The 125,350-nt window shown below is 39.1% G+C and overlaps 1 protein-coding gene and 1 pseudogene across 6 annotated transcripts; both read left to right on the top strand.

The window, feature by feature from the left end:
- Positions 1 to 4,630: 4,630 nt before the first annotated feature.
- On the top strand, positions 4,631 to 39,481 carry LOC119000640 (transcription factor-like 5 protein; annotated as a pseudogene).
- A 7,137-nt stretch (positions 39,482 to 46,618) lies between these two features.
- LOC119000642 (cAMP-responsive element modulator) lies at positions 46,619 to 98,305 on the top strand. 6 transcript variants are annotated; one of them, XM_037065723.1, is made up of 7 exons: positions 46,619 to 46,693; positions 52,654 to 52,751; positions 52,898 to 53,037; positions 66,795 to 66,983; positions 79,771 to 79,806; positions 84,015 to 84,171; positions 98,087 to 98,305. In XM_037065723.1, the coding sequence occupies exons 1-7, from the start codon at positions 46,619 to 46,621 to the stop codon at positions 98,229 to 98,231; spliced, it is 840 nt and encodes a 279-aa protein (XP_036921618.1). In that variant the 3' UTR covers positions 98,232 to 98,305. The 6 variants fall into 6 exon arrangements, with proteins under 6 accessions (XP_036921618.1, XP_036921619.1, XP_036921620.1 ...); XM_037065724.1 differs by lacking the exon at positions 79,771 to 79,806; XM_037065725.1 differs by lacking the exons at positions 46,619 to 46,693; positions 52,654 to 52,751; positions 52,898 to 53,037; positions 66,795 to 66,983 and adding an exon at positions 73,191 to 73,282 and having other exon boundaries at positions 97,676 to 98,172.
- Positions 98,306 to 125,350: the final 27,045 nt, after the last annotated feature.

The following is a 125,350-nucleotide window of genomic DNA, read 5'->3' as shown; positions in this document are numbered from 1 at the left end:
CGTCCCATATGCTGGGTCCCTGTTGGGTGTTCGCCGTGTTCCTCTGCAGCGCCGCCTGGTTTTTCTCCAGAGAGTGAAGGGAAGCGAAATCCTTTGTCCTACTCCGCTGCCATCTTCCTCCGGAGAGTCCGGACGTTGGAATGTTTAAAGATGTCCTGGAGGTTCCTAATCCTCTCCTCATTTTTTTTGAATTCTTGTAACTTCACTTTTTCCTGTTTGGGCATTTCATTCTTCCTTCTGGTCCACCCTGTTGATTTGAGTCCCAGTTTCCTTTCCATCACTATTGGTTTCCTGTTCATTTCCCTTCATTTCAATTAGTTTAGCCTTCACATGTTCCTCTAATTTGTGACTATAATCAACCAGTTCTGTGAGCATCCTGATCACCAGTGTTTTGAACTGTGTGTCTGAGAGGTTTGCTATTTCTTTTTCGCTTAGAGTTATAGGCTCTGGGGCTTTGAGTTCTTCTTGAGCCATATTTTGGACAGTTCGTGCCTGTTACGTATGAGGAGCAGAGCCCTGGGTGTTCACCAGGGCGGGGCAACTCAGTCTCTGGGTTGTGACGCTGTATGTGGGGGCAGGTCAAAGGAAAGCAATGGCGGTCTGGTCTGCCCCCTCCCACCCGCCCGGGCCGTGCGTCTGTCCCACTGCACGTGAATGTGCAACTACAGTCATCCCGCCGCTTTGCCCATTCACTGGGTTCGCCCGCTGGGGCCTGCGCCGTCCGTCTCACTGCCCACTCCTCTGCTGGCCTATCTGCGTGCGAATGTGTGACTGTGGTCAACTTTCCCTGAACCCTTACTGGGTCTGAGCTGCCACCTGCTGCTACTCTGGCTGCCTGCTCGCCTGGGTCAGGGGATCTTTCCTGCCGACCCTGCTCCACTGCTGGATCCGCCCCTGCTCCATTGCTGGCTCCGCCCCTCTTACCGGTCCCAGTTGAAGGGTTTGTTGTTGTTGTTCTTGTTGTTGGACTTCCCTATAGTTCAATTTTTCTGTTCTTTGGCTGCATCTTTGTTTACTAAACCTTTGTTGTATTCAAACTTGGTTGTGGGAGAAGGCACAGTGTTTCCACCTATGCCTCCATCTTGGCAGAAGTCTAGAGGAATAACAATTTGAAACAAAGAGGTAACTGTTGCTATTGGCACATGACATGAGTCTATATGTGGAAAACACAAAAGAATCTATTGAGAAACCACTCCAAAAAGAGAATTCAGTAACATAACAGGATAAAAAATTAATTAAATCATTAGACTTTATATAACAATAACAAAAAGGTAGACAGTATAATGAAGGGGTGGGGAGGAGCCACATTTACAAGCAAAGCCAAAAGGTGAAATAGGAATAAGCAAATCCAATGTCAAAAAAATTAAAATAATACTGAAAGATACAAAAAGAAGACTTGAATCAAGACACCATGTGCTCACTAGGAAGAGTCAGACATTGTGTTAGTTCTCCCTAAATTTATTAATTTGATGTAGATTCCATAAAATTACTAACACCTTCTCTGGAATTGACAAAAACTTTTCTAATGTTTATGTAGTAAAATAAAAAGTGATAACAAAGAAAACAGGGTGGGGGAAAGCAGTGGGTTGGGATTACTGGAATCATATATACAGTCTTGGTATTTAAAATAGTGGACTGCTGAACCTTTCAATAAGCAGATGGGCCTATGAACTGGAAATGCGGAAATAAACCTAAACATATAGAGGAATGTGAATCCTAACCTACATCCTAATACCCACAGGAATATAAACCTAAATAGTAAATTCAGAAATTAATGAAAACAATTTAGTACATGATAAAAGTGATACCTAAAATTACTAGGAAAAAGACGTTTCAAAAAACCGTTTTGGAGTGATAACAGAAAAAGAAACTTTGAACATCCATTGTATCCCAGGATATGTTCCAAATGAGGCAAAATTTAAATGTAGAGCATAAGCCATCAATGGATTTTCTAGAAGAAAAATATGGGTGAATTTATTCATAATCTGGCATGCACAAGTCCTTGCTGACTAATCAAAATTCAGCAACCATTTTAAGTGACAAATCTGACTATAAAAAATAAAAATTATGGTACAATCAATACAATGGAACAGTTTTCCATGCTAAAAATAATTGGTCTGTCAAGTCACAAAAAGACATGGAGAAAACTCAAATGCCTATTGCTAAGTGAAAGAAGTCAGTTTGCAAAGGCTAAATATTCTATGATTGTAACTCAATGACATTTTGGAAAAGGCAAAACTATGGAGACAGTAAAAAGATCAGTGGTTGCCAGGAGGGAGGGAGAAAGAGGGGTGAAAGCACAGAGAATTTTTAGAGCAGGGAAACTTCTACATGATGCTATCATGGTGGGTATGAGTCATTATACATTTGTCAAAACCCACAGAATGTATAACACAAGGAGTGAACCCTAATGTACATAATGGACTTTGGGATATAATGATGTGTCTTTTTTGGGTCATTGCCTGAAACCAATAAATGTGCTACTGTGGTGCAGGGTTTTGATGGTGGGAGAGTGTGGTTGGGGGTGGAGGAGAGGTATGTGGGAACTTTCTATACTTTCAATCCATCTTTCTGTAAACCTGAAAGTATTCTAGTAAGTAACATTTATTTTTAGAAATAAAATCTTGTGGAAGGTAAAAAAATACATAAGCAAAACCAACAGATAAAGTCTGAGAACATAATGCAGAAGTAGGCAAATGATATAGATAAGAACAGATAGAAAAGATGACAGAGACAGAGAGCCCTTGCCAGTTGTCTCAGTAGGTTGGAGTGTCATCCCATACGCCAAAGGTTGTGGGTTCAGTTTCCGGTAAGGGCTCATACCTAGGTAGCCCTCTGATTCCTGGTTGGGGCATGTATGGGAGGCAATCAATTGTTGTTTCTCTGTCACATCAATGTTTTTGTATAAAATCAATAAACATTTTTTTTGAGAATTTAGTTATGTTTTATTAAGCCAGGCACAAAAAGGATAACACTACAATTCTTCTCAATTTTCGTTTGGGAAAATACAGCAGTTTTTCATGTAAATCTTATTTATGTTAACATGTAATGAATGAGTTTATTACCGTTACCTTAAGGACATCAATACACAAATTTTTAATTCTTGCCTGTTTTAACTTCTGATAAACATCAGTAGAGATAACCCACAAAGACTACAGCCCTTTGGGGTCTTCAAAATTTGTTAAGAGTGTACAGTGGTCCAGAGACCAATGGCAACCATTGAACAGAAACCACAACCATTCTTAAAACTGATTGCAGCTTCCACTCTATCACTGTCTTTTACTGTTCCAAAATGCTCAGTCCTTAGATTCACAGTAAGAAATTGACTATTATATTGCAATCCAATATAAACATATTTTTTAAAAATTTTAAAAAATAAAGGTGAGAGAAGGAAATAATGTTCAACATTCTTTAAAGTCTAAGAATTGCAAATTGTACGGCTATATAGAGCTAATATTTCACTGATCAGTCCTGTTGTTAAAAGTCAAAAAGTGTCCCACTCTGCAAAAAAAATAGGAGTATCCTGATAAGGCTGTAGGGCAGCAGCTATTCATATATTACCCCTGGGAATGTGAAAAAGTACAGTTACCATGGAGGGCAACATGGCAATATCCATCAGAACTGAAATCTCATTTGTCCTTTAATCCGGCAGTTTTACTTCTGGAAATTTATAGCTGTCCTTGCCCATTAATGAAATAATATGTACAGTGGCCATTTATTTCAGCTTTTGCTTTTGCAAAAGTAGCAAAAAGAGTAGAAACAACTCAGGTGTTCATCATTAGTGGACTAAGCAATTAAATTATGGTATATCTTTACAGTGGAATACTGTGTCACGTGAATGCATTTATATAGAATATAGAATAATATTCTTTTTTTAGTAATAGCACAGTACTTCTTGAATTTTTCTACTGAAGTAAGTTTAACAAAGAGACTGAATAAACTAGTAGTATGGGGATTGTAGCTTGGAGTGAACAGGTTTTAAAAATTTCTGCTTTATCTTTAAAACCTGTGGACTTACTATATTCTTCTCTGTAGTTAGTCTGTTTTATTTAAAATTAGTTTTAAAAACTGCTCTTATTGGCCCTGGCTGGTGTAGCTCAGTGGATTGAGCGCGGGCCTGCGAACCAGACGATCGCGGTTCAATTCCCAGTCAGGGCACATGCCTGGGTTGCAGGCCGGTTCCCTGCAGGCCAACTCCCAGCAGGGGACTCACGAAAGGCAACCACACATTGATGTTTCTCTCCCTCTCTCCTTCCCCTCTAAAGATAAATAAATAAATAAATAAATAAAATCTTAACAGGAATTTAACCAGAGTAAAAAAGGAAATAAAAAAAATAAAAACTGCTCTTATTGAATGATCCTGCTCCAGGAAGATGCACCTTGTTCTTTATGTGCCTTCTCTTATCCCTGGTACGTTGCCACGTATCCTTGTCTGAGAAGCATAGAGTGTAGCCAGTTTTTTTCCACGTTGATTTTCTAGCTGACAGACTATATTCAGTAAACATCAGAATAGCCCTATATTTGTCTCAAAATAATTGACCAGTGTCTCTTCTTTCCAACATTGAATGTTCCCAAGAAGTGTTACCAAATTGGATTCATTGGTGTTTGGGCATTACTAATGATGTAATGGTTTGTCCAGTGTATTTTTATGTTCTGTGTTACATATTCAGTATATTTCTATGTGAAATATTGTCTTCAGCAGGATGAAGTTAAAGGAAGTAGATCGTACAGCTATGCAGGCATGGAGCCCTGCTCAGAATCATCCCATTTACCTAGCTACAGGTAAGTTCAGCAGAGAAGATAGTACATCTGACTTATTCATATGTGTTCTTTAAGATTCAAGTCAAGCTCCATCTCTAAAAAGCCTCTTCTTCCCTGGCAAGATACCTCCCTCCTTGCTATCAGCTGGATTCAGAGACCTTCCTCTGTGTTCCCAGAGCACCTTATACATCATAGCATTAGTCACAATATATTTGTAGTATCTTCCCCACTTTATACAGGTTGTATTTTATCTTTATTCCTCCAGGATTAAGCACAGCCCTGAGTTAGGATCTCATTGCTGTAGTGATTTAAACATCTTCTCAGTGGTATATGTGCTGAGATTTCAGCCACTATTACAGCACTCATGGATGAGATCATTGAAAAACATGCATTTAATTTTTATGTTGTATGGTTTCCTGAGTCTCTTATTTTTGCGTTTTGTGTGCATAATTACCATAAATGTATTTTCTGTAGGAACATCTGCTCAGCAATTGGATGCAACATTTAGTACTAATGCTTCCCTTGAGATATTTGAATTAGACCTTTCTGATCCATCCTTGGATATGCAATCTTCTGCCACTTTCTCTTCTTCTCACAGGTATGAGATTCAACCATGAATTCATGTGGCTATATTTGAATGAATGTTGTGATTTGTGCCTAGTTTTTCTGTAAATATATCATTATTAGAAACTGCACAGAATATCACCAACAATGACATGAAATATTTTGTGAAAAATGTATTAGTGAATTTCTCTGGAAGTAAAGAAGAGTCCATGTCTATTGATTTTTCAGTTGTTGACTGTTGTGTGTGGGATAGGAAGGAGAGGATCCAGTTTCTAGTATTTTTCCTTCTCATGATACAGTAGAGTTTCTTTTTTATATTTATATAAAGATTTTGTTTGCCCTGGCTTGTGTGGCTCAGTGGATTGGGCGCAGTACCGAAAACTAAAAGGTTGAGCGTTCGGTTTCCGGTCTGGGCACATGCCTGGGTTACAGGCCAGGTCCCTGGTTGGAGGCGTGCAAGAAGCTACTGATTGATGTTTCTCTCCCACTCTTTCTCCCTCCTCCTTTCTCTAAAATAAATAAAGTATTTTTTTAAATAGAGGAAGCAGAAGGGAGGGAGAAAGAGAGGGACAGAAGCAGTGATTTGTGAGAGAAGCATTGATCGGTTGCCTCTCGCAAGCACCCCAACTGGAGACCAGGCCCGCAATTCCGTCATGTGCCCTGACCAGAACTGAAGTGGCAACTTTTGGCTTTGCCGGATGTCGCGCAAATAAATGAGCCATGCCAGCCAGGACTTTCTTAGAGAATTTTAGGTGATTCCCTTCACATTTACTGTTTAACAAATCACTTGTTGGTGAGTATTTCCCTAGTCAAATAGAATCAAGGGAGTGGTTGCAGCTCTATTTTTCAGATAAACCAGAAGCGGCCTAGAAAGATCAACTAACTTGCCCAGGCCTAACAGTTTCTAGCTGGTGAAACCACTTGTAACCCTGTATCTTTGACACACAATTGTATCACGTACACTTTGTCACACTGTATTACCTCTTACAAAAGCATATTTTTACCCCTTTAAGTTATAAAATCAAATATGAACATGAGTATAGTAACAAAAGTGCCATTTTGCCAAGTCATTCACAGCTACCGGGACTAGAGGAGAAGCAGTGTTTTGGCAGTATTTATGAATATGTGAAGAATTAAATGTGTGACTTCAAATTAAATTCTACATTTATCTGACTTCAAAAATTAGTGGCTTTACTCATTTTCTCTTAAAGGTACCACAAGTTGATTTGGGGGCCTCATAAGATGGATTCCAAAGGAAATATCTCTGGAGTTCTGATTGCAGGTGGTGAAAATGGAAATATTATTCTTTATGATCCTTCTAAAATTATAGCTGGAGAGAAGGAAGTTGTGATTGCCCAAAATGACAAGCATACTGGCCCAGTGAGAGCCTTGGATGTGAACATCTTCCAGGTTAGACTTTTGACATTTATTTATCATCCTTGAGATATGGGCTACGTATTTGCAATAAGTATGTGAATCTACTATGCCTTAGTCTTGGAATGAAAAGCTGAGAATGCGTGCCAGTGGAGATTGGTGAGGGAGTATATATGTTTGACGAATGGAGAGTTCAGAGTTGAGTTCAGGATAAATGATACTACATGGAAGTATCTGTCTGATTTGATTGAGAGAAGTCTGGAGATGTCATACATCTGATTGGACAGTTTTTATACATTAGGAGCCCCATAGTTTGGAAACCTTGCGTTTTAAAAGTTTGTGCTATGCAACATTGGGTTGGTGACTGGGTTAATCCATGGTTTTATTAATTGAGAGATTTGGTATTTCTGACAAAGAGGTCAGTACTCTATGGCATAATTAGAAATATAAACAAATATAATACAAGTTAATTAATAGACAATTAAGGGTCTTTCTATGGTTACCATTATAAACATTACTGAATATTAATTTTATAAATATATAGGTTAATAAAGGTCTTGAGTTAATAGACTACTAGAGTCTATCAACCAAAAAGTATAACTATTATCTTAAAGTTTATATTAGTTACTTTTCTTGTTTTATAAGTGGATACCTAAAACATAGAACTTAAAGCCTAAACTTCTTGTTTTTTAAAATATATAATCTTTATTATATGGTTTTTAAATATATAATCTTTTAAAAATATATAATCTTTAAAAATATATAATCTTTATTACATGGTTTTCCATTACCATGTAGTCCACTTATATCCTATACCCCCGGCAATCACCACCCTGTTGTCCATGTCCAGGAGTCCTTTTACCTTTTTGCTCAGTCTCACCACCCCCTTACCTTTCCTCCTCCACTAGCTGTCATCTGTTCTCCATCTGTGAGTCTGTCTCTGATTTGCTTGTTAATTCAATTTGTCCATTAGATTCCACATATAAATGAAATTATATGGTATTTCTTTTTCTCTGACTGGCTTATTTCATTTAGCATAATGTTCTCCAGGTCCATCCATACTGTTGCAAAGGGTAAACCATCTTTTTTAAAAATTTATGGCCAAGCAGTATTCCATCGTGTAAATGTCCAATAGTTGTTTTTTCCACTCATCTATTGATGGACACTTGAAGCCCAAACTTCTTAATTTCTGCCATTTATGCTATATACTCTAGATTAGAAAGCTAGTTCTTTTGTTACTTGGGTCAAACAGCTGCTGATTTTTGGTTAACATCTTGTATTATAGGTACCTATTACCATAGAACTTCTCTATTTTCAGTTATATGTCTGTTGATCAGAGAAGAATTTATGAGAGTGAACAATAAAGGATGAAGCTTAATGCATGAAACTCATTATCTTGCTGTACTTCAATGTCAGTTTTAGGGTCTTTTTTTAAACTACCATAGTTTTTTTTTAAGATTTTATTTATTTATCTTTAGAGGGGAAGGGAAGGAGAGAAGGGGAGAAGTATCAATGTATGGTTGCCTCTCCTAAATCCCCTGGTGGGAACTGGCTCGCAACCCAGGCATGTGCCCTGACTAGGAATCGAACTGCAATTGTGTAGTTGACAGGCCCGTGTTCAATCTACTGAGCTACTCCAGCCAGGGCTGGTTTTAGGGTCTTTTTGACCATAAAGGTATGCAACAGAGAAAACCTAGAAATATTGCCACCTGGAACAAGATTGAGTGTAAATGAGATAGAATTATGTGAGGGATTTAAGAGGAGAGATTTTACTAGTACTACCTTGTTCTGGCTCCAGAAGCTAGGTTTGCAATACCTGGAGATACATGTCCTTATTTCAGATTCAGTATTTGCCTGAAAGCAATAATTGGTGATCTGTTTTTGCTTTCCACAAGTGAATTCCCTTCCGGAAATTTAAAACCACAAATGATAATCCCCATGTGGTTGCATGATTGTTTAAGAATTTACCCATGTAATTATTTTTTAATGTCTTGTATTAAAATGCCAATACACACATTACCTTTTTGCATTAAATAGAATTTTATATTTTTTCTAAGAAACTATTTAAATTTTATACTGTTATTAATAGTAGTTAGAAATTCATACTTTCTGCTTCTTTAATTAAATAGAGAAGTTGTATGACCTCAAAGTGATAGATCCTTCCAAATATGAACTGAGTTAACTTGAGTTCTTTTAATTTTTTGTAAGTGCTATTTAGTTATTAATTGTTTCTTATTGCAGACTAATCTGGTAGCCTCTGGTGCTAATGAGTCTAAAATTTACATTTGGGGTCTAAACAACTTTGCAACTCCAGTGACACCAGGAGCCAAAACACAGGTATTACATATTTTGTTGTGATCAGAATACCCAAAGTCAGTTCTTCTACCGTTAATTTATTTCAGCTTTTTCTCCCCACACTAAATATATTTGTTTAAAATCAGTGTTTAGATGCCATTGACTTTTCTTCAGGGCAGTGAAGCATTAATCTGTGTTTTTCAAAGTATCAGTGAGTCTTTCAACAACAAATATTTATTCACTACATCTGCCAGAGACTATTCAATGTACTAGACATACAGTAGTGAATAAAATAGTTGTCTTTAATATTTTTTTAGATATAGTATTTTAACACAATCCAATCTTAGAATAAAAAATAGTCTCTTAGGGGAACTTATTTTTAAAAGATTTTAATTATTTATTTTTAGACAGAGGGAAAGGGTAGAAGAGAGAAGCATCAATGTGTGGTTGCCTCTTGTGCACCCCTTACTGGGAACCTGGCCTGCAACCCAGGCTTGTGCCCTGAGTGGGAATCATCTGGAGACCCTTTGGTTCACAGGCTGACACAGAGGTCCACTGAGCCACACAGACAGAGCAGGGAACTTATTTTTTAAAAAAGCAACCCAGCCCTAGCTTGAAGTCTGAAAGACCCACAGGATTATTGACTTCTAGACAATTTCAGGTTCCAGGTCAGTCACCTGTTATTATTCTGGTGTGATGACTCTAAGGCATTATTCTCTATACTAAGTAATTTTTGAGACATTTTGCTTGTTATTTATTTTTAGAGAGAGGGGAAGGGAAGGAGAAAGAGAGAGAAACATCATTTGGTTGCCTTCTATACACATCATGACCGGGGACTGAACTCTCAACCCAGGCATTTGCCCCTACCAGGAACTGAACTGGCAACCCTTCGCTTTGAGGAATGACCTAGATGCACCACTCAGGGCTGTACTATGTATTTTTGATAAGCTGAGAAAGAACAGTTCTTCTGTTGCCTCTTTGAGTTTCTTTGTGTTGTATACACTACTCAATTTGAGTAGCCATTATGACGATAATGGGACCTAACATTTGCCAGTCTGAGGTTGGCATAATGGTAGTGTGTGGTTGACCATTATAAAGATATTTTTCTAATTGTCTAGGCTGTAACTTTTGCTCTGCCTAGTTGTTATATGGACCCACATCTGCTTTGTGGTCTCCCATCCACCTTGTGGCACTTGCAAAATAAAGAAACAGGGCTTTATTTATAACAGGAGCTTAATAAATCCCTAGTGGATGAGACAATATAAAACTGTTGCATATGTTGAGAATTTAGGAATGTAAAGCAAATTTGTGGAGTAAACAAATTAGATTTTTAAGTGGTCTATTTTCTGAAAATGAGCATCAGATGTTATGGTTAAATTTGATTATAATTGAGAAATGGTCTTTAATTGTTTATTCTTTATAGTCCCCAGAAGATATCAGCTGCATTGCATGGAACAGACAAGTCCAGCACATTTTAGCATCAGCCAGTCCCAGTGGCCGGGCCACTGTATGGGATCTTAGAAAAAATGAACCTATCATCAAAGTTAGTGATCATAACAGGGTAAGTTTATGATTGATTTGTGATGAATATTTTGTATTCTTCTGTAGGTAATCCTATATTGTTTGTTAGAGCTGGCAACAAATAAAATTTCTGTAAAGTCAAAGCCTGTATTTTCATGAACAGTCATGTTGGAACAATAAGATTTTTTCTGAGGGAAAATAAAGTTCTCAGTAAACCATGTTAGATATTATTAATGATGAAGAGAGAGATTAGGGCCTTATTCTATGATATTCTGCTTGTTCTGCTAGCTGTTCCAAAGCATTACAACAATTTAAAATATATATTTTATTTATTTTTTAGAAGGAGGGGAAGGGAGTGGAAGGGAGAGAAACATTGATGTGTGAGAGAAACATCAATGGTTGCCTCTTGCACATGCCCGCCTGGGGAACAGCCTGAAATCCGGGCATATTCCCTGACCAGTGATCAAACCAGTGACCTTTCACTTTTCAGGAAGACACCCAGCCGAGCTACATCGGTCAGGGCTATAGCAACTTTTTAATTCAGGTTTACTTTTCTCTAAAATGTAAAGATTTTCCCTGAAAGTAGTTTTATAACTGTGAACTTGTAGTTTCCAAACTCCTGGCTTCATCCCTTCTATTAGGTACTGCTAAAGTGAACTAATGTTCTTCTCCGACTGCCTAGTTGATGCCTAATCCTAGTGGATTTAGTCAACATTAAATTTTCTACCTTTAATTTCTTAATATTATGTCATCATATCCTGTAAGATAATTTAGATACCATTAGGGCCTTGTTTTGTTAGTTTGTTTTTAATTACATGGTATAGCTGGACATTTTCAAAAATAAGTTTGCTTAAATCAGAAATACATATATGATTTTTCTTTTTGTTGTTGTTTTTTAATTATATTTTATTGATTACAGTATTACAGTTGTCCTGACTTTTCCCTCTTAGCTCCTCTTTACCCAGTGTGCCCTACACCCTCAGGCAGTGCTCCCACCACTGTTCATGACCATAGGTCATGCATGTAAGTTCTTTGGCTACTCCATTTCCTATGCTGTAATTTATATTCCCATGGCTATTCTGTAACTATACCTATTTGTACTTCTTAGTCCCCTATCTCTTCACCCATTCTCCCCCTCCCCCTTCCTATCTGGCAACCTTCTAGTAGCTAATTTCTTTTCTCCTGCTTTTAAGAGTCTCTCTTTATCTTTAACCTTTGGCTTTTTAATAGTGATGTGTTTTGGAGTGGGCCTCTTTGCATCCATCATAATTGGGATTCTGTGTGCTACTTGGACTTGCATGTCTATTTCCTTCACCAAATTATGGGAGCTTTCTTTCATTATTTTTTCAGATAGATTTAAAATTTCTTGCTCTTTCTCTTCTCCTTCTGGCACCCCTATGAGGCAAATGCTGGATTGCTTAAAGTTGTCCCAGAAGCTATTTATACTATCCTCATTTTTTTGGATTCTTTTTCTTCTTCTTTTTTGTGCTACTAAGTTCCTTGATCATCCTTATAACCAGTGTTTTGACTTCTGCATCTGATAGATTGCTTATCTTGATTTCATTTAACTCTTTTTCTGGATTTGTGATCTGTTCTTATATTTGGGCCATGTTTCTTTGTTTCCTCATTTTGGCAGCGTCCCTGTGTTTATTTCTATGTATTAGGAAGAGCTGCTTTGACTCTGTCTTGGTAGTATGGCCTAATGTAGTTGGTGTCCTGTGGGGTCCAGTGACACAGCCTCCCATATCACCCAAGCTTGGGACTCGAGGTGTGCCCTCCATATGGGCTGAGTACACCCTCCGCTTAGAGTTGAGTCTTGGTTGCTATTGGCAGATCAATGGGAGGAATGTAGCCTGGCTATTGAGCTGCAAGGACTGGCTGTGACCACTGACCACCAGCCTCCACCCTCCATGGAGGATCAGCTGTGCAGGGGCTAGCTATGCAGGTGCTATCTGGGTTCAGTGGCCCTGGAGTTCCCTGGGTAGTGTAGGCCAAGGTCAGCCCTCACCTGTGTTTTGCTGTGGCACCCTGCCTGAGCTGTGAAACAATCTGTGATGGCTGCCCCTTGTGCTGGACTTGGAGATTCTCAGATCAAGTCAAGCTGTGCCTCTAATCTGGCTGCCTCTAGGGCTCACTGAAACTAGCTGTTGCTTGTTTGATAGTATTTAGGAGCAAAGACCAGCCATTCTTATGGAAAAGCAGCTAGAGTGGCCCATAAATGGGTAGGGTAGAGCCTCTGGGGATCTCCAAGGTGTATCACACAGTGTTAGCCAGGTTGATGGAATCTCAGATGTGGCACCAGCCTATCAACTCTGTGGGAGGAGGGCTCAGGAAAGGGACAAATGCCTCTGCTTGCCTGTTGCCAGAGACTTCAGTATTTCCCTGTGTACGACTGGTGCCCTTCATGCTGCCACCCCAGTGTTTGAGCTCAGAGAGAGAGAGAGTCTGAGTAGGTGAGTCTGTATGTGGATTTCCCAAGAGAACTGCTTAGGGCTCCAGCAGCCTCCTCCACTGACTCAATTGCTGCTTGTTTTCACAGCCAGAACTTGTGGGGACTTACCTTCCTGGAGCTAGAATCCTGGGAAGGGGGTCCTGGTGTGGGTCTGGGACTCCTCCCTCCCAAGATATCTGTCCCAAATTTTTATCCATGCGGGTGTTAGGCCAGCCCATTCCATGTCCATGTCCCTCCTACCAGTCTGGACAGATGTGGTTTCTTCAATTCCGCAGTAGCCAGATTTCCATTCAACTTGGTTTCTGGTGTTCCTGAGTGATGATTGTTCTATATTTTAGTTGGAATTTTGATGTAGTTGTGCGAAGAGGTGAGACATATCTGCCTATGTTGCCATCTTGACTGAAAGCTGCACTATTTTTCAAAAATTCTATTGTCAATAAATGATTGCAAAATTCAGTTGCATTTTGTTATCTCTATTTTGTCATGTGGCCTTCCTTGAGCCAAACTCTGTGGTCAGGAAAATGGAATACTCTAATTAGTTATGCTCCAAGTTACATACTAGTTTCTGGAATTGATTTGAGTCAACTCCACCCCAACCATATGGACTAAGAATTTGTAAAGATTATTTCTGTTCCAGAGAGTTATTAGGAAATAGATTGCACTATAGCAGCAGAGGTGAGTAGCTATGACAGAGACCTTATAAAAGTCTCTGACAGAGACCCACAAAGCCTGACATATTTACAGTCTGTACTTGGACAAACTTGCTAACTTCTGATCTAGTCATTGCTTGAATTTTTTTTTTTTTTGGTGCCAAAAATTCTTTCTAAAAAATAATTATTTTCTAAAAGATCTAAATATGTACATATATTTATTAATGTGTCATCCATGAAATAATAAAGAAATATATATATATATATAATTTCATGTGTCATCTATTTTACTTGCCTGAAATAGCATCCCACTTGGAACACTATTTCAGTTACAGCTCAAGATTTCTGGATTCATACCTAAATTGTACCAAATTGGACTCACTTTTCTTGTGAATAAGGTATTCCTTGATTAAAAGTTGAATTTTAAAACATCCTATAATCCTCTAGCAGCTTCATAATAAGATTTTCTCTGAATACACTTAGCTTTTTAATGACAAGATGAGCTGTAACATGTCAGAGTCATCCTTTAAAAGTACATGATTCAATCAGTTGCATTTACTTATTTTTTTTTTAATTTTCTTAAAATAATTAATTGACTAAAATATGACTGTCCTGCCTTGGTAGTTTCACTAAAATTATGCAGTATAGATGTTATAATTTACTAATAATTTTAGCTATAATTGAATTATAAATAATACTTAATTTGATATTTTTGTCTTAATATTATATAACATTAATATGTTACTACTGCTGTAAATCTTCATACTTTTAGAATATGTAAAATTTATTTTTAAAAATATTTATTCTTACATATTTTAAACATTTATTACATATTTAGAATATGTAAAATATATGTAAATTTATTTTTATTGTTAGGGTTATTTTACATTACTTTTTTAAAAAAGATTTTATTTATTTATTTATCTTTAGAGGGGAAAGGAGAGAGGGAGAGAAACATCAATGTATGGTTGCCTTTGGTGCATCCCCTGCTGGGAGTTGGCCTGCAGGGAACCGGCCTGCAACCCAGGCATGTGCCCTGACTGGGAACCGAACCGCGATCCTCTGGTTTACAGGCCTGTGCTCAATCCACTGAGTTACACCAGCCAGGGCATTTTACATTACTTTTTATTGAAATTCTGTGAAGGTCAATAGGAAGTAGATTATGTTATAAAAATATTAAAATACCTTATTGTCTTCTGCTGTGTTATATTTTTCCCATGTGTAAATTTACCACAGGTTGTATTACAGGTTGCCTTACTATTTTTAATTTTCTTTATAAATTAATCATTTACTTTTTAAGATCATTTACTTTTTGAGGTCCAGCTGTATTCGGTTAATTTACTCTTCTCTGTTGTCATTGCTGAAGTTACAGCCCTTTACTTGATAGTCTCTAGACCACTGTGCAATAGAAATAGAATGTGAAATACAAATGTGAGCCACACATATATTTCAGGTATTCTAGTAGCCACATTTAAATTAGTACAAAGGAAGATGGGAAGTTAATGTTAATATATTTTCTTTAACCTGATATATCCTGAATATTACCATTTCACCATGTAATTTAACATAAAATATTAATTTGATAATTTACCTTCTTATTTTTATTAAGTCTTTGAAATCCAGCTTCCATCTTACACTTTCTGCATTTCTCTAGACCATAGGGCTCACTTGAAATCTATTTGAATTTTAAGTATTCTTGATGATTACTCTCCTAAATTAACTTTTTAAAAAGTTGGGTGCTTTCCTTGAGTTACAAATAAATAGAATTTTACTTGAATAATCTAAGTTTGAATGTTCTTGATTTATAAAGTATCAGTGCAGACAGTACAAATTAGTCACATCAACATAATAGGATGGATAAAATCCACAAAATCTATATTTAGATAAACTAAATTATTATTTGCCTATCTTGCATAAGATTAATAAATATTTATTTATCTGTTCATTTATTTATGGCTAAAGTATATTTTATTGATTATGCTATTACAGTTTCCCCAATTTTTCCCCCTTTCCCTCTCTGCTCTGCATCCCCAACCCTCTAATATTCTCCACCCCCTAGTTCATGTCCATGGATTGTACATATAAGTTCTTTGAGTTCTCTATTTCCTATACCACTTTTTACCTCTCCCTGTCTATTTTATGTCTACCAATTATGCTTCTTCTTCCCTGTACCTTTTCCTCCCTATTCCTCCCTTCCTCCTCCCCATTGAAAATCCTCCATGTGATGTCCATTTCTCTGATTCTGTTCCTAGTAGTTCACTTATTTTTTGTTTTCTTTGGATTTTTTTAGGTTCATTTGTTGATAGTTGTGAGTTTGTTTTCACTTCACTGTTTATACTTTTGATCTCCTATTCCTTAGAAAAGTCCCTTTAACATTCCATATAATAAGGTCTTGGTCATGATGAACTCCTTTTACTTGAACTTATCTAGGGAGCACTTTATCTGCCTTTCCATTCTAAATGAAAGCTTTTCTGGATAGAACAATCCTGGATGTAGGTCCTTGCCTTTCATTACTTCAAATACTTCTTTCCAGCCCCTTCTTGCCTGCAAGGTTTCTTTGGAGAAATCAGCTGATAGTCTTGTGAGAACTCCTTTGTAGGTCACTCTCTCCTCCTTTCCTCTTGCTTCTTTTAAGATTCTCTTTTCATATCTGAGCTTGGGTAATTTAATGATGATGTGACTCGGTGTGTTCCTCTTTGGGTCCAACTTATTTGGGACTCTCTGAGCTTCATGGACTTCCTGGAAGTCTATTTCCTTCACGAGATTGGGGAACTTTTCTTTCATTACTTGTTCGAATAAGTCTTCAATTTCTTGCTGCTGTTCTTCTCCTCTGGCACACGTATAATTTGGATATTAGAATGTTTCAAGTTGTCCCAGAGGTTGCTAAGTCTCTCTTCATTTTTTTTATTCTTGTTTCTTCATTCTGTTCCACTTGGATGTTTATTTCTTCCTTTTGTTCCAAATTGTTGCTTTGAGTCCTGGTTTCCTTCCTGTCACTGTTGGTTCCCTGAATATTTTGCTTTATTTCATTTTGGGTATCTTTCATTTGTTCTTTCATTTTTTTCAACCAAGCTCAGTCAGTTCTTTGAACATTTTGATTACCAGGGCTTTAAATTCTCCATCAGATAGGTTGCCTGTCTCCTCATCACTTAGTTCTCTTTCTGAAGTTTTGCTCAGTTATTTCATTTGGGCCCTATTTCTTTGTCTCAGCACACCTGTTAAATTATAAGGGGATGGGGGCCTTAGGTATTCGCCAGGCCAGGCAACCCTCTTTGCTGTACTGCAGTGCTGCCTGTGAGGGAGGGGCCAGAGAGGGCACAATGCAGCTCACCTGCTTGGCTCTTGCCCCACTTTCGAATGAGCTCTTGTGTAAGACTGGGAGTTTCTCCGACCATGGCAACCAAGGTAGTCCACAGTCAGCTCTGAGTCTCAGTTTCTGGTTCAGTCAGCCCCACCCGTGTGGGCCACCACCTCACCTGAGGTTCTCTCTGTCCACTGCCTTACTATTCTGGTTGTTCTGGTTGACTGTTTCTTTAATTCCTTGGTTGTCAGAGTTCCGTGCAGTTTGATTTTATGACACTTCTGGTTGTTTATTGATTTTAATCTGATTGTTATCCTCCTTTTGGTTGTTCAAGGAAGCAAAGGGTTTCTACCTATGTGTCCATCTTGGCCAGAACTCCCAAGATTAATAAATATTTAAATACTACTTACTCACTTTTAGGGGGGTTATTTTAATATTAAGAATTATGGAAAGTCTATAAACCAAATTTAATGTAGTCTAATTTCTTAATTGATTTAGGTCAGCGATGTGTTAAGTATTATTTATTGCATGCTCTTATTCAAATAGTTAATCTAATTTCAATCTAAGGAATAATCTAATTAATTTTGATAGTATACTTTTATTCTATTCTAGATTCAATTTTGAGTTTCCCACCAGTTATTTACTTTAGTGTTTACATTTATGTACATTTATATGTGTTTCAAAAATGATTTTAGCCCTGGCTGCTACAGCTCAGTGGATTGAGCATGGGCCTGTGAACCAGAGGATCGCAGTTCAATTCCCAGTCAGGGTACATGCCTGGGTTGCAGGCCAGTTCCCAGCAGGGGACACACAGGAGGCAACTATACATTGATGTTTCTCTCCCTCTCTCCTCCCCTTCCCCTCTAAAGATAAATAAATAAAATATTTTATTAAAAATGATTTTAGCAGCATTAATATTCTAAATATAGCAGTAATAGAAATAAAAATGCCTAAATTTGAGCTTATAGTCTAAAAATCTGCCTTCAGAAATAATCTTATGCCAATATAGTTTTTTAAATAATGATTTATTTAATGGCTATAGTCATAATAGAGTATCACATTATTAAATTATTTATTATGCTAAATAAATGAAAAAGAGACAATGCTTCATAGAACATGTAAATGTGATAGCTATCAGAACAAAGAGAAGGGAACCTTAACTAGGACTGTAAGCAGACTATAGAGAAAATTGGGAGAGAGTTCTGGCCAAGATAGAGGCACAGGTAGAAATTCTTTGTTTCCTCATACAAACAATACAAGAATAAAAACCAATCTAAAAACAATAAACAACCTGGAGTGCCAGAAAATCAAACTGCATGAAACTCTGACAACCTAGGAGTTAAAGAAACATTCACCCAGATCAGTGGGAGGGCAGGAGGGGCACAGATGGGCAGTTGAGGGGAGAGGATGTGCGGTGGGACAGCAAACCCCTCAGGCAAGGCAGGGCTGGCTGAATGGTAAACTAAAGGCTCAAAGAAAGCTGTAAACTACTGCAGAGGTTGCCATGGTGGGAGAAACTCACAGTCTCACATGAGAGAGTTCACTGGAAAGTGAGACTACTAGCAGAAGAAGTGGGCAGAATTATTCTGTCTCTGACCCCTGCCCCACAGACACAATGCAGCAAAGAGGGTTGCCTAATCCTGGTGAATACCCAAGTCTTTGCCCCCTTACAATATAACACATGCACCAAGACAAAGAAATATGGCCCAAATAAAAGAACAGATCAAAACTCCAGAAAAAAGAGTTAAGCAATGCAGAGATAGCCAACCTTTTTGATACAGAGTTGAAAATACTGGTGATCAGGATTCTTACAGAACTGATTGAGCACAGTTGCAAAATAAAGGCTACCAAAACTGAAATAAAACAGAATATACAGGGAACCAACAGTGAAGAGAAGGAAACCAGAACTCAAATAAATGATTTGGAACAAATGGAAGAAATAAACATTCAACTGGAACAGGATGAAGAAATGAGAATTCAAAAAAATGAAGAGGCTTAGGAAACTCTAGGACAACCTGAAACACTCTAATATCAGAATCATAGGGGTACTAGAAGGAGAAGAGCAGAAAATCAAGAAGTTGACAAATTACTTGAACAAGTAATGAAGGAAAACTCGTGAAGGAAATAGACTTCCAGAAAGCCATGAAGCTCAGAGAGTCCCAAATAAGTTGGACCCAAAGAGGAACACACCAACTCACATCATCATTAAGTTACCCAAGCTCAAACATAAAGAGAGAATCCTAAAAGAAGCAAGAGGGAAGGAGAGAGTGACCTACAAAGGAGTTCCCACAAGACTATCAGCTGATTTCTCCAAAGAAACCTTGCAGGCAAGAAGGGGCTGGAAAGAAGTATTTGAAGTTACGAGAGGCAAGGACCTACATCCAAGATTACTCTATCCAGAAAAGTTCTCCTTTGGAATGGAAGGGCAGATAAAGTGCTCCCCAGATAAGTTCAGGTTAAAGGAGTTCATCATCACCAAGCCTTTATTGTATAAAATGTTAAAGGAACTTTTCTAAGGAATATAAGGAGATCAAAAGTATGAACAGTAAAATGACAACAAACTCACAACTATCAACAACTGAACCTAAAAAAATTAAAGCAAAAACTAAGCAAACTATGAGAACAGGAACAGAATCAGAGAAATGGACATCACATGGAGGTTTTTCAATGAGGAGAAGGAGGGGAAGAATGTGGGGGGGGGAGTACAGAAAATAAAAAGCATAATTGGTAGGTACAAAATACATAGGGAAAAGGTAAGAATGGTATAGGAAACAGAAGTCAAAGAACTTATATGTACAGCTGATGGACAGGAACTAAGTTGGGGAATGCTGGAGGGTTGGGGAGTGCCTGGTGAAGGAGAATAAAGGGGAGAAAAAATGGGACAATTGTAATAGTATAATCAATAAAATATACTTAAACAGAAAAAATTATATCACAGATAGTTTTTAGAAATATTTTGGAATGTTTGGTGAGACTCAAATGAGATTAGGCTAACTTCCACTAAAATAAGTTCAGTACAATAGTTTCTCACATTTACTTTTGAAAGAGTTATTCCAAAAATTGTGCATCTAGTACCATTCTATGTATCTGAGGATAAAAATTTAATGTTTTATTACATTTGAATGGGACGATTTCTGTGTTATGTGATATAATTTAATGTATTTAGCAAACAATTCAATACCTTATATTTTCTTTATCATGTCTGACATGATTAGAATAGAAATTTTTCTAGAGAGAATTATAACTCTCATTTAACTGATGGTTTCTGGTAGTCTACTGAAAGTTTTTGTAAAAATTACAGTATTTATAATTTCTATGTTATTAGAGATAACTACATTGTTATTCTCTTTTTACATTTTAGAATTAAGGCTTTAAATAATAATTTAAAAGATATAACAGAAATTGAGAAGATGCAATTTCAAATTATTTAATCTTTCTTGTTGAATAATCATTAGGGGAGTTATCATTTTATACAAATTAATAGATTGTATTGCTTCTTTAAAAATTATTGTAATAGTACCCCTTGTAAAGGCAATATATATATTGGCTATACTTTTCAATTTATCTTAACATTCTGAATATTAACACTAAGTGCCTGTTTTTTTTAAATTCTTTTTTTATTGTTTAATTTTACAGTTGTCCTGCCTTTTCTCCATTGCTCTCCCCTGCTGTGTCCCGCCCCACTCCTACAGTCAATCCCCTCCCCCATTGTCCATGCTCATGAGTCCTCTGTTCATGTTCTATGACTTACCCCTTACCTTTCTTTCCCCCAGTATTCCCCTCTTCCCACCCCTCTAGACACAGTCAGGTTGTTCTTTATTTCCATGTCTCTTGTTCTGTTTTCCTCATGTGTTTGTGTTGTTGATTAAATTCTACTTACAGATGAGATCCTGTGGTATTTATCTTTCACTGTGTGGCTTATTTCACTTAGCATAGTATTCTCCAGTTCCATTCATACTGCCTAGAATGGTAGGAGTTCTTTTTTTCTGCTGCATATTATTCCATTGTGTAAATGTACTACAGTTTTTCATCTACTCATTTATTGATGGGAACTTAGGCTGTTTCCAGTACTCAGCAATTGTAAATAACGCAGCTATGAACATTGGGGTGCATAGGTTCCTTTGAATTGGTGATTCAGGATTCTTAGGGTATAGTCCTACCAGTGGGATGCTGGATCAAAGGGCAGTTTCATTTTTAGTTTTTGATGAAATTCCATACTGTTTTCCACAGTGGCTGTACCAGTCTTCATTCCCAACAACAGTGCACTAGGGTTCCTTTTTTCCCACAACCTTGCCAGCACTTGTTTGTTGATTTATTTATGGTGGCCATTCTGACCAGTGTGAAGTAGTATCTCATTGTGGTTTTCATTTGCATCTCTTTGATGGCTAGTGATGATGATTATCCTTTCCAATGTCTCTGGACCCTCTGTATGTCCTCCTTGAACAAGTGTGTGTTCAGGTCCTTTTCCCATTTTTTTTTATTGGATTCTTTGTCTTCCTGGTGTGGAGTTGTGTGAATTCTTTATATATTTTGGAGATCAAACCCTTGTCTGAGGTATCATTGGCAAATATGTTTTCCTGTAAGGTTGGTTCCCTTTTCATTTTGTCAATGTTTTCTTTAGTTGTGTAGAAGCTTTTAAATTTGATGTAATTGCATTTGTTTATTCTTTCCTTTATATCCCTTGCCCAATGGGATGTATGGATGAAAATATTACTGCATGGAATATCTGACATTTTCCTGCCTATATTCTCCTCTAGGACTTCTATGGTATTATGACTTATATTTAAGTCTTTCATCCATCTTGAGGTTATTTTGGTGTGTGGCATAATTTGTGTGGCATAAGTTTCATTTTTTTTTGCATGTAGTTGTTCAGATCTCCCACACCATTAATTGAAGAGGTCATTTTTACTCTATTTTATGCTCCTGCTCCCATTGTCAAATATTAATTAACTATAGACACATGGGATCTATATTCTGTTCCATTGGTCTATGTGTCTGGTCTTATGCCAGTACCAGACTATTTTGATTACAGTGGCCTTTGAATATAGTTTGATATCAGGTTTTGTGATCCCTCCTACTTCGTTCTTCTTTCTCAAAATGACTGAGGCAGTTTGGAGGTCATTTATGGTTTCATATAAATTTTTGAAATGTTTGTTCTTTATCTGTGAAATATGTTACTGGTAATTTGATAGGGACTGTGTTGAACATATAGATTGCTTTGGATAGTATGGACATTTTGATGATGTTAATTCTTCCAATCCATGAACATGGTACCTGCTTCCATTTGTTTGTGTCTTCCTTAATTTCTTTCTTCAGTGTTCCGTAGTTTTCTAAGAAGAGTTCTTTTACCTTCTTCATTATGTTTATTCCTAAGTATTTTCTTTTACTTGCGCTGTAGTAAGTGGGTTTTTTCCCTATATTTTATTGTTAGTGTACAAAAATGCCTTCGATTTCTGAGTGTTGATGTTGTATCCTGCCATTTTGCCAAATTCATTTATCAGGTTGAGGAGTTTTTAGGTGGAATCTATAGGGTTTTCTATGCACACTATCATGTCATCTGGAAATGGTGACAGCTTCACTTCGTCCTTTCCAACTTGAATGAGTTTTATTTATTTTTTCTCATTTGATTGCTGTAGCTAGAGCTTCCAACACTATGTTGAATAGAAGTGGTGGAAGCGGACATCCTTGTCTTGTGCTGGATCTTAGAGGAAAAGCTTTTTGTTTTTGCCTGTTGAATATGATGTTGGCAATAGGTTTCTTGTATATGGCCTTTATTATGTTAAGGAATGCTCCCTCTACTCCCGCTTTGCTGAGTGTTTTTATCATAATTGGGTGCTGTACTTCATCAAATGCTTTTTCCTCTCTGTTGATATGATCATGTGGTTTTTGTCTTTCATATTGTTTATGTGATACATTATATTTACTGACTTGCATATATTGTACCATGCTTGCATCCTGGGATGAATCCCACTTCATCATGGTGTATGGTATTTTTAATATATTTTTGGATCCAGTTTGCCTATATTTTGTTGAGGATTTTAGCATCTATGCTCATCAGTGATATTGGCCTATAGTTTCCTTTCTTTGTTGTATCTATCTGTTTTTGGAATTAGGATAATATTGCCCTTATAAAAAGAGTTTGAGAATCTTCCCTCTCCTTGGATTTTTTGAAATAGTTTGAGTAGAGTCAGGGTTAACCCTTCTCTAAATGTTTGGTAAAATTCTCTGATGAAGTTCTCTGGCCCAGGCTTTTGTGTGCTGGGTGTTTTTTGATTATGGCTTCAATTTTCTTTGTTGTGATTGATCTATTCAGGCTTTCTACTTTTTTGTCACTCAGTTTAGAAATATTATATGTTTCTAGAAATTTGTCCATTTCACCCAGGTTTTCAAATTTCTGGGCATATAGTTATTCGTCGTAATTTCTTATGATCCTTTGTATTTTTATGGTATCAGTTGTAAATTCTCTTCTTTCATTTCTGATTTTAGTTTTTGGGGTATTCTCTCATTTTTCCTTGATGAGTCAGGTTAAAGACTTGTCGATTCTGTTTAACTTTTCAAAGAATTAGCTCCTGGATTCATTGATCCTTAGAATTGTGCTTTTAGCCTCTATGTCATTTAATTCTGCTCTGATTTTGGTTATTTCCTTCCTTCTACTTGCTCTGGGCTGTCTTTGTTGTTGTTCGTCAAGTTCTTGTAGGCATAGGGTTAGGTTGTTTGTTTGAAATGTTTCTATGTTTTTTAGGCAGGCCTGTATCACTATGAACTCCCCACTCAGGATTGTCTTCACTGTGTCCCATAAGTTTTGGACTATTGTGTGTTCCTTGTCATTTGTTTTCAGAAACTTTTTAAAAATATATTTTATTGATTATGCTATTACAGTTGTCCTATTCCCCTCCTTCATCCCCTCCACCCTGCACACCCCCTCCCCCACCATTCCCCCCCTTTAGTTTATGTCCATGTGTTGCAAGTTCTTTAGATACTATATTTCCCATACTATTCTTGCCCTCCGCCCTATTTTCTACCTACCATCTATGCTACTTATTCTCTCCCCCCTTCTCCCCCCTTCTCCCCCCTTCTCCTGCTCCCACTCCCCTGTTGCTAATCCTTCATGTGATCTCCATTTCTATGGTTCCACTCCTGATCTAGCTGTCTTCTTAGATTGCTTTTGTTTTATATGTGGTTGTTAATAACTGTGGGTTTGCTGTCCTTTAACTGTTCATTTTTTTAATCTTCTTTTTCTTAGATAAGTCCCGTTAACATTTCATATAATAAGGGCTTGGTGATGATGAACTCCTTGGATTTGATCTTATCTGAGAAGCACTTTATCTGTCCTTTCATTCTAAATGAAAGCTTTGCTGGATAGAGCAATCTTGGGTGTGGGTCTTTGGATTTCATGACTTGGAATACTTCTTTCCAGCCCCATCTTACTTGTAAGGTCTCTTTTGAAAAATCCGCTGACAATCTGATGGGCACTCCTTTGTAGGTGACTGTCCCCTTATCTCTTGCTGCTTCTAGAATTCTCTCCTTCATTTTAATCTTAGCTAATGTAATGATGATGTGCCTTGGTGTGTTCCTTCTTGGGTCCAACTTCTTTGGGACTCTCTGAGCTTCCTGGACTTTCTGAAAGTCTATTGCCTTTGCCAGATTGGGGAAGTCCTCCTTTATTATTTGTTCAACAAGTTTTCCACTCATGGCTGTTACTCTTCCCCTTCTGGTACCCCTATAATTCAGATGTTGGAATGTTTAAAGATGTCCTGGAGGTTCCTAAGCCTCTCCTCTTTTTTTTGAATTCTTGTTTCTTCCTTCTTTTCTGTTTGGTTATTTCTTTTTTCCTTCTGGTCCACTCCCTTGGGTTGAGTCTCAGTTTCCTTTCCATCACTATTGGTTTTCTGTGCATTTCCCTTCATTTCAATCAGTTTAGCCTTCATACATTCCTCTAATTTGTGGCTAAAATCAACCAATTCTGTGAGCATTCTGATCACCAGTATTTTGAACTGTGCATCTGAAATATTGGCTATTTCTTAGACACTTAGAATTATAGGCCCTGGGGCTTTGAGCTGTTCTTGAGTCATAATGTTTGGTCTGTTCATACCTGTTGTGTATGAGGGGCGGAACCTTAGGTGTTCACCAGGGCGGGGCAACCCAGGTCACTGGATTGTGACACTGTATGTGGGGGTGGGGTCAGAGAGAGAAAAAAATGGCACTTTGCTCTGCTCTGCCCTCCCAGATTTCTGTCCCCTCTGTGGCTTCCCACAAGCAAATTGGGCCCCTCTGGTGCTGATTCCCGGGTGTGTGGGCCCGTGTACTCTCCAGGACCCTGAGGGTCTCTCCAACGAACTATCTGTGAGCCTGGGAGCCTTTCCCAGCCCCTCGACCATGAGAAAGTCTTTCCAGTTGGTGCTTTCAGGCTCTAATTCCTATCACTGGGGCCCTAGCCTGAGTGGTCTGTCTCACTGTTCACTCTTTCACTTGGTTTATCTGTGTTCAAATGTGTGACTGAAGTCAGCCAGCCACCCTGCACACTCACTGGGTCTGTCTGTCGCCACCCCAAGCCTGGGATCCACCAACCGCCTCCCCCTCCTATCCTGGGTCAGTGGGACTGAACCATCTTTCCAAACCGACCCGCTGATTCCACCCCTCTTACCGGTCTGGCTGAGTGGTTTGTTGTTGTCGGACTTCCGTACAGTTCAATTTTCACTGTTTTGGCTGTGTTTTTGTTTCTAAAACTTAGCTGTCTTTAAATTTAGTTGTGAGAGGGGGCACAGTGTTTCCACCTATGCCTCCATCTTGGCTGTAAGCCCTTCTCTGTCTCTTTTTATGGCCTTTGTTTTGAGGTCTATTTTGTCTGATATGAGTATTGCTTCCCCAGCTTTTTTTTCTGTCCATTTGCTTGGAATATTCTTTTCAACCCTTCACTTTCAGTCTGTGTAGGTCTTTTGTTCTGAAGTGAGTTTGTTGTAGGCAGCATATGTGCAGTTCATATTTTCTTATCCATCCAGCTATGCTATATCTTTTGATTGGAGTATTAAATCCACTTACATTTAAGGTTACTTTTGATAAGTACTTATTCATTGCCATTTTCCCCCTTTGTACCTGAGTTCCTCTCTCTCTCACTGTTTTTCTTCCTCTTCTTAAAGCAGTCCCTTTAGCATCTCTTACAGAGCTGGTTCGGAGGAGGTGTATTCTTCTGGCCTTCTTTGTCTGGGAAACTCCTTATTTGGCCTTCCATTTTAATTGAGAGCCTTGCTGGGTAGTCTTGGTTGCAGGCCTTTGCTTTTCATTATTTGGAATGTTTCTTGCTATTCCTTTCTGGCTTGTAGTATTTCTGTTGAGAAATCAGCATACCTTATCAGAGCTACCTGGTATGTTACTTCCTGTTTCTCCCTTGCTACATTTAAGATTCTCCCTTTGTCTTGGAATTTTACCATTTTAATTATGATGTGTCTTGGAGTGGGCCTCTTTGGATTGATTTGGATTGGGACTCTCTGTGCTTCCTGGACTTCTGTGACTTTTCCCCTCTCCAGGTTAGGAATGTTTTCCATCATTACTTTTTCACACAGATTTTCAATCCCTTGCTCTTCTTCTTCTCCTTCTGGTATCCCTATTATATGGACATTGCTACATTTCATGTTGTCCTGCAGTTCCCTTAATCCCTCTTCATTCTTTTTGAGTCTTCAAGTCTTTTTCTTGTTGTTAGTTTTTTGGGGAGCTTTTCCCTGCTTTGTCCTCCAGCTCGCTGATTTGATCCTTTGCTAAACTTCCCTGTTTTTGATTCCTTCCACTGTGTTCTTCAATTCAGAAATTGTATTGTTTATTTCCTCCTGGCTCTTGTTCATAGTTTCTATGTCCTTTCTCATGCTGATGTAGTTTGCAATAAGTTCCTTGTAGCTTCCATGTAGCTTTTGGTAATTCTCATTGAGCTAATTGAACTTCCTTATAATCATTGTTTTGAACTCAGTATCTGATAGTTTACTTGCCTCTATTTCATTTAGCACTCTTTATGAGGATTCTTCCTTTCATTTCTGTTGGGGGTTATTCCTTTGTCTTCCCATTTTTGGAGGGAAATCTTCTTGCTTCTGCTTCTTAAATTGACTTGTTTTGACTGCCTGTCTCTGTGGTGTGAACTTCTACCGTAGGAGACCTGTGGGATTCAGTGGTGTGGTTCTCTTGCTCTCCTTAACTTGATATTTTGGGGATGCTCTTTATGCCATTTATGTTGACTCTCTGTATATAGTTGAGTTTTGACTGTTGTCGGGTTGTTCTTTGGTGGGTCTTTCCCTCCAGATGGTTGACTGAGGGTCGCTCCACCCACCACATCTTGTATGCTGTTGCATAGATGCTGCCAGAACAAAACCGCAAATCCCAGAAAACAAACTCACACCAGCAAAAATATCTCCCACCTCCAATCCCACTATCAATGGCCAATTAACCAGTATTAATAAGGGTGTAGAGATTATGACTATTATAAGAAAGGGGGGTGAATTTGAGAGAACCTGCTGAAAGAAAAATGATTTTGAGAGGGTAGAGGGAGAAGCATTAATAAGAATAAGGAAGCAGAGCAATGCTATAGAGAAAGTAAAATTCATGTCATAAATAAGAAAGGGAATGAAGATGGCAGAAATGAAGTAAGAAAAGGGAAGCATATAATATTCATTTAAAGCAAATTAAAATAAAGTGAGAGAGAGAAAGAACAAGAAAAAATAAGTAAATAATAAAAATATAAAAACCACATTGGAAAGATCCACCACAGTACTATCAACAACAAATGAGCTAAAATTAATGTAGGTGGGATGGGAATAAGAGGGAAGAAAGAAAGGAAGAAAAGCTTAAGTGATGTCTAGGGGAAAGTGAAGTAATTTGGGGGTGAAAAGGGGAGAAGGAGAGGAATGAAAACCAGGCTAAGACAGGGCAAAATTAAAATTTGAGATGAAATAAAGTAGGAGAGGGGAACAGTAAAATTTGAGATTTAATTTACAAAATTAGTGAAGATCTAGAGATAACATTGAAAAAATGCAACAACAACATCCCTATCCAAACCAATGAGCAAAGATTTGTAAAGGAGGAGAGAGAACCACGGGTATTTTAAAAGCAGAAAAAAGAATGTGAGCTGACCATTGACAAGAAAATTGGTTTTGGGGGGCTGGTTGGGGGAGGAATAGTAAGTGTGCAGAATGGAAACAGGTTGTAGCAAGAGAGAAAACAAAATTTAAAACAAAAATAATAAAAGGAAAGAAGAAGGTAAAATGGGGTAGGAGAGGGGAGAGGCAAATATATGAAGTGAAATAAACTACAGTATAAAGTCTAATGACTTAATATACACACACTTGATGGACAAGAAATGAATGTAAAAAGCTGTGCAGGACTATCACCCCCTAAACCCCTCCTTTCCTAATACCTGTCATTCTGCTCTCTATACATGAGTCTCTGTTTTGCTTTTTAGTTCAGTTTGTTCAAAGATTCCACATATAAGTGAAATCATATTATATTTGTCTTTCTCTGACTGGCTTATTTCACCTAGCATTGTGTTCTCCAGGTCCATCCATGCTGTCATAAAGGGTAAAATTGTCTTCTTCTTTACAGCCTACTAGTATTCCACTGTGTAAATGTCCTATAGCTGTTTTATCCACTCATCTACTGATGGACACTTTGGCTGCTTCCATACCTTGGCAATTGTAAATGATGCTGCAATGATCATAGGGGTGCTTATGTTTTTTGAATTAATGTTTTGGGTTCCTTCAGATACATTTCTAGAAGTGGATTCATTGGGTAAAAAGGCAAATATATTTTTAAGTTTTTGAGGTAACTTCATACTGCATTCTGCAGAATGCACCAGTCTGCATTCCCACCAATAGTACAAAAGAGTTCCCCTTTCTCTACATCCTTGCCAGCACCGGTTTGTTGATTTATTATAGCCATTCTTACAGGTGTGAGATGATATCTCATTGTGGTTTTAATTTGCATTTCTCTGATAATTAGTGATGTTGATCATGTTTTCATAAGACAGTTGGCTGTCTGTATGCCCTCTTTGGATAAGGGTCTATTCAGGTTGTTTGCCTACTTTTTAATTGAAAATTACTTTTTAATTTTTTTTTTGGTGTTGAGTTTGTAAGTTCTTTATAAATTTTGGATATTAACCCCTTATCAGATGTATTGGCAAATATATTCTCCCATTACATTGGTTGTCTTTTTGTTATTTGATGGTCTCCTTTGCTGTGCTAAAGCTTTTTAATTTCATATAATCCCATTTGTTTATTTTTTTCTTTTGTTTCCTTGCCCAGGGAGATAGATCAGATAAAATATTGCTGTAAGTAATGTCTAAGATATTACTGCCTATGAAAAATTCTAGAATTTTATGTTTTTGATTCTAGTGTTTAAGTCTTTACTCCATTTTGAATTTATTCTTGTGTGTGGTGTAAGAGGGTGGTCTAGTTTCATTTTTCTGCATAAATCTGTCCAATATTCAAAATGTCATTTATTGAATAATCTATCTTTAGCCCATTGTATGTCCTTGCTTCCTCTGTCCAATATTAATTGACTATAAAGGTGTGGGTTTATTTATAGGCTCTCTGTTCTGTTCCATTGACCTATGTCTCTGTACCATGCTGTTTTGATTACTATGGCCCTATAGTATAGTTTCATATTAGGTAACATGATTCCTCCAACTTCATTCTTCTTTCTCAGGGTCTCTGTTGCTATGTGGGGCCTTTTATGGTTTCACATAAATTTTGGAAATATTTGTTCTAGTTCTATGAAATATGTCATTGGAATCATGACAAGAATTGCATTGAATCTATGGATTACTTTGGGTAATAAGGACATTTTAAAGATTTTATTTATTTTTAGAGAGAGGAGAAGGGAGAGAGAAAGAGAGGGAGAAAAACATCAATGTCTGAGAGAAACATTGGATGCCTCTTGCACGTCCCCAACTGGGGACCTAGTCCACAACCCTGACATGTGCCCTGACCAGGAATTGAACCTTTCAGTTCACAGGCCAGTGTTCCATCCACTGAACCATTCCACTCAGGGCAGGTATCATGGACATTTTAATGATGTTAATTCTTCTTATCCATGAGTATCATATGCATTTCTACTTATTTGTATTTTCTTCAATTTCTTTCTTCAGTGTCTTATAATATTCTGAGTACAGGTCTTCTACATCGTTGGTTTGAGTTATTCCTAGGTATTTTATTAGTTTTGAAGCGATTTTGAATGAGATTGTTTTCTTATTTTTCTTTTCTATTAGTTCATTATTGGCATATAGAAATGCAACTGATTTCTGGATATTAATTTTGTATCCAGTGACTTCACTGAATTCATTCATCAGTTCCAGTAGTTTTTGGGTGGAATCTTTGGGCTTCTCTATGTACAGTATCATGTCATCTGCAAATAAAGACAGTTTTACTTCTTCCTTTCCAATTTGGATGCCTTTTATTTCTTCTTCTTGTCTGATTGCTATGGCTAGGTCTTCCAGTAGTATGTTAAGTGAGAGAGACGAGAGCAGAATTTGCTGTCTTGTTCCCAATCTTAAAGGGAACACTTGTAGTTTTTGCCCATTGAGTATGATGCTGGCAGAGCGTTTGTCATATATGGCCTTTATTGTGTTTAGGTATGTTCATTCTAATCCTACTTTGCTGAGAGTTTTTATTATAAATGGGTGCTGGATTTTATCAAATGATTTTTCTGCATCTATTGATATGACCATGTGGTTTTTATTCTTCATTTTATTTGTGTAGTAAATCACATTTATTAATTTGTGAATATTGTATCAACCTTGAATTTCCAAAATAAGTCCCACTTGATCATGATGTGTGATAATGATAACCTTTTTAATCACACATCATGAACTTGAATTTGGCTCACTAATATTTTGTTGAGGATTTTAGCATGTATGTTCATCACAGATACTGGCCTGTAATTTTTTCTTGTAGTGTGTTTCTGGTTTTGAAATTTGCATAATGCTGGCCTCATAAAATGAGATTGGAGGCTTTCCTTGCTCTTGAATTTTTTGAAATAGTTTGAGAAGGTGAGGTGATAGTTCTCAGAATGTTTGATAAAATTTACCTCTTGAAGCCATCTAATCCAGGGCTTTTGTTTGTTGGGGGTCTTTTGATTACTACTTCAGTTTCACTAAGTGTAATCTGTGTATTCAGATTCTATGATTCTTCCTGATTTAGTTTTGGGAGATTTCTGTTTCTAGGAATTTATCCATTTTATCCAGGTTGTCCAATTTGTTGGCATACAGTTGTTTCTAAAATTTTCTTACAATTATTTGTATTTTTTTGGTGCGAGTTGTTATTTCTTCTTTCTCATTTCTGATTTTGTTTATTTGATTCCTCTCTTTTTTTTCTCAATGAGTCTGATAAAAGGTTTGTCAACCTTGATTATGTTTTCAAAGAAGCAGTTCCTGGATTCATTGATCTTTTGTCTCACTTTTTAAAGACTCTGTTTCATTTATTCCTGCTCTGATCTTTACTATTTCCTTACTTCCATCCACTTTATGCTTTGTTTGTTTGATTTTTTTCTCATTCCTTTAAATGTAAAGTTAGATTGTTTATTTGAGCTCTTTCTTGTTTTTTGAGATAGGCCTGTAATACAATGAATTCCCCTCTTAGGAATGCGTTCTCTGTGTCCTGCAGATTTTGGGTTGTTGTGTTCTCATTTCATTTGTGTCAAGGTATCTCGATTCCTTCTTTGATCTCATTGTTCACCTATTCATTGTTTAATAACATGTTATGTAGCTTCCATGTCATTGTATTTTTCAGTATTTTTTCTTGTGATTGATTTCTAGTTTCATAGCATTGTGGTCAAAGAAGATGCTTGATATGATTTCAATCTTCTTAAATTTACTGAGACTTGTTTTATGTCTTAACATGTTCTATCCTAGAAAACGTTCCATGTGCACTTGAAAAGTGTGTATATTCTGCTGTTTTGCAGTGAAATGCTCTGAAGATAGCAATTAAATCTAGTATGTCGTTTAAGGCCATTGTCTCCTTGTTGATTTTGTCTGGAAGATCTTTCCATTGAAATAAAAAAGGTTTTAAAATCCCCTACTACTGAAACTGGAGGGCACTATGTCTGGGCTCATGCTGCCTGTTACTGCTCATCCAAAAAGTAGTGACAGGGATTGGATTATAATTGTGCTTTTATTAATACAAGGGGCTAGCAGTCTGAGAAGGTGGTGGGTTAAAACCCTAACATCCACCGTAACTTAAGGTTTTAAAGGCAAGTTTGTGTAGGGGAAATGTGGAAATTTGGGAATGGGAAATTCCTAGGAGGAGCACAGATGTGCAGACATGCTGTTTCTTTTGGGAGGGGCAGCTGACAGAGGAGTCACACAGCTTCTTTCCAGATTGGCTCCCTTTGTCCCAGTGTTATCTCTCCATTTCTGTTAGCATTCTTCTCTTTCCAGGACACCTGTGTTCTATGGCCAGGGAGGTTATGTATTCTCTGGTTCAAGAGGAGAGGTATATACCATTTGCTCAAATGTCCTTGGTTAGAGGAGATAAGGTCTTGCAGTTCACCAGCTGGCTGTCAATTTCTCAGACTGTTTGGCCTTGTTTAATTTTCTCGGCTCAGTTTTTTCTTTTTTCAGTTTCCCCATTCCATTTGCCCAGGAATTTTCCTAGCTTTTTACTATCGTGTCTCACTATGACTATATTTCTGTTGGTCTTTTCTTTTATGGCAATCAAGATTTGCTTTACATATTTGGGTGCTCCTGTGTTGGGTGCATAAATGTTTCCTAGGGTTATATCCTCTTGTTAGATTTTCCCCTTTATCATTACATACTGTCATTCTATGTCTCTTACTATAGACTTAGTTTTAATGTCCATTTTATTAGTTATAAATATTACTACCCCAGGGTTTTTTGCCTTTCCATTTGCATGAAGTATCTTTTTTTTATCCCTTTACTTTTAGTTTGTGTGTATCTTTTGATCTGAGGTGGGTCCCTTGGAGACAGCATCAATATGGGTCTTGTTTTTTTATCCATTCAGCTACCCTGTCTTTTGGTTGTAACATTTAAGCCTTTTACGTTTAAGGTGATTACAGATAGATACATATTTATTGCCTTTTTATTTTTAAACTGTTTTCCTCTGTTTTTTTTCTTTGCTTCTTAAAGCAAGTCCTTTAACATTTATTGCAATACTGGTTTGGTATTAATAAACTCCCTTAGCTTTGTTGCGTGTGAAAAGATCTTTATTTCTCCCTCACATTTAAGTGAAAGCCTTGCTGGATAAAGTAGCCCCGGTTGTAGATTCTTGCTGTTCATCACCTTGAATATTTCAAAACCTTTTGGCCCAGAAGGTTTCTGCTTAGAAATCCAGTGACCTTCTAATTGGAGTTTCTTGTATGTAAACTATCTGCTTTTCTCTTGCGACTTTTAGGATTCTCTCCTTGTTTTAAGCTTTGCCATTTTAATTATTATGTGTGTCGGTGTGTGTCTCTTTGGGTCTGTGTTGTTTGGTACTCTCCTTGCTTCCTGGACTTGTGTGTCTTCTTTCACCAGATTAAGGGAAGTTTTGATCATAATATCTGCCTATAGGTTGTTGGTCCCTTGGTCAGTTTCTTCTCTTTCTGGTATTCCTGGGATACAGGTATTGCTACTCTCATGTCATCCCAAAGGTTTCTTAAGCTCTCTTCATTTTTTTAAATTTATTTATCTTTAGGGAGGAAGGGAAGGAGAGAAATATCAATATATGGTTGCCTCTCATGAGTCCCCTGATGGGAACTGGCCTGCAGCCCAGGCATGTGCCCTGACTGGGAATTGAACGGCGATCATGTGGTTCAGAGGCCTGTGCTCAATTGACTGAGCTACACCAGCCAGGGTGTTCTTCATTTTTTTAATTCTTTTTTCTTTTTGCTGCTCTGCTTGTTTTTTTTCTACCCTGTCTTCCAAATTGCTCATTCGATCCTCTGCTTCATCTAACCTACTGTTTATTCCTCCCAGTGTATTATTTATTTCTGATACTGCATTCTTTATTTCTGACTGGCATTTTTCATGGTTTCTATACCTTTTTCCGTGCAGTTGAGTATCCTTGTAATCATTAACCTAAACTCTATATCTGATAAATCGCTTGCCTCCCTTTCATTTAGTTATTCTTCTGGAGGATTCTCTTGTTCTTTCATCTGGGCCTGTTTCTTTGTCTTCCCATTTTGGCTGCCTCTTTATGTTTGTTTTTATGTATTAGATAGATTTGTAAGGGCTCCTGTGCACCTTTTGTCAGATTCTGCCCATGACTGGCCCTGGGCAACCTGTTTGAAACTATCAGAGATCCACAGTTTATGGCTGTCCCTGCTGGGCCTGGGTTTATGCAGAAAGAACCAGACTGTGCCCATGGCTGGCTTTTACCACTGGGTGAGGGGGAGGGTCACCTGAAGTCTCAGAGCTCCCAGAGATCTTCTTTAGTTGTTAAATTTAATCACTGAGATGACCTCCAGCCAGCCTTAAGCAGCCAGCCTTAAGCACCACAGGGTGGGTCAGAGCAATTTTTGTGGGTGGGGCTATTGCTTCCCCTCAGGCTGATGCCACTTGAAGGGGAGTGCTCTGCCTGAGAAGGATGACCTCTGCAGTATGGGGAATGACTTAGCACAGGGATCCTGGCTGCTGACCTTTCCATTCTCCCCCCAGAGTCACTAACCCTGACTCTTCTCGTGTGACTCTAGTCTATTCTGCTCTCCCTCTGCTAGAGTCCAGGACAAGTGGCTACAAATGGAATTTTGTGGGTTGGCCCTATAAGAGACTGTCTATATCTCCAGCCATCTCTCCCTGGCAGACAGAAGCCCCTCTACTTTCCACAGCTGCATGTTATCTGGGTTCCTTTGCAAGCTCTGCTGCTATAGGCTGTGGAGCCCAGCTTGGGGTTTAGACTCCCTACTTCTCAGGCTGAACTCCCTGGCTGCTGAAATACCCCTCTGGAACTTCAGCTGCCACCCAGGGGAGCCCAGCCAGCCCTCTTGTGCCTCCTCCACACTCCCTACCAGTCTCATTGTGGTGAAGTGGTTACTTCTGTCTGTCCTTGGTCATAAGGCTTCTCTCCAGCTAGTGTTCAGTTGGTTATTCAGCATGATTTCTCTACAGTTTAGTTGTAATTCCAGTTTGGTTCCAGGAGGAGGTTTGTGCAGCTTCCACTGACCAGTCCACCATCTTGATCACCCTATTTATATATATAAAAAAAATTCCTTCTTTGAAAGCATGTTTTGCAAATCTGTGATCTGAAAAATTCTTGAAAGCGGGCTAGTCTGAAAATGTAACATTTTCTCTTAGCCTTCCTGCCATGAGAATTATAATACTGTCTGAGGAAAATGAATGATCCCTACCAAATGGGGGAGGTCACAAAAGTGGTAGAAGGTACAGGGAGAAAAGCACATCATTTATTTTAAGATATCTATTATAGTGATTATCCAGCATCACTCTTGACCTAGGTCTTTCAAATACCTTTTTACACCTCATGTTTAGCCATTAATTATTCAGACCCAAACAAAAAGAAATAGTTCCTAACCTCTTGTATGTACGTTTTTAAGTAAACTGTACAAATGTCCCTGTTGTTTAGAGGTCATCATTTGAGGTCACTCCAATCCTCCTTAAATGTTGGAACAAAAGTGAAAAATATTCCTCAATACTTACCCTGGAGTCTAATGGCAAAAGAATCATTCTAAAAGAATTTTTCAAATGATTATCCATTGTTAAAAATTATGCCATTGTAATAATGGAAAAACTGTTTGGTCCAGAGCTATCTCATTACATGGTGATTATTCCTTCTGTTAGATGACTGGCTAAAGCCGAGGCAATTCTGTGTGCAAAGGAGACATGGTAATGGGTCAGGGCAGTGATCTTGCTAGTAACTCCGTAGTTAGAACAGTTCCTGATAATTCTTTATGTTTCGGTAGTTATTAACTGTTTTAACATTGAGTAGCAATTTGCAATTACATAGTAAACATTTGTGGAATTAAGTGAAGACGAATAAAACAAGCAAAGCAAGAGCTATGTATTCTGAGTCAGCGACCCTCTCTTGTGTTTTGGATGAGGGTCTAAGTTAGGTGGAGGGTTTGCAAAGTGCTTCAGGGGCACCTCAATTGGAGGTTGTTGTCCTGAGGAAGCTGGAGGTGGTTAACTGGGAGCTGGGCATCCTCTGCGATTGGTTAGGAGTATTTGTGATTTGGCTTTCTCTGGTTGGTCCTAAGTGGGAAGCAGGGGAAAAATAGGGAAGCTGTTAGATATTAATCCAATCATGGCCATGCTAGGCTGGTTTTTACATATATAACAATTTAACTTCCTGGATTTCACTAGAGATAGCAGTCTTGCTTCTGGTAAGTCTTACAGCAGGCTAGTTTCCTGGGCAGGTTGCTGCAGATTGTGGGTTAAAGTTCTATTTTTTTTTTAATTGTATCTTTTCCCCATCGCTTTCAGAAAGAGAGGAAGGGAGAGAGAGAGAAACATCCGTGTGAGAGAGAAGCATCAATTGATTGCCTATCACACCCACCAGAACAGGGGATCTTAGTGCTGAGGCAGAAGCGGTGTTGGGGATTGAATCTGCAACCTAGGTTATGTGCCCCAACAGGGAATGGATCCATGACCTTTCAGTTATAGGATGATTCTTCAATCAACAGAGCTACATTGGCCAAGGCTAAAGTTCTGTATTTATATTTATGGTCTGACCATTGTCCATTTGTCCATTTGGTCTGTCACATCCCATTTCTTAATATATATATTGGAAAGAAAATCTAGGCAAACACATCCAAAAGATGTTGGAGTGAGATTAATTTTTAAGTTTTAATCATTATGCTCTTTTTGAATTAAGATATTTAAACTTCAGATATGTCCTTCAGTTACATACAAGTCAGGTTGCAGATATTCTGGGTAAGTAATTTATTTTATGAAAGCCAATGTCCTAGAATTATGCATTTTATTGGGTAGACTACAAAGATATAGCTGCTATTATATAAGACACACCAGAATACAAGCTCCATGAATCCCCAACTTAGTTTTCTTTAGCACCTCATCCCTGGCACCAAGAACAGGGCCTGATACATAGTAGGCACAAGAGAAATATTTAAGGAAGTGATGCATGTTTCTAACTCTCTTTTAAATTTATTTATTTTTTATTTTTTTAATATAGTTTATTGATTATACCATTACAGTTGTTCTATTCCCCCCTTCATTCCCCTCCACCCGCACACTCCCTCCCCCACCCTTCTCCCCCCTTAGTTTATAACCACGTGTCTCAACTTCTTTAGATTCTATATTTCCCCCACTATTCTCGCCCTCCCCCTATCTATTTTCTACCTACCATCTATGCTATTTTCTGTGCCTTCTCCCCCCTTCTCCTCCTCCCACCCCCCTGTTTCTAACCCTCCATGTGTTCTTCATTTCTATGGTTCCACTCCTGATCTAGCTGTCCTCTTGGTTTGCTTTTGTTTTAGGTGTGGTTGTTAATACCTGTGTGTTTGCTGTCCTTTCACTGTTGATATTTTTCATCATCTCTTTCTTATATAAGTCCCTTTAGCATTTCATATNGAATGTTTAAAGATATCCTGGAGGTTCCTAAGCCTCTCCTCATTTTGTTGAATTCTCATTTCTTCATTCCTTTCTGGTCAGATGTTTCGTTCTTCCTTCTGGTCCATTCCATTGATTTGAGTCCCATTTTCCTTTCCATCGCTATTGATTTCCTGGACATCTCCCTTCATTTCAATTAGTTTAGCCTTCATATGTTCCTCTAATTTGTGACTGTACTCTACCAATTCTGTGAGCATCCTGATAAATAGTGTTTTAAATTGGGCTTCTGAGAGCCTGGCAATCTGTTGGTCGCTTAGAGTTATTGGCTCTGGGACTTTGAGTTCTTACACCATCTTTTGGGTTGTTCGTGCCTGTTAAGTGGCAGGAACGGAGCCCTAGGTTTTCACCAGAGCAGGGCAACTCAGTCGCTGGGTTGTGACGTTGTATGTGGGGGGCGGGGTCAAAGAGGGACAATGGCTTCCCTCCGGCGCCCGCCGCCACCGCGACCCCCACCAGCACCGCAGCCACCTCCGTCACCAGGGCCACGCGCCCCACTCCACTGCACGCGAGTGTGCCACCGCTGTCAGCCCTCCACCACTGGGTTCGCCCCCTGGGGCCTGCGTGGTCTGTCTCACTGCGCGCGAATGTGTGACCTTGGTCAGTCTGCCCTGCACCCCGACTAGGTCCGGGCTGCCTGCGCTCCTAGGTCTGTCCTTCCTGACCCTGCTCCACTGCTGGCTTTGCCTCTCTTACTGTCCCTGTTGAACGGTTTGTAGCTGTCGGACTTCCGTATAATTCGGTTTTCTGGCCTCTGGGTGTGTCTTAGATCTCCAAAACTTTTGTTGTATCCAAACTTGGTTGTGGGAGAAGGCACAGTGTTTCCACCTATGCCTCCATCTTGGCGGAAGTCTCTTTTAAATTTATTTTTAACTGTAAAATACACATACAATTTACCACATTACTATTTTTAAGTGTACAGTTGATTTGTGTTAAGTACATTCACATTGTGTGCAGTCGACATCCCCAACTGTTTTCATCTTGCAGATGTGATGCAGGTAAGCGAGGTGGGCGTGCCACCCTGCTGCTGCGGAGGAGACGTCAGGCTCCCTGCCCCAGGCTGACGCAGCTCGGCCCAGCCCCAGGTGCCCAGAGCTGTGCTTGAGGAGAATGCGTCTGCATTGGCTGCAGAGAGCACACCCCAGGTGAGTGCCAAGACCACCTTGGCATCCGCCTGGAGGATGACCTCAACAGCAACCCTGCTCAGTCCCCGCCTGCACGTGGCACACAGTCTCCAGAGCCTAGCGTGGCGCTCAACAATTTGGTGACTCTTACTCGACATCTGACAGAGTTGATGAATGTTCCTATTCATCAGCAACAAAACAAATGCACAACGCTATTGAAAAATAGGACGGCAGCTGCGGCTACAACGCTGAAGCCCACCTACCCCCTGTTCACAGCCAAAGCCTGCTCCTCGAGAGGAGGCGGGAGGCACCAGACTCATGTACAGTTCTAGTAACTCCTTTTCTGTACTTGAGGCTATTAAGCATCAGGATATCGGATTGCCCAGAGCGTTTTATTTATGTTCACAACAAGAAATTGAATCTACTAAGCAAACTTTAGGTAGAAGAAACAAAGCTTTGCCTTAACAGATTTGGATTAAAGTGGGAGGTGGGAGAAGCTCTGTACAAATAAGCAATACATAAGAGGAATCAGAGTAGGATACACAGTTGCACACATGTGTGGAGTGAACAGCCCTAGGGGAGATTCAGAACGTGGGGAAAGGCAGCCCCTGGCTCTTGGCAGTCCACGTATCCGTGCAGCCCCACCTGGTGGAGCACAGGGTGGGGGTGGGATGAGGTTGTAGCACAAGGAGAGGCACAACCTCATGGAGGGGGGACAGAAGGCGCAGAATCCACATTTGCTATGACAGTTGAACCTCTTCATCTGGTTCTGCGCCGTGGAGACCGACAAGGTCACTGGAGACTGACAAGGTGATGACCCGGCAGTGGACCATCTCCTTCCTGATGTACGTCCAGGAGCAGCATGGAGATTCTCTGAAGAAGCTATTTTAATATTTTAATATTGAAGTTGGAAGAAAATTAGCAACATTTCTGGCATATTACGCTTTATTATTTCAAAAAAGTAAAAATCCACAAAAATGCAAAAAAGTTTTGTGCAGTATATGCCGAAGGTGCTGTGGCTGATCCAACATGTCAAAAGTTGTTTGCAAGTTTTGTGCTGGAGATTTCTGGCTGGATGATGCTCCATAGCAGTGTACCAGTTGATAGTAATAAAAATCAAGACACTAATTGAGAACAACCCACATTCTACCACAAGGGAGATAGCCGACATACTCAAAATACTGAAATCAAAGTTATTGGTGGAGGGGGGACAGTCATTGATCGCCTCTCTCATGCCCCAACTGGGGGACCTGGCTTGCAACCCAGGCAAGTGCACAGTAAATAACTGTACCCGTTAACTCCCCATTTCCCACTGCCTCTATGAATTTGACTACCCTAGGTACCTTGGGTATTATATAATACCCAAGGTATTATATAATAATACCTTGGTATTATTAAAGTCACCCAAGGTGACTTTCTGGGTCTCTTTCTTTATGGTCCTTTTTTTGAAGTCTATTTGTCTGATATTAGAATTGCTACCCCAGCTTTTTTTCCTTGACCATTTGCTTGGAAAATTTGTTTCCAGTCTTTCACTTTTAGTCTGTGATGGTCTTTTGTCCTGAGGTGGGTCTCCTGTAGGCAGCATATGTGCGGGTCATGCTTTCTTATCCATTCAGCTTTTCTATGTCTTTTGATTGTAGCATTAAATGTAAATTAATCCATTTACATTTAAGGTTATTATTGATAGCTACTTATTCATTGCCATTTTTGTACCACAGTTCCTCTCTGTCTCTCTCTTTTCTTTCCTTTCCTTAAAGCAGCCCTTTTAGTAATTCTTGTAGAGCTGGTTTGGTGGGGGCATATTCTTTTAGACTTCTTTTGTCTTGGAAGCTCTTTATTTGGCCTTCTATCTTGATTGAGGGCCTTGCTGGGTAAAGTAGCCTTGGTTGTAGGCCTCTGGTTCTCATTACTTGAAATATTTCTTGCCATTCTCTTCTTGCTTGGAGTGTTTCCATTGAGAAGTCATTAGCTAACCTTATTGGGGCTCCCTTGTATGTTACTTTCTTTTTCTCCCTTGCTGCCTTTAGGATTTTCTCTTTGTCTTGAAATTTTGCCATTTTAATGATGATGTGTCTTGAAGTGGGCCCCTTTGGGTTCCACCTGATCGGGACTCTCTGTGATTCCTGGAATCGTGTAACTTTTTCTCTCATCAAATTAGGAAAATTTTCCATCATTACTCTTTCAAATAGGTTTTCTATCCCTTGTTCTTCTTCTTCTCCTTCTGGTATTCCTATTATTCGGATATTATTACGTTTCATATTATCTTGCATTTCTCTTAGTCCATCTTCATTCTTTTTGAGCCTCTTTTCCCTTTCTTGCTCTTTCTGGGAGATTCTTTCTACTGTGTCCTCCAACTCACTGATCCGATCTTCTGCCTCATCGATCCTGCTTTTCATTCCTTCTACTGTGTTCTTCAGTTCCGAAATTGTATTCTTCATTTCCTCTTGTCCTTTGGTGATAGTTTCTATTTCCTTTTTCATGTTGATATAGTTTGCGGAGAGCTCATGGTAGCTCCCCTCTAGTTTCTGGTAGCTCCCCTCTAGTTTCTGGTAGCTCATTGTGAGCTCTTTGAATTTCCTGATAACTAGTGCTTTGAATTCAATATCTGATAGCTGACTTGCCTCTCTTTCATCTGACATTATTTCTGAGACTTCCACCTTTTCTTTCATTTGGGCATTGTTTCTTTGTCTTCCCATTGCTTGTGAGACTCTTCTTGTTAGCTTCAGCTTCTTAAATTGATCTGTTCTGACTCCCTAGGTTTATGGTGTGAACTTCTGTGGTTGAATACCTGTGAAATTCAGTGGTGCAGTCTCCTGCAGGTATCTTGATGTTCTCTGCTTCCACCTACTCCTTTCTTTGTGTGTGTGTGATCAGCTGGAGGGGGAGGCAAAATGGTTTATGACAGCAGGAGAGTACTTTATGATATTTACAGTCACAGCTGGTAGAGAAGACATAGAAGATCTTTAGGCTCTATATAGTGTTAACTGTAATCTTCAACCCAATTTGCCACTTGTAAGAAAGGATAGACCAAAGGTAAGTCTCGTGTTGGGGAGGGAAGGCTTGTGAGTTGTATCTAGAAAGCAGTGAGGTTGCAGGTGGTCAGATTTTGAGGTAAAATGAGAGTAAAGAATAGTAAATAGATGTAGCATGTGAGCAAGTAGAGTTAATCACTACAGTAATAGAATTCAGGAACCTGTAACGTGGGCTAAGACCCAAGAGATGTGTTGTGAAGTATTTACAGTGGTATAGAAAGCAACAAACAAACAAACAAACACACACAAAAAGTGCAAGAGAAGTGAGGAAAAAGCAATAAGTTTGGTGTGAAATGAAGAAGGACTAAAACAGGAAAAAAGAAAGGAGAGGAACAGAGTACTGAAAGATATAGCAACAATAAAATAAAAAATAGGATTACTGAAAAAAGTTTTTTAAAAAGTTTAAAAAAAACACAAAAAACCTCCTTCCTTATTGGTTTCAAACTGTCCAATCCAGTTTTTCTGGTTTCGGCAGGACTTCTCTGTGGGCTGGGTTGTAGGCCCAGGTACACACCCGCCCTCCAGCCAGGCTACTAGACTTGGGTGCGGGCGCCCGCCCACCAGACAGGCTGCCTGGGTCCCACGGGATCTGGTACTGGTCCTTCCCAGTCCTGTGGCTGGGTGAGAAGCAAGTCAAGCTGCCTTCGCAGGAGAACACCTCAGTCCACTTTCCAGTAAAAACTTCTCCAGAAAGCGTGCCTCTCAGACCAGCCCAAGCCCCAACCTGACTGGTTAGGACAATGCTCCTCTCAAATTTTGGGGGCTGGCAGGCTGGTGGGCTGGCGACCACAGAAATCGCAACTGAACACGGCCCCCTGTCCTTGCCACCCTCCCTGCACACCTAGGCAGACAGGTCTCTGCCACCCAGCCCCGCCTAGATGGTGAGGGAGGGAGCCAGCTCTTCCAAGGACCCAGCAGCCGGCCCAATGCTCCACTGGGTGCTGGGCTCCCTATGAGTCCTCCGTGGCACTGGCCACAGATGGAAGCCTCTACACCCCTCATGCAGCGGCAGCGGCGGCTCCGAGGCGTTTATGCCTGGCTGAGGGCAGCCATCCCTGCCGCTGCCACTTTTGTCTTTACTCACAGGTGCTGGGCTCCCGCTGAGTCCTCTATGACAGAAACCTCTGGGCCCTGGAAGCTGCAGCAGCAGCAGCAGCTCCGTCCGAGGTCTTTACGCGCCAGCCAATGGCTGCTGGTCCCACCACTGCTGCTTTTGACTTTACTCTGGGGTGCCTGGTTCCCGAGGGCAGCCGGCTCTGCCACTGCCGCTTTTGTCTTTACTCACAGGTGCTGGGGTCCCGATGAGTTCTCCGTGGCAGATGCCCCTGTCGCTGGGCACAGACGGAAGGAAGCCTCTGGGCTCCAACCGCTCCAGCAGCCGCGTTTCTGAGGTCTTTACCTGCCGGCCAATGGCTGCCGCCGGTCTGGCCTCCTCTGTCCTTACTCGTGTCCCTGAGACCCCAACGACCTGTACCTGTCTGGTTCGTCACTATCTCTGGTCTCTTATTTTCATAAATGCTGGGGAATTGTTGGTTGGGGAATTCATTGCGCTGTTCTTCAGTAAATCTGCCAGGATTTTCTCCCAGGGGTATGAGAACTGGAGTCGCTCCATCCTACTCCGCCGCCATTTTCCTCTCTCAGGATAATCAATTATATTAAGGTGTTTGATTTTTTTATTATTTCAAACACTAAGAGTTCCATGGAAAATGGTGAAATTTTTCACAGGATTGGTCTTTAAGGAGTTAATTTTCACTCATCCAGAAATTTCTGCCCCGTAATAACACATAGTGGGACATTACTATTTCCATATATAATAATGAATCATACAGATGCCTTTCCATGAATAATTCATAAGAACACATACTGAGCTAAAACAGTATTTTCAGTTAATGTTGTTGTGTGGTTGTGACATGTTTATTGATTAAATTAGAAAGAGGAAATCCACTGAGCTAGGAAAAATGTTGTGGAGTTTAATATTAAAATGTGAAATAGTATACTTGAAGGTGGAAATAAAAATTAGTTTTCAGGATACTATAGGCTTCCTGAATTTGAATCCTTTTCCCTCTCATTTCATATTTATTCAACCCAAAATTACAAACCAAATCCTTGATGAATGACAACTCTAACAATCACTGTTGGGGGATATATGTTGAACTGCCTTGTGTACAGAGCACTAGGAAACTGAAAGAAGTGCATTTGTCCTGAGGAAGGTCCTGACGTAGTTATGACACACAAGGGGCATTATTACAGTGTGTGCAGGGCCACACCTGGGAGGAGGGGGTGGGAGTCAGGGATAGATGTGTACTCCATCCTATGCAGGAGTGGCTGTGGCCACCCCATCATAGGTGGCTAGCTGACTAGCTGGCAGGCTTGTCCAGAGACAGCCCAGGCCAGGGCATGGTGGTGAGCACTGTAAGTGGAGCAGAGGTCCCCAGGAAGTGAGGGTGGGCTGTGAGTCAGGAGTAATGTTCATCAGAAAACTTATTTGGGGGTTCACCAACAGAGACTGAAGCCAGGGAGACATCATGGTTAGGGAGCTCACAGTGATCTGACTGGAAGTTATTGAAACAGAGAACAAAGAAGCAATTAAGAGTTGAGATAGCAGAGAGTCATTGATGGGTGTGGAGGGGGATGTCACAAATAATGAGGTTCCAATTTTATATCTTAAATTGGGAAAATGCTACCATTACTTGGTGTATTATACCTCATGATTCCTTTGTAAAGTAGGTGTGTCATTCCAGATTCATGGATGAGCAAACTGGGCAGTGAACCCAAGTCCCCTTCAGTCACATCAACATCAGGAGCTGAGCTGGGACTGGAAATTACTTCCTTGGAGCTTTTTGCCATGAGGTGAGCCTTGATACTGTAATTTTCCAGTGCTAAAAGTATTTTCCTTGCTAGAAAAAGTTTCTTTTTCTAATAACATATTATGTTTTGATTGGCCTTGGGTTATAGGGACTAGAGTATAATTTGTACAAACATAGCCATTAAAAATCATAGGTTTCTTCAGAAATATTAGCTTAAAATAAAATAAAATCAGGAAGTGGCCTGATTTTAAATGACTTGTTATTTAAACTCTGTTTAGAGACACGGGGCTGTTGGTGACTTGCATTGAGGCTTCTGTTCAGTAGTACAGATTCTACATTAACCTTTAAAACTGATGAGCCGGATTAATGATTTTTATCTAAAATGAAAATGTCTTTTTTGTAGGCAATGAAAAGGGGCTTTTCATGTATGTTTGAAGCCTCAATGGAGATTTCAGAAAACAGTGACTAAAATGTAAGACTATTAAGCAATCAAGGTTGCTTATATTATTTACAGCTTTAAAAAATAACTAGATTGGTAGATAATGAGTCTTGATCAACTGAAAGTTTATTTATTCAGTAGTTGAATCTTTAAACCTGAGTTCTAGGTAGTTGCAGACAAAATAGCCCAAGGCACCACTATATTCAAGAATGTTCTACAAACAAGTATAAGATTGATTTTTAAATGTTCTAGAGCTATAATAATTTTGACTTTCTGTCAATATCGTGTTCATGTATTATAATACTTTTTAAATGTATTATAATACATGAACCACATCTCATTTGTTAGAATATAAGATGATACCCCAACTACTATAAATATTAGACACTATAAGAATAAGCTAGGAAAAAAATTAGCTAAAGCATTGTTTTTCAAAGCATAAAGAACCCCTAACTTTAATATTTCCTCAACTGATCAACACTATTTATTGAAAGTATTATCAAAATGGACTCCATTGTTAGGAACGACTTGATTCTGGTACTTGCTTTGCTTTCAAGAGAGTAATTTTTAAAAAGAGACATAATATTTAGCTTTTTATATTTACCATACCAGAAACAACAATCTGTTTCCCCCTATTTTAATTTAATACTGATTTCGGATCATACTTATTTATGCTCTACACACACAAAGTGGATGTGGGGCAACAACATCCCATGTAGTTCTCTTTAGAATTTTGAGAGCAGTGATAAAAATATCACTCATAGGTGGCTAATTTTGTTTTCAAGAAATATTTTCAGTTGGTGTTCTCAAGGTAAAATTAAGTGAAATTCACCCTGGCTGGTGTGCCTCAGTGGACTGAGCACCGGCCTGTGAACCAAAAGGTCGCTGGTTCAATTTCCAGTCAGGGCACATGCCTAGGTTGCAGTCCAGGTCCCCAGTAGGGGGTGTGTCAGAGGCAACCACACATTGATGTTTCTCTCCCTCTCTCTCCCTCCTTTCCCCTCTCTAAAAATAAATAAAATCTAAAAAAAATAAAAATTAAGTAAAATTTAACTGCATTGATTTTGAAATTTGTTAGCCGCAATGTTAAAAAAAACCTCATTGGGAAAGAAAGCCATTAAAGATACTACATTTTAAAATTTTGTGTTTATCTTCATTTAGCATAATTAAATAGTACATTATGGTAAAATATTTTGCGTATTTCTTTAAGTGTTCATATTTATAATATTATTTTTCTGTTTCCAACCTTAAAATGTTCGAAATGTTCTTTAAGCGCTGTTTTTCTGTAAAAGAGACAGACTTCTTTGAGAATCCTGACTTAACTCACAGAAACCAAGACAGTTGTCCAATTATTCCTCAGAGTGTTACTGGATTTTGTTGTAGTCTTTGAAATTAAAACAGCTTATAGTATCTTGGTTTGATTTCTCAGGAAGCAGAGTTGATAGCAAAGTCTGTTTATATTGTGAATTCGCAAATTTTCCTTCTTTACTAACTGACTTCAGAGCAGCCCAGTACATGTGACATTTGCATATGTACTGTGACATCATAAACCCCACAGCAAGGAACCTGACTTCGGACTAAAGCTAATCTGCTAGGTGTTAATCAAATGCTGTGTTACACGTTATGATGTTTTCCTAGTTATAAATGTCATTGTTAATATTTATTTTCAAATTACAAAGCCAAGTAAGGTTGTTAGTTGTGGCATCTTAACTTACAGATCAGCTACTGTCTGTATCGGGGTTTTCGGTGGATGTGGTGGCATCAGCACAATCTGTGTTTCAGGCATCCCATAGAGGAGGATTATTCAGGGGAGCTGGAAAAAAAGGTAAATTATGTGTACTATGAGTTCATCCTACACACTTCCAGAGCCTCCTAAAAAGAGGTATAAATTATGAAATACAAAATACATCCATTTGATGATATTTGTTTTTGAGCAGGTACCTCCCTGATGGTTGGAATGTGGTGAATATACTCATAGATCTTCCTATGGCTTTTTCCCTGTCTTCATTTAGGCTTTTTGTGCACATGTTCCCTCTGACAAGAAGCTTTGACCTCAGGTGTATCCTAAAGAGCCTCCTTCCACATTCCCTTGTCATTCTCCAATTACTTACCTTTATTTTTTGAGAATTTAGCTCCACCCCCAATTATGTATTTGTTTCTTCATCTGTTTTCTGTGCCCTCCTGATGTAGGAGAGCAGAGACTTCTCCTTGCTCACTGCTGTATTCCCACGGTCTAGGCCAGTCCACATGGCGTCTCCTTGGTCTCTGTGAGACTTTCCCTTATTAGAAAGTATTCTAATATTCTAATATTCACTCTTGGAGTGAATATTTGATGTTTATAAGACATTTTCTGTTTCTACCTTCAGTATGCACATTTTAGTTCAAGTGCACTGAATTTTGTCTCTGTAACAGTGGTGACTTTTAGGAAAGAATTAGTTCTCATCTCTTTCCAAAGCTGTTTTAGAATTCTGTTCATACAGTGTGAATAAAATAACTAAAATACTCTATAGATTACGCTTTGTCAATATTTTTTCGGATATTTATTTTCTGTATGAGCTTTAACCCATGCGTGTGTCCCACAATTTTCCTTGCCTGTGAAACATTTCACCTTGCTGCCCTACCATTGCTTTCAGCCCAGCTCTACCTAAAACAACCCCAAACATAAAGATGCTTCTTTAATATTTGCCCGGTTTGCCATTGCAGCCATCGTGCATCTTCAGTCATTGCCTGTGTTTCTTCCATGCCTTCTATGTAGCATGCTTCAAGGGTGCATATATTCAGTTGTGGCCCATGTGATTAGTATAATGAAATAATGCTAAGATGTTAAAGATAGGGAGCCAAGTGAAGTTTTTTTTACGAATAGTGGTAAAATTTTGCCTGAGAACTTTATTGAGACAATTATAGGCTTAATGCTAGTCACTTAATGGCAGTCACATTTGGCAGTGAGAATATAGAAGGTCTGTCAGGCTCTGTAGATCTAAGGGTTTTTGTCTTTTAAGGATACATCTGAATTCTGACTCTAGGGTGTGTCACTTGTGCTGGTGCTTAGCCTTTATTTTAGTAGTTTAGTGTCTGTGTTGTTTCATGAACCTTTGCATGCCCAGAGTTTGGACATAGGGAAGTTTCATCATGTAGCTCATCCCCAGAATTCTAGGGATGCAGTTTTATATTAGTGGGTACAGCTCCTTTTCTGCAGCAGGTATCTCGATGCTTTGCCATTTGGATAGAGCTATTGTTTAATAAATTAAAATCTTGAAAGTTATGCTTGAAAGAGCATTAAAACAACTTAAAGCATGACTTACACTTAACAAAACCCATGACTCTTTGTTGAGTTGTTCCTTAGTCCTTCAAAATATGTAATTTCTTTGAAGCTGGGCCATTTGCCCACAGAAAGTGAATGTGGGCAGTATCTGCTGTCTCAATCCACTGGCCTAGTCTGTAAGAATGCTTGGTACTCTTGGGTATAATTTTTATAATATTTTGCCCAGTCTCTGACACATGAGCCCTCCAAGGTTACTGGAGGCGGTAGTTTGTCTGTGGAGCTGAAAATCACATCCTGCTCTTGAAGCCGTGAGCCAAGGCCTGGAGCCCCCATGAGGAGAGAACAGCAGTTTTCAAAGTGTGTGCACAGAAACCCTGGGGAGTCTGAGGCCTCTTTCTGGAGGTTTAGGAGGATAAAACTACTGTCATAATATACTAAGATCTATTTTACTTTTCCTCTGTGTTGTCATTTGCATTAACAGTTCCAAAACAATGGGGGGTGAACTGTTGGTACCTTAGGAGGAATCAAATTAGTGGATTTGACTATCCAAACTGGATAGTCATCATTGTTTTCTTCAGTGCCATTCACTTACAATGGAAAAAATCTAATTTCATTCAGGACTATCCTTGATGAAGCAGTAAATATTACCAATTGTGTTAAATCTTAACTCTTAAGTATATGTTGTTTTAATATTTTCTGAGTTATGAAATTAGGACATTCACTGGAAGCATTTCTGTTGCAAATGAAGACTGATGGTGTTCTTGGGGGGAAAAAAAACAATAATTGAGTTACTGTTTGAGTAGCAGGAGGAACTAGTGAGGTTTTTCCACAGGACATCATTTTTCTGAAAGAATGACTAATAACCAAACTGTGGCTATTCATACTTATTTGATAAAACATTTCATCAAATGAATGAGTTTGTCACTTCAAGGAAAACAACTGACAGTTTTTATTGCCAAAGATAAAATTCCAGATTTTAAGCAGAAGTTTTGAATTTTGGAGAACCTGCATCTGCCATTTTGAGCCTGACAGCTCTCTCATATCTGCCTCAGAGGCAGAAAACATCAGGCTCAGTTTTATGATGAAACTGATGTTGGATTTAGTGAAAATGCTTTTCTGATGGTGTATAATGAAGTGTCAGCCCTTTTTGTGATTATGGAGGCATAAGAATAACTGTCATTTTCATCAGTATAGAGACAAGGCATTAGTTTGTGTCTGGAGTAATTCTATAACATCATGTTGAATGTTTCATTTATTAAAAAATAATTCCTCTTATTGAAAGTTCTGCCTCAAGTTTCTTTTTAAGAAGTGAGAGAGTGTAGCTTATACTCTGGCCTAAGTAAGACTTCACTGAGGTAGTAGTGAGGTAGTTTAACTGCTTTAGAACTTTGTGCTTGGAACATTCTTAGCCACTGAAGCATGGGAACCAAAAGCAAGTAGCATGGATTCTTTACTATGTATCACATCAGAGAATGACTGTTCCAGGACAGTGACCACCTCCTAATGTAAGGTCCCTGGCTTGCTTGTAATTTCTTGGAGGCAGGAAAAATAGTCCAGTCATCATAGCAATGGTATTTCTTTTCTTAAAAAGGCAAAAAGAACAACAGAAAGGTCTAGCCTTAATCCTCAATGATACTCATTTTTGCAGGTCTCTGTAGTTGGAACAGGCACAATAAGAGGCTCCCCAGCTGTGACTTTGGTACAGTTACCTTTGGGCCAGACTGTCCATGTCCAGAGAGTAATTCAGTCACCACTCATACAAACTGTTCAGGTTAGCTTCCTTTCAGCATGATTTGTCTTTGACTTTCTTGAGCTTGAGCCCCTTCTTCTTCTTTTTTTTAACTAATTATCATCTTTTCCTTGTGTAGCTTTTATGTTCTAGTTGTTTTATTAGAGATTTGAGGAATTTCCTTTTACGTGGGAAGCACATTGTGCTCTGCTAGATACAAAGATTTGACTAAGAGTTGCTTTTTTGTTGTCAGCTTTTAACTTGCAGGATGAGTAATTGCCAGATGAATAATTCCTCAGGTTGTTCTCTGCTCAAACTTGGATTTATTTAGCAGAGCTCTCCAGTGGTGCTTAAAAATATTTGAGGAGTCTTTGGAGAAGATGTCTGATAAACACAGTAATATAAAGTTCATAGTATTGATGCTATTTTCTACCTAGTTACTCACATTAGTAGGTAGGTAGAAATTTAAGTTTATTTTTAATTCAATATGTGTAATCCATAGAAAATAATAATATTGGTCTCTTGGTCTTATGTTTATACATCATGTACCCCTCTCAGATTTAACCTTTGTTTTGTAGATGTGGTTAGTATTATGGTTGTGAACCAGAGATGCAATTTATTGTTATCAAGGAAACACGTCTCTGGATGCGTTTATACCTTCACCATCTCTGGGTTTATATCCTTAGCATTTCTTGAAGCATACTTTTCTTGTTTACTGAATTTACTTCTCTTTTTTATGTCAATTTTGTTATTGTCCTTTAGATGTTAGATATATTTGAATCTAATTGATGACAAAAAGACCTTTGAGGAAAAAGTAGATGTACTAATTTAGTTTTGTTCTTTTCTGCATATTTGGTATAATTTATTGCAAAATCAGAATGGGGTTTGCAATGTGATATTTGAAGTAATAAACTCACATGCAGTAAAAGCTTGGTTATCTTTGAGGCACCACATTTCTTAATAATTTTCAGCCCTGGCTGGTGTAGCTCAGTGGATTGAATGTGGGCCTGCAAACCAGATGATTGCAGTTCAATTCCCAGTCAGGGCACATGCCTGGGTTGCAGGCCGGTTCCCAACAGGGGACACACAAGAGGCAGCCATACATTGATGTTTCTCTCCCTCTTTTCTTCCCTTACCCCCTAAAGATAAATAAATAAAAATCTTTAAAAAAATAATAATTTTCAGTGTTGTCTCCCTCCCCCCACTTGATGACCCTTGGTTTCAAGAGTTTCTGACTCTAATTATAAAACAAGAAAGTCTTTCCAGTCTCCTTTTTATATTTTTACTTTGTATTGTGGTGCAGGTGTTTCTTATATTTAACCTAGCTGAGACCAGAAGAAAGTTTTGTCTTATATTCAGAAGGTTTTTTTTTAATTTTGTGAAATGATTATTTAATTACTTATTTAATTATTTAATTACTGTACAAATAGGTGGTGATGAGTCTTAAAATTCCTACCTGTTTAACCATGGACAAGTCCTTTAATCTCTCTGTGTGAACTTCAGTTTTTGCCTTTGTGAAAATTAACAGCCTACCTCACACAAGGAGGTTGTTGGGATTAGGTGAGACATGTGTGAAAACTCAGTGTAAAGTGATAAATGTTTGGTGGTGATATTGCAATATTTTTTCTAATGAATTCTATTTGTTGGCTAGCATGCTTTGTTGGATATCCGTGAACAGAGATGTGTGGTCATGTGTGCAGGTGAACGTGTATGCTCATCCATGTGCTTGGGAAGTATATATTCCTTCTTACATTGTTGACATATTTTTTCCTTACCTGAGGACTTTTTCCTTTTCATTGCTTTTAAAGAGAGAGGAAGGGAGAGAGAGAGAAACATTCATGTGAAATAGAAGCATTGATTGGTTGCCTCCTTGACTGGGGATTGTGTGCACTTGGACTGGGGATAGAACATGCAACCTTTTGCTTACGGGATGATGCTCCAACCAACTGAGCCACACTGGCCAGGGTACACTGTTCATAGTTTAATAAGCTCTTTTGATTTTGCCCAAATCAAATTCCCACATAATTATAATATTAAGTAAAGTGTGTTTTGTAAATACCTAACTGTCCTGGGCCTTGAATGATAAATGGCTGTGTATAATGAGAGCAGTCATGATAAAGATTTTTTTTATTTTAGCTCTGTGAATTTGTTTAATAATGTTATCATTATATTACTTTACTTGAAAAAAATGAAACTGTGCTTAAAACTCTGATCTGAGGAGAAATTCCTTATTTAGACCTTCAAGACCTATTGTTATCAAACCTTAACAGCTTGTTGTAACCTAAATCCTAACTTCAACCAGGCTTGTTTATCTGGTTAAATGTTCTTTCATCCTGGGACCTATATGTCTAACCTGAAGACCCAGCTCACATCAGCTGTGGTGTTGTGAAAAGGGCAATGAGATTGAGGCTCTTTTTCTGCCTCTGTCACTCATTCACTTCCTGCTGGATTTGTGAGAGTACTTTCAGGGTTGGGACCTTAGGTTTTATGTGTCATATATTTAGGCCTTTCCTGTGAAGGCTCACTTGACATTCCAGCCACTATTTACTTGCATTTCTGTAGTATTTATTGTCTGTACTGTTCCTTTCCATACACACTTGTCCTACAACTGAAATGCTTGTCTCTGTGCTTCCTTTCCTAAGCCAGGTGTGAGCTCCATGAGTTCAGTGTGTTCTGCTGGGTGCTCCCCAGCACCTGGCTTAGTGCTGCTGCTCATGGAGACCGTTAGTCATGCTGTTTTGAAACAAGGAAATCATATTGTTTATGATGCATTTCAGAAACTCTTGTATTATAGGTAGCAACAATTGCAGAGACAGATGAGTCTGCAGAATCAGAGGGTGTAATTGATTCTCATAAATGTAGAGAAATCCTCTCACGGAGACCCTCCTATCGGTAAGTTAAGTTTCCACTGTTGTGATGCTTTTTTTTTTTTTCAAAAAGGGAGAGTCATACATCAAACCATGACTTCCACTATAGCTTTTCTGTTTTAAAACTGATTTGTGTATTTTAATTATTTGTATTGTTAAATTCTCTTTTAGAAAAATACTGAATGAACTTTCCTCTGATGTGCCTGGTGTTCCCAAGATTGAAGAAAAATCAGAGGAAGAAGGAACGCCACCTCACATTGCTACCATGGCAGTACCGGCTAGCATATATCAGACTAGTACGGGGCAATATAGTATGTATGCTGCATTTCAATACCATAGAGTGCCAACTTTAAGTCTTCTCTAGTTACATGGAAGCAACTCGGTTTTTCCATTAAACTGTTCCATTTTAAATCATAATACCTAATCTGTATATCAGAATGAAAAGTACATGTTAAAGAAGTAAGAGATTTTAATTGACAGCTGTCATATACTTTTGAAAGGTAAATTTTTTTACTGAATATAGAAGAAAATTTTGAGTTTAAAAAAAGTGGTTTTTCTTATTTATATGTTTATATTCCTGTTTAGTAAAAGTTTAAAACTTACTATTTTGTTGCCTTTATGTTACATGCAAACATAAGATATAAATGTCTGTCTTTCATTCTTACTGGCTTTTACTACTAACAATGACATTTCTACTTACTAATTTAAAAGAGGCATATATGTTCTCTAAATTATGTTTTAAATGCAATCCTGTTGTCGCTATTCTCTACTGCGTTGATTTGTACTGAAGTTTTTCCTAGATGACAAGGGAAAAATGATTAATGTTTAAAACTATAATAATTAGATCATTGTATTTGAAATTTTATTTTTCTGTGTATTTTAAGTATATTTTATTGCTTGTGCTATTGCAGTTATCTGATTTTTCTTCCCTTTATTTCCCTCTGCCCTGCACCCCCCTCCCTCCTCCATTCCCCCCACTCCTTAGTTCATGTGTCCTACATGTAAGTTCTTTGGCTTCTCCATTTCTTATGCTATTCTTTTTTAAAATTTGATTATTGTTCAAGTACAGTTTTCTGTCTTTTACTTCCATCCCAACCCACCCCCCCAGTGCTTCCCACCTCCCTCCCATTCCACCCCCCACCTTAATTTTTGTCCATGTGTCCTTCATACTTGTTCCTGTGAATCCTTCCCATTTCCCCCTGAAAATTCTCTCCTCTCTCCCCTCTGGTCCCTGTCCTTCCCCTGTCTATTTTGTGCCTACCAATTATGCTTCCTATTCCCTGTACCTATCCCATTCTATCCCATTTCTATCCCATTCTCCCCCTCCCACCTCCTGCTGATAACCCTCCATGTGATCTCCATTTCTGTGATTCTCTTCTTGTTCTATTGTTTGCTTAGTTTGTTTTTGTTTTTGTTTTTAGGTTTAGTTGTTGATAGTTGTGAGCTTGTTGTCATTTTACTATTCATACTTTTGAACTTCTTTTTCTTAGAAAAGTGCCTTTAACATTTCACATAATAAGGGCTTGGTGATGATGAACTCCTTTGACTTGACCTTATCTAGGCACTTTATCTGCCCTTCCATTTTAAATGAGAGCTTTGCTAGATAGAGTAATCATGGATGTAGATCCTTGCCTTTCATGACTTCAAATACTTCTTTCCATCCCCTTATTGCCTGAAAGGTTTTTTTTTTTTTTTTTGAGAAAAAAAGGTTTTTTGAGAAATCAGCTGATGGTCTTATGGGAACTCCTTTGTAGGTAACTGTCTTCTTTTCTCTTGCCGACTTTAAGATTTTCTTCTTGTCTTTAATCTTAGGCAATTTAATTATGATGTGTCTTAGCATGTTCCTCCTTAGGTCTATCCTCTTGGGACTTTCTGAGCTTCTTGGACTTCCAGGAAGTCTATTTCCTTTGCCAGATGGGGGACTTTTCTTTCATTATTTGTTCAAATAAGGTTTCAATTTCTTGCTCTTGCTCTTCTCTTTCTGGCACCCCTATGATTCTGATGTTTGAACATTTCAAGTTGTCCCAAAGGTTCCTAAGCCTGTCCTCATTTTTTTTTTGAATTCTTGTTTCTTCACTCTGTTCCAGTTGAATGCTTATTTCTTCCTTTTGTTCCAAATTGTTAAGTCCCAGTTTCCTTCCCTTCACTGTTGGTTTCCTGTATATTTTGCTTTATTTCACTTTGCATAACCTTCACTTCTTCCTTTATTTTGCAGCCATTCTCAGCCATTTCTGTAAGCATCCTGATTATCAGAGTTTTGAACTCTGCATGTAATGGGTTGGCTATCTCCTCATTGCTTAGCACCTTTTCTGGTGTTTTGATCCATTCTTTCATTTGGACCATATTTCTTTGTTTTGATGCACCTGTTATGTTGTACGGGACTGAGACTTAGGTATTCACCAGGGCAGGGCAATCTACTTCTCTCCACCGTGGTGCTGTCTGTGGGGAAGGGGTCTGAGAGGGAATAATGCCACTTTCCTGGTTCTCACCCAACTTTCAGTCACTTCCCACCAGTCTGGATGCATTATTCGAGAACCTTCCTTAACTCCTAGGTTCTCAGACTTCCATACAGTTCATTTTCCTGGCATTTCTGATTGGTTTTTTTGTTTTTAAATTTGTTATTGTCCTCCTTTTGGGTGTGTGAGGAATTAAAGCATATCTACTTATGTTTCCATCTTGGCCAGAAGTCTGTATTTGACATTTTAAACACCAAAAACTAAATAAACAAATAAATTCACATTTAGTCTTCTGCATTTTAATGGGCTGTTCATTCTGTGCTTTTTGCTTTAAACATTAAATTTTCCCCCAAATCAAGACCATTTGATAAATAAAAATACTTCAGTAAAAAGGAGATCTAGGAAGAAAAAAAATATGGGGGGGAACATGACAGCAAAAGGACTGAAAAAGTGTAAAAATCAATGAAAGCTGCTTGGGTACTAGAATATGTGTGATAGTAAGTAATGTGTTGGTCCAAAAACAGTGCTAATATTTTGGATATGGTTTCTGTTTTTCTTTAAAAAGTAATAATGCCTAGAAAAGTCTCAAGTCTTAATTTAAGATGTGACTGTTAAAGCAAGCTATAATGTCCTTTAGTCTATGGGAAAACCTAAAGAGTCATTAGTGGGGGGGTTTTGCTTTTTTTTAAATATATTTTATTGATTATGTTATTACAGTGGTCCCATTTACCCCCTTCATTCCCCTCCACCATGCACACCCCCTCCCACCCATAATCCCCACCTTTAGTTCATGTCCATGTGTCACAAGTTCCTTAGATTCTATATTTCCCATACTATTCTTGCCATCCCCCTATCTATTTTCTACCTACCATCTATGCTACTTATTTTCTGTACCTTCACCCCCCTTCTCCTCCTCCCACTCCCCTGTTGCTAACCCTCCATGTGATCTTAATTTCTGTGGTTCTGTTCCTGTTCTAGTTGTTTCCTTTGTTTGTTTTATTTTAGGTGTGGTTGTTAGTAGTTGTCAGTTTGCTGTCATTTTAGTATACATGTTTTTTTATCTTCTTTTTCATAGATAAGTCCCTTTAACATTTCATAAAATATGGGCTTGGTGATGATGAACTCCTTCACTTCAATTTATCTGAGAAGCACTTTATCTGTCCTTCCATTCTAAATGAAAGCTTTGCTGGATAGAGCAATCACGGATGTAAGTCCTTGTATTTCATGACTTGAAATACTTCTTTCCAGCCCCTTCTTGCCTGTAAGGTCTCTTTGGAGAAATCCGATGACAGTCTGATGCACACTCCTTTGTAGGTGACTGTCCCCTTATCTCTTGCTGCTTCTAGGATTCTCTCCTTCATTTTAATCTTGGCTAATGTAATTATGATGTCCCTTGGTGTGTTCCTTCTTGGGTCCACCTTCTTTGGGACTCTCTGAGCTTCCTGGACTTCCTGGAAGTCTATTTCCTTTGCCAGATTGGGGAAGTTCTCCTTTGTTATTTGTTTAAATAAGTTTTCCACTTGTCACTCTTCCTCTTCCCCTTCTGGTACCCCTATAATTCAGATGTTGGAATGTTTAAAGATGTCCTGGAGGTTCCTAAGCCTCTCCTCATTTTTTTTTGAATTCTTGCTTCTTCATTCTTTTCTGTTTGGTTGTTTCTTTCTTCTTTCTGCTCCAAATCATTGATTTGAGTCCCAGTTTCCTTTCTATCACTATTGGTTCCCTGTGCATTTCCCTTCATTTCACTTAGTGTAGCCTTCATTTGTTCATCTAATTTGTGACTAAAATCAACCAGTTCTGTGAGCATCCTGATCACTAGTATTTTGAACTATGCATCTGATAGGTTGGCTATCTCTTGGTCACTTAGAAGTATTGGCTCTGGGGCTTTGAACTGTTTTTCTGCTTGAGCCATACTGTTTTGGTCTGTTTGCACCTGTTATGTATGAGGGGCGGATCCTTATGTGTTCACCAGGGCGGGGCAACCCAAGTAGCTGGGTTGTGACTGTATGTGGGGGCGGAGTCCGAGAGCGGAAAAATGGCACTTTGATCCACTCTCTGTTGCACCTCAGTCCCTTCTGCTGCTTCCCCCAAGCAAACTGGGCCTTACTGGTACTGATTCCTGTGTGGGTGGGCTGGTGTGCATTCTAGGACCCTGTGGGTCTCTCCAATGAACTTTCCTGTGAGGATGGGTGTCTCTCCCTGCACCTCAACCCCCACAAGTGTTTTCAGCTGGTGTTTTGAGGCTTTATTTCCTGGTGCTAGGACCCTGGGTTGCGCCATCTGTCTCGCTCCCGAGATATGTGCGCACGAATGTGGGATCGCTGCCCAGTCAGCTAGCCACCTTGTGCACAGTACCCCTCTTCTCAGTCGCTGCCTCACTGGGTCTGCTCATTGCCACCTCACACCAGATAAATTATATCTGCCCCCTGGGTGCCTGGGGTCTGCCTGGTGCTGCCTTGCCTGCCCGGGGTGCCTTGCACGCCGCTTCCAGTGCCGCAACCCCTCTCAGCTTGGCCACCCAACTCCGTCCTGCCTACTGGTCTGGAGAATGTGTCTATTTTAACTCCATGGTTGTCGAACTTCCATATAATTCAATTTTCTTTCAGTTTTGGTTGTTACTTTGTTTCTGAATTGTTGTTGTCCTTATTTTGTTCGAGGAGACACAGTGTATCTACCTATGCCTCCATCTTGGCCTAAGAGTCATTAGTTTTGGGGGGGTTTTCTTACAGTGGTGGTGGATTTGCAGCATTAAACACTCTCCTTTGGTAATTAAATTTCTTAGGTAGCCCCTACCATAGTTCTTGGCAGAACTGGCCTATAATTTGTCTTACAACCTCTAGAGGATGGCGAGTGAACATACCTGAAAGTCCATGTTAGGAAAGGAAAACTCCCCACTGTCTGTAAGAGTTGGACCCTGAGGTTATCACTGTCTTTTTTCTTTTGTTACATCACTAATTTGCATGCCTTTGTGTCTGGCTCACTTGGAACACATGGTGGGAGCTGTAGAACTGAAAATCAGAGTTTGCCAGAGCAGCACACCCGTCACAGGAGTGCTGAGCTCCTCCTGCCCTCGGCCCCAGATTGTCAGTGCAAGGCTTATGTGGACCTGCTGGAACCTCCTGGCTGGTCAGCTGTACACATATTATCCTATCCTATTCGTGCTGTGATGGAAAAGGTTGGGAATTACTGATGGAATAAATAATGCTCAGACACCTTAAAGTTTGGGGAACTAACTATCCAAGATGCTGTCGTCCTGAAAATCACCTGGCATATCCTAATGCCACCTAGGAATTGGTAAAAGCAGTGATCTGTTCTGTACAAGGTGATATGGATGGGGACGCCATGGGTTAATATGCTTAGATTATTAGCTGAAAATTTGAAATCATGAAAACATTGGGTTGAGAGAATGTTGAAGCTATAGATGATGTGGAGAAGGCATGCTGGTCCTGTCATTTGCCAACTGCATCAGGAGAGCTTTGTTTTCCCATCTCAGGTGTTTGGTGTTTGAAGTGTGGTTTGGAGAAGAGAGCTCAGCATGAGTCATCACTGTGTCCAGGGGGTGAGGAGCAGGCTGGAGTGCAGTCAGGAGCTCTGCTTGAGAAGTAGGAAATCCAATGTTTAGAAATTAGTCGTTTCTCTATTTGCCACATTGGAAGTCCTGGACTGTCTCTTATTTAGGTTTCTTAATTTGGACCCCCATGGTATTGACCCTGGCAATTATTTTGATGAAAAGTTGTGCTGGTTCTATATATGCTATCTCCACACAAAAATGGGCATTTATTGGTTCACAAAAAGCCGTACAGCCTTTGTTAATGTATTTTGTAAACATTTAGTGATATATTATGGTTGATTATTCTTTCATTTGAAGAGTGAATATTAATATTTCAAATTTTTATTTTTTACTTTGTTTTTTTTACATTTGTAATTGTTGTTCAAGTACAGTTGTCTCCATTTCCCTCCCACCACTCCCCTGCATCCCTGCCATCCCCACCTCCCACCCTCAATCCTTACCCCCTTTTGGTGTTGTCCATGTGTCCTTTATAAATGTTCCTGAAAACCTCTATCCCTTTTTCCCCCTTTATCCCCTCCCATCTCCTCTCAGGTTACTGTCAGTTTGTTCTTAATTTCAATGTTTCTGGTTATATTTTGCTTGCTTGTTTGTTTTGTTGATTTCCACTTATAGGTGAGGTCACATGGTATTTGTCTTTCACCACCTGGCTTATTTCACTCAGCATAATGCTCTCCAGTTCCATCCATGCTGTTGTAAAGGGTAGGAGGTCCTTCTTTCTTTCTGTTACATAGTACTCTGTTGTGTAAATGTACCATAGTTATTTGATCCACTCATTTACTGATGGGCACTTAGGTTGCTTCCAGCACTTGGCTATTGTAAATTGTGCTGCTATGAACATTGGGGCGCATAGGTTCTTTTGGATTGGTGTTCCAGGGTTCTTAGGGCATAATCCCAGCAGTGGAATTATCAGGTCAAAAGGCAGTTCCATTTTTAGTTTTCTGGGGAAATTCCACACTGTATTCCACAGGGGCTGCAGCATCTGTTCCCAGTCTCTGTTCCCACCAAATATGTACTAGGGTTGCCTTTTTTCCACATCCTCTCCAACACTTGTTTGTTGATTTGTTTATGATGGCCATTCTGACTGGTATGAAGTGCTATCTCATTTTGGTTTTAATTTGCATCTCTCTGATGGCTAGTGATGCTCAGCATCTTTTCATATGTCTCTGAGCCCTTTTTATGTCCTTCTTGGAAAAGTGTCTGTTCAAGTCCTTTGCCCATTTTTTGATTGGGTTGTTTGTCTTCCTGGAGTGGAATTGTGTGAGTTCTTTATATATTTTGGAGCTCAAATCCTTGTCTGAGGTACCATTTGCAAATATGTTTTCCCATAAGGTTGTTTCCCTTTTCATTTTGCTGATGTTTTCTTTACCTGTGCAGGAGCTTTTTATTTTGATGGGATCTTACTTGTTTATTCTTTCCTCTTTGTCCTTGCTCTAAGGGACATATCAGTGAAAATATTGCTATGTGGAATATCTGAGATTTTTGGGTCTATCTTCTCCTCTAGAACTTTTATTTATTTATTTTTAAAGATTTTATTTATTTATTTATCTTCAGAGGGGAAGGAGAGAGGGAGAGAAACATCAATGTACGGTTGCCTTTTGTGCGTCCCCTGCTGGTAGTTAGCCTGCAAGGAACCGGCCTGCAACCCAGGCATGTGCCCTGACTGGGAATCGAACCGCGATCGTCTGGTTCGCAGGCCCGCGCTCAATCCACTGAGCTAGCCAGCCAGGGCAAGAACTTTTATTTTGTCACAACTTATCTTTAAGTCTGTTATGCATCTTGAATTTATTTTTGTGTATGGTGTAAGTTGGTTATCAAGTTTCAATTTTTTTGCATGTACTCATCCAGATCTCCCAACCCCATTTGTCAAAGAGGCTATTTTTACTCCATTTTATGCTTCTGACCCCTTGTCAAATATTAATTGACCACAGACACTTGGGTTTATTTCTGAGCTCCCTATTCTGTTCCATTGGCCTGTTGGGGGTTTTTTAATGCTGATACCAGATTGTTTTGACTACAGTGGCCTTTGATATCAGGCATTGTGATCCCTCCTATTTTCTTCTTTTTCAAAGTTGCTGTGGCTATTCGGAGTCATTTATGTTTCCATATAAATTTTTGAAATGTTTGTTCTTTACCTATGAAATGTGCCATTGGTACTTTAATGAGGATTGTGTTGAATCTATAAATTTCTTTGGGTAGTATGGACATTGTGATGATGTTAATTCTTCCACTCCATGAACATGGTACCTGCTTCTTTGTTTGTGTCTTATTTGTTTGTGTCTTCCTTAATTTCTTTCTTCATTGTTGTGTAGTTTTCTGAGTACAGGTCTTTTACCTCCTTGGTTAGTTTTATTCCTAGATACAGCTTTATTCCTTGGTTAGCTTTATTTTTCTTATCGCTATATTAATTGAGACATTTTTCCTGATTTCTGTTGCTTATTTTTCATTGTTGATATACAAAAAGGCCTTTGATTTCTTTTTTAAGTATATTTTATTGATTATGCTATTACAGTTTTCCCAATTTTCCCCTTTTATCCCCCCTCCTCCCTACATCCCCCAGCCCTCCAGCATTCCCCTGCCTTAGTTAATGTCCATGGGTTGTACATATAAGTTTTTTGAGTTCTGTTTCCTATACCACTTTTTACTTCTCCCCATTTATTTAATGCCTACCAATTATGCTTCTTCTTCCCTGTACTTTTTTCCCCATTCCTCCCCTCCCCCTCCCCACCAAAAACCTTCTCCATTTTTGTGACTCTGTTCTGGTTCTAGTTGTTTGCTTAGTTTTTGTTTTCGTTGTTTTTCTTTCTTTTATTTTTTTAGGTTTATTTGTTGATAGTTGTGAGTTTGTTGTCATTTTACTGTTCATACTTTTGATCTTCCATTTCTTAGATAAGTCCCTTTAACATTTCATATAATAAGGGCTTGGTGCTGATGAACTCCTTTAACTTGACCTTATCTGGGGAGCACTTTATCTGCCCTTCCATTCAAAATGAAAGCTTTGCTGGATAGAGTGATCTTGGATGTAGATCCTTGCCTTTCATGACTTCAAATACTTTTTTCTAGCTTCTTCTTGCCTGTAAGGTTTCTTTTGAGAAATCAGCTGATAGATTTATGGGAATTCCTTTGTAGGTAACTCTTTCCTTTCCCCTTGCTACTTTTAAGATTCTCTCTTTGTCTTTAATCTTGGATAACTTAATGATGATGTGTCTTGGTGTGTTCCTTCTTAGGTCCAACTTCTTTGGGACGCTGGGCTTCCTGGACTTCCTGAAAGTCTATTTTCTTCACTAGACTGGGGAAGTTTTCCTTCATTATTTGTTCAAATAAGTTTTCAATTTCTTGCTGTTGTTCTTCTCCTTATGGCACACCTATAATTTGGATATTGGAATATTTCAAGTTGTCCCAGAGGTTCCTAAGCATCTCTTCACCTTTTTGGATTCTTGTTTCTTCATTCTGTTCCCATTGGATGTTTATTTCTTCCTTTTGTTCCAAATTGTTGTTTTGCATCCTGGTTTCCTTCCTGTCACTGTTGGTTCCCTGAATATTTTGCTTTATTTCATTTTAGGTATCTTTCATTTTTCAACCAAGCTCAGTCAGTTCTTTGAACATTTTGATTACCAGGGCTTTAAATTCTCCATCAGATAGGTTGGTGATTTGTCTTAGCTCTCTTTCTGAGGCTTTACTCTGTTTTTTCATTTTGGCCCTATTTCTTTGCTCAGGGCCCCTGATAAGTTGTAAGGGGGCAGGGTCTTCGGTGTTCACCCATGCAGAGCAAACTTCCTTGCTACACTGAGGTGCTGCCTGTGGGGGAGGGGCCAGAGAGGGAACAGTGCAACTCACCTCCTCAGCTCTTGCCTCCCTTTCCAAGGAACTCGTGTGAGACTGGGAGTTTCTCCCACCATGGCAACTGAGGTAGTCCACAGTCAGCTTTGAGTCTCAGTTTCCTGTTCAGTCAGCCACACCCGTGTGGTCCACCACCTCACCTGGGGTTCTCTCTGTCTGCTGCCTTACCAGTCTAGTTGTTCTGATTGACTGTTTCTTTAATTCTTTGGTTGTTGGAGTTCTATGCACTTTTATTTTCTGGCCCTTTTGGTTGTTTATTGGTTTTTGGTTTTAGATTGATTGTTGTCCTCTTTTTGGTTGTGTGAGGAAGTGAAGGGTTTCTATCTGCATCTCCATCTTGGCCAGAACTCTATTTTCTTTTGATTATAAATTAAAAAATTATTTAGCTGAGTGACTAAATTCATTGTATTTATGATGCTCAATGAAATTTCACTGGCCATTTCCTAAATGTTAGAAGAATGCTGTTTGTACATATCTAAAAATATATGAAAGAATAGAGAATCAAGACTTCCTCTCTGTATCTTCATTCTTCCTTTTAAATAATTTAGTTGGATGGAATCAAGGGTGGAGGGAGGCTCCATGGGCTCTCTCTATGTCAAATAATTCTGATCATAAGATATTTTCAAGTGTTGGGCTTTGGGGCCAAGATGGAGGCATAGGTAAACACACTGTGCCTCCTTGCACAACCAAAAGAAGGACAACAATGATTTGAAAACAAAAAACAACCAGAACTGACAGAAAATCTAACTGTATGGAAGTTCAACCATTAAGGAGTTAAAGAAGAAACATTCATCCAGACCGTCAGGAGGGGTAGAGATGGGCAGCTGAGCAGAGAGGACTCCCGGCTGGGTGGTGAGGTAGTGGCTGGTGGAGTGGATGGTCCCATATTCATATGCAGATAAGCCAAGAGGAACACCTGGAGAGCCAGACAATCTCGTGACCCAGGGTCTTCATGTGGGGAAATAAACCCTCAAATCAGTGATCGAAAACATCTGTGGTTGTGGAAGTGGCAGTGGGAGAAACTCCAAGCCTCACAGGAGAGTTCACTGGAGAGACCCACAAGGTCTTAGAATGTACATAAGCCCACCCACTCAGGAATCAGCACCAGAAGGGCCCACTTTGCTTGAGGGTAGCAGGGGAAGTGACTGGAATTCAGCTGGGAGTGGAGCAAGCACCATTGTTCCCTCTCAGACCCCTCCCCCACATACAGTGTCACAAAGCAGCCATGTGGGTTGCTCTGCTATGGTGAACACCTAAGACTCCACCCCTTACACCTAGCAGGCAGGCCAAAATGGAAAAAAAAAAGGCCTAAAAGAACAGATAAAAGCTCCAGAAAAAATACGATGAAGGGATAGCCAACCTATCAGATGCATAGTTCAAAATACTGATAATCAGGATGCTCACAGAACTGGCTGAATTTGGTTGCAAATTAGATGAAAAAATGAAGGCCATGCTAAGTGAAATAAAGGAAAATGTACAGGGAACCAATAGTGATGGGTGGGAAACTGGGACTCTAATCAACGATTTGGACCAGAAGGAAGAAAGAAACATTCAACCAGGTCAGAATGAAGAATTAAGAATTCAAAAAACTGAGGAGAAGCTTAGGAACTTCCAGGATATCTTTAAATGCTCCAACATCCGAATTATAGGGGTAGCAGAATGAGAGGAAGAGCAACAAATTGGAAACTTATTTAAAAAAATAATGAAGGAAAACTTCCTCCATCTAGCAAAGGAAATAGACTTCCAGAAAGTCCAGAAAGTCCAGGAAGCTCAGAGAGTCCCAAAGAAATTGGACCCAAGAAGGAACACACCAAGGCACATCATCATTAAGTTACCCAAGACTAAAAATAAGGAGAGAACATAGAAGCAGCAACAGAAAAGAAGACAGTTACCTACAAAGGAGTTCCCATAAGACTATCAGCGATTTCTCAAAAGGGATCTAGTAAGATTTAGTAAGAAAACACAACCAAAACAGACAGAAAATTGAACTGTACAGAAGTCCGCCAATGAACCATTCATTCAAACCAGTAAGAGGGGTAAAGTCAGCAGCTGGCGGAGAGGGGTCACACAGGAAAAAATGGCTAGTCTGACCCAGGCGCACAGACGGCAGTTGGCAGATCCCAGGCGCGGGGTACCAATGGGTGGACCCAGTGAGGGCGCAAGGTAGCTGGCTGACCACGGTCACGTATTCACATGCAGATAAACCAGGTGAAAAAAACGAACAGTGAGATAAACCATGGAACACAGGGTCCCAGCACTGGGAAATAAAGCTTAGAAGCACCAATTGGAAAAACTTTCGAGGTTCGAGGTACTGGGAGAGGCTCTCAGGCTCACAGAGAGTTCGTTGGAGAGACCTACAGGGTCCTAGAATGTACAAAAGCCCACACACCCAGGAACCAGCACCAAAAGGGCCCAACTTGCTTGTGGGAAGCAGCAGAGGGGACCGAAATGCGAGAGAGAGCAGAACAAACACCATTGTCCCTCTCTGACCTTGCCCCCACATACAGCATCACAACCCAGCAATGTGGGTTGCTCACCCCAGTGAACCCCTAAGGCTCAGACCCTCATACATAACAGGTGCAAACAGACCAAAACAGTATGGCTCAAGCAGAAAAACAGTTCAAAGCCCCAGAGCCAATACTTCTAAGTGACCAAGAGATAGCCAACCTATCAGATGCATAATTCAAAATGCTGGTGATCAAGATGTTCACAGAACTGGTTGATTTTAGTCACAAATTAGATGAACAAATGAAAGCTAAACTAATTGAAATGAAGGGAAATGCACAGGGAACCAATAGTGATGGAAAGGAAACTGGAACTCAAATGAAGGGAGTGGACCAGAAAGAAGGAAGAAATGACCAAACAGGAAAAAGTTAAGTTACAAGAATTCAAAAAAATGAGGAGAGGCTTAGGAACCTCCAGGACATCTTTAAATGTTTCAATATCTGAATTATAGGGGTACCAGCAGGTGAAGAAGAAGAGCGACAAGTGGAAAACTTATTTGAACAAATAATAAAGGAGAACTTCCCCAATCTGGCATAAGAAATAGACTTCCAGGAAGTCCAGGAAGCTCAGAGAGTCCCAAAGAAGTTGGACCCAAGAGGAACACACCAAGGCACATCATTATTATATTACCCAAGATTAAAATGAAGGAGAGAATTCTAGAAGCAGCAAGAGATAAGGGGACAGTCACCTACAAAGGAGTTCCCATCAGACTGTCAGCTGATTTCTCCAAAGAGACCTTACAGGCAAGAAGGGGCTGGAAAGAAATATTCCAAGCCATGAAAGGCAAGGACCTACATCCGTGATTGCTCTATCCAGCAAAGCTTTCATTTAGAATGGAAGGACAGATAAAGTGCTTCTCAGATAAGGTCAAGTTCAAGGAGTTCATCATCACCAAGACCTTATTATATGAAGTGTTAAAGGGACTTATCTAAGAAAAAGAAGATAAAAAATATGAACAGTGAAAGGACAGCAAACTCACAGGTATTAACAACCATACCTAAAACAAAAGCAAACTAAGCATACAGCTAGATCAGGAGCAGAACCATCGAAATGGAAATCACATGGAAGGTTATCAACAGGGGAGTGGGAGGAGGAGAAGAGGGGAGAAGGTACAGAGAATAAGTAGCATAGATGGTAGGTAGAAAATAGGAGGGAGGGTGAGGATACTATAGGAGGTATAGAATCTAAAGAACTTGTGACACATGGACATAAACTAAAGGGGGTGAATGGTGGGGGAGGGGGTGTGCAGGGTGGAGGGGAATGAAGGGGGGAAAATGGGACAACTGTAATGGCATAATCAATAAAATATATTAAAAAATAGAATAATGTAGGAAATATAGAAACCAAAGAACTTATATATATGACCCATGGACATGAACTAAAGAGGGGGGTTTGTGGATTGGAGGGGATGTGAAGGGTGGAGGGGAATAAAGGGGTAAAAATAAGACAACTGTAATAGCATAATCAATAAGATATATTAAAGATAATCTTGGAACAGGGTATTTTCAAGTGTTTATGAGCCTTTCAGAGTATTATCTTGTGAAAGACGATCTCCTTATCAATTCAGCACACAGAAATAAGGATAAATTGAGAATGAGAAGCATTCATAATACATAGACCAAGAGTGTGTCCTTCCAATATGAGATTATTAAAAATGAAGCTTGGAATTCTCTAATATTTCTTTTCTTTTTCTGTTAAGTTGCTATAGCTCAAGGTGGAACAATCCAGATTTCTAAACCAGGATCTGATGTTGTTCAGGGACTGCCAGCATTAACAGTGACAAATTCAGGAGCTCTTCCACCAGGTGCTACAATTGTGCAGGACACAGCACAGGCAGCTGACGGCACACAGCAGTTCTTTGTCCCAGGCAGCCAGGTGGTTGTCCAAGGTATAGTTTATTGACCTGATGCATTTAGAGTACCTGTGAGTTACTACAGAACACCACTCAGCGGTGGTTTTATGGTGTTCTGAAATATACAGGAGGTGGATGGGGGGGTGCTTAAAGTCTTGAAGAAGAAATATTTTAGTATATTTAATACATTTAGTAAATTAAATACATTACATGATTTTTATTTTCTAGCAGGTTTTATTGGCAAAAGAAAAGTTAAATTCAGAGTATCATAATGAAAAAAGGGAGTTGAAAACACGGGTGAATTGTTTAATTAAGTAAATAATCTCTTACTTGATAGGGTTATACATGTTGTGTCTATGTTTATTACCTACAGGGTCCAGCACAAATAATGCCTATGTTTTAATATAAAATCATAAGCATATAACTCTGTGACATAACAATAGCACACTCAAGCACACCATATGACATGTTAGGTGAAGTGTTCAAATTAAAACTATAAATTTTCACACACATATTACCCTACCAACCACTCTCAAGCAGGGTTTGTCCACCACAAACTTCATTTCTGCCAAACCCTATAGTTTATGAAGACTGAAGTAGCCAGTCTGTGATGCACTGATTTTGGGCCTTTCCCAAAGTCAGCTGTTACACTCAAGTCCTATACAGACATCTTATTTCAAAACTGGCTGATTTTTTTTTCTTTAGACCGATCATAGTATGTTTGAAATCTGAGGTGCCCATTCTACCTCTTACAGAAGCTGATAGTAGTAAAATAAAGGAGTTGGAATGTAGCCCTATGCTTTTAGGGGAACTTAAGCTTTCAATTAAATTTGAGTTATGCATTATTTTAATTTTATTCAGTTGTGCTTATAATAACTATAATGTGTTTATTAGAACTTTCAAAAGTATGCTTTTTTAACTTTATTATTCTTGGACCATGTGCTGAGGACTTATGATATAGCACTAATTTTAAGGGGAGTAATATCAGTTCCTTTAGTTTGAAAGTCTTCCAAGTACAGACAAATGCAGATATAATTGATAAATCTCTTGTTAATTAGCTTTCCTCCTAGGTATTTTGGAGGTGAATGTGGACTGTAATAAAGGTATATGAAGAACTGTACTGGTAGCATTTATGGAGTAAGAAAAAATTTCATAGTACTTACCCCAAACTCTAATGTTTTCTTTTAAATGTATATTAAAACCACCCATTAGAGATGATTTATGGTGTGTTTATGGTGGAATTACATCCTGATAAACCTAGCATAAATTGAAAATGTAGTGAGTTGAAAATGCATTTAAGACACCTAACCTACCAAACGCCATAGCTTAGCCGAACCTGCCTTACGCATGCTTGGTTGGGCCCAGTCATGCCACACAGTGAACACCATAGAGCTTGGGCTGTTGACCCTTGTGATTGCCTGGCTGACCGGGGGCTGCAGCTCACTGCACCTGCCCAGAGTCAGAACACAGGATCAGACCTCATATCACTAGCCCTGGAAAACATCAAAATTCAAAATTCCAACTGCAGTTTCTATTGAATGGGTATTGCTTTTTAACCACTGTAAACTCAAATATTGTAAGGCAAACCATCTTAAATCAGGGACTGTATGTATTCCTCATACTCATGAAACCTCTCTATATAAATGAATAACCATAAAGAATCATCATTTCTAATCTGTTAAACATAGAAAGTCCACCACAGACTTCATACTTGGACAGTGAGTGCTTTTTAATTGATACCGTAACAATGAGTTTTGCATAGGTAACACGCAAGTGTTGTGATTCTGAGGTTTACTTAAGAACTATTTTCTTCCCTCAGTCACAAAGATATCTTCTACAAAAATTCTGTTAGCATCATAGTTTTTACCTTTTACATTTAGGACCTTAATTCACCTGAGGTTCACCTCTATGCATAGTATTAGGCAGGAGTATGGAGCTGTTTATGAGGCAGTCTTAATTACACAGTAGGTTCTCGTGTACTTGGATCTGTCTCAGAACTCTGTTATCTCACAGAACAAGTTCATCTTTTTTTGTCTTTTTTTTTAAAGTTAGATTTAGCTTTTGTAAACCATTATTCTTTCCTGTGTTTTTGTAAACCATTATTCTTTCCTGAGTTTCTAAATAATAATAATATAAAACCATGATGAGATTGAATTTAACTTATAGATTAATTTAGAAAGAACTAAAGTCTTTTTATTGCAATGTAATTGACATATAACATGATATTAATTTTAGGTGTACAACATAACGATTTGACATTTGTGTAAGTCACAATAAATGATCACCACAATAGGTCTAGTTAACATCTATCCCCACAAATAGCTACAAATTTCTGTGTCTTGTGATGAGAACTTTTAAGATCTATTCTTCAACTATTTTAAAATATACATGCAGTATTATTTACTACAATCACATTTCCCAGATTTTGTTGCTCTCTTGAAGGATACCTTTCTATTACATTTTCTGGTTGTTGCTGGTGTGGAGAAATATGACTGATTTTTTAAAGAGTATCTTCTGACTATTAACTCTTGAAACTAATTCCAATAATATGCTGGTTCTTTGTGACTCTATCTCTGATACTATGTGAATATTTATATCAAACACAAATGTTTTGTTTTTTCCCTTCAGATCTTTTATTCCTCTTGTTTTCTTTTTCTCCTCGTCTTGCCTCTTCTCTTTTTCCTTTTCTTCTTCTTTTTAAAAATAATGATGGCCAGGAGTTCTAGTTTGGTGATAAACAGAGCCGGTTGGTGGGCGTTCTTCTCTTACTCTCTATTCTATTGAAAGGTCACAGCAATTTCTTTTTGAGATCTCGTTTTTTCTCTTGATTGAATCCCTCAGCAGTATTTAGCACTGTTGACCTGTGCTTCCTTCACTTCCCTGATACTGCATTCTTTCCATTTTTTTTTTCTGTCTCTCCTGCCTCTCTTTCAGGCTCTTTTATTGGTCTAAGCTCCCTCCACCCATCTCTAAGTATTAGTGGTGTTCTTCAGGATTGCATCCTGGGCCTTCTTCCATCTGACTTGGGTACTGTCCCTGGATGAACTCATGCCTGCCCATGGCTCCAGTTCACTGTGACTCTGCCCCTGATTCCAGCTGGCTATGACATATTCCTCATACGTCTTGACTTCTTAAATCGAAAACTCCCCATCCATTTCATGGCCCCAGTTCTCCTTTTTTACTCTACTTCAGTAATGGATTCTCCCATCCTGTTGCTTCAGTTCAGAAACCTGGGTGTCATGTCTTACTCTCTCTTGCCTTCTCCATTCATTCTTACTCCACCCCCACCATAATTTTGGTTCCAGCTGCTGTCCCCTCTCACCTGGATTCCTGCAGCAGATGCGGGCCTGCCAGGTGCCTGGCCTCAAGCTGGTAGCTCTGGAGCAGCATCCTCAGTTTCCTGATCATGCAGGGAACAGCATATCCCTTCTTGGCTCATTTTTAGGAAATTCTCCCTGAAAGTTCAGCTAGGCTCTCTTTCTTTATTCCTCCCAATGATTCTTTTGTTCTTAAAAACAAAAGTCTGTGTCTTGAGCATTCCCTTTCTTTTTTATACTCTCAATTCTACAGTTCACAGTGGTAATTCTGAAATTCACATCTCATCATGTCAGCCTCCACTCAAAACCCTTCAATGGATGAATGCCTCTTACTTGTTGGACAGAGACAGAATCCTTAACATGGCCCAGCCTCTGCTTGATCTGGGCCTTACTTCCTCCTTCTCACTTCTCCCTCTTATGCTGGATTTCTTTCATTTCCTGTCATGTGTTGTGCCTGCTCTCATATACCGCCTTCACACACCGCTGTTTACCCTGAAACATTGTTCATGTTTCATCTTGGATAGCACTTCCCCCAGAAAGCCTTCCCTGACCTCCACAACTGGCTTAGGTCACCTCTTGCAGCTTCTGCTGCATGTTCTCAGAGCACGTATCACTGAATTGTGACTCTCGGGGTCCTGCCTAGATGACAACTTCTGCCTGGATAGGGATTCTTAGTCCCTAGGATTGTCCCTGGCATAAGATAAGTGGGTTCAGTGGCCACTTACTGAATGAAAGTAAAATACACTTCCTCTAGTGAAAATGTTACTAGTTCTATGTGCTGATTAACTGAGGTTTTTTTTGGTGCATAGAATTTATTAAAACTTTCTAATAGTAGTCAGCCAAACAATCAACTTCCCTCTTTCCTTCTTTACACTTCTTTTACACTAATATTTATTGGGCACCTAAGTGCCAACTTAAATAAATGTTGAGAATAATTTGAACTTTCTAAAATGTGAATAAAACCAACTAGTAGTCTTAGATCCAAACTCTTAGGTGTGGATGCAATGACAAGATATTTGTACGTAGCCACTGATGGGGTTGATGTCTAAGGTGCTCCCCAGATGTTCTTACACATTACCAGGATGTCTTCAGTTTATATGTTCTGGAGAATTAGTGGAAACGCTGGTTTTCCCTGATGTTTCTCCTCCTAGGCATCTGAGTGTCCCTGATTTTATGAGAAGATGCTTCTTTGAATAAGGCAAAAATGTGGTGAGATGTTGTCTCATTGACTTAAGGTCAGCTTATTCTAACCATAAAAGGGAATGGGTTTTGTACAAGCCACTGATGAAAGTAAAAGGTCTCAGGGACATGTCACTTACTTTGGTGTCCTCAAGATGCCAATCATTTTTCACCAGGCTATGGTCCATGATACTGTTGAAGAGCTCCAGTTTTGTGTCCAACCTTGAATTGTAAAATTTACAGTGGTCCAGCTCTTCCTGTGCCAAATCTTCATTAAGTAATCTAAATAAGTTTAGAGACTTACTTTTTTTAAAAAGTAAGAATTAATGGAAACATTTTTAATGGAAACATTTTAATGGAAATATTTTTAATGGACAGACTTTTAATGGACATATTTTTAATTTATGAATATTAATTATAATTTATGAAATTTTATTTTTTAATTTATAAATATATTTTATTGTGCTATTAGTTTGCTCCATTCCCCCCTTTATTTGCCTCTGCCCTGCACTGCTCTCCCACCCCTTTAGTTCATGTCCATGGGTTGTACGTGTAAGTTCTTCAGCTTCTCCTTTTCTTATACTATTCTTAACTTCCCCCTCTCTGTTTTGTACCTACCATTTATGCTTCTTATTCCATGTATCTTTTCCCCCAATTCTCCCTTTACACCTCCCCGTTGATAACCCTCCATGTGATCTCTAACTGAAAAAAGTTAGAGGTTTTGAGACTTTATTTCCCAGTGCTGGAACCCTGGGTTGCATGATCTGTCTTGCTCCCCAGTTGTTCCTCCTGGTTACCTGCACGCAAATGTGGGCCTGCCCTGGTCCTCCAGTGCCACCTTGCCACAAGTCATCTCCACCTTGACTGCCATCTCCGCCCCTCCTACTGGTCTGGATGAAATGTTTCTTCTTTAACTCCTTGGTTGTTGGACTTTGATAGTTTGATTTTCTGGCAGTTTTGGTTGTTTTTTGTTTTTAAATTTGTTGTCCTTCTTTTGGTTGTGCAAGGAGGCACAGTGTATCTATCTATGTCTCCATCTTGGCCAGAGCTTCTATTTATGAATTCTTAAAAGTCACAAAATTCATTTCAAGGGATTTTAATTTAGTAAAATGATGTGTTAGATTGAGCCATATGTAATTGCTGTTTTTATGGACCAAAAAGGTCAAATATGAGCAATATTAAATCTAATATTTGTGGAAGAGTGCCATATTATACTGGCTACATTTGAACTTTTTAAATTTCAGTATCTATTCCTTTCAAGTGAAATTAGCAAATTATATGTCACCTTAGGAACAGCTGGATTTTCTGGTGTAACAGGAAGAAATGTATTATAAGTAAACAAAGGCGGCTAGTTATTTCTTAGTAGGAAAATCTAGACGTGTCTATGAAATACATTTGTTTGCTCCACAGCATCTCTCTCGAGTGAATGTCAGTTGTTTATTTTTTAAATCTCCAAATATTCTTTTTCTCCCCCAACTTAATGAAAAGTCTATAGGGCTTAAGGTCCCTTACTTAGAAACCTTGGACAGAATGATAATAAAGAAATAGCCACATAAGAAAAAAAGTCCTTCTCAAGAGATTTTTTTTGTGTGTAAAAATGAGAAACAAGCATTTGATGGTTTATTGCAGGGCTTTCATAGTGTTTTGGTTTTGGTGAGCTTGTCTGTGACAAAGCAAATTTATGGCAGTGATAGGCTAGTGATGTCATTGTGAGGTCAGCACTGCCACTTATAACTGCACATGCTTGCTAGTCAGAATGCTCTGTGTTGGCCTGTGAAAGGAAGAGTGGGGAAGTCTGTATGCAGAAGCTTGTCATGGCTGTGACTGGAGATGAAACAGGTAAGAAGAGCTTTAGAGAAAGATTTAATTCTGTGAAATTGTTTTTGAAGTTTTGAAAACTTATTTAGGGACCTCTGAGTATATCAAAAATACTACTTTTCTAGTAGCTGAGAAGTTTTAGTTTAGCATGCTTGCAGGGGTGTCTAACCTGCAGTCCAGGTTGGCTATGAATGCAGCCCAATGCAAAATCGTAAATTTACTTAAAACCTTCTTTTTTTTTTTTGCTCATCAGTTTTTGTTAGTGTTCATATATTTAATGTGTGGCCCAAGACAACTCTTCTTCTTCCAGTGTGGCCCAGAGACACCAAAAGGTTGGACGAGCCTGCAAGGCATCTTAGTGGAATTGGTTCTTTGCTCGGGGTTATATCGCTTACTTGATCAAGATAGTTTCTCTGTCTCTTTCTCCCTCTCTCTCTCTCCCTCTCCCTCTCTCCCTCTCTCTCCCTCTCTCTCCCCCTCTCTCTCTCCCTCCCTCTCTCTCTCTCTCTCTCTCTCTCTCNCTCTCTCTCTCTATCTCCCCCCCCCCCCCCGCCTCCCCGTTCCCCTGCCTCCATTAAAGTAAGCTGTTGCTTCATTGGCAACCTGTTGCATATCCAGTGCGGCTGCAAGTGAAACATACATACTGTTCAAGTTGTAAAAATTAAGCTTCCGATTTCATTGCCGTGTACAAATGTAGCTCCAAAGCAGACCCGAGTGTTGGGATGTTTGCTCCAGTGTCTAAAATGGTCTGTTCCTCCCTAATCGAGTTCAAAGGGCTGACGTCATTGCATTTCCTGGAATCATGGGTCCTCGGGGGAAGTGGAAAAGTTAAACTCCAAGCGGGCTGCACATTGACGTCAGCCCCGAGCCAGGCCGTGACTGAGCCAGTTCCCTTCCGCTCTGTCAAGTGCTGCTGACAGCTTGAGGTAGTTAACTAGCTCGCCGCTTGCCTGTCTCCTTGGAAGCTCTCGGGCTGGGTAGCTTGACTTGTGAGCCTCACTTTAGCGTTTCTCTGCAGGTAAGTATCTGCTGTAGGAAGCGAGCACTACCCCACCGTGTGTGGGCAGATCCCAGGAGCCCAGCACCACTCCCAGGTCTTGTGCATGGGCTCCATCCGGGTCGGTCAGGCGACCTCGCTCATCCCGCCCTCGCTCACCCCGTGGCTCTGCATGATCTGCCGCTCGCGGTGCCCTCAGTGCATGGTTTGGGAAGCGCAAGTCTGAAAATCTGCAGTTCTTGCCGTGGTTCGGTTTCCTTAGTTATAGATAATGCTCTTGACTTAGTCACCAGTGTTCATTATGTTGTTGCAACTGTGTTTATTGAGTGGTGCCCTATTTCTAACCCAGTACTGATTTGCATTTGAGTTCATGAAGAATGGAAAGTTGTAAACAGCTTGCTCACAATTTACGTCTTCAGTTAGTGGATCTCAGATCCTCCTCCTAAGCAGGAACATTCCATTGTCTCAAGCAAATAACACCTGTATAAAATTCTTTTTAAAACTATTTTAAGCTATTGTTTTTCTCAAAACTTCTATGAAGTTTTAGAGATAGTATAGATTGCAGAAGCTCTCAAATGGTAAATTTATTGTAAGATATAGATGAACTTTAACTTGAAATAGTTCATGTCATATGATTCTTAGGACCAAAAAACACTTTCATGCATATATTTATTTCCTAAAACTTAGTAATTGGTTTACAAATTTAAATTCATCATTTGACTTCTCTATACATGAGAGAATATCATAACAAAAAAGAAAATGATCTGAAATTAGAATATAATTAAATATTAACATTTATGATAAAGATTTGCATAAATTTTTAACCTTTGCTTGCATATTTACAGAACAAATATAGCATACTTGAAGAGATTTTTTCACAGTTTTACCCATAATGCTTATTATGATCTATCCTTTTCAATTCAAAATTTTCTAAATGATGACACTTTAAAATGTCAAACTTTTTCACTACCTCATTGTACCCCTGGAAATCATTGTTTTTGGAAATCTGATCAGTTCTCACAGAATCAATTCTATTTAAAGTGCTGTTTGAAAATGGAAAGGACATTTCTTTTTCTTGTGCTAAGGTTGATTGGTACAGATTATTGGCTCACAAACTTTTTGACCATGGCCCATATTTACATGACAGTAGACTTGTGTATCTATATAAAAATCTGCTTGAAAAGTAATCCTTAGCTTTGGTATATGTAATGTAGGCATACTTCTCTGTTTCTTTTTTTTTTAAATGTTATTCTTGACCCATGAAGTTGACTTTATGACTCACGAATGATCTACAACTTAACAGTTTGGAAAACTGATCTAGACCAGCATCAGGCTGCTGACAATAATGACCAGTCTGGAGAGGTTTTAGAAGCATTTACTTACAGGGACAGGGGATTGAATTTGAAAAGGGAATACTTACAGTTTACAGAATTATATTATTCAGTCAGATGTAATTTAAATTTTTGTTAGAAACAATTTGACTTTATAAGCTGACTGTTAAAGAGTCTAACTCTTTATCTTTTAGTCTCTGGGTTTAAAAGTCTCTAATGAAATGTATTTAGCCTGGCTATCTGAACTATTAAGAAACCTTCCAACTTAATTCAAATTTAGAAAATAGTATCTTAATTAGTATTTGATACAAGAGAATGAGGATACATTTCACCTTTGTGAAAGGAAAGCTTTTTGGTAATTTTCACATAAAAGTATAGTTTGTATCAGGTATAACAGCTTCTTGAAGTTGGTAGCAAAGCAAGTATAATCATGTTGGAAGTGAAATATATCGGAGTCACTTACCTTAAGTTTCATTAGAACTCTGAATCTGTATGAAATTTTTACATGCTATTTTCCCACTATTTTTGAAAAATCTTTAATGAAAGATCACGTGGGATAATTGTTTTACTTTGCCCAGTTATATTTGCCTATGTAAACATACTGACTAGTAAAATGATACTTTGCATTTATGTAAACTTTAAAATAAAAAAATCTCTTAATCTCACAAATAAAAATAAATGCTAAGCGCTATCAAACTATCATATTGTGAGAGACTCACAGCTAATATAGTTTGAAGGATCAGGGTAGGATCAGAGGAAGCCATATTTAAATACTCACAAGGGAAAGCACTTTCCACACCCCCTGATTTACTCAAGGCAGACATTATTATGCTCATTGTATACATAAGCACACAGATCAGAGTGGGTCTATGACTGTTACAAGCTTACAGACCTAGAAGAGGTGAACCAGTTTGGCTCTTCAAAGTCCTTATCTGATTCTGTTCATATTATACTGCTTCTCAGAATTCACCTGACATTGATAAACTAATGCTGATGTTAGGTGAGTTACAATAGCACATTACACACTGCTTATAAAATATACAAAATAAAGTTTGCATCATTTTAAGTAGTCAAAATAGATTTTTTTCTAGCACTATTACTCTCATAGGACAACAGCATAAGTTTGCCATTACGTACAACTAAAAATATCCATATAATTTCTCATTTTTACAGTTTTTTTACTCTTATGATTTTCACTGAATGCATAACTCATGTGTAACTTAAAAACTACTTAATGACTTGATTCTATGTGGTCTATGTGTTGTAACATATTTGAACTGTTTGGCGCTTTAGTCCTGTTTACATGGGATTTAATTTTCCTGGAAAACTTGGACCAAGAATGAGTGGAACCTTCCTAACAGAGTGAGGCACCCATCAAGGACAATCCTGATTTGCATTAGGAGCACTAGTATGGTCATAGGGAGGGCGAGAACCAAAACAGAAAGGTGAAGATGGGACTTCTGGCCAAGATGGAGGCATAGGTGGAAATACTGTACCTCCTCGCACAGCCAAATTTAAGGACAACAAAGATTGAGAAACAAAACACAACCAAAACAGACAGAAAATTGAACTGTACAGAAGTCTGACAATAATGAACCATTCATCCAGACCAGTAAGAGGGACGGAGTCAGTGGCTGGCAGAGCAGGATCTCAGCAGGGAAAAGCGGTGGCTGCCGGACTGACCCAGGCACGCAAGCGGCAGTTGGCAGATCCCAGGTGTGGGCTGGCAACAGGCAGACCCACTGAGGGCACAAGGCAGCTGGCTGACTGCAGTCACACATTCACATGCAGATAAACCAGGTGAAAAAATGGACAGTGAGACAGACTGCGCAACCCAGGGCCCCAGTGCTGGGAAATAAAGCCTAAAAGCACCAATTAAAAAAACTTTGGGGGGTTGAGGTACTGGAAGAGGCTCCCAGCTTCACAGGAGAGTTCATTGGAGAGACCCACAGGGTCCTAGATCATACACAAGCCCACACACCTGGGAACCAACACCAGAAGGGCCCAATTTGCTTGTGAGAAGCAGCAGATGGGACTGAAACCTGAGAGAGTGGAACAAACACCATTTCTCCCTCTCTGACCCCACTCCTGGTCACAACCCAGGGACTGGGTTGACCCGTCTCCCTCCCCCCGTGAACACCTAAGCTTTCGCCCCTCATGCATAACAGGTGTGAACACACAAAAAACATTATGAATCAAGCAGAACAACAACTCAAAGCCCCAGAGCCAATACTTCTAAGTGAGCAAGAGGTAACCAACCTATCAGATGCATAGTTCAAAACACTGGTAATCAGGATACTCACAAAACTGGTTGAATTTTGTTGCAAATTAGATGAAAAAATGAAGGCTACATTAAGTGAAATAAAGGAAAATATACAGGGAACCAATAGTGATGGGAAGGAAACTGGGACTCTAATCAACGATTTGGACCAGAAGGAAGAAACATTCAACCAGGACAGAATGAAGAAACAAGAATTTTAAAAAAATGAAGAGAAGCTTAGGAAGTTCCAGGATATCTTTAAATGTTCCAATATCCAAATTATAGGGGTACCAGCAGGCAAAGAGGAAGAGCAACAAATTAGAAACTTATTTGAAAAAATAATGAAGGAAAACTTCTTCAATCTAGCAAAGGAAATAGACTTCTGGGAAGCTCAGAGAGTCCCAAAGAAATTGGACCCATGGAGGAACACACCAAGGCACATCATCATTAAATTGCCCAAGACTAAAAATGAGAGAACTTAGAAGCAGCAAGAGAAAAGAAGACAGTTACCTACAAAGGAGTTCCCATTGAGACTGTCAGCTGATTTCTCAAAAGAGACCTTACAGGCAAGAAGGGGCTGGAAAGAAGTATTTGAAGTCATGGAAGGCAAGGACCTACATCCAAGATCACTCTATCCAGCAAAGCTTTCATTTAGAATGGAAGGGCAGATAAAGTGCTTCTCGGATAAGGTCAAGTTCAAGGAGTTCATCATCACCAAGACCTTATTATATGAAATGTTAAAGGGACTTATCTAAGAAAAAGATGATGAAAAATATGAGCAGTAAAAAGACAACGAACTCACAGTTATTGACAACCACACCTAAAACAAAAGCAAACTAAGAGGACAGCTAGATCAGGAGCAGAACCATAGAAATGGAGATCACATGGAGGGTTAGTAACAGGAGAGTGGGAGGAGGAGGGCTGGGGAAAGATACAGAGAAGAAGTAGTATAGACTATAGATAGAAAATAGACAAGAGGAGGGCAAGAATGGTATGGGAAATGTAAAAGGTAAAGAACTTGTGACACACGGACATGAACTAAAGGGGGGGAATGGGGAGGAGGGGGTGTGCAGGGTGGGAGGGAAATGGGACAACTGTAATGGCATAATCAATAAAATATATTTTTCAAAAAACCCAGAAAGGTGAAGATTTCAGTAGCTTTCTGGAGCTCCCTGCTTCTAAGTATGACATCTAAGTTACTTCTACTGCTTATTGCTTAGGTGTATTTGTGATTAGTACCACATAGCAAAAAGACCTATGAAGATAGGAGCTCCACAGATAAAAATGGTTTTGTTCAGTTAATGTGCTCAGTACTGTAGAGATATCAATCAATCAATCAATCAATAAGCAAATAAAGTCACTATTGTGGGAGGTTGATAAACTTTCCCATTGGAAGCTATCAAATAGGCATTGGGCTGGGCTTCTTATTTTTTCTCTTTTAGGAGGAAACAAGCACCTCTTTGACTTGTGGGGTTTTTCAGTTTCCTTATTATGAGTCTGATGAGATTGTATCATTCAGTGTTTTGTGATTCTTCACCTTTACAATTACTTATTTTAAATAATTACATACATTTAAAGGGATATTTTGTAATACTATCTTTTAATAATTCTGTAAAGTGGTATAATAAAATATGGTATAAATTTTAAAAGTTGTTAATAGGCATTTTTTAACAAAATAAGGAATGGGAGCCATACATTTCAATCATTCCATTACCCAGGTTTGTTAGAAAGGAAACTCCAGTGAAATAATTTATGGATGTTATTTGCCTTTTAAGTAATATGCAGTATAAGCATAGTTTAGAACATTGTCTTCCAGAAGTTAAGGGAGGGAAGGGGAAGGGAACTAACACTTGCTGAACGCCTACCATGAGCCAGGCTCTGTGCTGAGTATTAAATGAGATAATGTATCCTCATTTTTCAGATGAGGAAACTGAACTTGCCCCAAGTCACATGGCTGGTAAGTGGCAGAGCTGCACCAGAACCCAGACTCCAAGTCCCATGTTTTTTCTTCTGTACTGTGTTTAAAGCTTGCACAGAGAGGTATGAAGTTAATGACCAGAACTGGAGAGTTCTAGGAATTTTCTCGTGAAATATTTGATACCAAACCTAAAACATATTTTTATGTCAGGAGTTAGATGGTTGGAAACACTATAGAGTAATTATAACTCCTTTGCTTCTAAAATGCCAAGTTATTTGACTAACACCTAAGAGAAGGCTTAGAAAATAATGTCTTCTATCAAGAAAGGCCAGTTTGAATAAATACATAGCATATTTTAGGGCTTTCCATGTCTTAGTGTCACAGACTTAGCTATGATACTGGCTAATAATAGTCTTATAATAATAAGACTGCTTACTTGAGATATTCCAATTGACAGTGGGCTTGTGCAAAACCCTGGGAAGTTCAACATTTCCTTCCTGGCCCACAAGTAAGCCCACCAGCCACCCATTATATGCCAAGTGTTACTAGGTTCTAAGGGGACTACATGCAAGGCACAAAAGATACCATAGCTTCTCTAAAGCTTTTGCTGCCTCAGAATAAAATTAAATTAGTGTATCTTTTTATTATCTTTTTTTGATCATGAGTTTAAACTTCTCACTGATGACCCATTTATTTTTAGGAATAATTTATACAGTGAAATTTTAGAATAAAAATAATTTAGGCACATTAGTAATTAGATGGAGCATGGTCTTTATTAGCATACCGGGGTAAGAATGTGAAATCCAAGATTGCAGGATGCCCTTTGAACTGTGATGCTGGGTATTTCATCTGCATCAAATTACCACTGAATTTTTGTATATAAACTCTTTATCACTTGTTTCAATAATGAAACTTTTAACACTTGGATGTCCTTAAAACAAGACCTTCTCTTTGCCCATATCCTTTTTTTTTTATTTGTCTTTAGAGAGGAAGGGAAGGAGAGAAGGAGAGAAATATCAATGTATGGTTGCTTCTTGTGAGTCCCCTGCTGGGAACTGGCCTGCAACCCAGGCATGTGGCCTGACTGGGAATCTAACCACGATCATGTGGTTCGCAGGCCCGCGTTTAGTGCCCATATCTTTTTAATGTATTAACTAATAAGATCATTTGACTATATGAAATTTATCCATTGATATTTATTCAGTGACCATACCATCACCAGAGAGTTTTACTAATTTCTGCTCATTTATACTAATTCATATTTCTGGCTTGAACCAATGAGCTGCAATGTGATTTTTGTTGAGAGAGATAAAATGAATACATAGTATATCTGAAAAATTGTAATAAAATCCAGTTTGTTAGCTAACATTTGAGGACTAATACATCCATATATATAATCTTTCCAAAACACCATGTTAGGGCATTTTTTCCTAAGCTGTTGCTCAAAATGTTTTAAGTATGCCTGTTTCGGAATTGCCATGATCCTTCACAGCGCCACGTTTGGTCTTCGTAAGGTGCCTTCAGTTTTGGAAACAGGCAAGAATTTAGGCCTTTTTCTGTTTCTAAGACCAATAAACTTTAAAATATATATTTTAGTTGCTTATTTTTAGACAGAGGGGGAGAGAGGGAGAAAGAGAGGGAGAGAAACACTGATGTGGAAAGAAGAAACATCAATTGGTTGCCTCTGGTGCACCCCCCAACTGGGGACTGACCTGCAACCCAGACGTGTGCCCCAAATCCAAGTGGCGATTTTTTGGTTTGCTGGAGGATGCCCAACCAACAGAGCCACACCAGTCAGGGCTGAACTTCCTTTTTCATCTGTGAAGTATTCCTTATCTCAAGTAAGCAGCCTTCCCTTTTAACTTTTTTTAAAAATATTTTATTTATTTATTTTTAGAGAGAGGAGAAGGGAAAGAGAAAGAGTGGGAGAGAAACATCAATGTGTGGTTGCCTCTCATGTGTCCCCTACTGGGGACCTGGCCTGCAACCCAGGCATGTGCCCTGTCTGGGAATCCAACCAGCTACCCTTTGCTTCACAGGTCCATGCTCAATCCACTGAGCTACACCAGCCAAGGCCCCTTTTATCTTTTTAATGAGTACTCTCCAACTAACTTTTGTATATTGTGTAAACATCCTGCTCTAACTTTAAGTACAGAAAAAAGCAGATGTATACAAAACTAGAGAGGGAATAACGAATATTTCTGTGCCTTTATGTTATTTTATTGCACTTGTTTGTGAGCAGTTTGGCATGAACAATCCTAGACCAAGGCCTGCATCCCTGCTGCTTACATATGTCAACATGATGACAGGAAACCTCCCCTTGTCACTGCCATTGTTCCAGTTTTAGAAAGCCTTTGTTTCCTCCAGCTGTCCCATTGTTTCAGCCTTCATTACCCCATCACCTTCTTCCCTGATGTGGGTAAAGAGAACTGTTACTCCAGGCTCCAATCTGTCTCCTCTACAATATAGTTTAAATACATGTTTTTTAATCTTTTGTCAGTTAACAGTTTATAGCTGACTTTAAAATTCTCTTCTGAAATATTGCAAAGGTATAAAATTTTCTATGACATATACTGAGACATCTGTGTATATAGTGCTTTAAATTGTCACAAAAACAAATTTAGGATTATCTCCAAGTTGGTGATGATCACTATATTTATCACAGTTACAACTGTGATAATTGTTTCACCACTCTTTCTTAAATTATATGTAGAAGGAAGAAGCAATACAGCCTTACAATCTTATGAAGACCTTTAAGTGGTTTTCTTCCAAAGCCATGTTTTTATCATTTTATTCTTTCATCTAATTCTTTAGTCTAGGGAGGATAAAATATGGCATTTACCCAAAAAGAAACACATAGATCAATTTTTCATTAGCCCTTTAAACCACTTGGCTATTTTCAGTGATTATATTTCATTTACCTAAAAAAAAGCCTTTGCCTCCCTTTTGAGGAAAATTTCATTTCTTAGTGAAATAGGGAAGTGATGTGTTTCATATTTGATTGACATTTGCTTCAGACCAACTTTTATAGGGTTTTATCATTTTCAACCCATTTTCTTGCATTAAGTTCTGACAGAGCATGTATTTGGTCATATCTCATCAGAATGTCACATGAACTCTGGACTGTATGTTCTCAAAGTTGAAACAGTGGTGGCAGGAACATGTTTCATCAATTTAACCCATCTGTCTTAAGGAAGCTGTTTATTGCAGTAGGTGCACTCATGTAGAATGTAAATTAGGACACCCTGAGGACTGTCTGAATAAATAAATACCGAGTCTTTCATTTAACTATGATTATACTATAATTGGACAATATTTTTAAATGAATACTTAGGAATATACTATTATCCCAAGAAGACTAAGACAGACAAAAATTACCATTCTCTGTACAAACCAGTTTTAAGTAGAGCTTTGCTGTTTTGTATGTTATTTTTTGCTCTTAGATGAAAATACAGTGAGCAAATATTTACCTTCCAGTACTTTTTCTGGCAATAGGACTTGCACTAAAGGATGTTAGGTGAGGGTATAGGCTATAGGAAAATCTAACTGGATGGAAGTGTTCTGATTAATTAAAATTTCTGCAGTGGTGTGCTGGAAGAAGCTCTCACTGATTTGCTAGAGCTAATTGTTAAACTTTGGGGATTTTTATGAGCTGGTTGTTAAAACAGCTATTAAAATTTAAAGATATATTTAACAAATTACTTAAAAATACTAATACTCAAAATTTGTCATTTATAATTTTTTAATCTATGCTCTTACATCTGTTTCATCTGCATACTGTGTTACTTCCTGTGTATGTCTTCCCAATTCTGCATTCACTGAAGTCATACTGGTAGCCTCCAATTGGCCATGGTGAAAGTGTTTACATCATGGAATCAACTTGCGACCTGCGACAGATCTCAGCTTGCTTCAGGAGAGCTGGTTGTTAAACCTTCATCAGCATACCACTCATTTTAGGCTCAACAAACTCTCAGTTGAAAAGCCTCTCTACTTTTAGCCTTTGATAAAAACTTACCTAAAATGCATTAGGGCAATTTTCTTCCTTAAATGTCTAGAGCATGCTAAATATCATTGTTCCTAGTGCTGAAGCGCTCTAATACCTAGGATTCCTATAGTGCTCAGAAAAATCATCTTAAACGTTGGCAACATTACCCCTTAAGACTTGAGAAGTATGCTTTTCCAGGTCAATTTTATATAAAATACCAAGTCGTAAAATTTTTATATAAGCATGTAATATTTCATTGCAGCTGCCACTGGCGACATGCCAACCTACCAGATCCGAGCTCCTCCAACTGCTTTGCCTCAGGGAGTGGTGGTGGCTGCCTCCCCAGGAAGTTTGCACAGCCCCCAGCAACTCGCAGAAGAAGCCACACGCAAACGAGAGCTGAGGTTGATGAAAAACAGGTAAGATGGTTCACTAGAAATCAGCAACCACTTATAGGATATGTAATTTGTAACTGTGGGGCTTTTTAAAAACTTACTTTTCCTAAGCTATTTCCCCAAGTTCAGCATTAAGTGGCATTTTATCTGGGCTTGTGCTCTCCATGTGATGATAGACTGTCTGCTAGACATGCAACTATTTCATCAGCAGGAGGTACATCCCTAGGTGTTAGAAAGGTAATGTCTGTAAGATACATTAATTTTTTAAATGATGGCGGGAGGACTTTATTACAAATGAAAATTTCTTTTGTTCTTGGCATTTATTTTATGAAATTAGGTGATAAGTATAATTTCCTAGTTTCTTGAGGAGCATAAAACTTTAAGTGTGAGTTAAGAATTTTTTAAGTTTTTTACATTTCCTTTTACATACTTTTTAACTGTTTTTTTCAATCATACTGAAATGCATCTTTATCCTGATAAATACATCTTTATCCTGATAAATTCTAGTCAAGTGAAAATACAAAACAACAGAATTAAAATTACCTATAACCCCACCACTTAGAGATACCCACTAATATTATAATATATACACTTCCAACCTACTCTCTCTCATTTTCTCACTTATTCTTGTACTGTCTCTCTGTAACTTTATTTTTTAAAGAGCAGTATGTCATACTGTTTTCCAACATTTTTTTCTAATCTAGTTTGAGCCCTGACCAGGTTTCTCAGCTGGTTGGAGTGTCATCCCATACACTTAAAGGTTGTGGGTGTGATCCCTGGTTAGAGCACATCTTACTGGAGGCAACAATTGATGTTTCTCTCTCACACCAATATTCATCCTCTCCTTCTCCCTCTCCCCCTCTCTCCCTTCCTTCCTCTATTTCTAAAATCAATAAACATATCCTCTGGCAAGGATTTAAAATAAATACATAAATCTAATTTGCATATTATTTCTTGGTTTTCTTTTTTATTAAAGAGAATGATGCAAATGAATCTGATTTTTCAAAATGAACAGAATAAAAATAGTCTTTACCCAGTAGTCTTGTCACCCTACTCCTAAGTCCTTGTTCCAGGAGAACCAAACATTTCAGGTGGAATCATGTGTTTGCCTATGATCAGGAATACGTGGTAGTAAATTTACCAGGTGTTAGCAACCAGATTAATGTAGAAATTGTGGCTTGTAAGACTCTCAAATTGAGGGAAAGATGGTGGCGATGTAGCTGGGAGCTGAGCCCACTTGCTGTTACAGCCAACGGGGACACTTAGCCAATCTTCTGAAAAACAAAGTGAACAGCTAACAATCTCAGCTGATAAGAAGTTTGGAAGCCAAAGTGTGCAGAGGATGCTTCGAAAGGGGCAGTAAGGAGGTTTTATAGGCCTAGAGGAAGGTCCCTGGACTAGGTGCCGAAACCACGCCTGCTGTGGGAACCTTGGAGGAGAGACAGGTCAGTGATAGTAGCGCAGCGGCTCCCTCCCCTCCCAAAGCGGGGAGTCCCAAACCGGCCCCAGGAGAGACCTGGATGCATAAAGTTGCTGCAGGGAAAAGGCAGCAAGCTAAGTACAGCCAGCTGTGTACCAAGGTTGGGGTGGCGGTTGCTGCCTGGGACATTGCCAGAGAATTTGGGGGATCCTGATGACATCTGGAGCTGGGAGAGGAGACGGGCTGCAACTGGCTGTGACCCACATAGACTCTGGACTTGCCAGCGGGTTGTGCCCTGTAGAAAGCCAGCTGTGGCTCTGAGCAGCAGTGGCACCCTAGAGACTCTTTTCAAAAGGGGAACTTAGCCACACCTCACTGTGAAGGGACCTCACCTGCACAGTGGCCCAGCCAACAAAGAGGGAGAAGTGTGTGTGTGATTTGCTCCCAGTCAGTGTACCTCACTGACTGATCAAAGGGGTGCAAAGTGAGGTGGCTTGTTGGTGCCAGCCAAGCGCAAATGTGCACAGTGCAGAGTGCGGGACGCACAGTACTCTGAGGTCCTGGGCTGGAAACTGGGCGCCAGTGATTACAGTAGTCCAGACTGAGCCCGCATCCTAGAGGAACCCACGGGAAAGGAAAAAAACGGAGCCCAACTCCCTCTGCCTGCAGGAAACGGGAAGACCTGCAAAACCCACTGGAAAGGCTTTCTGTTTTCTGAAAAGTGAGACAGGAGCACCTGGGGCTTAGAGAAAACCACAGACAGATCCAGAAAGAAGTCAGAAAGCGAAAACCAACAGCTGAGACAGATTTCACTTTGCTGTCCTTCAGAATTTGCATGTTTTTTCTTAATTTCCCTTTCTTCTTTTCATTTATTCAGTTTTTATGCTTGTGTTTGTTTTTGATTGTTTGACTTTTTATTATCCCTTTCATATTGCATTTTGATTTTTCTTCTTTCACTTCACTCTATTCCAAATAACACACTATTTTTGGTCTTTCACTTTTTATTCTTTTTAATCAGATTATGTATTTCTTATCATACTATTGTTATTCCAAATTCCACACAGGAATTAATTCATTTCACTGTCTTCATGAGCTTTATCACTGTTATACACTTTATTTTGCCTTGCACTATGCCAAGTTCCTATCCCTGACTCTCACTCTTTCTCCTCCATCTAACCTTGCACAAGCACTCCTCTTTCTTAAGTCAGCTCACATTCTTTATCCCTTCTTATGAGCCTTATTTCTATTCTACCTTTTATAAACAGTGGCTGGTTGAGTGAACTACCAGGGTTATTGCTGTTCTTCTCCAAAGGATCTTCTATTTATTTGTTTACTACTTGTATGTACTTTAAATCCCATAGAATACTCTCCCACTGTCTTACTCCATTTTGACTTCCACCTGCCCCTAATCAGTTGAGGGAGAAATTTTATTTCATTGTTTCCTCTCTCCCTTTTTTACCCCCTCTCTCAACCTGATCTTCTTCCTTGCTCCTATTAGTTTGCTCCCCCCATCCTCACAAAACCATTTTTCTTTACTGTAGATATCTCATATTTACTTTTCACTTTTCTACAACATTCTTATTACCAACCCACCTTTATTAAACTTGATTCAGCTGTCATTGATATGGACCCTGCTGTGGTTTTCTGCAAATTTGCTCCCGTTGATCCAATTTTACCCCAAACTTCACAGCATACTCTTCCCTCTTCTTACCCCATTTTTCTCATCACCCTTTTGTGTTTTATTTATGTTTTAAAAGTTTTCTCTCCCTTCACCTTGGTTTTATCCCAACTCTTAATCAATACTCCTCCCTCTTACCATGCAATAACATTTTCCCTTCTTTCAGTCATCTCATATTCCCTTTGACATATCTTATAATATCTGCAATCTCTCTTCACCTTTGTTAATCTTAGTTGTATTGCAGTTGAAGCTACAAATGTGGTAGGTGGTTCTTTTTCCTGGCGTAGGTTTGGTCATCTGGTAATACTGCTTTGTTAACGAACACCTGTACAGCAGCATACACGACAAGGTGGAAGTTACAACTACCAGTAAACCCGCTGGAGGGGAGCACCCACCAACAAAGAAGCCACCAACAGGTAAAGTCCAAGACCAACAAGGGAGCCCACACAAATGGAAGAAAGGGCAATCCGAAAGCATCTAGACAAGAATATAAAAAACACCGTACCAATGAGTCCCACAGAACTTTTACTACAAAAGTTCACCCAATGAAGATAGCTGGCAAGGCAGAGCACTCAGAATTATGGAAACAACAAAGAGAGTCACCTAAAATGGGAAGACAAAAAAGAACCTACAATTGAAAGGACTGGAAGATTCCCTAGTAAAAGAGCTAAATGAAATTGGGCAAGCAAAGTATCAGACACAGAATTCAAAAGAATGGTTATAATAATGCACAAGGGACTTGTGGGAACTACTACAGCATGAAAACGGAAATATAAACTATAAACAAGAACCAGGAAGAAATGGAAAATACAATTTCTGAAATAAAAAAAAAACCACACACTAGAAGGAATTAAAAGCAGGCTGGATGAAGCAGAGGACCAAATTTGGGAGCTGGAAGACAAGATGGAAAGAAACACCCAGGTAGAATAGCTGCACAAAAAAGGAATAAAAAATATGAAGATGGCTTAAGGGAACTCCAGGATAATGCAACAACACTCAAATCATAATACCAGAAGGAGAAGAAAAGGCATAAGGGATAAGAAACCCTGTTCGAAAATACAACAACAGAAAACTTTCCAAACCCAGAGAGAGAAAAAACCACGCAAGTACAGGAGGCACAGAGAGTCCCAATCAACATGAACTCAAAAGAGGCCTACTCCAAGACACACCATAATTAAAATGCCAAGTTTTAAAGACAAAAAGAGAATCTTAAAAGTAGCAAGGGAGAAACAAGAAGTAGCATACAAAGGGGCTCCAATAAGGCTAGCAGCTGATTTCTCAACAGAAACACACCAATCCTGGGGAGAATGGAAAGAAATGTTCCAACTAATAAAAAGCAAAAGCCTGCAACCAAGACTACTCTACCCAGCAAGGCTCTCAATTAAAATGGAAGGCCAAATAAGGAGTTTCCCAGACAAAAGAAGGCTGAATGAACACATTTCCACCAAACCAGCAATGCAAGATATTCTAAAGGGACTGCTATAAGAAGAGGAAGGAAAAGAGAGAGAGAGAGACACAGGTACAAAGTAGGTAAAATGAAAAAAGTACCTATCAATAATAACCTTAAATGTTAATGGATTAAATGCTACAATCAAAAGTCATAGGGTAGCTGCATGGATAAGAAATCATGACCCACACATATGCTGCCTACAAGAGACCTACCTCAAAACAAAAGACCTACACAGACTGAAAGTGGAGGGCTGGAAAAAATATTCCAAGCAAATGGACAGGGAAAAACCCTGGGGTAGCAGTACTCATATCAGAAAAAGTAGGCTTCAAAACAAAGGCCGTAAAAAGAGACACAGAAGGACACTTCAAAATACTCAAGGGAAGAATCCATCAGATCCATGAAGAAGACATAAACATCATAAACATATGCACCCAACACAGGAGCACCCAAATACATAAGGAAAATATTGGAGGACTTCAAGAAAGATATAGACAGCAACACAATTATAGTAGGGGATTTTAACACCCCGCTGTCAACAATGGACAGATCTGCCAAACAAAATATCAGCAAGGATACTGCAGCATTGAACAACGCCCTAGATCAAACAGACTGATATATATAGAACCTTTCATCCCAAAGAAGCAAAATACACATTCTTTTCAAATGCACATGGACCATTTCCAACAATAGATGACATGATAAGAGCACAAAACAAGCCTCAACAAATTCAAGAAAATTGAAATTATATCAAGCATTTTCTCAGTCCATATGGGACTAAGACTAGAAACCAACCTCAAGGAAAAAATAAAAAACACTCAAATTCATGGAGAATGAATAGCATGCCATTAAACAATGAATGGAGTAACAATGAGATCAAGGAAGAAATCAAAAAGTTACTGGAAACAAATGAAAATGAACTCACAACAGTCCAAAATTAATGGGGCACAACCAAGGAAGTTCTTAGATGGAAGTTTTAAGCGATACAAGCCTACTTAAAAAAGATAGAAACATTTCAAATAAACAACCTAACCCTACATCCACAAGAACTGGAGAACAACAACAAAGACAGCTCAGAGTGAGTAGAAGGACAAAAATAACCAAGATCAGAGCAATGTTAAATGAAATAGAGACTAAAAGAAAAATTCTAAGGATCAATAAATCCAGAAGCTGGGTTTTTGCAAAGATAAACAAATTGACAAGCCTTTACACAGACTCATCAAGAAAAAAACAGAGACGACCCAAATGAATAAAATCAGAAGTGAAAGAGGAGAGATTACAACTGACCTCAGATACACAAAGCATTGTAAGAAATTACTATGAGTGACTATATGCCAAGAAATTTGAAAACCTAGGTGAAATGGACATCTTTCTAGAAAAAAATAATCTTCTAAAACTGAATCAAGAAACAGCAGAAAACCTGAACAGACTAATAACAGCTTTTGAAATCGAAGCAGTAATCAAAAAACTCCCAGCACACAAAAGTCTTGGACCACACAGTTCCACAGGAGAATTTTACAAAACATTTAAGGAAGAGCTAACTCATCCTTGTCAGACTATTCCAAAAAATTCAAGAGAAGGGAAGCCTCCCCAACTCTTTTTATGAGGCCAGCATCATTCTAATCCCAAAACCAGATAAAGACACAACTAAAAAAGAAAATTATAGGCCAATATCACTAATGAATATAGATGCTAAAATCCTCAACAAAATATTGGCAAACTGGATACAGCAATACATTAAAAAAATCATACACCATGATCAAGTGGGATGCATACCAAGGATGAAAGGATGGTACAATATTTGCAAATCAATAAATGTAATACATGACATAAAGAAAAGGAGAGACAAAAATCATGTCTTATCAAAGATGCAGAAAAAACATTTATGATAAAAACACTGAGCAAAGTGGGAGTAGAGGGCGCACACTTCAACATAAAAAAGGCCATATATGAGAAACCAATAGCCAACATCGTACTCAACAGGCAAAAATTAAAAGCTTTCCCACTAAGATTAAGAATGAGAGAAGGGTGTCTGCTTTCCCCACTTTTATTCAACCTAGTATTGGAAGTCTAGCCTCAGTATTAAGACAAGAAAGAGAAATAAAAGGCATCCAAATTGGAAAGGAGAAAGTAAAACTCATTGTTGGTAGATGACATGATATTATACATAGAAAACCCTAAAGACTCCACCAAAAAACTACTTGACCTAATAAGTGAATTTGGCAAAACAGCAGAATACAAAGTCAATATTCAGAAATCAAAGACATTTTTGTGCATCAACAATGAAATATCAGAAATAGAAATAATTTTTAAAAAACCCATTTGATATAGCAACAAGAAAAAGTACTTAGGAATAAACCTAACCAAGGAGGTAAAAGACCTGCACTCAGAAAACTACACACACTGAAAAAAAAGAAATTAAGGAAAACACAAACAAATGGAAGCATGTACCATGTTCATGGATTGGAAAAATTAACATCATCAAAATGTCCATACTGCCCAAAGCAATTTATAGATTCAATGCACACCCTATTAAAGTACCAATAGCACTTTTCACAGATATAGAACAAACATTTCAAAAATTTATATGGAACCATAAATGACTCTGACTAGCCTCAGCAATTTTGAGAAACAAGAACAAAGTAGGAGGGACCACAATACCTGATATCAAACTATATTACAAAGCCACTGTAATCAAAACAGTCTGGTACTCCATAAGAACAGACACACAGAACAATGGAACAGAGAGAGCCCCCCCAAAAAGTCCAAGTGTCTATGGTCAATTAATATTTGACAAAGGGGGCAGAAGCATAAGATGGAGTAAAAATAGCCTCTTCAAATGGTGTTGGGTGATCTGGACAGCTACATGCAAGAAAGAAAAAAAAACTTCATCACTAACTCACATCATACACAAAAATAAATTCAAAGTGCGTAAAAGACTTAAATATAAGTCATGACACCATAAAAATCCTAAAGGAGAATATAGGCAGGAAAATTTCAGATATTCCCTGCAACAATATTTTCACTGAAATGTCCCTAGAGTAAGTGACAAAAAAGAAAGAATAAACAAGTGGAACTTCATCAAATTAAAAAGCTTCTGCACAGCTAAAGAAAACAGCAAAGTGAAAAGGGAACCAACCATATAGGAAAACATAATTGCCAATGAGATCTCAGACATTTTTATCTGAGATTTGATCTCTGAAACATTTTAAAGAACTCACAGGATTCCACACCAGAAAGACAATCTAATTAAAAGATGGGCAAAGAACCTGAACAGACACTTCTCCCAGGAGGATATACGGACGGCCCAGGGACATAAGAAAGGATGCTCAGCATCACTTAGCCATCAGAGAGATGCAAATTAAAACCACAATGAGATAGCACCTCACACTGGTCAGAATGGTCATCATAAACAAATCAACTGTTGGGAACCGCCCTAGCTGGTTTCAGGAATTGTAACTACCCCCCCATGGCTAAGGATGAGCAAGTGACTTCTGGAATGCAAGCCACAGGAGACAAAAGTTTGTCTCTGGTAGCTAATCCTGCCTCAGTTTCCTCTCCCTGCCCCCAAAGCATGGTCAGAAGTCAGAGATAGGTAAGACCCCTCAGAAGAGTGGCAACCTAAGCCAGACTCGATCACTTGGGAGGCCATCATGGAAGGACTCGGGGCTGCTACAAAGAGGGAGCAATGGACCCTTGCCCCCCCCGCCCCCCCCCCCGGCTGTGTGACATAGCCCAAGTCCCCATGTCCTCTGGGAGAAGTGCTTCCTGGCTCTAATCCGTTTAAGCCTAAAAACCTATGATGGGGAAGGCAGTGCAGCCCTGTGCTAGAAAGGGCGGGTTCCCCGGGTGATCAGGCTTAAGAAAGAATATGTAAAAATCCCGTGAAACCTGCTTTGTTTAAGAATTCTCTCATTTAAATGATAAGGGTCCAAGCAAGAAGTTTGTTCCTCAAAGTTTTATGGCTCATTAGCTATCTCACCCTGACTGAGAATAGGCCCTCATAGTTCTTTGAATGCTATTTATTGTTTGATCCTTACCTGTATTCTTGTGCAAACAAACCCAATAAAAGCCCCTTGAGTAGGGGGCTCTTGGCCCTTCTCCTTTGAGGGACTGGCCACTTCCCCCCCCCCCCCCAAGCAGATCATGTCTTGGTAGTGTTTACTTTCATCCATGAGGGACAGGGGGGACTTGTGGGAAAAGTTGCCCCCACAAGCAAACAACAAGTGTTGGAGAGGCTGTGGAGAAAAGGGAACCCTCGCACACTGTTGGTGGGAATGCAGACTGGTATAGCCACTGTGGAAAACAGTATGGAATTTCCTCAAAAAAATAAAAAATAAAAAAATGGAACTGCCTTTTGACCCAGTGATTCCAGTGCTGGGATTATACCCTAAGAACCCTGAAACACCAATTGAAAAGAACTTAATGCACCCCAATGTTCAGAGCAGTGTCATTTATAATAGCCAAGTGCTAGAAACAGCCTAAGTGCCCATCTGTAAATGAATGGATCAAAAAGCTGTGGTACATTTACACTGTGGAATACTACACAGCAGAAAGAGGGAACTCTTACTCTTCGTGACAGCATGGATGGAACTGGAGAATATTATGTTAAGTGAAATAAGCCAAGTGGTAAAAGACAAATACCATATGATCTCTTATCAGTGGGAACCTAAACAACAAAACAAATAAGCAAGCAAAATACAACCAGAGACACTGTAATAAAGAACAAACTGACACTCATCAGAGGGGAGGAGGGAGAGCAATAACAGGGGGAGGGGGAAGGGGAAGGATTATCAAGGAACATGTATAAAGAACCCATGGACAAAAACAACAGGGGTTGGGGGAGGATTGGGGGGGGAGCGGGTAGGGTGTGAGAGAATAATGGGAGGAAAATGAGGACAACTATAACTGAACAATAATTTTAAAAAGATTCAAATCCAGAAATAAGTTCATCACTGTCCTCTGTAACTGAGTATGAAGCAGTACCAGCTATATTCAGTTTATTAATAGCCTTTTAAATGTCATAATTTGATGTGTTACAGTACTTTGTGTGTTTGCTACTGTTCCCAGGCTTATTAGTTATCACAAATCAGTAGATGGAGTTTTGTACCCTGTGGAACTCGACAGATTACCAGCAACAGGACCATTAGATACACACATCTTTATCAGTGGTTGTTCCAGGTTGTAAGTCCTGCTGGATTCACTTTTTGCATCATCAGCATTTTGCTCAGAAAGTATGAAGGGGCTGAATGGGTAGGGCTCACATAGTACCACAGTTGGTGTGTGCAGATCCTGTCATCGAAGATCCTTAACTTTGATCAGATGGAGGATTGTGGACACTTTAAAACTGCACTTTCAGAGATCCCAGGAGCTCAAATATAACTGCCTCTCTGGTCACAGAACTTACATTGTGAAGTTCAGTTTATAATATAAAGTGTGATGATAATGCAGAATTGTTCATCAGAAAATTAAAAAGAACTAGGAGTTTAGTCTTGTTGTCTCCCTGATGTCATTTTATACCTATATTTTTAGTTTAATAAAAAATGTCAGAACTACCAAAATGAAATAGGTAAAACATTAGGCAGTGGGTTCCTATAAAAGGTGCCCCACAGCTACCTACACCTACATATGAGCTCTTCCTGAGGGAAAAATTATAAAATATTGGGAATTAAAAAAAATAATTTGTTAATAACAATTAGATAGCATTTGTGTTTGGGCTCTAAATAACCAAAGGGAATGGAGGCTTAACCTTACAGGTGTTTTTTTTAAAAGATGTTATTTATTTATTTATTTATTTATTTATTTATTTATTTATTTATTTATTTTTAAAGAGTGGGGGAAGAGAGGGAGAGAAACACTGACATGTGAGAGAAACATGAATCCGTTGCCTCTCACACACCCCCAACTTGGACCTGGACTGCAACCCAGGCTTGTGCCCTGACTGGGAACCAAACCAGTGACCTTTTGCTTCGCAGGGTAATGTTCAACCAACTGAGCCATGCTGGTCAGGGTGTGGTGTTATTTGATCTCACATTGTGGGTCTAGAGGTACATGCAGCCAGAACAAAGGCCCCACCGTGTCATCCAGGATCCAGCCTCCTCCTCCCTGCCCTGCCATCTCCCCTGCGTGACATTTGTTCCTGTGATCGCAGTGTGACTGCCTCCCCTGCAGCCATTTCATCAGGAAGAGGAGAGAAGAACTGAAGCTTAAAGTGGGGGCTGGTTGAGTTTGACCCTTCTAAAAACTTTCCCTGGAAGGCTCTGCTGGCAACTTTTACCCACATCTCAATGACTAGAAATAGCTAATAGGATCCCTACCTTCAAGGGATTCTGAGAAGAGTCTGTTTTAGCTTTTCAAATCTCAGTTTCGAAGCAAGACAAGAGAAAAGCAGAAAATGAATGGCTGTTATGTTGCTCAGTATCTGTTGAGTGAGCACCATATGCACATTTTAAGTGCTTTGTTTCTACTGTTTGCATAACTGTCACATAACGATCACATGAGAATAGGTCTGGCTGTTATCCTTACCTTACAGGTAGGAACTGAGGTTCAGAGACTTTACATGAGTTGGTTAATATCACACAGTGCAAACTAGACCGAACCTGGATAGGCAACCAGCCAGTCTCTATTCCAGAGCCTGTCCACTACACTTACACCAGAGTCACCCCTGAAAGACCTCAGCATGAGCTTCAGATTCAACTTTATGGAAAGAATGTACATTTCACTCAACAACGTGGAAGATCTTTTATACCTTTTTTTCTTTTTGTCTAGCACTTCTAATGGATATTTAATTATATTTCTACCAATCCAGCCACAGTTTTTCTTTCTTTACAGCCTTGTCAGCTTTTCCCATTTGCCATGTATTTTCTCTCCATGCTGAAGATATATCCAGACAAAAGCAAGGCCTGAAAACTGAGCTCTAACTATTAATAGAAGAAACAGGTGTTTTCCATAGCTGAGATGTTAAGTTCTTAGGAGTGTGCCTCCTACTAGTGTGACCAGTTAAAGCTTTGTGCTTGGAACGTTCTACTCTGGTAGCAGCACATGCACACGTGTGTAACACCAAGTGTAGATGTTTACAGTACATAGTACACTCGGTAAAAAAAATTTAAGTTAAATAGCCCATGACACTGCCATTAGATATTTAAAATTTCATTTAATGGTGACTTGTTTTATAAAATGACCATCTTCCTCCCAGATCTAGAATTTAATATAATGATTTAATTATGAAAACCTTGGTATTCATTAAATGTATATTTTATTCCTTTGTGGAATAGTTGAATTCTGTTCCCACACTGGCATGTTTTATAAGTGTCCTTGGATTTATTCTGAGCTTTTTTCCCATGCATCATTAGATTAAGTTAATCAGTACTTACCAGATTCAATTCACTTATACATTGTTAGTTTTTTGAGAAGTCTGAGAACTTTATGGGGTTACAGGGGGAGTGCATTGTTCTTGGTTAGGAAATAGGGGTTGATCTTTTCCTGCAGTTTATTAGCATTTCAGGATCTCTTTTCTGCTAACTCTTGCTTCCTGCAGGGAAAACACACATAATCAGTTTTTAGTGAGAGTCAACTATCCTAAAAATAAAACAGAATTGGCCAGATCTGTTGTACGCTCACTCCTAGTTCAGATGTAAAACAGTGGTAATTGGCATTACAGTAAATTGGTGTTTAGACATTCTACATAACTTTTATTAAATATAGTTGAATTATTTTTTTAAATTTATTAATCTTAGAGTGAGAGAGGAGATGAGAGAGAGAGAGAGAAACACTGATTTGTTGTTCTACTTATTTATGCATTTATAGGTTGATTCTTGTATATGCCCTGATCAGGGACTGAACCTGCAACCTTGGAGTATCAGGACAACGCTCCAACTGACTGGGCTACCCAGCCAGGGCCTGAATTATCTTTCAGTGTAGGATTTTTTGGCATGAAAGATATCCCTAAGGCAGTTTTTCTGAACTGAAAACTCCAAAATAAAAACTGTTAGAAGAATACAATCTATAGAGGAATTAAATGATGTTGTTGCCAACCCCTTGGGCCCAGAAAGAAAGGAGAGAGAAAATGTTGACTGTATTCATTGTTTCTTTTGGTGGGGTGATGCATGAAAATGACTGTGGCTTATCTTTTTATTTGTGTCTGTTGCTTTGGCTGCTGGTCTGTTCTTTCCTTTGGGTGTGCCTACAGTGTGTTAAAATTCAGTACATTGGATAGTAAATGCCTATGATGAGAGAACAGCCTTGACTGTAACTAAGTAGCTTTCTTTTCATGATTTTCCTGGTATTTTCACATTCCTTGATTTCAGTTGTCTGAACTATTGAGTATTATATCTTGTACTCTTCTTCTTTCCATCTTTAACTTTCAGAAGCAGAATCCATTTCATTTTGGTTTAGGAAAATGTGTGTGATTTATGATTCATTTATTGTTATTTTTATCCATGTTGTTTCCCAGTCAACAACTGTCTTACTGTCCTGATTAATTTATTTGTTTCACTATGATTTAGTCTTGAAGAATGAAAATCTCCATTGATATTTAAGGTCTCTGGGGATTAATTTTTGTAATCATTCTTGATGAAATAAAGTTAACTCATTATGATGGAATGTAGGGCTTTTGGTGGACAAAGATAACCAAGAGATTCAAAAGGATCCATAAATGTTTTTGTAGGAATTCCACTTGGAAATGTGGTTCTAATGTTTTAGGTTACTGAAAACCATTCTGGTCACTGTTACCGTGGAATGTGTGCCCTACGAAAACACCATTTATGATGAATGCTGGGCAAATGGACTCTGCTCCCAAATCATTCCTGTTGTCTTAGAGTCACCTTATGAAAAGGCATGGGCTTGGGAACATTTGTTGTGTGGCTTTGTGCAGACCTTACCTAGGATTGATTGGCTGTTGAGTTTGGGGGGCCAAAGTTCATGGAGCCCCTCTGGACTGTGCTGGGAGGTCATTCCTAAGTCATTTGCCTTGTGTTGGTTGCAGGGAAGCTGCCCGGGAGTGTCGCAGGAAGAAGAAAGAATATGTCACATGTCTTGAAAATCGTGTGGCTGTGCTTGAAAACCAAAACAAGACTCTCATTGAGGAACTCAAGGCCCTTAAAGATCTTTATTGCCATAAAGCAGAGTAACTGTCTTTGACTTGGACCTTGTTTACTGTGAACTCAAATCAAGGCAGGAGATGCAGCAATTCCACTAATTGCCATGTAGACATATGGAAGGGACACTTGTAACACTTCAGAATCCAATTTGGCTTAGTGTTTGAAATTGACTGGGGAGTGTTGTTCCAAATTTGGAATGCAACCATGATCACATACATCAAGCTCACTTCAGTCTGTTCAGTCAATAGCATGCAAAAATTGTTTTCTTTGCCCCTTTGCTTCTTTTTTTTTTCCAGGGAAGCTGCTAAAGAATGTCGACGTCGAAAGAAAGAATATGTAAAATGTCTGGAGAGTCGAGTCGCAGTGCTGGAAGTTCAGAACAAGAGGCTTATAGAGGAACTTGAAACCTTGAAAAACATTTGCTCTCCTAAAACAGATTAGTAGTGGTACTTAACTATGAATTGATTACATGTACAGTTGCTTTCAAAAGCAATACAATATGTAGTCAGCAAGAATTATGGCTTTTTTCCTTTGTATCATTCATAATATTATCTAACCTCTAACATTCCTAAAATGCTTCATTGTATGTAGTAAACTCTTCGCTGTGACTTCAATTTTTAAAAAGAGACAAACTGTAAAAAAAATGTATTTAGCAAATTCTTTTTTTAAGTGTATATATTTATTTTTAGAGAGAGGGGAAGGGAGGGAGAAATATCAATGTGTGGTTGCCTCTCACATGGCCCCCACTAGGGACCTGGCCCATAACCCAGGCATGAACCCTGACTGGAAATCGAACCCGTGACACTTTGGTTCGCAGCCCACACTCAATCCACTGAGCTACACCAGCCAGGGCCTTAAGTATATTTTCTTGATTAGGCTCTTATAATTGTCCCATTTTTCTCCCCTTCATCCCTCTCTGAGCTGTATGCCCCCTCTGTCCATCATTCCCCCCCACCCCAATTAGTTCATGTCCGTGGGTCATACATATAAGTTCTTTGGCTTCTCCATTTACTATACTGTTCTTAACCTTCCCCTAATTTGTACCTACCAATTATGCTTCTTATCCCCCATACCTTTCCCCCTATTCTCTCCCTCCCCCTCCTCCTTGATAACTCTCCATGTGATCTCCATTTCTGTGATTCTGTTCCTGTTCTAGTTGTTTGCTTAGTTTGTTTTTGTTTTTAGGTCCAGTTGTTGATAGTTGTGAGTTTGTCATCATTTTACTGTTCTTAGTTTTGATCTTCTTTTTTCTTACAAAAGTCCCTTTAACATTTCATGTAATAAGAGCTTGGTGATGATGAACTCCTTTAGCTTTACCTTGTTTGGGAAGGACTTTATCTGCCCTTCCATTCTAAATAATAGCTTTGCTGGAGAGAGCAATCTTGGATGTAAGTTCTTGCCTTTCATGACTTCAAATACTTCTTTTCAGCCCCTTCTTGCCTGAAAGGTTTCTTTTGCAAAATCAGCTGATAGTCTTATGGAAACTTCTTTGTAGGTAACTGTCTCCTTTTCTCTTGATACTTTTAAGATTTTCTCTTTACCTTTAATCTTAGGTAATTTGATTATGAGGTGTCTTGGTGTGTTCCTCCTTGGGTCCAACTTCTTTGGGACTCTCTGAGCTTACTGGACTTGCATGTTTATTTCCTTTGCCAGATTGAGAAAGTTTTCCTTCATTATTTTTTCAAATAAGTTTTCAATTTCTTGCTCTTCCTCTTCTCTTTCTGGAACCCCTATGATTCAGACGTTGGAACATTTAAAGTCCCAGAGGTTCCTCTTCCTCTCCTCATTTTTTTGAATTCATGTTTCTTCATACTATTCTGGGTGAATGTTTATTTCTTCCTTCTGTTCCAAATACTTTGAGTCCCAGTTTCCTTCCCTTCACTGTTGGTTCCCTGTATATTTTGCTTTACTTCACTTCGTATAGCCTTTACTTCTTCCTTTATTTTGCATCTGTACTCAGTCATTTCTGTTAGCAACCTGATTACCAGTGTTTTGAACTCTGCATATGATAGGTTAGCTATCTCCTCGTCACTTAGTTCTTTTTCTGGAGCTTTGATCTGTTCTTTCATTTGCCCATTTTTCTTTGTCTCAGCATACCTGTTATGTTGTAAGGGGTGGGGCCTTAGGTATTCACTGGGGTGAGGCAACCCACCTTGTTGCATTGTGATGTAGTCTGGATGAATGTTTCTTCTTTAATTCTTTGCTTATCAGACTTTCATACAGTTTGATTTTCTGGCAGTTCTGGGTTTTTTTTTAACTTTTTAAAAAAGATTTTATTTATTTATCTTTAGAGGGGAAGGGAAGGGGAGAAGTATCAATGTATAGTTGCTTCTCGTACATCCCCTGCTGGGAACTGGCCTGCAACCCAAGCATGTGCCCTGACTGGGAATCGAACTGCGATCATGTGGTTCACAGGCCTGCGCTCAATCCACTGAGCTACACCAGCCAGGGCTGGGTTTTTTTGTTTTTTTTTTAATTTGTTATTGTCCTTCTTTTGATTATGCAAGGAAGAAGAGTGTATCTACCTATGCCTCCATCTTGGCCAGAAGTCTGTGTTTAGCAAAAATTTGTTTAAGATTTTTATTTATCTTTAGAGGGGAAGGGAAGGAGAAAGAGAGAGAAACATCAATATATGGTTGCCTCTCATGTGTCCCCCATTGGGAACTGACCTGCAACCTATGCATGTGCCCTGACTGGGAATCGAACCACAATCCTTTGGTTCACAGGCCCATGCTCAATCCACTGAGCTACACCAGCCAGGGCTAGAAAAATCTTAAATGCAGCCTTTGTAAGACTTCTCCAATGGCACATATTTTCAGTTCCCAATTTCTATGTCCTGAATAGTGTGCTATGCAACAAAATTTTCTGCAGGTCTTTTAAAAATATTTTAAGAAAGGATGATCAAAGATAATGCATCCAGTAGTACAATAAAGGTCACTGCAAAAAAAAAATACCTCAGGAAAGAATTGAAGGAATCTAATAACCTGCCTATATGAAAAAAAATAGACTATAAGTGAATTTATGTTATTTGCAGATTTTACATTATTGCTTTGTAAATAAAACATTTTATTGCTGTCCTTGAATGCCATAGTTGGAGAGCATTTTTAATAGAACCATGTTGGTTACACTTGTAGTGTTTGGTGGTCATTTAACTATTTGAACATTTTCTACAGTTTTTACTCTTGTGTAATAGAAAATATCTCACAGAACCTCTACTGCCGGTTTCATACTACACAATGAAAGTTACAAGTCATTAGCACCTGGAATGAATTGAAAGTTATAGTTAGAACGGCATTTACATACCTTTGAGGGTACGTGAGCTTATTTGCACACAGGGTCTGATTTCTGGAAATGCTCTGCCCTCTCACGAGAAGGATGCCCCAGACCTTTTGCACAGAAGAGCCACTATGAGAAGTTCAGCTTGAGTGGTGCAATAGGCCTTTCTGCACATGGCCTGGAAATCTGTGTGGGAATTTTGAAGGAAAAACAACCCAAGATTTTACTTTCTATTTCAACACATCTTGAAGTCTGCCTTATATCAAATGTTTTTTATGTCACACATTTAGATGAAGTTCATTACATTGAGATAGCAGCGTGATTACAGGTATCCACATTTTACTCTATCTTTACAATAAAAAGCTCCAAGGTATAAGCCCAAAGCCCTAACCATATGGTGCTATGTCTTCTCTCCTTCACTCATGAGAGCTTTGTTGAAGGCCTACTCTGTGCTACACTGATGTATTTTCTTTTTTTAAAGTATATTTTATTGATGATGCTATTACAGTTGTTCCAGTTTTCCCTCCTTTGCCCTCTTCTGCCTGGTACCCCCATTCCCTCCAACCATTCCCCCACTTAGTTCATGTCCATGGGTCATACATATAAGTTCTTTGGCTTCTCCATTTACTATACTGTTCTTAACCTGCCCCCCCCCCATCTATTTTGTACCTACCAATTATGGTTCTTATTCCCTGTGCCTTTTCCCCCTCCTATTCCTCCCTTCCCCTCCCTGCTGATAAACCTCCATGTGATCTCCATCTCTGTGATTCTGTTCCTGTTCTGGATGTTTGCTTAGTTTGTTTTTTTAGATTCAGTTGTTCATAGTTGTGAGTTTGTTGTCATTTTAATGCTCATATTTTGATCTTTTTTTAATAAGTCCCTTTAACATTTCATAGAAATAAGGACTTGGTGAGGATGAACTCCTTTAGATTTACCTTGTCTGGGAAGCACTTTATCTGCCCTTCCATTCTAAATGATAGCTGTGCTGGATAAAGTAATCCTGGTTGTAGGTTCTTGGTTTTCATCACTTTGAATACTTTTTGTTAGTTCCTTCTAGCCTGCAAAGTTTAGATAAAATAGCTGACAGTCTTATAGGAATTCCTTTGTAGGTTACTCTCTGCTTTTCTCTTGATATTTGTAAGATTCCCTCTTTATCTTTAACCTTTGGCAGTTTAATTATGATGTATTTTGGTGTGACCCTCTTTGGATCCAGCTTGTTTGGGACTCTGTGTTTCCTGGACTTGTACCTCTATTTCCTTCACCAAATTAGGGATGTCTTCTTTCATCATTTTTCCAAATAAGTTTTCAATTTCTTGGTCTTCCTCTTCTCTTTCTGGTATCCTTATGATTCAAATGTTGGCACGTTTGGAAACATCCTCAAGTCTTCTTATTCTTTTCTTATTTTTTGGAATTTTTGTTTCTTCCCATTCTGGTTTAATGTTTATTTCTTCCTTATGTTCCAATTCTTTGGTGTGAACCCAGTTTTCCTTCTTTTCACTGTTTCCCTGTGAAGTTTTCTTTATTTCAATTAGTGTAGCCTTCATTTCTTCCTTTATGCTTTTGTCATACCCAATGAGATTTCTAAGCAATCAGTGTTCTAAACTCCACATTTGATAGGTTGGCTGTCTCAGTCTCACTTAGTTCTTTTACTGTGGTTTTGTTCTATTCTTTGATATGAGCCATATTTCTTTGTCTTCACATTCTGGCAGCCTCCCTGTGTTTGTTTCTGTGTATTAGGTGGAGCTGCTTTGAATCCCTGTCTTGGCACACCTGTTTCATTTTATGGGCAGAGCCTTGGGTAATCATCAGGGCAGGGCAGCCTGCTTCACAACTTTATGGCTTTGTATGTGTGTGAGGGGGCAGAAAGGGGGCAATGCTACTGCCTGACTACTGGAGGCTTGTTCGGCACTCACCCAACTTCCAGTCACTTATACAACTGGTGCTCTTCTAACTGTTGCCCTGGTGGTGATTCCCAGAGTGGGTGGGTTTATGAATGTACAGGACACCGAGAGCCCTTTAACAGACTCTTCTGAGAGACCAGCAGTTTCTTCCCTTACCCCAATCCCTATTGGTTTTTATAGCCAGGAGTTATGAGGCTTTATTTTCCCTGCACTGGAACCCTAGGCTTCACAGGCTGGCCTAGGGCTTGCACCCCAGGTATCCCTAAAATGGACTGTCCATTGCACCACCTCACTGCTGCCACACCACATCCTTTCCACCCAGCTCCCCATCTCTGCCCCTCCTACCTGTCTGGATGAATATATCTTCTTTAAATTCTTACAGTTCAGTGTTTTGGCAGTTCTGCATATTTTTATTTTGAGGTTAGTTGTCATCCTTCTTATGATTATGCAAGGTGGCAAAGTGTATCTGCCTATGCCTCCATCTTCACCAGAGCTCTGCTGTATTTTCTGCTATAACTCATGATTTGTTGAGGATGCCTCCACCCCACCCCTAGTTTCAGTAGTGGAAATGGTCAATGTCTATGGGAGGTACAGCAACAGGAGTTCACTTATATAGCATCTAACTGCTATTCCCCCATTTTGTAATTCTGTCACTTGTAACTCCCAGGGACAGGGCATACCATTTGGAGCTTTGTTTAGAAATGCATATTCTTCCTTCAGAATCTGAGCTCTCAATTTCTTTTATCTCAGTTTTTGTCTGTACAGAGAAGTAAGATGAGGAAAGAAGACAAGCACAAAAAGAGGAAAGGGGAACCCCAAGTTTCAGGTGAAGGGAGGTGGTGCTTTGCACTCAGTCCTCTGTTCAGTCAGTCACTAAACCAAATGCGTGCCCAGTGGTGGATGCCGAGCAGACTCAGGAAGCAGCAGACAGCATGGAGGCAGATTCAGAGAATCTGAATCAGAGAAAGCTGCGGGCAGGGACTTCATAAGAGACTGATCCTGTAGGAGGCAGATTCTGAACTGGACCTTGATGTGATCATGCTGGAGAGGAGGGCAACCAGACAGGGAATCCAGACATGCACTCCACTCCCAGGGGCTTGAACTTAGGAGATGACGGGTAAAGTTTATGCTCACATCAGTTGTTTTAGTAAAAGAGTGTAAAAGAGTAAAACAGTGTAAACTCTAGTAAAAGTGTGTGTGTGCCTGTGTGTATGCACTCCACTCTATAGAATGGGTGGTCCTTTCGGGGAAGAGGATTGTGTCTGATTACTTAGGGCCAGAAATAGCAGATGTCCCCCTATTCCCCAGTGCTTTAGAAATAAGAACATTTTATTACCTCACCACATAAGTCCAGAGGTAGGAAATCCTAAGGTTGCTTAATGTAATAACTTAATGGCATCATGACCAGGTCCTCCTTATCCCACTCCCTGTTTAGGCTGGGTCTTCCAATGTTAATATTGTCACCATAGCTGCAGGCACCAGAGAGGAGACAGCCAGCATCTCATCCTTTTGTCCTGTTTTAAGAGGAAGGACAACTGGCTCAGGGGACCTGCACCAGCACATCTCCTCTGAGTCTCACTAGCTAGCTTTTCATCATAGCCAGTCACTCTGGCAAGAATGGAACTCAAAGCACTGGATAACTAGTGCACATTCAACCCCTGGGGCTGGGATGGTTCAGGCTTCTGTGAAGCATGACCATCAATACTGAACAAAGCGCTTCTGGGAAAAAGGTGTGCAGGCAGCTGGCGGTGGTTAACACCCAGAGATGATGAGTGCTGTCCCTGCTCCAGAAGGTGCGAACAGCTGTGAGGCCTGGGACTTCAGCTGAGCTCTCAAAGGGGCATCAGAACTGAATTCTTGCTCATGCAGTTTGTCCCCAATACCAAAGCTCTTGCTACCAAAATGGCATGATTTTACAACTCTCCAATCAGCCTCCATAGGTACTGCCTACAAACTTGCGGAACACAGCAAGCAGAAAGTTGGAAGATGCATGGATATCGTACATCTAGTATAACATAGAATCTAGAATGGCCTTTGTGGGATTTTTAATCCTAAAATTTTCAGAATCAAGATTTTTGGTATAGAAATCACTGATTCTGGATCATGGGATTACAGCACCTTGTCATATTTAACTAGGTAGTTCATGATTCTAAATCATTCGAAATGGGAAAATAAAGGGAATGAACTTCTTGGTATTTGAACTTGTAAGAGCACCACGCTTACCTGAAACTGATACCATGTCGCCTCAGTAACCACTCTTCTCAGTTTTCTTCATACGCGCTTCTGTCCTGTACTTGATGTTTCCTATGCACCCGAAAGACACCTTCAGATACACAGTGAGGACTTGTGACGCCAACACAGTGTTTATCTGGAGTGCATCAAAATCAGTGAAGCAGCCGGGACATACCTGAGACAAGCAGAGCTGTTGCCAGTTGGCATTGTTTCATGGCAGTAGGTCAAGACTCTCAGAAATTTAAATGTGCCTCTTCTCTTCTAATGCCACCCCAGACACACAGGACTGATTCTGAACTGCGTAAGCTTGGCACATCTCAGTCTTCATGCTTTATGTGTAGCTTTTTTGTATATAAATTCATTTCTTCATAAGTGCATTTCGTGTAATAATACATTTCACATTTCCAGATGTATTTTTAACACTGTTCTTCAAAACCCCATTTTGCCGTGGACTACTATATAATGAGATGTAAGATTTTTTTCCCAGGGCTGTTCTCTTTATGCACACACAATTCCATCAGGGATGGAAAATGGTGACTAAAAGGAGAAAACTAACTGCTTTGTAATACCAAACTGTACTTGATCAAATAAAATGCAAACTTTGTTATTTCTAAGCCAGTCAATTTTTAAGAGGGTACAGAGTTTTTTTCCAGATCTTTCTTTATTGTGATAATATTTTGAAAAACAGCATTGGAGGGTGAGCCAGAGTGGGTTATTTGAATGACACACACCCATACACTGCATTTGCCCTGTTCTTTTACAAATTTGGGCCTTTACCTTCCCTGGGCAGTAGACAAGAGTTAGAGAGAAAGCCCTGTGCCAGATCTGTAATAGGAATTCCTTTGGTTACCTTGTGCAGAAACAAGTCAAAATCTGAATAATCCTGAACCCAGAAGATTCCCCTCCTTTTCTGCCCTTTCATGCTTCCACACCCTTCCAGCTGGGGGCGCATGGCGGAGACTGTGCAAGCTCCCCAGCCCTCACAGGTGAGACAAAACTTGTTTGTTGGTTTAAAAAACTACTGAGCTAGAGATTACATATGATACAATTTACCCAATTAAAGTTTACAATTCAATGATTTTAGCGTATTCAGAGTTGCTCAACCATCACCACAGTCCAGTTTTATGAATTTTCATCACCCCCAAGAAACCTGATTCCCACCAGCAGTGACTGCCCCTCACTCCCTCTGTCCCAGGGCCAGACAACCACTCATCTGATTTCCATCTCCACAGATCACAAAGAACTTTTTACTAGTGGTGGTAAAATGTTCATAACATAAAATTCACCATTTTAGTCATTTTCAAAAGGTTTGTTAAAATATCATGGAAAAAATACATGAAATTCGCCATCTTTACCAATTGTTTAAAGGGTACAGTTTAGTAGTGTGAAGTACATTCACATTGTGAAGCAAATCTCCAAAACTTTCTCACCTTGTAAAACTAAAATATACCACAAAAAAATGAGTTGCTTGATGAGTTTAGAGTTTCATTTTAACCATTTACAAGTAGAGGTTAGTGGCATTAAGGACATTCATTCACATTATTGTGTGACCATCACCGCCCTTCACCTCCAAAACTGTTCTGTCATTCCCAACTGAAACTCTGTATTCATGTATTAGTATCATTATCAGAGTTATGTCATTTATGTGTCTCTCTTTGTTCATGTGACAGTTGGATTGATTAAGCAAAACTCACTTGGTTATAATATGCTCGTGTAAATGAAGTAGTGGCCGGAATATAGTCATGACTGAAGGTCATGAATTATAAGCCTCCATACTCCTTGCCTATAAGTCAAAGTTTTTTGACAAACAATATACTAGCTTCAGGTGTACAACATAGTGTTAGACATGTATATACCTTACAGAGCAATCACCCTGTTAAGTCCTTATTATAATATTCTCTATGCTGAGGCATAACTTTTAAAAATACATATTATGGCCCTGGCTGGTATAGCTCAGTGGATTGAGCATGGGCCTGCGAACCAAAGGATCATGGTTCAATTCCAAGTCAGGGCACATGCCTAGGTTGCAGGCCAGTTCCCAGAAGGGGACTCACGAGAGGCAACCATACATTGATATTTCTCTCCTTCTCTCCTTTCCTTCCCTTCTAAAGACAAATAAAATCTTTAAAAAATAATAATAATTACATCTTACAACTTCAAAAATTAATATGCTAGAAGCACTTTTGATGTTCAAAATTCAAAAGATAAAGTGGTATATAGTGAAAAGTCAATCTCCCATCCCTGGCTGGCAATTCCCCAGTTGCCCTCAGGGCAATCTCTGTTACCATTTTCTTTTTTGAGATAGAGATACCTTTAGTTAGTAATTAATTATGCCACCTGTTTCCTTAAATTACTGTCCCAAATTCAGAGCTACATGTTGTAAAGTTTGTGGAAAGAGACACAGGGGTAAGCATATTCATTCATTCCCCCAAAGTCAACAAGTGAGGCTACACTAGTAAGAGCAAGCCCAAGTGGCACTGCTTGCCCAGAGCAATATAGGGACGGAAGAGTCAAAGAACACTGGGGCCTGGGCTGTCCCTGTGGCGGGAAAAGTGTGCGCAGCTCCCTAGGTGAGATGTGGATCTTAAGATTAGCTTCCCTTTGGGTTCCACATTTGCCAGATAACCTGATAATACCCTGTTTTTCTGTGTCACTGCCTTCTTTAGAAAGAAAATGAACTATATGCTGACATAGGTATTTTCAGTGTCCATGGTAAAAGTTGTACACCTTAGTATAAAATAATAAACTGTCTGATTTATGTAATATGGGGGGAAAAGTCTAGGAGAACCACGGGCTGTGGCAACACTGTGACAACCAGCACCTTCGTGGACTTTGAGCAGTAGATACTGACTCACATGGATGCAGGGTGGTCATCAAAAGCATCCCTGCCATTTACTGAGTGCTCACCTGGTGCCAGGCACCACACTGTGCACCATATGGGACTTACCTAATTTGTGTAACAACCCAATAAATGTTATCAACCTCACTTTGCAGGTGAGGAAACAGGCTTGGAGAGGGTAAGTAACATGCCCCATGTCATAGAGCTGTTAGAGCTCAGGACTGAGAGTACAGCTGGACAGGGTACATGATGCTCTATCCTGATGGCTCACCCGGGTGGGACCCACAGACAGAGCTGGCCAGCCAAGTGCAGGCTGGCAAGGGCCCAAGTAGGTGAGGCTGCTGAGATTCTGAGTGGTTAGATATAGGACTACCCCAGTCTTTCTTGTCCTAATGAACAAAAGCATGTGCCAGTTTCTCTCCGGTTTTTTAAAATCCCTGATACTAACCAGGAGAAAATGATTCTACAGTTGAAGGACTGGCTATTGGAATATCAAAGCTACAGTTGTAGACACTGAAACAGAATCTCCAAGCTATTTTTCTATAAGCAATAATCAACCAGCTTTTGGTAAAAGCATAACTCTCTGAGAAAGCATTTATTTGCCTTGTGGTCTGAATAGATGGAAACCCTGGAAGGAAAACCCTGTCACTCACTGTACAAAACTCCCATCTGGTCTCTCTAAAGCATCATGGCCAACTTGTTTACAAAAGGGTGTTTGACACAGGACAGTGTTTTCCAGAACAAATGGCTCTAACAGGGATTATGCTTGGTCTTGCTTTCAGTGTTTGGGAACTCTGTGAAGCACTGGCTTGAGGCAGAACAGTGTCAGGCTTGACACAGGAATGGATTTTTTAAATTCTTTTGTAAGTAAATCTTGGTACACTTTTGAGGGAGTAAGTAACCCAAGTAAGAAGGTTCTTAATGAAAAAGGTCTTTCTAGATAAAGGAGAACATGAGTATGCCCACATATTTACTCCATATCTTGAATTTCGATTCAGTAGGTCTGGGTATTTCTATTTTTAACCAGTTCCATGAATGTTTGTGACGCGCACTAATGGTGGAGAATAGTGACCTCTATGGTCTGGGCTCAGGCCTTACCCAGTGTTCCCGAGTCTCCAATGGCTGCACACTTCTGCCTTTCTTGAGCACGTAAGACCATTTAATGTCACAGCCACAACCTCACAGAATGTATGTTATTTCTGTAACTCCTCCTTTCCCTTGAAACATTCTTAGTCTATGAAGACCTTAAAATGGATGAGTGGTATGTTTTGTCATGAACTCCAATTTAAGCCAAACCCCATGATGAGGGTAAGGGGTAAAAGCAGTTTGATCTAGTTTAGTGAATTGTGTTCATAGTAACTCTGGGAAATCTCTGGTAAAGTGTCATGCGGGGAGGGGCAATAATTTGACACAGTTTGGAAACCTATGCCTGTTTGCCCCCAGGAGAACGTAAATACACAGTTACTTGCCTAAAGAATGAGCTACTTTATAGAGGAACCTTATAAATGACTTCCAGCTTGTATATTTTTAGCAAATGAGTGACTTTATTATGAATGGATAGTTTCTCAGTAAAACGGAAAATGAGATTAAGGACTTTTTACTCACCACACTACCTGTGACTGTCCCCCCTGCCTGGCATTTTAGTTCCTATTGCAATCTGTGATCAGACTGTTGTGTTGGCCTTACGAGTATCAGATGAGTATGATCACGTCCCTGGAAGTTATTGACAATCCTGGAGAAATAAGAGTTTCATTCACTGTGAGAGCAGTGATACCCAAATAGTTTAAAATACATTCATATACTATATCCTAGATGCTGGGGCCAGCATTTGCCTTGTTATCATAGCTTAAAATATCAAGAAAATGTAATTGAAGATTAAGACACTGATGGCATTTGGTGATTGCTTAGATAATAGGTGGCAAACACAAGGCCCATGGGCCAAATCCGGCCCTCCACCTTGTTTTATCTGGCCCAGCACCTTGTTCCTACCTGGTGGCAGCACCGAGCTCTTGCTTAACTATTAAGGAGTAGTTACATTTATACGGTCCTCGAATTGCATTTGGCCCTATGAAGACAACCGCGAGGCGGATGTGGCCCCCAGTGAAAATGAGTCTGTCACCCCTGTCTTAGAGTAATGATAATGGTACCTACTTTCAACAATTTAAATCCAGGGACTTTTTATGATACATGAAATTATGAATAGTAAGAGAATATTAGAAATTCCAATTTTTAGACCTTTAATCCATTTTGGTATTAATTTGTTTAAAATAAATACACAGCCCTGGCTGGGTAGCTCAGTTGGTTAGAGCATTGTCCTGATACACCAAGGCTGTGGGTTTGATCCCTGGTCAGGACAAATACAAGAATCAACCAATGAATACATAAATAAGCAGAGCAACAAATCAATGTTTCTCTTCCTCTCTAAAAATTAAATAAATAAATACACAGACACACATACTATTTTAGCCAAAACTTTCAGTATCCTTTTCCTCACCTAATCAGCCAGTGTTAAAATACCTTTAATGCCACAAAGTTTGCAGCTTTTAGGCAGTGTGGGTTTTTGCAGGCATGTATACATCTGTATTATGTACTGTACGTGATTTCGTTTTTCCTTGTATTGAGTTGTCTGAACTGGTATAACCCAGGTGGAGTTTGTTGGAGTTTAATGTTGAAAGGGGAGAAAAATGAATCTACTTTATCAAGGGTATATATAACATGCTTCACCCATTAGTCTTTTTTTTAATCTTTTTTCTTTATTTTTAGTGTTGACACTGTTACAGATGCCCCATTTCCTCCTCCCCTTGCCTGCCTCCACACAGCCCTGCACCCCATTCCCTCTGACCATCACCACTCTGTTGTACCCAAAGCAATCTATAGATTCAATGCAACGCCTAATAAAATGGCATATTTCACAGATCTACAACAAATATCTCAAACATTTATATGGTACCCAAAAGACCAGAATACCTCAGCAATCTAGAAAAAGAAGAACAAAGTTAGAGGGGTCACAATACCAGATATCAGGCTATAGTGCAAGACCACTGTAATCAAAACAGCCTGGTACTGGTGCAAGAATAGGCATATAGGTCAATGGAAGAGAACAGAGAGCTCAGAAATCAATCCACACCTTTATGGTCAATAGTTGACAAAGGAGACAAGAGCATATGATGAAGTGAAGAGAGTCTCTTCAATAGATGGTGCTGGGAAAATTGGACAGGTACACGCAAAAAAAAAAAAAGAAAAGAAAAGAAAGAGAAACTAGGTCACCAATTTCACCCATTAGTCCTCCTAGTCAAGAAACATGACTTATGTCATTAACTGTCTGGTTGCTCCTGCTCCAGCAATACTTAGAGGAAAGGCAGCCAGAATGCCCAGTGCAATGCTGGAGAGTAAAGAAGCCCGTGTTGCTGTGGAGGCTTTGCAGGACAGTGAGGGCACAGACTTCATGTCCCAAAGCACATCAGGACTCACTGTGTGGATTTTTTGTCCTAGGCATTTTCAGCATAACTAATTACTTGAATACTTCTTCCAGAGCACTTAGCATCCCCAAATCACTGTCTCATGACTTTGATTTCAAAGCTTTTGAATCAGGCAGTGAATATTTTTAAACATCTATCCTGTATAAAAAGAACTACAGAAACAAAACAAAAACCATTGTTATAGATAATACAAAGTGTAGACTGAGTAATGGAATCATGTTTTAAGTGAGGACTAGTGACTGAGAGCCATGAGACATAGGTACTAGTCCCGACTCTTCCTATGGTGCCTAGACCTGTTTCCTCTGCTTTGACCTCCACATTTAGTAATACTGTGAAGAAACACTTGATACTCAAATTTCTGAGAAGAGCTAATATAAGCAACAGTTAATCAGACCCTACATTTTCTTATACTTGCGCGTACAGCGTCTAGATTCTTTGTACTCAAGCCATTCATTAATCAAAAAATTCATTCAGCCCTGGCTGGTATAGCTCAGTGGATTGAGTGCGGGCCTGTGAACCAGAGGATCACGGTTCGATTCCCAGTCAGGGCACATCCCTGGGTTGCAGTTCCCAGCAGGGGACCCGCAAGAGGCAACGATACATTGATATTCTCTCCCTCTCTCCTTCCCTTCCCCTCTAAAGATAAATAAATAAAAATCTTTAAAAAATTCATTCAGGTTGCTTTTGATATTAACCAGAATTCGAAAGCAATACAGCCTTAGGCTGAAACTGGCCTCACGATGAAGGCAAGGGGTGTCTACTTTGATTTGGGAAAGTTGCTTAGGACTTTGACACATTAAGACTTTTCAGACAAATGTTATTTCGCTTGTAGTTATTTCTAAATATGCTCAAAATGTGACTGACTGAAAATTTTCCAACTCACAAGCTTCCTCTGACCTTCTTAACAGGGCTGCAATGAGTCAAAGGAGGTCTCACCAGCCCAGAAATGGTTGCATTTTCAATGTGTATCGGAAAGAAGGTGGACCTTTCCATAACCCTATTTATTATTTTTAACATTCTTTAAAGAACTACAGAAGTAATAAGAAAGATTACACTGCTTTCAAAAGACTCCTCCATTTTAACTAATTATTTGAAAAGTTTTAACCTGTCAGAAAGGCCATCATCAATAAATCAACAAACAACAACTGCTGGCAAGACTTTGGAGAAAAGGGAACCCTTGTGCACTGTTGGTGGGAATGCAGACTGGTGCAGCCACTGTGGAAAGCAGTATGGAGATACCTCAAAAAATTAAAAATAAAACTGCTTGTGATTTAGTAATGCCACTTCTAGCTCTATATCAACGGAAAACCAAAACACTAATTCGAAAGAATATATGCACCCCTATGTTCACAGCAGTGTTATTTACAATAGCCAAGCTATGGAAGCAACCCAGGTGCTTCCATATATGCAAGCATACATATATACAATGAAATATTACTCAGCCATAAAAAGGAATAAAATCTTACCATTTGCGGCAGCCTGGATGGATGTAGAGGGTATTACGCAAAGTAAAATAAGTCCGAGAAAGCCAAATAGCATATGATCTCACTTATATGTGGAATCTGAAGAAAAAAGTCACAAACATAACTGAAACAGACTCATTGATACAGAGAACATACTGATGGTTGCCAGAGCTAAAGGGGGGTGGGTGACTGGGTGACAAAGGTGAAATTCAAAGAAACAGAAATTGATAGTTACATAATAGCCACAGGCATGTAAAGTACAGCATAGAGAATATAGTAAATAATATTGTAATAACTCTGTATGGTGCTAGCTGGGTACTGGAAATATTGGAGGGGACACTTTGTAAAGTTTATGATTGTCTAACCACTATGCTGTACCCCAAAAGTAATACAAAGTAATATTGAATGAAAACTGTAATTGAATAAAATTTTTAAAAAGAGAAAGTTTGATCACCTGTTTTCAAACTGAAAGTGAATTACATTGGAAGTTTTAATATTGTACTTTAAAATAAACAGTTAAAAATGTACAATAGTCTTGATAAAATTTATATAATATGTTACTAAAATGTATAACTAGTCAAAAACAAGTTTTAAGTGATTTTAATATTTTCAATAGGAAAAAACTCCTAGCTTGCTCACTGAAAATTATTGTGGTATCCAGAAGGGTATGCACTGTGTCCAAAAAGGAAAAAAAATTACTGTGGTGTGAGGGTTTTTTTATATGACATGAATAAAATTATCTAATAGGGTCTATCACTGTAGTTTTGCATAAGCCAATATTTGAAATACTTTCCTATTTCCGATATGTGACTGTAGTGTTCAAGCTCCTGAGAGTAGAAATAAGAAACTTCTTCAGTGAAAAACAGCTACATCTGGTGGCTGGTAGCATTCTCCGTGGAAAATCAGATTTATAAAAAATGCCTCATGGCTGTCTTTGTTAATAGTCTGAGGTTAAATGGAGGATTGCAAGTAATTTGGTGTGTGTACCTTTATTGAGGTATAATTTACATACCATGAAGTTTAATATTTTAAGTGTTCAATTCAATGACTTTTAGCTAATTTACCCAATTTTGCAGTCATCACCATAATCCAGATTTAGAACACTTCTACTACCTCAATAATTTGTTCATGCACATTTATAGTTAACTAATTTGGTTGTATTTTGCTTGCTGTGTTACAAAAAATGGTGAAGTAAATCCCTGGGTCAAAAGATTCTTGCTGTCTACTAAAGCAAAAAAGAGAGCCAAGAATGGAGGGAAGTCTTTACATGAGGGAAGACTGCTCTCTTTGGAAGGCAGCATACGCAGTGTCTAAAGATGGCACTGTTGAACAAGCAAAGCTGCTGGACTACTTTGTGTTTCAAGAGGCGGTGTTGCAGATGGGCTTCCAAAGTGAGACCTATTGTGTAGACAAGCATTCAAGTATTTAGTGACAGGTGTGCTTAGTAGTGCAGAGGGAATTGTAATGGAGTCAGAAACTGGAGAGACAAAGGATCCCCATGATCTAACCCTGAGCGGGGCTTTGGGTGGCACGCCCAACAGTGGGATAAATTTGCTGAGGAAGCCACTATCTGGGAAATGCAGACAAAGGCATTATCAATCCAAACATGGGCATAAAGTACAAGAATTGTCAAAAATAATAAAATAAAATGTAACATTGTCACTTAGCTTTGGGAGGTGCTGTCCTTTTCCAAAAGAGGAATTTTAAATCTCCTTCAGTGCAGGTCCAGCTTTCCCTTGCAGTATCAACAGAAGCAGCGAGATCCAAGTCCTCCTCAGGTGGCACCTGCTTTATCCATATGTGGTGGATCCAAGACTTGAGTCTGTGAGCTTTACAGAAGAGTGTGTTGTTGGCAGGACACCATAGGGATGGGTCCATTGCTGACTAATTGCTGTTCAGGACCTTGAGTCTTCCAGGTCTTTAGTAAGACCCAGCTGGAACAGTTGTAAGGGCTCATCAGATGGGTAGATGGACCTGCAATGAGAAAACTTGAGCAAAGTTGTTAGTGTTTGCCCTAAATGTTCACATATTGTTTGATTTTTTAATTCACATTCTAAATCTAAAGAGGGTGTTCCTAAAACAGAAACTTGGAAGGGTCGCCCATAAAATGTCTCAAAAGGACTCACTTTAAGACCACTTCCGAGCACTACCCTAATCCACAGCAAGGCAATAGGAAGTGACCGGTTACATTTCACATATGTTTCCTGACATATTTTCACCAGGGTCTTTTTTATCATGTAGTTAATTTTCTGAGTCTTCCCTGTATGTTGAGGTCTCCAAAATGCATGTAGTTTCCATTGAATCTGTAGTGTCTGCCCTCTCTTCTGGGAGATTTCTGAAGTGAAGGATGGTTTTTGATGCTTTGAATGTTGTAAGGGAATCCAAACCTAGGGATTATATCTTTGAGTAGAAGTTTTGCTACCTCAATTGCTTTCTCAATTCTAGTGGGATACACCTTTACCCATCCAGAAAAGGTATCCACAAAAACTAATGAAAATTTAAAGTTTCCTATGGTTTTAGGCATCTGTGCAAAGTCTACTTGCCAGTCCTCAAGTGGGCACATCCCTTTTTATTGTATTTCCTTTCCTGTTGGGGTGCTCTGTCTTAGCATTGTTTTTGGTTCATATCTGATAGGCTTAAATAATCTTCTGAATGGTCCATTGTGAAGGAGGACCCTTCCAATGTGGTCTGATGAGGTCCATTAAAGCATCCCTTCCATAACGGGCTCCTTCATGTAGAGGTTTGAGGAGGGGATATACTAGAGTTTTAGGGAGTAAGATCATACCATGAGTGTTGCTCTTCCATATTGAATTAGCGTCAGTGTTAGAGAATTCCCACTCATGGGCCTGTTCCTCATCTTGTTCTGTGTAATGGGATATAAACTCTGAGAAGTCCAGGTGGGGAATTAGAGCCCCAAGAAGTGGTGGCCCTTGCACGGCGTGTTTTGCTGCTTTATCGGCAGTTTGGTTTCCATGGCTTGTTTGGTGACTATCCTTCTGGTGTCCTGGGCAGTACATTATGGCAATCTGGTTTGGTTGATTCACTGCCTCTAGTACTTTTAAAATCTCTTTTGCATTTGATGTTCTTATTCCCTGAGGTTAAGAACCCTCTTTCTTTGCACATTGCCCCATGGGCATGGAGTACGATAAAGGAATATTTAGTCAGTGCAGATGTTAACATTCTTCCCCTGGGATAATTCTAAGGCTCTGGTGAGGGCTAACAAGTCCAGCCTTTTGTGCTGAGGTTTGTACACCAAGGGCCTAGGTTTCTATTACCTTGTCTATGGTGAGTACAGTGTACCTGGCTCATTCTTAACCATTCTTCATGAAGCTGCTCCCATCTGTATAATTCCCAGTCAGGTTCTGTCAGCAGCTGGTCCAATAGATCTGGTCTGCTGGAATAAACTTGGTCAATGATTTCTAAGCAATCATGTTGAAGGTCTGAGCTACTCTATAGTCTGGGATTAAGGCAATGTTGGTTTATAAGATAATGTTTGGGTTGTCTAATAAAATGGCCTGATATTTTTCCATGTGCCCTGCTGTCAGCCAATTCCCTCCTAACTCTGTTCTAATAGAGTTGGGACCTGGTGTGGTACAAATACAGTAGTAGGTTGCCCCAGGGTGAACTTAGCTTCCTGTAAGATGTCACGGGTAGTTGCTATTGCCCAGAGGCATGGTGGCCATCCTTTTGTCATGTGATCTAATTTCCTTGAGAGATAGGCTATGGGTTGAGGGGCACTTTCCCAGGGTCTGGGAAAGGTCCAATTACTTGCCTTTCACAAATGTATAATTATAAAGGTTTTTGTAAATTGGGCAATTATACTGTGAGGGCTGAAACTAGTTTTTCATTCAAGGTGTCAAACACTGCCTGACAGTCTCTCCTGCATTCAAGGGTTCCGAGCCTAGTCCTTTCAAAGAAATTATATGTATATAATTAGAATTATATATGTATAACTGAATTATACAATGCTTTCACTAAGAGGCCGAAGTTTTAGAACCCAAGTTTGTCACAACCCTGTAATCCCTAAGAATCCACAAAGCTGCCTCTGGTTCTCTGGGATTCTTATTGTAGCAAGGGCTTGTTTTCTGTCCACCTTCAAGATCCTAGTGCCCTGTTTCAGTTGGAATCCCAGATATGCCACCTCCTGTTTGCAAATCTGGGCCTTGTGAGACCATACTTTGTACTCTCTTTTTTGACAAATGATACAGAACTGTGATGGTGTTGAGCAACTTGTCTTCATAAGTATTGTTAACTATTGATAAGTCATCTACATCTACATGTTGTAGAAGAATTCCCAATTTCTACTGAATACCCATTAAACCTTTTGCTAATATTTCCCCAAATATAGTCAGGGAATTCTGAAATCCTTGTGGCAACAGAGCCCACAGTAATGGAGTGTGGCTTTGGTTTTTTGGGTCCTGTCACCCAAAGGCAAATAATAGTTCAGCCTGTTTATCCACTGGGAGGCAGAAAAAAGCATCCTTCAAGTCTATTCCTGGGCACTGTGTTCAGCAAAGTATAAGGGCCCCAGACAATGTCATTTATGGCCCTAAAATCCTGTACAAATCAATACTCATTAGAGCAAGACTTTCTGACTGGCAATATGGGATTGTTATAAAGAGAAAGGCATGGCTGAATTAATCCTGATTTTAAGAATTTCTGCAATACTGATTAAATTTTCTCTAAAGTTTTCTTTTTAAAGAGGCATTTTTATTCCATGAACTCTGCACCCTTCTTGTAGGTTAATTTTTATGGGATGCATGTTAGCCAATCTACGTGGGGTTCTGCTGGCCCCAAAAGTTCGATCAACCTGCTCTCTCCAGTGGGAAGAGATCACCTCTGGGTCCTTCTGGGCAAGTCAGGAGAACCTGGAGCTGAAAAGCACGTTCCAGTGCTACTCTTAAACATGTTTAGTGCTTCTCAGGGGAAAAATTTTATTTGTGCATGCAATTTACAAGTAAATCTCAGCCCCAAATGGAATGGGGTAGTCAAGCATGTAGAGAAAATTGTGTAAGTTTTTGATCCCCAAGCTGGCATTGTAGAGGTTGAAGGAACACCTATTTTTGAAATTGGCAAGTCACTCCAGTAAACGACACAACAGCTGAACTTTTCTCGGCTTTGTATTTAGCACTAAGTATGTTGCTCCCATATCTAGGAGAGAGTCAATTAGCTTGTTCCCATCAATTTACCCAGGGCTCTTGTGGGGAAATAGTAATAGGTTGAGAGGTGTCTACCGGAGCCTCTGGGCCTCCTCATTCATCATCAAATTTGTCATTCCTTTCTAGTATTTCCAGGTGAGTGTTTGTATCCTTTTTATATTTATTTCAGAGTTTTGGGCAGTCCTTTCTCCAATGACCCTTCTTGCAATAGGCACATTGATTGGCACCTAATGGGACTTTTCTCCTTTCTTTCAGGCCCCACCTCTCCTTCTGGTTTCCCAGTACTGCTTTTTAAGAAAACAGACGTCTGGAGAAGTTCTGGTCAATATGGAAGTGTAGGTAGAAATGCTTCACTTCCTTGCACAACCAAAAGAAGGATAACAACCAATTTAAAAATAATAAACAACCAGAAGTGCCATAAAATCAAACTATGTGGAAGTCCGACAACCAAGGAGTTAAAGAAACTTTGACCCAGACTGGTAGGGAAGGGTGGAAGCCAGAGATGGGCAGCAGCACAGAGAGGACATGGGGCAAAGCAGCAGACTGCACAGGTGAGGTGGTGCTGGTGAATCAGAAATTAAAGACTCAAAATTAGCTGTAAAATACTGCAGGGGTTGCAACAGCAGGAGAAACTCCCAGTCTCACAGGAGAGTTTTTTGGAAAGTGGGGCTAGAGCAGAGAAAGCAAGCAGCATTGTTCCCTCTCTGATCCCTCTCTACTGACAGCACCTCAATGCGCCAAAGAGGGTTGTCCTGCCTTGAGGAATACCTAAGGCTCTGCACCCTTACAACATAACAAGCATGCCAAGACAGAGAAATATGGCCCAAATGAAAGAACAGATCAAAAACCAGAAAAAGAACTAAGTGATGAGGAGACAGACAACCTGTCTGATGCAGAGTTCAAAACACTGGTAATCAGGATGCTCACAGAAACAGTTGAGTATAGTCATAAAATAGAGGGAAAAGTGAAGGCTATGCAAAGTGAAATACAGTAAAATATTCAGGGAATCAACAATGAATGGAAGGAAACTGGGACTCAAATCAACAATTTGGAATAAAAGGAAGAAATAAAAATCCAACTGGAACAGAATGAAGAAACGAGAATTCAAAAACATTCGAAGAGGCTTAGGAACCCCTGGGATAACTTTAAGCACTCTAACATCTGAACCATAGGGGTACCAGATGGAGAAGAACAAGAGCAAGATATTAAAAACTTATTAAAAAAATAATGAAGGAAAATTTCCCTAATCTGGTTAAGGAAATAGATTTCCAGGCAGTCCAGGAAGCCCAGAGAGTCCCAAAGAAATTGGACCCAAGGAGGAACACACCAAGGCACATCATCATTAAGTTACCCAGGATTAAAGATAGTGAAAGAATCTTAAAAGCAGCAAAAGAAAAAGAAACAGTTACCTATAAAGGAGTTCCCATAAGACTATCGGCTGATTTCTCAAACAAAACCTTGCAGGTAAGAAGGGGCTGCAAAGAAGTATTTGAAGTCACGAAAGGCAAGGACCTACATCCAAGATTACTCTACCCAGCAAAGCTTTCATTTAGAATGGAAGGGCAGATAAAGTGCTTCTCAGATAAGGTCAAGTTAAAGGAGTTCATCATCTCCAAGCCCTTATGATATGAAATATTAAAGGGACTTGTCGCCCTGGCTGGCGTAGCTCAGTGGATTGAGCACGGGCCTGCGAACCAGACAATCGCAGTTCGATTCCCAGTCAGGGCACATGCCTGGGTTGCAAGCCGCTTCCTTGCAGGCTAACTACCAGCAGGGGACGCACAAAAGGCAACCATACATTGATGTTTCTCTCCCTCTCTCCTTCCCCTCTAAAGATAAATAAATAAATAAAATCTTAAAAAAAAAATAAAGGGACTTGCCTAAGAAATAGAAGAAGATAAAAAACTATGAACAGTAAAATGACAACAAACTCATAACTATCAACAATGGAGTCTAAAAAACAAAAACAAAAACTAAGCAAACAACTAAAACAGGAACAGAACCAGAAAAACACAGATCACATGGAGGGTTTTTGCTGGGGATGGGGAAGGAAAGAATGTGGGGGAAAGGTACAGGAAATAAGAAACATAATTGGTAGGCATAAAACAGATGGGGAAAGGTTGAGAATAGTATAGGAAATGGAGAATCCAAAGAACTTATGAACTAAGTGTGTGTGTGTGTGTGGGGGGGTGCTGAAGGGCAAGGGGGTACAGGGCAAAAGGGGGATAAAGGAGAGAAAAAATTGGGAAAACTCTATTAGCATATCAATAAAATATAATTAAAATAAAATAAATTTTAAAAAATTCCAGTGGTACCCCAACCCAGGCAGGGTGATTCCCTGATAGATCTTGGGGAATGCAGACTGCTATAGCCACTGTGAATAGTGGCTATAGAGTGGAAATAATAAAATAGAGGGAAAAGTGAAGGCTATGCCTGATTGGTCAGAATAGGTTGATCGAAGCTTCATAGCTCTGATTAGATGGGAAAAGCTTCAGTCCTATTGGTTGATATAGGATTCCAGGAACTCCTTTATAAGGTCTGGTTCAGATGGCAGAAACACAAAGCAGGCAGGAAGTTCAGAACAGAGGTAGGTAGTTCAGTGTGGGCTTCCCCACCAAGAACGGTTTGCTTGAAATAACTAGCATAGGAATAACTAGTAGGATTTTGTTTGTTTGTTTGTTTTGTTCTGTTTTGTTTTTTAAATTTGAGCCCAGTTAGCCACAAGGAGCCCTTCTTAGTAGGTATCTTTTTCTCAGGGTCCACATTAGTAAATCACCCCACAAAACAAACAGAACATGGTGAAACACATCAGCACAATGTCTTATGAATTACAAGCAAAGATGAATCACATTCATGATTACAAATGTGTCATCTGCCTACACCTGGAACAGCAAGTGTAGTTCTAGGAAACAACTGGAGAAAAGCTGAGGCAGCCCTAAGCTGCTTCTCGGTTATATAGGAGAGTAGGGAACAAGAAGAAATCGTCAAAGTGTTTCTTTATGATGTGAGGCATTACAATATAAAATTTCCCCCATCATCCAAAAAAAAAAAAAAGGAAAGAAAGAAAACCAAATAGAAACAGTTGCAAAAAAACCTTTACATTATTACCAGCCTAATGGATCAGTCTTTAGAGATAGTCTTCTTTTGTTCATTTCTGCATCTGTTATTCAAACTAATGAAAATTGTCTCTATTTTTGGAAAGTACTTAAAGTCATCAGAATTTTTAATGGAAAATCAGAGGTTTCCCTACTGATATTTTAGATAAAATTGTGATTTATAAGTCACTCACAATCTTCCATTTCTTGTACAATGTCAGATAATTACTGCTTTCTTATAAATATAAAATGTTCCAGAATAAAAAATGTTTGTAAAAAATATGATGAAAGGAGCTCTTCTACCTGAAATAAATAGATAAAAATGATATAAATGTGAGTGATGTGACAGAAGTAGGTAATTGTGATTCTATTTCAGAATAGGATACTAAACACTTAATTATAATATAAAAGTTAAAAGGAAAAGCATTTTAAAAGACTATAACTTCGGCAATTTATAATCAAATGGACAGCATAAAAAAGATAATCTGTAACAACAAAAACAAAAAAGGAGAGGGGGAAGGACTGAACTTGCACAGGTGAATGAAGATAAGATGCAATCAGAAGAAAAAGGACTGTTCTATGTATACAAATTTTTGACACAGACAATGGTAGTCACAAAACAAAAATCTAGAAATGAGAGCCCTGGCTGGTGTAACTCAGTGGATTGAGCACGGTCCTGCGAACCACACGATCGCAGTTCGATTCCCAGTCAGGGCACATGCCTGGGCTGCAGGCCAGTTCCCAGCAGGGGACTCATGAGAGGCAACCATACATTGATATTTCTCTCTCTCTCCTTCCTTTCCCCTCTAAAAATAAATAAATACAATATTTTTTTTAAAAAAAGAAATGAGACATATAGCATAAAAGGAAGTGGCAGCCCTGGTTGGTGTTGCTCAGTGGACTGAGTGCTAGCCTGCGAACTGAAAGGTCACCAGTTCAATTCCCAGTCAGGGTATACACCTGGGTTGCAAGCCAGATCTCTAGTTGGGGACCTGTGGGAGGCAACGAGTGGATGTTTCTCTCTTGCACATTGATGTTTCTCTCCCTCTCTTTCTCCCTCCTTTCCATGCTCTCTAAAAATAAATAAAAATAAAATAGTAACAAAAAAGAAGTGGGGCGGGGGGGGGAGAAATCATAGAAAACTACTAAACTAACATAGCAGAAACACAAACGAAAAGAAACAACGGAGCTACAGAGCAACCAGGAAACAAAAGCTAAAATGGCTGAAGTAAGTCCTCATATAGCAATAATAACCCTAAATGAAAAGGATTGAACTAATCAATAAAAAGATACAGAGTAGTGGGGTCAATTAAAAAACAAGACACAACTACACGTTGCCTTTTATGAGACCCATTTTAGCTGCAAAGATCAACACAGACTCAAAGCGAAGGGGTAGAAGGTGAGACTCCAAGCAAATGGCCTCCAGAGGAAAGCAGGTGTAGCTGGACTTACATAAGACAAAATAGATTACAAGATAAAAGAGGAAACAAGACAGTAATGGACTTATTATAATGATAGAGGGGACAATACATCAAGAAGACATAACACATTCATATGTACCCTCCTGAGACCACCAAAATATATAAAGCAATTACAGATATAAAGAGAGAAACTGACAAAATACAATCATAGTAGGGGATGTGAATACCCCATTGACAGCAAAAGTAGATCATCCAAAAAGAAAATCAATAAAGAGATAATGACTTTAAATGGCATATTAGATTAAATAGACACAATCAACATTTATACAGCTTTTCACCCCAAAATAACAGAGTATACATTCTTTTTAAGTGCACACAGAACATTCTCAAGGATAGACCATATATTGGGACACAAAACTAGTCTCAATAAGAGGACTGAAATCATACCAAGCACATTTTCTGACCACAGTGGTATGAAACTGGAAATTACTGCAAGCAGAACACTGGAAATGCCACAAATATGTGGAGATTAAACAACATGATACTGAACAACTAACTATAAGGACAAAGAAGAAATAAAAGAAGGTACCAAAAAGCATAGAGACAAATGAGAATAACAACACAGCAAAATTTTGGGGACGCATCAAAAGTGATACAAAAAGTGATACTAAGCGAAATTTTGGGGACACAGCAAAAGTAAGCCCAGCATTATGGGCTTACCTCAAGAAACAAGAAAAACCTTAAATAAATAATCTAATATTATAGCTTAAAAAAAAACTAGAAAAAGAAGAACAAATGAAGCCCAAAATCAAGGCAAGAAAGGGACTAATAAAAATTAGAGCAGACCTGGCTGGTGTAGCTCAGTGGATTGAGCGCAAGCCTGTGAACTAAGATCACGGTTCAATTCCCAGTCAGGGCACATGCCTGGGTTGCAAGCCAGTTCCTAGTGGGGAACCCATGAGAGACAACTATACATTGATATTTCTCTCCCTCTCTCCCTCCCTTCCCTTCTAAAGATAAATGAATAAAATCTTTTTAAAAAATTAGAGCAAAATTAGCCCTGGCTGATGTGGCTCAGTGGACTAAGTGCTGGCCTGCCAACCAAAGGTTGTTGGTTTGATTCCCATTCAGAGCACATGCCTGGGTTGTGGGCCAGGTCCCCAGTTGGGGGTTCATGAGAGGCAACCACACTGATGTTTCTCTACCTCTTTTTTGTGTGTATTTTATTGATTATGCTATCATAGATTTCTCAAATTTCCCCCTTTGTCCCCACTCTGCCCTGCACCCCCCAGCCCTCCAGATTCCCCCAGCCCTTAGATTATGTCCATGTTGTACATATAAGTTCTTTGAGTTCTTTGTTTCCTATATCATTATTGATCTCTCCCTATTTTATGCCTACTAGTTATGCTTCTTCCCCATACTTTCCCCTCCATTCCTCCCTTCCCTTTCCCACTGAAATCCCTCCATGTGATGTCCATTTCTCTGATTCTGTTCCTGTTCTAGTTGTTCATTTAGTTTTTGTTTCTGTTGTTTCTCTTTTTGTTTAGGTTCATTTGTTGATAGTTGTGAGTTTGTTGTACACATACACACACTCAATCAACAATAAAATATTCCAATTAAAAAATGGGCAGAGGACGTAAACACTTCTACCAAGAAGATATACAGATAGCCAACAGATATATGAAAAGTTGCTCAACTTTACTAGCTATAAGAAATATACAAATCAAAACCATAATGAGATACTATCTCATAGCTGTTAGAAATGCTATCATCAATAATACAAGAAAAACAAATGTTGGAAAAGCTACAGAGAAAAGGGAACCCTTGTGCTCTGTTGGTGGGATTGTAAATTAGCGCAGACTTTATGAAAAGCAGTATGGAGGTTTCTAAAATAATTAAGAAGGGAGCTACCATACAACCCAGGAATCCTGCTTATGGATATCTACCCCAAATTTTTTGAAAATACTCATTTGTAAAGATGTATGTACCCCTATGTTCATTGCAGCATTATTCACAGTAGCCAAGACATGGAAACAAGCTAGTTGTTCTTCAATAGGCAAATGGATAAAGAAGCTCTGGTATAATAACAATGGAATGTTACTCAGTCATAAAAAGATGAAATATTGCCATTTGTGACAACATGGATAGATATTGAGAGGATCATGATAAGTGAAGTGTCAGATAGAAAATGACAAGAACCATATAATTTCACTCATATGTGGGATATAAAATAAATAAACAAACAGAACAAATAGTCTCACAGAGACAACAGTATGGTGGTTACCAGAGGGGAAGGCAGGTTGGAGAGGATGAGGAGGGTAAAGGAGGTCAAACACATGGTGATGGAAGGAAACTAGATATTGGGTCATGAGCACACAATGAAATATACTGATGATGTATTACAGATTTGTAGACCTGAAACTGATACAATGATATTAACTAATGTTTCCCAGATAAATGAAATTTTTAAAAATTAAAGAAATGTAACAGGTATTGGGATTTAAGGCAAACCTTCACTGCTTAAATTATATGAATATTTTATGGAGATGTTTTGACTCTTGAATCATTGATAATCCTAATGCTTAATTCATACATTTGATAATGACAAATTAGAGTAACAGGAGAGAATATATGGCAACAATGGTTGTTTTAGGTTTTAGGATAAGGGCTAACATGGCTATTAATACACCTCAAA

This window comes from Sturnira hondurensis, unplaced genomic scaffold (assembly GCF_014824575.4).
Source record: "Sturnira hondurensis isolate 20B ecotype Veracruz unplaced genomic scaffold, ASM1482457v3 Scaffold0016081, whole genome shotgun sequence".
Classification (NCBI taxonomy): domain Eukaryota; kingdom Metazoa; phylum Chordata; class Mammalia; order Chiroptera; family Phyllostomidae; genus Sturnira; species Sturnira hondurensis.
This window is presented reverse-complemented; position numbering and strand designations above follow the sequence as displayed.

Coding starts and splice junctions, on each gene's coding strand:
- LOC119000642 (XM_037065723.1), top strand. CDS start 46,619: ATGTGGTGGCATCAGCACAATCTGTGTTTCAGGCATCCCATAGAGGAG. Junction 46,694..52,653: donor CAGGGGAGCTGGAAAAAAAG/GTAAATTATGTG, acceptor CTTGTATTATAG/GTAGCAACAATTGCAGAGAC. Junction 52,752..52,897: donor TCACGGAGACCCTCCTATCG/GTAAGTTAAGTT, acceptor ATTCTCTTTTAG/AAAAATACTGAATGAACTTT.